At 45.8% G+C, this 106,440-nt stretch overlaps 1 protein-coding gene across 1 annotated transcript; it reads right to left on the bottom strand.

Annotated features, from left to right (window-relative positions):
* Positions 1–34,933: 34,933 nt before the first annotated feature.
* Positions 34,934–97,036, bottom strand: WNT4 (Wnt family member 4). The gene is made up of 5 exons (XM_056795612.1): positions 96,610–97,036; positions 55,106–55,341; positions 39,572–39,703; positions 39,251–39,393; positions 34,934–38,655 (listed from the first exon to the last, which is right to left on the bottom strand). Exons 1-5 carry the CDS (start codon positions 96,684–96,686, stop codon positions 38,188–38,190), a joined length of 1,056 nt encoding a protein of 351 aa, XP_056651590.1. The 5' UTR covers positions 96,687–97,036; the 3' UTR covers positions 34,934–38,187.
* Positions 97,037–106,440: the final 9,404 nt, after the last annotated feature.

Raw genomic sequence — 106,440 nt, 5'->3', positions numbered from 1 at the left:
AGGGAGATGTTTTCCTTATTGTGATTTTTGAGTGTCTTGTTTGACCCACTTCTCAGATTTCCCCGTTTCAGTTGTCAAATCCTATAATGAAGTATAAACTTGGAAAAGTTAAAACTGTTTCAAAGATCCTTTTTAGTTTTCATAGTCTGGTAAGAGTCTTTGTACAAAGTTCACAAGTGTTCTAAGAGTGACTAGTCTTGTACTAGTTGTGGGAATAAAACCTTTTTACTGAGTACTCAGATGATTTAATCCTTTTTATGAAGCAATTAGGAACTATCTCATCACTATTTTCTTATTTCAATAGTCTTGCTAGAGGCAGCTCCCCAAGATATATCTGAAGTGATCTACCAATATGTCTGTAATTACTTTGGTGTGGCCTAAGACCTCACTGAATAACTGAGCTAGCAAATATCTTTTCAATTAAGTAAGATACATTGTTGCCAGAGGTAGAAAAAATATGTATTTTATGGGCCTGGGGATACTTATGTCCCTTTTTAGAGTTCAGCTTTAGTTCTTTTTTGCCCTTCATCTTGAAGCTTTTCTTTTTGACAGTTTCACAAAAATGCTATTTGATCTATTAGAATCAGTTAGGTAACAGTTTCTTCCTGAAGATGGAATATAGACCCCATGGACAATAGGAGTGTAAAGATAGGGGATCTTCTTGTTAAAACAATAAATGGCTCACTGGTTGAGGTGTTATACCAGTGAGGTATTGGGTGGATTATATGAGCAGGAACAGGGATTGAGGTAAAACCCACGAGAGAAGGAATGCTCTCTCCCCCTCTCCCCCTGTCTCCCTCTCTCCCAAGTGATAACAGCCAGTTATCACTTGAATCTCCTTGATGTAATGGCTGGGGAGATAGATGACCCTCTCCCCAGTCAGCACCCTTAGAGGTAGGATGCTATAACTTTTCCCCTGGGGTTTGTAAACCAGCAGGCCTTGTCTAGGTCTTACCATTGTGTGACTGGCCTCAACTTGAGACCTGTCCCCAGTTACTTGAAGCTCTTTTCCTTTAAGGTTTAAAGTCAATACAGAGATCTGACTGCTATTAAGGGATTTATTAACAAGGTTAGGTAAAAGGGTTGAGGGTAGAGAGTGTAGGCAGTCCTGCCCAATTCCTATGCAGTTCTTGATTCAATGGGCCAGCAACTGAGCCCACGAACATCTCTACCCCTTTCCCAGTTAATAGCCCCTTTTATTGACTTAAATACTAATATATCCTAAATAAACAGGTAAGTAACAGTTCTGGGTGACAAGGAGAGTCTGGAGAATTGGGCTCTGATTAGAATCCACTTAGCCTCCCCTTCAGGGATCTGAGATAGTTGCTGCAGGTGGAGGGAATCAGTGGTTGAATATCTGGTGAGAGAACAGATATTAGGTTGAGGAAGAAACAGGGTTTTCTCTTGTGGCTTCAGTAATTCTTCAGCCTTTCAGGAAACCAGGCCTCAAGGCGCAGAAGACCAAGAACCTCTCTAGAATCCTTTCAGCCAACTGTTCTTGTCTCACAAGCCTCTGGTCTTCAAACTGCCACTTCACTCCTGTCAGTCATCCTCAGAATTCCAAACCTCTCTTGTCCTATCCCAACAGACTTGTAGCATATTAAAGTGCCTTAAAGTGTTTCCTGGAATTGTTTGCCAAAGATGTAGTCCTTGCAATTGTAGATCTGTAAATTGCAACATATATGCTTATCTCATGCTGTTTTTAATGGCTTTAAAAGTAAAATTTAGATAAGCATTTACTGTTAATTTCATTTCTAGAAGGATCACATGATTGTTGTCTTTTACTTTTCTTCTATAGCTCTTGGATTCTGTGTTTTAGAATTTTGACTCTTGACTATGAATCCTGGGAAAGAGAACCGTTTCCCCTTTCATGTGCCATCATTTGGGGTAGAATCCATGAGAATCAATAAAACCTGCAACTGGTAATTGGGACCCAATAGTAAGATTGCATTTGTCCATATCCTCTGTGTGTCTAGAGTCATCCAGCACTCTTAATTTGGAGGGCTGAACTGTGCCTTCTTGTACCTCTTGAAATCTTTGACTTTTTTCAGATAGTATGTTTTTCATAAGATTTTTCATAAGAAGTATGTGTTTCATAAGATTTTTCATAAGAACTTAATTAAGATGTGATCGCAAGTATAACAAAGTTAAATTTTTGTCCTCAAACCTATTTTGATCATGTTTCTCAAATGCTGTCTTTCTGTGAAACAGAGAAACACCTATCTATGGAAGGGAGAGTGGGAGAAGATCAAAGTCATCTCCTTTTTAATTCTTTTAAGTCCTGAGAAGGCCAAGGAATGGTCTAGTTGAGAGGGCAGTTTATTTAGTACCAGGAGATGGGAAAGAAGAGTAAAATAAAATCAAATAATGGGAAGAAAATGAGGATTGAAGAATATAGCACTATCCAGTTTGGAAAGAAGTATAATACAAACCAGGGAAGGAAGATATATTGATATTCAAACACTGAAAGTATCATATAGAGCAACTTTGTTGTGAGAAAGCTCACTCCATTTTACCGGAGCCTTGGAATATTGGAAGATAGCTCTCAGTTGTATGTTATGGGTAAACCCATATTGAAGAGACTGAGAGGGGGAAGTTGCCATAGCTGCTTTGGGATAAAGCTTCAAGTTTTACTTGTAGATGGATTCCAGTTTTCGAGATTCACCACTATTGGTATAGAACCAAGGATACTTGATCTTTTCTGTATCATAGTCCTCTTTGGCTATGTGGTGAAACCTGTGGACCCCTTCGAAGAATATTTCAAAATGCATAGGATTACAAAGAAAACCAAGTATTGAAATAAAATTATCAGCACGTGTTTTATCAATTCGTACAGACACATATATTTTAAAGTTTATGGATAGATGGTGCCCACCCTTGATTAAGGTTTGTATGTGTACACAGTGCTCTTATAAAATCTGTAGTTGGGGTGTGTGTTGGGGGGGCACAGTCTTCAGGAACAACTGGGTAAATTTGTAGACAATATTCCAGACATGGTCATACACATTTATCAAAGAACACAGGTGTTAGAATGAATATAACCAGTATGCCTTAGTGGTAACAACTATTCCCCATGGAAATAAGTGGTTATCGCTAGAGGAGGACTTGTATTAAAGTAAAGTGCTGACTAATAAAGGTCCTCATGGACTTCGAAGGTGAACTTAATAGATTGTTATATAAGTTTTGGATATTAATGTAATGCTAAATGTATTCTTAAAATATGTTGCTTATTTATGGATTTGGGGGACTGATACACTATTTGGTAAATTCAATTTGAATAGAAACTTTGCTATGAATACTTATATTGGGCTCGGTCCAACTCTCATATCTTATGCAATTATAACGTGTGAATTTGAGTACATGCATCATCTTCATAGGATTTCTGGTTGGTAATACTGGATGCTACTAATGATGTGTAATTTTATATAACATTTTGGGGTGAGAAATCCTCATCATGAAGCAAAGTTCCTTTTGGGCTGAGTCTCAATATAAGTATTTTATTAGGGAAGCATTGTTTGTCCCTTGTCAAGACTGTATAACTTTTCAAGACCTGAGATCACCCTAATTTAAATGTCAGAGTATATAATTAGGGCTTCTTGAAACCAAGGATAAGGTTTATCTCAGCATATAATATTTTGGATGTGTGTTCTCCCCTTCTGTCTTAGTATCAATTCTAAGACGGGAAAGTGACATGGGCTAGGCAAATGAGTTTAAGTGAATTGTCCAAGGTCACATAGCTAGGAAGTGTTTGAACCCAAGTCCTCCTGTTTCCAGGCCTGGCATTTTATCCACTGATATACCTAGTTGCCCCATAGTATACTTTTTCAAAGCATTTTTGTTTTCTTAGCTTCTCAGATGTCTACTTCACCAATCAATATATTGAGGCAGCTAAGTACTATAGTGGATAGAGGACTGGACTTGAGAGTCAGAAAAACTTGAATTCATATCCAGTCTCAGACATGTAATTAGTTATGTGACTCTGGCAAATCACCTAACCTCTCTCAACCTTAGTTTTCTCATCTGTAGAATGGTAATATTAGCTTATAGGGCTGCTGTGAGGTTCACATGACATAAAGAGCCTTGCAATTTTTTTTGGGGGGGGATCTAAAACCTTTACCTTCCATCTTAGAATCAATACTGTGTATTGGTTCAAGGCAGAAGAGTGGTAAGGGCTAGGCAGTGGGGGGTGAAGTGACTTGCCCAGGGTCACACAGCTAGGAAGTATCTGAGTTCATATTTGAACCTAGGACTTACCATCCCTAGTCCTGGCTCTCTATCTACTGAGCCACTCAGCTGTCCCCAGCCTTGAAAATCTTAAAAGTTCTTTCTATATAAAAGCTACTGCTGTTGTTATTACTATGTGTTATTATTTTATTATAATATTCATTAAAAATCGGGACCAGGAGTTTGAAATTCCAGGATTTTGATTTTTTTTTAAACTTTTGGACCTAGAGGAAAATAATTAACTTTGGGATTAAGTTTGTTGTTCTGCAAAATGAAGGTGCTAGTCTAGTTCAGGGGTTTTTACACCTTTTTGTATCATGGATTTCTTTGGCATTTTGGTGAAATCCATGTACCCCTTCTTGGAATGTTTTTGAAGAATTGAAAGAAAATGAAAATTGAGAAAATTCAAAGCCTCCCCCCCCAATGTAAGTTCACAGTCCATCTGAAATCTGTGGAACTCTCTGGGTTCCATGAATCCCAGTTTGAGAACCTGTGGTCTAGGTGGTTTTCTAGGATGACTGTAGTCCTAAATCTTGTGATCTTATAAAATGAATTGTTAGGGTCATAAGTAAATTTGTGGTGTGGTTGTAATCAGAGCTTCACTCCTTGCAGGGCCAATGGTACATAGTTCTTGAGGGATTCTGGGGAACAAGACCTTTTCACTTATTTCTAGTATTTTTTCCTTTGGAAGAATAATGTGGTACATCCTACACAGTCTAAATATTATCATTTCTCCCATTTCATTACTTTATTCTTTAATCAACATGTTTTTAGTAAGCCCTTCCTTAGGTAGTAACCTATCACACTGGTGAAGCAGTACTTAGATATTTTTAATAGGTCTAATAGTTCTGCTTGAGTTTCTAAGCCAAACTTTTTGTGGAATCCTAGCATTTTGGAATGTAGTTACCCTGTTGCTTTTAAAATGGTGACATTTTGTATCAGAAATAACTTTGGACTGGTCCTTGGTATAGGATGAGGGAAACCAAATCAGTTATCAAGGGGTTCACGGATTTTACTTCTCTCATTAGGTTAGCCCTTTTAATATTGATTAATATTGACCATAATAATATTAAGTTGGCTTTTTAACTGGCAGGAGAGGCAGAACAACACATTTTCTTTTCTCTGTCAGGCTGAGGTCAGACCTGAACTCTACAATTTTTCAGTGCTATTTCCCTAATTTTCTCTATTTGAAAATCCCAAGTAGGCCTGTCTAGCTTAGTCAATGACACTTCTAGAAGGAAAGAACCTCAGATTAACCCCTTGCTATTCTTCAAAATACTTTTCATCTAGCCTCAGCTTTCTGCTCCCTTAGCCATTATTTTGGGTGGTATATGGATTGACATCTGGGGTGAGCTCTTGTTAAAGCTTACAAAATGACTTACTGTGTCTAGTTGGGTTGATCTCAAGTACCTACTTGGTAATAGGCAGAACAAGTATATTTTTTAGCTTATAGGCAATGCAGTGCAGATTCTACTAAACCCACTAGTTGTGTAGTATTGCTGTAATAAACGAACTAAAAGATAAATCTGAATGGAATAGGTAATTGGCTAGTCCAGATTTTGATGGATTCAAGTTGCTAGATTAGACATTTTGGTCATTACTGTAGAAAATTCAGCACTGAAAGTTAAATGAATGATGTGTCTAAATTTACTTAGATGAAGTTGGAATTTGAAGGCTTTGTCTTCTGATTCTAAGACTAATGCTTTTATAGATATCTCAAATTATCCCAAGTGTATCAGTTACTCTCCATTTTGCAGATGAGGAAATTGAGGCTTTCAAAAACCAACTTGTGACACCCCCCCCCCCATTTCTTTTGATTTGCAAGAACTCTTTTCATTATTTTTCACATTGCTTTTGTAGAGTTTAAAGAAGGTAGTGCTGAGAGATGACTCTTGAAGTCTCAGCTATGTGAGATTTATAGTCATTTGTTTTTAACAATAGACAGGTTGATTATATCTCTTGTATTTCAGATAAAATTTAAATGAGATCAAATAAGATCCAATAGGGAGGAATGTTTTGCCTGTTATAGTAAGGGAGATTTAGGTTAGATGTTGGACAATTATTTCCTAGTGATAAAGAGCATTGAGATAGCCTGCTTAGTACCCTGAAGAAGAGGCTCTCTGGAGAATCTCAACTTTATGCTTCATTGTCATATGCTGCTGCTCTGGAGCACTTCTTGAAAATACTAATCTCTTCTCATCTATCTGTATAACAGTTAATAATTTACTAAGTGTTGAAAACGGGCCTATGAAATGTAAGAAGCAGGAATAGGAGACTTTTCATTTTATATATGTGGAGGTGACTCAAGAAATGACTTTACATAAAAAAGCATGTGAATATCAAAGCCAAGTATTCAGATTTTCCAGGTTCACCTTTCTTTCTACTTATATTGATGCTGACCTCATAATAATGATTCAAAATGGGAGATACCATCTAGTCTAACCTCATTTTTCACATAAGGAACTGAGACCACAGGAGATTTAGGGCTTTACTTGTAGAATTATTTGATGTCACATTTTCTCTGAGCATTTCCATGTATCTTAAAAACATTTGCCATGTAAATTTCTTTGCTGCCTGGGAGGTAAGAAAATGCCAGGTCTATATATGTATATTGGTGGTTCTCTTTTGCTGCTGCTAGTTTCAGACCCAGAGCCCCTGGCAAAAGAGAGAGGATTTGACTCAATCTTGAAAGATTTATAGATTTTTCACAGATAAAACTAGTCTTGGGGAAGTCAAGAGACACCCATGGCTCTAATTTAATTTGCATCTGATACCAGTCTCCCTAAGTCCTTGGAAAACTATTTGGATCCTTGTTCTCTTATATTAGCATCCATGGTAAAGGCAGAACCCACAAATAATCTTAATTCTGTATTCTAGTTGCCTTGACTGGGGTATACCTCACTTGATGTGCAGGATACTTGGACCTAATTAAATTCTGGACGTAAAGTCTGGAAATCTTTGTTTTGAATCTTGCCTTAACTCCCTCAGTCTTTTTTCTCCCATCTATAAAATGGAGATAATATGTCAGAGTTGTGAGAATCAAATCTCTTGGAATAGTAGCACTTAGTACCTCAAGAAAGAGCCATCAGAAAGAACTAAGGATACAACTCCCTTAGAAGTGCTTAGAATCCAAAGTCAGTATGTTGGAAAGAGCAAATGAAAACCACCATAAAGAATTCTTACAGATGCAGGAGCTGGACACAAATGCAGATGAAGAGAGTGATTCCAAAACATTTGCAGACAACCTTGAAGAAAAGTTTGGGCACAAGTTCAACCAAAATTCCTGGACAAGTTAAAAATTTAAAAAAGAGCTAAAAATGATTTTTAAAAAAAGTTCTAGTAGAACAAAAAGTAAATGAGTACTATAGAAAAAAGAATTGGAAAGAGAACAGCTTCACGTGAGATATAAAACTTCACAAGAAAAACAAAACATTGAAAACTAGAATTAGTCAAATAAAAATGAGATAAATAAGTGACCTTGAAAATATCATTTAAGGATCATTGAGCTGCCCCAAAGCTAGGACAGAAAAGATAGCCTAGGTCAGTGATGGTGCATCATGTTGTGTAACACCCCCCCCCCCCCCCCCCATTCCCGTCCCCCAGAGAGATGAGTAAAGTGAAAAAATGTCCTCAGTGTTGTGGAGAGAGGGAAGGGAAAAATTTCCCCGAGTTCCTCTGCCTTTCTAGTAATGAATTCTGGTGGGTGAGAGCTCTGTAAACCCCTTTTTTGACATGTATGCCATAGGTTTACTATCATAGTTCTAGATGTCATATTTCCAGAAATATGAAGAAAACTTCTTATCCCTTAAGCCAGGGCAAAGTAGAAAAAGAATCCACCAGTTACCACCTAAATACTGAAAATTCTGAGGAATAGCATAGTCAAAATCTTGAATTTCCAGGTCAAAGAAAAAATGCAAGCAGCCAGAGAAGTAGAATACTGAGGAGCCACAGTTAGGATCACACATTTAGCAGCCATCATTAAGGGAGTGAAGAACTTGGAATATACTACTACAGATGGCAAAAATTCTTGGTCTACAAACAATATTTACCTAGGAAAATTGAATGTAATCTTGTAAGAAAAAATAGGGTTTTAATGAAATAGAGAACTTGTAAGTATAACTGGAAAAAGTTGAGTGGAACCTTTTAAAACGGGATTCAAGAGAAACAAAATTGTAAATTTTTGGAGTGATCATAAGATTTCTTTTTTTTTTTTTATAAAAACCCTTACCTTCCGTCTTGGAGTCAGTACTGTGTATTGGCTCCAAGGCAGAAGAGTGGTAAGGGCTAGGCAATGGGGGTCAAGTGACTTGCCCAGGGTCACACAGCTGGGAAGTGTCTGAGGCTAGATTTGAACCTAGGACCTCCCGTCTCTAGGCCTGGCTCTCAATCCACTGAGCCACCCAGCTGCCCCCCATAAGATTTCTAAAGGACATTTTACATTCTAATATAGAGATGATATCTCAGAACTATGGTTAGGGGAGAGGGCTTAGAAGTGATTCTATTATATTTTTATGTTCTTAGAATAAGGAAATGTAGGGGGGGAAATGATATATGCCTTTGGGAATAGGGGAGAAGGGTGAGGGAGGATGGGGAAAAATTCTCTTGTAATTGGTGTACTCAAGTAGATTATAAAAAAAAGCAGTGACACGAGTCCTACTCTCATCTGAACTATTAAAGGTGGTAAGAATATTAACTGTTGGGGGTGCAGAAATAGATTTCACTCCTCGAAATTGGGAAGCAGAGAAAGGAAAGCGAGAGGACAAATGGATTAGTTTAATGAAAATTAGGAGGTGGAAAATATAGTTAACAGGATGGAAGGAAACAACTGGAGATTCAAAATTAAAAATAGAAAATGCACTTTGAAAGCAGAATCTAGTGTTATTTACAACAGAAATACAGATTTAAAATAAGCAAAATCTTTTATATTTCAGTTGAAATATCAAAGATAGGGAGCAATTATGATGACAAAATAATAGCAAAAAGACAAAAATAATTGGTGAGGTAACGGGGTTTGAGTGTCAGATCTGGAGTGTGAAAGACTCATCTAGAATTCAAATCTGGTCTTGGATGCTACATGCTAATCCCTTAACCCATCTCATCTTTTAGGTAAACTGGAGAAGGAAATGGTAAATCACCCCAGGTTTTTTCCCAAATGAGGTCACAGAGTTGGATATGACAAAATGAACTGAGCCACAGACAATGGAGTATTATGAATACTAAGCGATTGATATAACTAGATTATCAAAGAAAAGGTTAAAATAAGTTATAAGAAAAATTATGTTGGGGATGTGTATTCAAATTTAAAAAGAACTGAGTAGAATTTTAGAAGTCAGATGTGCTAGATCTAGAAATTAATAAAAGGGGTATTCATTCACACATATATACACATACTATATATCCACAAAAATAGATCATTAGGGCATCAAACCGCAAATATAGAAAAACATTAAAGATATCTTAAGATATACATAAGGTTAAAGTGCATTAAATACATCTTTAAAAATTAATGTGTTTTTGAAGCAAAGGTTTAAAAATTAAGACTAATCCTAAAGAATAGGTGGGCCAAAGAACAAATCAGAGTGATTTTATTAGATAATGAAAAAATTGAAAGTATGCCAAGATTTTACGAAATTTCCATTTTATTAGGAAATTTCCCCAATGAAAGCGTACTGTACACCAGCATATTAGGAATGCAACTAGAAAACCAGTAAATTAATAACTACCCTCGCATGATAAAATAGTAACCCAGAAGATCTGAGATGGAATTAACAAAAAATGAATAGAATTAGGAGCCAATTTTCTTTTTTTGGATGAGGTTGGTCGGGGCAGAGAATAACAAAAGTGATAAAGTATTCTCAAATTTGATTTAAAAAAAGCCAAATTAATGGTTTCAAAGTATGACAGTTGAGAGCCAAAAAAAAACAAACCAAAAAAAAACTACATCCTATTACATGCCAATAAAACAAAATCTGAAAGAAATAGCTTAATATTTATAAAAGCACAAAACTGGGGGGCTGAGTGGATTGAGAACCAGACCTAGAGATGGGAGATCCTAGGTTCAACTCTGTCCTCACACACTTCTAGATGGGTGATCCTGGGCAAGTCATTTAACTCCCATTGCCTAGCCCTTACTGCTCTTTTGCCTTAGAACAAGTACACAGTATTGATTCTAACGTGTAAAGGTGAAAATTAATGATTGGATAATCATTTTATGAAATTATGTGGTCACCAATATTTAATATATTTTGGGTCAGAAATTTATTTATGAAATAAGAGAGGAAACAAAGTAGAGAAATGTGAAGGGGATAGAAAAGTCATCTTACACGTGGCCTCTAAGATGGAAGCTAGTCTGTAGAAACTAACTAGGAGTCAGCTTTTCACTCACCCCACAAATCAGTCCAGGAGTCAAGAGTACAAGTTGAAGCAGCAGTCTCCAGCTAAATTCCCTCTCAGGACACATCTCCACAAGACTGACCCAAGCCGCAGGATTCATGGCTTTTTAAGGTGATTTCTTGTGCTTGTTCCTCTTCACAGGGGCCAATCACGATTTCCAAATTGTCTAGCACTGCCCAGGGGACTGTTTGTGGGAACATTTTCACCACCTGGAGAGGTGAATACTCATCAAAAGGGTTCACAGATTCCTGGCTGAGTTTCTGAGGGTGTAAACTGATCATAGCATTCACAAGTTTGGGACTGAGTTAAAAGGGTGGAGCTAAGTGACTTGTGAGTTCTCTAAGTACCTTGCTAGTTTCCCACCTAGTACTAAGTAGGGTGTTCAGTCTTTTGTTGATTTCAGTTCAAAAGTAGGCAGTTAATCTTGCCTTCACAATCCAAGTAGGGGTACTTAAGTTAGTGTTAACTCAAAATAGAAAAAGGGAAGAAAGGATTCCCTTTCACAAGTGTGAACTCAGAACAAAGAATTCCCTTTTACAGATGGACAGTATTGGTTTAAAAAAAATTGCCCAAGTTAATAGAACTGGAAACAGGAGTTAACCCAACCTTAGGAAAAGAATTTGAGTAAGCCATAAATGATTTGGTAAAGAAAAATCCCCAGTATCAGGTGAACTTACATGTGAGTTCACCAAAGACTTAAGGAACAATTAAAATCAAATACTTGAAATGATGGGCACATACAGAGTGAAGAAATTAAATTGGATGAATTTTGGCTTACATTAAATGCAATCTTTGATCATTTAATAATTTCTGCTAAGTTGAATTTCTTATTTAAACACAATTATGAATTATAACCAATGGAAAGGAAATAAAAGCAATTATTAGCTATGTTGCCCAGCTATATGCCAATAAACCTGACATCTAAATTAAATGGATAAATATTTACAAAAATATAAATTGCTAAGGTTAACAATAGGAAATAGAGAAGCCCTGTTTTGGAAAAAAAATTGAACAAGTCATCAGTGACCCCTAAAGAAAACGTTTGGACCAGATGGATTTATGAGAGAATTCTACCAAACCAATAAGGAGTTCCAGTACAAAATAAGTTATCCAGGGGAAAAAAGGAAATAATAGATAATTTCAAGTTCCTTCTATGGCAAATATAGTCTCGATACCCAAGACAATGTAAAAAAAAATTCCCAATACTAATGAATATTGAGCAAATTTTTAAATAGTGATAAGGAGACTAACAACATATTACAAAGATTATACATGAATAGCCTGTATTTATGCTAGGTAGGAATGGTGGACTAGTTTCAGATTAAGAAAAGCCGAAACATAATCGAACATATTAATAACAAAACGTTATCATAAGAGATGTGGAACGTTTTGGAGAAAATTCTAGTATTCCTTTTTTTTTTAAACTCTTACCTTCTGTAATTGATCAATACTCTGTTTTAGTTCCAAGGCAGAAGAGTGGTAAGGGCTAGGCAATGGGGCTAGGCAAGTGACTTGCCCAGGCTCACCCAGCTAGGAAGCATCTGAGGTTAGATTTGAACCCAGGACTCCCATCTCTAGGCCTGGCTCTCAATCCACTGAGCTGCCCCCCAACAACTATTCCTATTAAAGAAACTAGAAGACACAGAATAAACAGGCTTCCTTAAAATAAGTAGCATTCAGCTGAAAGCAAGAACTAACATTATGATTGAAACAAGCTAGAAAAGTTTTGAATAATAAAGGAAGTATATCCATTATCACCATTATGATGCAATATTTTATGAGAAATGTAGTTTCTAGTACAATATATTAAAAATAAAACAAAAAGAAACTAAAAGATTAAGGCATATTTGCCATCTTGGTGGATTCCAGAAGGGTCCAGGCATTCTGGAAAGCTATTTAGAAGTATACTCAACAACTGATTAGACTATACAATACCAAAGAGCAAAGAAAGGAAAAAATGTGCATGAAACTTCATTTTATTTTGTGATAGTGAAGAACTGGAGACTGAGGGGGTGTCCATCAATTGGCATATTGGCATAGTAGCTTAGTGTGATAAATTCAAAGAGCCTAGCTATTGAGGAAAGAATGCTGTACTCAGCAAAAATTGTTGGGAAAATTGGAACCCATTCTGGTAGAAATTAGTTATATGTCAATATTTCACACTATAGAATAAGCTCCAAATGAATATGTGATGTAGACAGTGTGACATTACAAATAAATTACAAGCTCGAGGAAATTCCCTGTCAAGTCTATGGACAGCAAATGATTTCATGACCAAATGAGCTGGTGAGAATTACAGAAGAGAAAATGGACAATTTTTGTTACATAAAATTAAAAAGTATTTGCATAAATCAAACTAATGTAGCTAGATTTTCTAAGAGAAATAGGTAAACGGGGAAATAATCTGCAGCAAATTTCTCTGATGATGATCTCTAGTTATAGAGGAAATTGATTTGAAATTTAAAGGTAGTCATTCCCCAATTGATAAATGGCTAAAGGATATGGATATCTGTTTCTCAGAAAGAAATCTAAACTATTCACCATGTAAAAAATGCTACAGACACTAATAGGGTGATGCATATTAAAACAATTCTTGAATTCTAACTTCTGTCAGATTGGCAAAGTTTTCAAGAGTGGAAAATTACAGATGCTGGAAGAACTGTGGGAAAATTTGCAATATTAAGACAACGTTAGGGACTTTTTGAAATGATCCATCTATTCTGAACAACAATTTGGAACTGTGCTCCCAAAGCTATTAAATGGTGCGTACCCTTTGACTCTGATATGACAGCTAGATTTTTACCCCAGAGATCAGTTATTAAGAAAAATGTCCCCCATGTACAAGAATATATATATATATGAAAAATATATATTTAAACCCTTACCTTCCATCTTAGAATCAATAGTGTGTATAAGTTAAGGTCTAGGCAATGGGGGTTAAGTGACTTGCCCAAGGTCACCTAGCTAGGAAGTGTCTGAGGTCAAATTTGAACCCAGGACCTGCTATCTCTGGGCCTGATTAAATCCACTGAGCCCCCCAGCTGCCCCCACAAGAATATTTATAACAACTATAAATAAAAACTTCAGAAAATGGAAGAGTGCCTATCAATTAGGGAATGGCTGAATAAATTGTAGTATGTGCATGTGATGGAATTCTGTTTTGGGGTAAGAAATGATGAATAGGATAGTTTCAGAGAAACTGGGAAGGCTTCTATAGATTGATACAGAATGATCTGAACTAGTAGAGCAATTTATGCAACAACAATAAGATAAACTCCTTTGAAAGACATAGAAACTGTTCAACACAATCACTGATCCTAATTTGAGAGGACTTAAGTTGAAACATACTACCCACACTTGATAAGGAGAAGCTGAAATCAGACTAGTGTCTGAGGCTGTTTTTTAGATGTCAACAATATGGGAATTTGTTTTGCTTGACTATACATGTTCGTAACAAGCGTTTTGGTTTTTCTTGCTTTTTCAATTGGTCGTGGGTTGTGGTAGGGAAAGAATGTGAATATGAAAGTAAACTAAAATCTCATTTAGAAAGTTAGAGGATGGCCGATTGGAGCCATATAGGGGTATACCAACCTATCCTTTCTGGTAACAGTTTTAGAATTAATTGTGGTTCCAGAACTGTTTTGGGGTGGCATATATGCATTGTGCCAGGGAAGGCAGCCAGATTGTAGGAAACATGGTTAGGAGAGACACTTAGTAGTTAGAAGAGCCCTTGCCAGGCAGATCACAATAGGTATCACATTGGGAGTTTCAGGACTGAAATGATTGAATTCCCCCTGGTGGAGTCTGCCCTGGAAGTCTTGCAGGAGGACCAAAAATAAGTTGGTGGAATGTGAATTTTAAGGAAGCTCGCTCTTCCCTCTCGCACAGTATTGATTCTAAGAAGGTAAGGGTTTAAAGAAAAACAAGTGTGGGTGTCTAGGACTTTCCTCCGGCTGCCTATTGATACTAAACTCTAGACTAGGTTCTCTTCTTTCCTCTGATAGTGTCACAACTCTGGTCACCTCATGCTAGACTATTGGTGAGTCTCCCTGGGTCTTCTCCATTCCAGTCCATCCTCCACTCAGCTTTTCAAAGGGATCTTCCTAAGTTAGGTCTATTCAATAAATTCCAGTGGCTTCCTATCACCTCTAGGTTCAGGTATAACATCCTGTTTGACTTTCAAAACTCCTTATAACCTCTCCCCTTCCACCCCATTTCTAGTCTTTTTGTACTTTTCCCACCCCTACAAAATCTGCAACCCAGTGATGCTAGCCTCCTTGCTGTTCCTCAATTCAAACACTCCATTTTCTACCACCAGGCATTTTCTCTGGCTGATCGTTATACCTGAAATACTCTTCTTCCTCATTTCTGCTTCCTGGCTTTCTTAATGTGCCAGATAAAATCCCCCCTTCTATATGCAGTCTTTTCCAGTCCCCCTTAATTTTAGTGTTTTCCTCTGTTGATCATTTCCAAACTATACTGGCTATAGCTCATTTGTAAATGGTTATTTGTATGTTGCCTCCCTCATTAGATGGAGAGCTTCTCGAGATCAAGGAATGCCTTTTGGCTTTCTTTGTATCCTCAGTGGTTAGCCCAGTGCCTGGCACATAATGGGGTGCTTAAAACTTGACACAGATAAGTGGGGTGTGTGGGGTCAAGATGGCCGCTTAGAAGTAGCAAAAGTCCAGACCTCTGTTTAAACCCTTCCACACCAATCAAAAACAAAGTGCTTTGAGGGGACAGAAAACCAATTCATAACAACAGGACAGAGCTGGGGGAACCTCCTGCTTGATTCAACATAGAGAAGGCTGAATTCTCAGGTATAAGGAAAAGGTAGAAGGAAGGTCCCAGGACTCCTCCTCCACCTATTGTCCTGAGTGTCTGGGATCTCAGAGAGAGGGCTAGAGCCCAGAGGGAGTGCCTTGCTGCCACAGCTGGAACAGGCTTAGGGAGCTAACCACAGCCCACAGGGAGGCAGCTGGAGGAGAGGCTCAGAGGGGAGGGCACTCTCCATCTTGGACCTTTCCCTTTCTTGAGGTTTTGGCTTCAGGGCACATCCAGCTCTGCAGTTCAGCTCAGCCCAGCTTAATCTAGTCTATCAATAGGGTAGAAAAGAAGCTTTCTGAGAGCAGGGAAACTCAATCTCCAACACCCTTCCCCACTGACCGCTCTGAGAGCCACTGAGAATTCAGCTGACTGGGATCCCAGGGCAAAAGACTGCAACCCTGAGAGAATACTTTGATAACAGGGTCGGAAGCCCAGCTCCCTTCAGCCTCCACACCTTCACCTACACCTTCAGCTTCTGCTGCTATCTGGGGAAGATCTCACCTCAGGGCTTATTAATACTCAATCTGCCTAATCTAGGCAGTCATCAGAGCAGAGAAGAAACCCTTTCAGGACAGAATAGCCCAAACCCACAGATCCAGCAAATAATCAGAGGAGCAAGATTACAGCGATGACAGGGGTAAAGAAGAGAAAAATATGAGTAAACAACAGAAAAAGAAAAAAGAAATTACAATCGATAGCTTCTATCCAAGTAATGAACAAAGAGCAAATGGAATAGAAGAGGACCAAGAAACACCAAGCAAAAATACAGAAACTCCAGAGAATTGGACTCAGGCTTTGGAAGAACTCAAAACACAATTAAAAAAATAAGAGAGGCTGAAGACAATTGGGAAAAGAACTTAAAAAAGCAAATCATCTGGAAACGGAGGCACATGATCTAAAACAAGAAAATAGTATCTTGAAAGCCAGACTTGATCAGCTTGAGAACAAGGCAAAGAAAGTGAAATGTCCTACAAAGAAAAACAGACCAGAAGAAGGATGACCAAAAAGCCAGGGATGAAATTCAGTCTTTAAAAATTGGAATCCAAAAAAAACCAACCCTAGAATCCAACAACTAGAAGCAAATGACTTCACAAGGTAGCAAGAGTCTATAAAACAAAATCAAAAGAATGAAAAAAATTGAGGAAAATAAGAAATACCTCATTGCTAAAACTACAGGCCTGGAAAATAGATGCAGAAGAGACAATTTAAGAATTATTGGACTACCTTGACAAAAGAAAAAGCCTGGACATCATTCTATAGTCCAAGAAAACTGCCCTGACTTTCTTGAATAAAAGGGAAAAGTGGAGATTGAAAGAATCCACAGATTGCTTCCTGTATTTAATCCCCAATTGATAATGCCCAGGAATGTTCAAGAATGCCAAATTCAAGTACTACCAGGTCAAGGAAAAGATACTACAAGCTACTAAGAAGAAACCATTCAGATATCATGGAACCACAGTTAGGATAACACAGGGCCTGGCTGTATCCATACTGAAAGACCAGAAGGCATGGAATATGATATTCCGGAAAGCAAGGGAACTGGGTTTACAACTAAGAATCAACTACCCAGCAAAATTGACTATATTCTTTCAGGAGAAAGTATGATCATTTAATAAAATAGAAGACTTCAAGCATTTATGAAGAAAAGATCTGACTTAAACAGAAAATTTGATGCCTAAACACAGAACTCAAGAGAATCACTGAAAGGTAATTAAGAAAGGGAAAAACAAACCAAAAACTTTTTTAAGGGACCCAATAAGTTCAAATGATTTGTATTCCTATAAGAAAATATATTAGTGACTCTTAAAAATTGTTATTATCATCAGGGTAGCTAGGAGAAGTATACTTGGAGGGAACAGTGACAAACTATATAGGATGAAATGTTAAAAAAATGTATATAAGCTAGGGGTAAAAAAGGAGGATAATATTAGGAGAAATGGGAAAAGAAATAAAATGGAGTAATTTTATATTTCATAAAGAAGCTCGTTGGGGGAGAAGGGGAGGTCAAAAAAAATGAAAAGGTGAAAGAGGTTAGAGACAGTTTCCAAGAAAATTTTAATTATTACAGTGGGAAGGGACAGAAAGGTTCAAAGGGAAGGAAAACCTCCAATTCCAAATTCAATCATCATTATCAACATCGTCAACAATATCCAGGTCATCAACATCATCACCAACATCATCAACAACAGCAACATCATCATCAACAACATTATCATCATCAACAACAGCAACATCATCATCATCATCATCATCATCATCATCAACCTCATCTTCAACAACAGCAACAACATCTTCAACAACATCACCAACAACACCCTTAACATCAACATCATCAATGTCAACATCAACATCTAACTATCCATCTTTTTCTGGCCCAGGAAAGATTTTTGCTGGGTGAACTAACCTAATAGCATGCTGTGCTGAGTACTGAATGAGAATCAAAAGACCTAAACTCTAGGCTTGAGTACCACTATATGTCATGGGGTAAAAAGAAAGCCTTCTTTTTCCTAGACTCAGTTTCCTCATTTATGTATGAATGAAACTTACCTGGACTCTGCATTAAGTTAATCAATTAAATCAAAGAATAAACCAGGTATAAACAGGGAAAAAAAACCCCAACTAGACATAGTCCAATTCTTTCTTACTGCATTGTGGTGCCTTCTGGTTTATACCATGATTATTTGCATTTCCTTATACTTGTTTTTCAGATATGTCTCCTGGTAGATAAAAATAACACGCCTGCCCCCAATTATTATTGTCCTATATTTCTTTTTAAAATAATATTTTCCCTCAACTACATGGAAAATCAATTTTTAAAATTCAACTTTTTATAATTTTGTATTCCAAATTCTCTCCCTCCTTCACACTCTTTCTCCCTCCCACCTCTCCCACATCTCTTCTTTCCCCAAGATGGTAGTCAATCTGATCTATATTTATATTTTTTCCAAATTAATCATTTTTGAGGAAAAGATCTAAAACAAAAAAAAAGAAGCAAAATGGGATATATAGTAAGGTTTGGTTAGCATTCAGATGTCATCAGTTTTTTCTCTGGAGGCAGTTGTCCTTTTTCACCATGAGTTTCTGGTATTGTCTTAGAAAATATTGTATTACTGAGAATAACCAGGTCATTTACAGTTGTTCATCAAAAAATATTGGTGTTACTGTGTACCATGTTCTTCTGGTTCTTCTCACTTTACTTTGCATCAGTTCATGTAAGCCTTTCCAGGTTTTTCCAAACCATTCTGTTCATTGTTTCCTTTAGCACAATTTTATTCTATTACCATCATATACCATAATTCAGCCATTTCCTAAGATTGTTCTATGTTTCTGAATAGACTTCTTCAGTCTTCCACCCTATTTGTAGGCTTATTTGGTGTCTACCATGCCCCTTGCTGTTGCACGAGTGCTAATTTTGTTCCTTATGCTTATTGAATCACATAAATATTTTGAGTTTCTCATGTTATATACAAAGGATGATTAATTGCACTTATTTACAGGTTTGTTTAGGAATTAATTATTTCTAGAAATTTGATAGTCTAAGCACTACTGGAAAGGAATAAATAGTCCTTACTATGTTTCACAATTCCTCATTTTACAGAAGAGGAAACTCAAAACTTAAATGACTTACCAGGAGCACACAGTAAATATTTTGATGACAGCAGAGAATTAGCTTTTAAAATTATTCTATGGACTCTGGGATTTTGGGATAAAGGTATAATTTGCATTTGTATAACACTTCTAGAGTTTGGCAGAAAATACTTAAGCTCCTACAAAACAGAACATTGTGCTAGGTGCAGAGGAATATGAAGCTTTAAAATGGTGCATCTCTGGCCCTCCTGGACTTTACCAGGAGGAAAAGAAACCTCTATGTAATGCAACATTGCATTAAGGAATTTAAAAGAAAATGCTATGAAGTTCATAAAGGTAAGGATTAAAAAAAAATCAATCCTGTTGGACCAGGAAAGGCATTCTCAAGGAGGTAGCATTTGAATTGGATTTTCAAAACTGGACCATAAGTTAGGTAGCTCAGGGGATTAAGAGCCAGGCTTGGAGATGGTTCAAATCTGGCCTCAGACACCTCCTAGCTGTGTGACCCTAGGCAAGTCACTTGACCCCCATTGCCTAGCCATGACCGCTCTTCTGCCTTGGAACCAGTACACAGTATTGAATCTAAGACAGAAGGTCAGGGTTGAAAATAAAAAAAAGGATGGGTAGGAAGTCAGCAGGCAAGGAGAGGCAGTTTACCCAGAAGGGCACCCGGTTCTGTGTGGGTCGGTTCTGTTGGTGGTTTTGGGAGATAGAGGGCAACCAGGAGGATTTGGCCAGAAAAGTAGGAACTTTAACACATGTTGATTGATTCCCTGAAATGGACCTTTCCTTGCAGCAGGAAAGAGCCATTCCTGCTCTTAGCAAGTTACTTTCCTTTTCTTGGTTGCAATATTTTTATCTATAAATTGAAGAAACTGCCCTAGGCAACGAATTAACTCAGCAGGCCCTTATCAGAGTTCTTGCTGGGTGGGAAAGAGTCTTCGAGCTGCAAGACTATTGCTGAGATTTCTTCCCAAGACAGCATTTTGCAATTCTTCAAGATTGAGCTTTGGAAAACAGTGCAGAGGACTTGCCATCACTTATTTCCTGCAGTGACTGAACAAAGCCACTAGATGGAGACATAACAGCAAAAAAGACCCCTCGCCTTACCTTTCCTCTGGCCATCTCCTTGCAGGGTTGATTCATCCTTAGATGAGAGGTCAAAGTCTTTCTGCTGTGTTGGGTCACGCTGGGGTTTTCTACCTTTGCGAAGGAGAGACAGTCGCCTTTGATTGTTGTAATGGAAGCAAGCATTAGGGAACTCGCACAAATCAACCAACCTCTTGTTCAGGATCCAGGGAGTCAAGAAGGGAGTCAAAAGACCCGAGTTCAAGTCCTGACTCTCCCATGGATTAGTCTACTATATACCTTTGGATATAATACCCCTGCTCTTTTGAAAGAGGTAGTAGTCTCAGGAATGAAAGGACTCTTCCAGGGTCATATGGCTAGTGTGAAATCCAGATGGCAGCCTGGTAGTGCAATGGATAGAGTATTTTCTCTCTGGACCTTAGTTTCCTTCTCTGATTCTCTTCTTATTTTTTTTAAGTTGGTATTATTTATCAATGATTTATTTGTTTTCTTTTAAAATATTTTTCCATGGTTACATGATTCATTTTCTTTCCTTCCCCCTTCCTGGAGTTATCAAGCAATTCCACTGAGTTATACATGTTTTATCATTTGATGCCCATTTCCATGTTATTCATTTTTGTAATTTGTAAATATTATTTAATTTAATTTATTATATTATCATATATTATTTTATTTATATGATATTATTTATCATTAGGAACGCGTTGGCACTAACATTTCAGGATGAAACAAAGCCCCAGCAAAAGAGATGAATCCTTTCCCTTTTCCTCTTCCGCTGGCTGTTCCACCCTTCTACAACTCCAGATGCTTCCCCAGAGATCATTACTGTGAATAGAATTCACAGTAATCCGCAAGTCCTGATTAATCACCTTTTCAGGTATATTGTTTATATACAGAGAATGATCCAGCTTCTCCCTGAACCCTTGGGTGCTTCGCCTTTACCTTTGGGGCTCCTTACTTTGTCATCACAATCCTGTTCTGTTTTCTTTAAGAAGGATATAATAGCGCTCTCCTGTCCTTTAGGAGATTATTATGAGAAAAACTTTGTAAAACTGTAAATGTAAATTGCTATTATTATTAAGAATGGTAGAGAGATAATACCTCCTTGGAAGCACCTCTAGGGATGCAGAAGTACCTTAGTTGATAATTGCTATTTTCTTTGAAATCATTGTTGGCCTGTGAAAGATGGCCATGGCTGTTCTCACCCCCCCAATGACCCTGAGCCTGTAGTTAACAATTGTAGTTCTTCTGGTAAGACAGAAGTCTGCCTGACTTTGCCATCTGCCCTGCCACCAAGGCCAAAGCACTGTGGAGCCTTCGCTGTGCCCGCCAGACTCTCTTCTATTGACGTACTTAAAGGTACCCTCCGGGCCTTGCCATCCGCCCTGCTGCTGCACCATGAGGACAATTTTCCTTTTTGATGAATCCTACTTATTAGAATGGGAGCTTTTGGAGAGCAGATACTGTTTGAATTTTCTATTTGTATTCTCAGAGCTTAGTACCAGCTTGAGGAGTAATAGCAGACACATAATAAATGCTTTCCCATTCCATTCCATTTTTCTGGTGAAAGGGGAAGTCGTTATCCCCCTCATCCCCAGCTCTTCACCTCCTGTCCCAACAGCCGTAAACTTCTGGGACGAAGGAGAGAGAAGCCCTGGTAATAAGACAGTTGGGCCTTTATTATCTCGGTCTTGGGCCCGTCCCCCTCCTGGAGATATACAGCTGGGAAGGAAGGCCAGCCTCTTGGCCTCGGAGCCATTCCAGTTCCCAAGACCGTCTGGCTGTTTTATAGCAAACAGCATCTCATACTACAGTTCAACATCCAGCAACCCATGCCCTGGTCCTGCTAATTGGCCAAGCTTTGGATCTACAGCAACGTGATACAGACTGCTCGGGTCCCTTAGAGTCTGGCAAGCTTTGAAAGGGCCCCAAGTGAGCAAAGCAGCTCTCTGGAATCTTGGTAAATGATAGTTCTTATTTCTATTTTAAGGCTTAAAAATGGTTTTTCTCCTAATGCCTCTGCTTTTTTGAAAGAGGGAATAATTTCAGAGAAACGATTCTTCCAAGGTCATATGACATATTGAGATCCACGTGTTACGGTGGATAGAGTGCTGGACCTAGAGGCAGGAAGAACTGGGTTCAAATCCAGCTTCATATATTTACTAGCTGTGTGACCCTGGAAACTCACAACCTCTGTTTGCCTCAGTTCTTCTAATAGGGATGATAATACCTCCCTTGCAGAATTGTTATGAGGATCAGATGAAATAATATTTGTAAAACACTTAGCAGAGTGTCTGACAAAATGGGTGCTTAATAAATACTTATTGCCATCTCTATGCTCCCTACCTGTCACTCAGTTCTTTATTTTTCCTTCCCTCCCCTCCCCCCTTCCCTTCCTCTCCTTTCCTCTCCTTTCCTTTCCTCTCCCTCCCTTCCTTCCTTCCTTCCTTCCTTCCTTCCTTCCTTCCTTCCTTCCTTCCTTCCTTCCTTCCTTCCTTCCTTCCTTCCTTCCTTCCTTCCTTCCTTCCTTCCTTCCTTCCTTCCTTCCTTCCTTCCTTCCTTCCTTCCTTCCTTCCTTCCTTCCTTCCTTCCTTCCTTCCTTCCTTCCTTCCTTCCTTCCTTCCTTCCTTCCTTCCTTCCTTCCTTCCTCCCTCCCTCCCTCCCTCCCTCCCTTTCTCCCTCCCTCCCTCCCTCCCTCCCTCCCTCCCTCCCTCCCTTCCTCTCTCCCTCCCTCCCTCCCTTCCTGCCTTCCTGCCTTCCTGCCTTCCTGCCTTCCTGCCTTCCTCTCTCCCTTCCTCTCTCCCTCCCTCCAACAAATAAACCCTTGCCTCCTTCCTATCTTACAATCAATATTGTGTATTGATTCCAAGGCAGAAGAGCAGCAAGGGCTAGGTCATGGTGGTTAAGTGACTTGTCCAGGATCTCAAAGCTAACAAGTGTCTGAGGTCACATTTGACCCAGTCTTTCTTCATTCTGTTACTTTTCCTCAGTTAATGATGGCTTGTTTGTACATATTTGTTTGTTGTCTCTTCTGTTAGATTAGGAGAACCTCAAGGACAGGGACTGTTTTTTGCCTCTTTTTGTATCTCCAGCACTTAGCCGAGTGCCTGACACATAGTAGGCACTTAATAAATATTTGTTGACTGACCAATTTTGAAAAGGAGACCATGAGGCCATCCCAGGGCTACACTGGCACTTTTGAGACAGTAAAAGAATGAGGAGAGCATCTCCACTGGCCCAAGTCATTCCTCTGGAGGATTTGTGGATGGAGATGGGCAACAAATGGTTAGTATGAGATGGTGTGGCAGCCTTTGAGCCTAATGGAGGAAGTAATCAAAGCCATCTGATTACAAGGAGACATCCAAGATGGCTTGTAGGGCCCCCTGGTGGTGAGGTGTGGTGACGGTGACTTCTCTACAGTCTTAGAAAGCTGGAAGCATTGTAGCAGGATTGGGGAGGACCTGGGCTGTGTGTGTGTGTGTGTGTGTGTGTGTGTGTGTGTGTGTGTGTGTGTGGAGAGAGGGAGAGAGAGAGAAGAGAAAGAAGAGAGAGAGAGAGGGAGAGGGAGATGTTTTGTTCTTGATATCCTATTTTAGGACAGATGTCATGAGGAAGATTTTTTTTATAATGTCAAGACAAAATTTGCATCTTTACAATTTCCACCCATTGTTGCTACCCTAGCTTTGCTCACTGGGGCCAAGCAGAGTTAAGTTGAATCCTTTGTACAAACGGCAGCTATTCAAATTATTGAAGACATTATCAAGGTCTTTGGGCAGCTAAGTGGCAGGGTGATCAGGAAGACCTGAATTCAAATCCAGCCTCAGACATTTACTAGCTGTGTGATCCTAGGCAAGTCACTTCACCCTGTTTCCTCATCTGTCAAATGATTTGGAGAAGGAAATGACAAACCAGTCCAATATCTTTGCTAAGAAAACTCCAAATAGGGTCATAAAGAGCCAGATAAGAAAAGACTAAACAGCAACATGAAGTAATTCACCCCATTGCCTCCCCTTTTCCACTTAAATATTTTATAGTCTGCAGCTGCCTCACTATCTTGAAAAAAAAATATATGTGTATATATATATATATATTCGACAGAGAGAGAGACAGAGAGAGAGAGAGTGGGAGAGAGAGAGACAGAGAGAAGGGGGGGAGAGAGAGAGAGAGAGAGAAAGAGACAAAGAAAGAGAGGGAGGGAGGGAGAGAGAGAGAGAAAGAGACAGAGAAAGAGAGGGAGGGAGGGAGAGAGAGAGAGAGGAGAGAGAGAAAGAGACAGAGAAAGAGAGGGAGGGAGAGAGAGAGAGAGGAGAGAGAGAAAGAGAGCCAGAGAGAGAGAGAGAGAGCCAGAGAGAGACTGGGAGAGAGAGAGGGAGAGAGAGACAGAGAGAAGGGGAGAGAGAGAGAGAGGCAGAGATGCCTAGGATTCTAGCTTGTCACTGTCCTCCCTAATAGATTTTTGGCTAGAGTGATGCCTAGATATGGTTGGTATATAGTAAATGCTTATTGAATGAAATAGGGTATCAGTGTTGACGCTGCTTAGCTCTTCTCTCTTCAGGCTCCCTTCCCTCTCTTCTCCCTCTCCAAAAATGTTTCTCTTTGGAATACTGAGAAAGCTAGACCCTTATGCCCTCCTCTGCTGTCTAACATCCAAGGAAAGGCTGCATTTTAAATGGAGAAGAAAGGTTCTATTTGGTAAAGGCCCGGGGATCAAGAAGTGACTTGTTAAAGGATCATCTGCCACTCTTGTAGTCATTCTTGTTTTCCTTCTGGAACAAATGCTCCTTCCCTTAGAGTTCTGGGAGAAAGTTCCTATCCCACAGATTTCTGGCAAAACTGATTTCCTGGCCTGTACATGTAATTATGAGAACAGCTGACATAATTTGTTAAGGGTTACAAAGGCCTCTCCTACATTATCTCATTTGATCCCCACTACAATCCTGGGAGGTAGGTAATAGGGATGTTATTTCCACTTTATAAATGAAGAAACTGAGGCCCATAAAGTTGAGATGACTTGCTCTAGGCCAGAAAGCTGATTCTTGAGTTCAGGTTTCCTCTAACATCAGTTCTGTGCCCCAGTGATTAGAGATAGAACTCCCACTGCCAGCTTCATCATGTACCATGAGAGAACAAGAAATGAAATTGGGCTAAGGGTTTTCTTTTTTTTTTTTTAACTCTGTAACAGGATTATCTGTAATCCATTCATTGATTTACTGATGTTAAAGAATCACAAGGGCAAGTAGGTGGTGCCATAGTGCCCAGGCTAGGAGAAAGGAAGACTCTTCTTCCTGAGTTCAAATCTAGCCTCAGACACTTCCTAGCTGCACGACCCTGGGCGAATCACTTTACCCTGTTGGCCTTAGTTTCCTCATCTATCCAATGAGCTGGAGAAGGAAATGGACAACCACTCTAGCATCTCTGCCAAGAAAACCCCAAATGGGGTCATGAAGAGGCAAGCAGGACTGAAATGACTCAACAATAACAAGGAGAATGATAGTGCCAGAGCTTCGAGGGACTTTAGGACATAGAATGTCAGAAAAGAGATCTAGTCTAGTCCCTTGCTTTACAACTAGAGACTCAAGGAGTTTATGACTTGACCAAGGTCATGCAGTCAGTAGAGGAGCTGAGCCTTGGATATACATTCTTTGGCCCCCTCTTTCCATGATATCATATTGGATTACTGCTAATTTATTCCATGTGGCCATAGTGCCTATAGGATATTGTCGCAGTTATGGGATGTCAGGGCTAGAAGGGATCTAGAGCTCCTCTAGTACAAATCTGTTTTTTACAGCAAGAGGAAATTGAGGCTTAGGGAGGCTAACTTTTCCCCATCTTCTTCTTGGCTATTCAGCAGTGTGGAACAAAGGCTTTTTGGATCTAATTTTGACATTGGATTGGCTCCTGGACACACGATATTCCCAATTGCTCAACAAGATTTTATGTCCCCATCCTAGGATGAGCTCCATGGTATCTTCCCAGATTTATTATCCTCTTCTTCTCTCCAGAAACAGAAAGCAAGAGAACCGCCGAGTGGCTAATGAGCTCCTCTTTCCCACTGACTTGAGCCTGAGGCTGCTGTAGGTAGGGGAATTGACTCACAAATCTTTGACCCTGATCCATAGTTCCCAACCACCAGATTAAAATTATTTCTTTGTGCCCCAATTGGTCTAACACTCACATGTTCTTGTGACAGGATATGGGATGTGTTAGGCCCAGGACATTCCCTTAATGACTCCCCACTCTTACACGATTCGTTCCTTCATTAATTCAATCTGCAAATATTCAGTAACTGCGTAGGGTGTGCATATGGTGGAAGCAGGCATTGGTGGGGCTATAATTTAGATAAGATATTGACCCAGCTCTGGCCCTTCGGTGATCCTAGGACAAGTCATTTCTCCCTTCTGCCTTTAGATTTCTTTGTTTTAATAATTCATTTGTTTGACACTGAAAAGTCAACCACATCCTTTCCATATGTGATCAGATTTGAACCTCAGGACAGCCTTGGGAGGGAGGTACTACCTTTGTCATTATTCCCATTGTACTAAGGAGGGAAATAAGTGATAGAGATTGGGTGACAAGCCCATAGACACACAGCCAGTATCAGAGATCAGCTCTGGACTCAGATCTTCTCTGACTCCAAGTCCAGATCTCTATTTAATCTGTTACACTTTCCCTCTAAAAATGAGGGGCGTGGGGGCAGCCAGGTAGCTCAGGGGATTTGAAAGTCAGGTCCAAAAGACAGGAGATCCTGGGTTCAAATCTTGTCTCAGATACTTCCCACCTGTGTGACCCTGGGCAAGTCACTTCACCCCCATTGTCTAGCCCTTCCCACTCTTCTGCCTTGGAACCAATACACAGTATTGATTCCAAGATGGAATGTAAGAGTTAAAAAAAATAAAATAAAAATGAGAGGTGTGAACCAAATGGTTGCAGCAAGGCCCTTGTTGATGTGCAGTTCTGCCCATTTTGGTGGGGGAGCCATTACCATAGGGCTTGCCATCCAGTATGGTGATAATGTACCAACCCAGAAAATGATGATATACAACATCGCATGATCAGTGCATTAAAAATATAAAAGAATGGGAAAAGAGATGGGGAGGGACTTAAGGAAGGCTTTGTAGAGGAGGTTGGGCTTTAAAGTATGGACAGAAATTCAACAGGTGAAGGGGGAGAGGACATTATAGGTATAGGGAATAGCATGAGCAGGAAGTGCAGTAACACTGGGGATATTCAGGGTACAGAAAATAGATTCCTAAGGTGGAATGTTTAGTAGATGGAAAAGAGAAATTAGATGAGGCTGCAAAGGGAAGGCAGCACCAGCTTGTGGAGGACCTTCAACATCCAACAAAGAAGGCTGAACAAGGGAAGCATCAGCATATCCCAAACTCAATCAACCAGGGAGAAACCACTGCAATATGGGGGATCCTAAGACCCAGGATATGTCTGCATAAGAAGAACCATGGCTTCCATCCACAGCTACAAACAGCTTCCTTCTTAATCAAGCTGTATTATTAGAAGCATCATGTCTACGGCTAGGAAGGTGGGCATTTGATTGTCCTTTGTATTGGTTGGATCCCATTTGAATTTTCGTTTCTAGAGGCCACCTTTTCCTTGGTCAGTTTCTAGGGACCATCTTTTCCTTGGTCAGCTTCTAGGGAGGACCTCTTCCTTGGTCGGTTTCTGGGGGCCACCTTTTCCTTGGTCACTTTCTGGGGGCCACCTTTTCCTTGGTCAGTTTCTGGGGGCCACCTTTTCCTTGGTCAGTTTCTAGGGGCCACCCTTTCCTTGGTCAGTTTCTAGGGCCACCTTTTCCTTGGTCAGTTTCTAGGGGCCACCTTTTCCTTGGTCAGTTTCTAGGGGCCACCTTTTCCTTGGTCAGTTTCTAGGGGCCACCTTTTCTTTGGTCAGTTTCTAGGGGTCATCTATTCCTTGGTCAGTTTCTAGGGGCCACCTTTTCCTTGGTCAGTTTCTAGGGGCCACCTTTTCTTTGGTCAGTTTCTAGGGGTCATCTATTCCTTGGTCAGTTTCTAGGGGCCACCTTTTCCTTGGTCAGTTTCTAGGGGCCACCTTTTCTTTGGTCAGTTTCTAGGGGTCATCTATTCCTTGGTCAGTTTCTAGGGGCCACCTTTTCCTTGGTCAGTTTCTAGGGGCCACCTTTTCCTTGGTCAGTTTCTAGGAGCCACCTTTTCCTTGGTCAGTTTCTAGGAGCCACCTTTTCCTTGGTCAGTTTCTAGGGGCCACCTTTTCTTTGGTCAGTTTCTAGGGGTCATCTATTCCTTGGTCAGTTTCTAGGGGCCACCTTTTCCTTGGTCAGTTTCTAGGGGTCACCTTTTCCTTGGTCAGTTTCTAGGGGCCACCTTTTCCTTGGTCAGTTTCTAGGAGCCACCTTTTCCTTGGTCAGTTTCTAGGGGTCATCTATTCCTTGGTCAGTTTCTAGGGGTCATCTATTCCTTGGTCAGTTTCTAGGGGTCATCTATTCCTTGGTCAGTTTCTAGGGGCCACCTTTTCTTTGGTCAGTTTCTAGGGGCCACCTTTTCCTTGGTCAGTTTCTAGGGGCCACCTTTTCCTTGGTCAGTTTCTAGGAGCCACCTTTTCCTTGGTCAGTTTCTAGGGGTCATCTATTCCTTGGTCAGTTTCTAAGGGCCACCTTTTCCTTGGTCAGTTTCTAGGGGCCACCTTTTCCTTGGTCAGTTTCTAGGGACCACCCTTTCCTTGGTCAGTTTCCAGAGAAGACATCCAGAATGACAGTGGACCTTGAGATGGTGCTGTGCAAGAATCAGGGAATGGGAGATGTTTAGTTTGGAGAAGAGAAATCTCTGGATAGCATGAGAACTGTCTCTATGTATTCAAAGGGCTGCCATAATGAAGAGAGTATTTCACTAATTCTGCTTGACTTCAGGAGGCAAAACTCGAAGTAATGGGTGGAGATGACAAAGAGATATGTCTGGATCAAAAACTCCATAACAGGAAAAATATTCTAAATTAATTAAATAAAAAATTTCAACTAAAAAAACCAAACCAAACAACTCTGTAACAATGAAAGGGATCCAACAGCAAATTGGTCCTCGTAGAGGAGCCCCCTCCCCTCTCCCATGCCCCTACCACACACAGCGTAAAGCCTGGGTATCTCAGGTGTGAGTTGAATCAGATGGTCACTACGTTCTTCCCACCACTCTGGTATTTGCTGATCTCAGTCTGGAGGCTCATACTTTCCATTGATCCATGGCCCTCCCTCCCATTCCTCACTTCTTGTCATCTCCCATCCCTGCCAAAGTGAGGTCTTTTCTGTCTGGGCCCCGAGTTCCACCCTTTGGTTCCACATCAGAGCATCTCAGAGCTGGAAGTCTTGTCAGGCGCCATTTAGGCCAATTCCTACCTGAAAAAGTCCCAACAAGGAGTCACCAGCCTTTCCTTGAAAGATGTGGAACGAGGGCGAATGTTTGGGCTCTGGAGGCTGCCCAGCCCACTCTGGGAGGGCTCTCATTGTTAGGAGGTTTTTCCAGATGTGCCTCTTGGCAGCTCCCTCCGGTGTTCCTGGTTTAGCTTTCTGGGGCCACAGAGAAGCGAGTCAGATCCTTTTCCTCAGGGCAGCCTTTTGAGCTTGCTTTTTGTACAGCCACCCAAACCCTGAAAGGCTGATCTTCTTCTGGCCTTCCCTGAACGTCTAAAAAACCTCTTTCCTCCAGTCTTTCCCCCCATTACTACTAGCAGCTCTTCTGTCTGGCTCTACCACCCTGAACTCACCGCTATGTAGGGGCCTTTCATTTCCAGTTTCCCCAAGCGGCTACCTTCCCTCTGAGATTCCCCTCCATGGATCCTGGGTATGTTTTCCATGACCACAGCCGGTCAACTCTGTGCTAGACATTGGGCTGGAAAGAAGGGCAGGAAGCAACAGGCGCAGCTCTCAAGGAGCTTATGCTAGTGTCACAGAGGAGATAATGTGTACGAGATGATCAATCGAGGAAAGCATTTAAGGGGGAAGCGAGGAGCACTTCTTGCAGAAGATGGGAATGTAGCAGAGACTTGAAAGAAGCCAGGAGGCAGGGATGAGGAGGTAGAGAATTCGAGGCATGGGGCACCGGAATGGAAAACAGCTAGAACTGAGAGATGACAGATCCACCAGGAGACCATTCTCACTCAATCAAGAATAGGGGGGCACTTCCTAGCTGGGTGACCCTGGGCAAGTCACTTAACCCCCATTGCCTAGTCCTTCCTGCTCTTCTGCCTTGGCACCAATATGCAGTATTGATTCTAAGATGGAAGGTAAAGGTTTAAAGAACCTTAAAAAAAAAAAGAGAATATGGAGGAGATGTAAGGTGTAAGAAAATGAAAGGTAGGAAGGGATCAGGGGATGGAATTTGTTAAGTGAGCATTAAATGACTTCTCTGGGCCATACACTGTGCTCCTTGGGGGGAAGTTGTGTTTTGTTTTGTTTTGTTTTGTTTTTAAATTGGACAGTCTGTCAGAGATAGGAGCCACCAGTTATATCAGAGAATCTCAGAAGCCCAGAGCTGGGTTACGGGGAGACCCTCAGCTACCAGCTAGCTCTACCCATTGCTGAATCTTCTCTGCAACATCCTTAACTAGTGACCATTAGGCTGACCCTCGTCCTGGCCATCCCTCAGGATTTACTCAAGTGTCTCCTCGGGGGCCTCTGTTGCCAAGTGTTCTGGGTCCTGCCCAGCAGTTGCCCACAGGATGAGGATTGAAGCAGTGGGTGAGGGACCATCAGTGACACCCAGTTCACTGTAATGTAATGGGTTAGGTTGGTCAGTCCATCGATAAGCTGCTCCAGTCTATTAGCTTGCATTTTCTTTTGTATCTGTTCTTTTGTTCTTTAGGCCTATGTTTATCCCCATGGAGTATACACTCCTCAAGGGTGGGAAAAGTTCTTTTTGACTTCGTATCCTGAGCAAGTAACACAGTGCCTGGCACAGAACAGTCATTTAATACTCTTTCTTTCTTTCTTTCTTTCTTTCTTTCTTTCTTTCTTTCTTTCTTTCTTTCTTTCTTTCTTTCTTTCTTTCTTTCTTTCTTTCTTTCTTTCTTTCTTTCTTTCTTTCTTTCTTTCTTTCTTTCTTTCTTTCTTTCTTCCTCCCTTCCTCCCTTCCTCCCTTCCTCCCTTCCTCCCTTCCTCCCTTCCTCCCTTCCTCCCTTCCTCCCTTCCTCCCTTCCTCCCTTCCTCCCTTCCTCCCTTCCTCCCTTCCTCCCTTCCTCCCTTCCTCCCTTCCTCCCTTCCTCCCTTCCTCCCTTCCTTCCTTTCCTTCCTTTCCTTCTTTCCCTTCCTTCTTTCCTTCTTTCTTTCTTGCCTGCCTGCCCCCCCCTCTCTCTCTCTCTTTCTCTCTCTCTCTCTTTCTCTCTCTCTCTCTTTCTCTCCCTTCCTCCCTTTCTCTCTTCCTCTCTTTCTCTCCTTTCTCTCCCTCCCTCCCTCCCTTCCTTCCTTCCTTCCTTCCTTCCTTCCTTCCTTCCTTCCTTCCTTCCTTCCTTCCTTCCTTCCTTCCTTCCTTCCTTCCTTCCTTCCTTCCTTCCTTCCTTCCTTCCTTCCTTCCTTCCTTCCTTCCTTCCTTCCTTCCTTCCTTCCTTCCTTCCTTCCTTCCTTCCTCCCTCCCTCCCTCCTGCTCTCCTTCCTTCCTTCCTTCCTTCCTTCCTTCCTTCCTTCCTTCCTTCCTTCCTTCCTTCCTTCCTTCCTTCCTTCCTTCCTTCCTTCCTTCCTTCCTTCCTTCCTTCCTTCCTTCCTTCCTTCCTTCCTTCCTTCCTTCCTTCCTTCCTTCCTTCCTTCCTTCCTCCCTCCCTCCCTCCCTCCCTCCCTCCCTCCCTCCCTCCCTCCCTCCCTCTCTCTCTTTCATGAAAAAAGCACCCTCAAAAATAGATTCAAGGACATGAGATAAATGCCCAGAATTCTACAACCTGTGAGCTCCAGACCTAGGGTTTGCCCCTTGGTTTTTTGACGGGGGTGGGGGTGGGGGGCAGCCCTTGGATGGAAATACCAAGCTGTATCGCTGTCTTTCCTGGGATGAGGTGGATGCTGTGGCCAGGTTGGGCAATGGTCAAGGGGAGGAGGAGGTCCTGGGGTGCTGGGGTGGTGGTGGTATTCTGACCCTGCAGGTGCTGTTTAAAATAGGGAGTCCTTCCGCCGGTTGCCCCATGTCTGCCCCCAACTCCCTCCAGCTCCTGAATACTCGGCTCCTTGTGTCCCAGCCTGTCTCTGAGCTCCTGTTGCCCAGCACTCCCCTCCTTCCCCCCCACCAGAGCTGGCCCTGGGCCTAGGAACAGAGGCTGCCTTTCTCCCGGCCTGAGCAGCAAAGCTGAGCCTCAGGGCCGCCTCTTAACCTGAAGAAGGCTCGGGGTTACTGCTGTTGTTCTTGGCTTCGGTACCCTGGCCCCCTCGGCAAACAGGGAGGCGAGTGTGCACCCAGGGGCCGGGCCCAGGCTGTCTGCCCTGTTTATGTTGGAAAGGCTGGCAGGGGGATTAGCTCAGCTGGGCTGCTAATTGCCTCCAAAGTGGGGCCCAACAAGCTGCCGTGGGCCCGGGTTTGGAGTTGAAGGGGGCTTCTCCCTCCTTGTCGCCGGTGGGCACGCTGCCATTTGGACCTTCGGCCCTGGCCCGGGCTGCGAGGAGTTCCATCCTTCTCCCCCACCCCTAGCAGGTTGGGGGCTCGGGGCCTGGCAGGGGGCTCGGGATGGAGGGGAGCAGCTCATGACGTCATCTCCGTTCTCCGGCCTTGCTCCCTCCGCAGACCCTTCCCCCACGACACTCCTCACCTTAATTCTCCCTGGAGCCAAGCATGTTCTACTTTTACTAGGAGCGGCCCCTTCACCTGTGGCGCCCTCCTTCGTGCCTTCCTCCTCCCTGCACTAGAACAGTAGCTGCTCATCTTCAGATGGACTCGGTTTCCTTATCCTGCAGTTCCTCTCCCAACCCCACAGCCCTTTGTCTCTAGGCTTTCTCCTCCTGGATGCTTTGCCTGGTGGGCTCATGTGCCTTTATTCTGTCTCTGGGATCTGCATTCCAGTTTTTTTCCCATCCCTGTTCTTCATATAGGTTCAGTTATTATTATTATTATTATTTTGTAGTTGTGTCCAACTCTTTGTGACTCCATTTGGGGTTTTCTTGGCAAAGATACTGGAGCGGTTTTGCTATTTCTTTCTACAGACCATTTTTCATGGGGGAAACTGAGGCAAAGAGCATTAAGGGACTTGCCCAGGGTCACACAGGTAGTAAATGTCCAAAGCCAGATTTGAACTCAGGAAGATGAATCATCCTGACTTAGGGCCTGGCACTCAAATACCACCCAGCTGCCCTTTCTATGGCCTTCACATGTTCCCTGTAGATGATATAGTTTCTCTCCAGAGGCAGCTTGGAGGGGTAGATAGAGCATCACAAAGGTCTGAGACTTTCTAGTTCTGGGACCATGGGCAGCTTATTTAACCTTTCCCTAGCCTCAGTTTCCTCATCTGTAAAATAGGGGAGGTGAATGGATGGGCTATTCCAGCTCTGAATTTAAGAGAATTTAATATCATTTCCAGGTCTAAATCGATCCATATTCTTCAGTTTCTCCACATTTCCTTAGTCTCCCAGGTAGTTCTCTTTCCCATCTTCTGTCCCCTCTCATTTTCCTTTGCCTTCTCTATCTTGAATCTCTCCCTTGCTTCTCAGGCTCCCCTTCCTCCTCACCCTCTCTTTTCCCCCCCTCCTTGGTTTGCTCTTTAACATCCTCTAGTTTCTCCCTGGGAGCCCATTCTTCATTTCTTGGCTTCTGCAGGAGAGACGGTGTAGAAATGGAAGAGGATGGGATTTTAGTCTTGGCCCTACCGGGGACGGGGCAGCAAGGTGGAGCATTGGGTCTGGGGTCAGGAAGATCGGAGTCAAAATCTGGCCTTGCACGCTTATTAATCATGTGACTCTGGACTTAACCCACATTTGTCTCAGTTCCTCATCTGTAAAATGGGGACCCGCTGAAGAAGGAAATAACAAACCATTCCAATATCTCTGCCAAGAAAGCCCCATGGACATCTTTACAGGGGAGGGGATTCCTGTTATAGAAGGGTCAAATTAGGTGGCTCTGAAGCTCTCCCAGCTCTGAGATGAAAAAAAGAGAGCTGTAAAAGGGGTATAGTAACTCCTGCTCTGCCTCCCTCTCGGGGTGGGGGGGCTCTCTCTGAGGATAGGTGGGTGAAGCTCCCTAGAATGGTAAGACTTCTCTGAATCCAAGGAGGCCCTGGCTCTTGAGGCAGAGCCAGGCAATAGCCAATAAACATATACTAGCCGATACCTGCAACTGCCAGGCATTGGGCTAAGCTTGGGGTTCATAAGACCTGGGTTCAAATCCGCCTCCATTTCTCAGTGCCTGGTTAAGTCGTACTCTTCCAATACGACCATCCCGCTTCCTATGTGTCAGAACTGGGCCTTGAATCCAAGTTTTGTGATTCTAAAGCCAGTGCTTTTTACTCTCCCATGAATCAATCCAAACGACACCGACCTGGGCCAGGTTCCGTCTTCCTGGTGGTTCTGGAGGTGGGGGAGAGAATTCTGTTCTCCAACACAGGAGATTGCAGCATCCCACATGGCCCTTTTCCACTAAGTGGGCATCTCTCTCCTGGCTGGAGACACCCTACCAGGACCGGGTCTCCGAGGAGTCCTTCAGGACGCTGGTTTGGGAGCTTCCAGCCTTTGCTGGTCCAGTCCAGGCCCAGGTTACTGTTCTGCAGGCCCAGGAGGAGACCCGACAGGACTTTTTTTTTCCCATCGTCTAATGCCCGCTCGCTGTCCCGCCACATTCCCAGAACTGGACAGAGTCACAGCCACACAACCTAGTTAAAGAAATAACCATTTTTATAGTGAACGCCACTACAATGTGTCTGGCTGTTTCCCCTGGAACTGTCAGGTCAGCCCGACAGTTTAGTATAAAAACAAGGTTTGGGGTCCTTACAAGGAGGGCACGGCAGGAGGAGAGCAGCAGCATCCAGCGTCGGGTGCCTCTTCCAGGGGATGGAGCATCCTCATCCTCCCTCCCCTCTCCGCAGGGCAGTTGGGGGTCGCAGGTTCTTTGAATGCCACAAGGAGTTGCTGAGACCGACGGAGGCCACAGCATCCGTGTGTTCTTGGCCCCCGGGGTTGGACATTGGTAGGAGAGGCCCCCACGGGGCCCTCAGAAGTCACTGGAAAATCTGACTGTGTCTTGATTGACGAGGACCAGCTTGCAGAAACGGAGCCAGGGAGAGGGTCACGGTCAGCCTGGGACCCCCCCGGGCCAAGGGCTGGCCTGCCCCCCAGCCACACTGGGGGAGGAAGGCGGCCCAGGGTGCCTCGTCTCCAAACTGGCATCGTGGAGGATGGGACGGGGCACAAAGCGGGTCCGTGATGGGTGGGATGGTGCTGGGGGACAGGAGAAGATACTGCCCTAAGTCAAGCCCATCCCGGAGGTCCCCAGGAAACATGGGCAGCCCCCATTCAGGTGCCATTTCTGTCCTTTCTCCAGCTACGCAGACACAGGGTGGCAGAGCTGCCTGGGGGGGGGGGTTGTGGGCTCCTCCAGGCCTACGCTTGAAGTCCGCTGGCAGAAGCAGCGAGGACGGGCCCAGCTCTGAGGGGAGTCCAGGACTCGGGGGCTAGATGGCCACTAGCCTGGGGGGCGTGTCCGGGGTGCGGTGCCCATTGGCGGACCCCTTCGTCTGAGGGAAGAGAGGTCCCAAACATCCTCTCGGGGCCCACCGTGGGCCACATCCGGCTGCTCCATAAATAAGTCACTCCCTGCCTGCCCCCTGCTCCGCTTCGGGCCGAAGGAGACAACTGAGCGGAGCCAGACAGAGCCGAGGGGGCTCACATGTTGTGGCGACATTGACGCAGATCATATTTCATCCGCATCCTGCACCCGGAGCATCCCTCTGCAGCAGCATCTCCTTCAGCCGGGACGATGAGCAGGAAACTTGGCCCAGGGCCCGAGGCTGCCGACCCTCCCGGAGCAAGCTGGGAAACGTGGGGAGGAAAACCCCAGGGCCCTGGGAAGACTTCCCACGCGTAGCCCAAGCCTGGAGCCCCCGCGCCTAGCATTAGAGGAGGCAGGAGAAGGCTGCGAGCGCGAAGGCCAGGTCTAGAGTCTGCCACCTTTGGGTCTCGGTTTAGTCTTCTGTAAAACGCAGGCAGCCCAAGACCTTCCTGCTCAGCCGTTCTATGTTGGGGGGCTCCTCGCTGTGCAGAGATCTGACACCCGAAGGCCGCTGGGGAGCAGAGCGGGGGGCCTCCGTTCTGGAAAAGGAGCCGAGGGGAGGGACCCAGGTTTGGAAAGTGGTTCTGTTTTTCTGTTTGTTCTCTTTGAAGGTCCATTCATGTCAGACACAGGGCCCTGGGCCTATTGGTGGTGTTCCCAATGGAGTGGATTCTTCTGAGTACCCCCTGCTCTTGCCAGGCAGTCGGGGGAACGATAATAGCCAGGCCCTGCTGTTGTGTCTCCAACGTACTCTAATTCTCTGAAAAATGTTCCTCCTTTCGTCCTCCCCTCCCAGCCCCATGTTCCCTCCTCTGCTCGGCCCCAGGGGATTTAGGACCTGTCCCATGGTTTTTTTGCTCTGTGATGAAGGGTCTTTGCTGACTCATTCCTATCTTCTCTCCCCTGCTGGAAAGGGACACGGAGGGGGGAGAAAAGGGGCCAGACTGGAGGACCCTCGGCAGAGAGACAGATGCTAACAGAGGCGAGAGAGCATCCTGGCTAACTAAGCCTTCGTGCAGTCTTCCCCAAGCTCTCTTGAGTGGAGAGTGGGTGGGCTGCACACATAACCCTCAGGATCCATCTTTCATGCAAACCTTTGTCTCCTAGATTAGGGTTCGAGGGAGTAGCTCGGTCTGTTCTTTGGCTCCCTGCTTGGAAGGGAGGGAGAGGTGCCCATCGCCTCCCTGCCCTCCTTTTCCTCTATAATCTCTGCTTTTCTAGAGCTTTGGGCTCTAGTGGAGAGTTTAGGCCAGAACCCGGTTCTTTCCTTGATGCTGACTCCCTGTGTGACTTTTGGCAAGAGGTCCCTTTTGAGTGGCGAGAGTGGTACCCACCGAGGCTTCCCATCTATTAGAAAAGCACCTCGGAGAGGCTCACGTTCTCTAACGTGCAGATCATGATGTCTCCCTGTGTGAACCTAGGAAAGTGGCTTAAACTTTCTAGGCCTCAGTTTACTCATTTTTAAACTGAGGGGGTTGGGCTAGGTTTCTGAGGTCCCTCCGGTGGGAAGGTTCAGATGGAAGAGGGAGGAGGATGGACCAAGGGCTACTACCAGCTCTGCATTCAGGGTTGACACCCCTGATGTGCCCTCTCCATCTATTGGTGGTATTCCCATTGGGGTAGATTCTTCTGAGGACTGCACTGCTCTTGGCTCCCTCCTTATCTGGGTCAGCAGATCCATGGGGGTTGAGAGGCAGTGTGGTCCGGTGGAGAAATCTCTGGACTTTAAACGTGGACACCTGGCTTTGCCACTTGTGGTGAGACTTGGATGAGTCATTTCCTGTGCCTCAGTTTCCTCCTCTGTAAAAGGAGGGCATCAGACGTGTTGATCTCTAAGGTATCTTCCAGCCCTGGAATACTGTCATTTCAGGGTGTTTATCCGTTATTCCACACTCCAACTGCTCAGCCAAGAGGTTCCTAGCTCTCTGGGCCATCTTGACCCAAGGGGGCCCCTCCAGAGGCCTCTGAGCCAGGAGGGAGGGGAGTGAGCACCACTGTTTTCTGAGAGTGGCCTCCTGAGGGGGTCGGGAGCATTCATTCATCCTGCTCCCAAGGAGAGGGTGCGCTTGGCCACCGTGGCTTTTTGATGTTTCTCCCTGAAAGTCTCTACAATAGTCACCAAAAACACTAGCTCAAGGAGGCTTGCTGGGGTGGGTGGGGGGCTAGATGTCCTTTAGATCAGTTGGTGAGAGGCCCTGCGCCTGGGCCTCTGACCTCTGTAATAAATACTATGAAGACATTAACAAAAATACAACCAGCATCTTTTTTGGGGGGGATTTGGGGGAGAAGTTGTGGCTTTTAAATTATTTTTTCTCCCTCTATTTGCCATCTCTCTGTCCCTGGGGGCGGCCTGGAGAGCCCATCACCGGCAAGTGTGTGTCTCCACCAGCCGGTGGCAGTGGCGGCATTTGACGAAACAACACCAGTGGAATTTGCAGCTGCAGCGCTCCACGACCTCCACCTCGGAGGTGTGGAAGCCCCGGCCACAGCACAGCAGTTCACAGCCGTCGATGGCCTTGGATGTCTTGTTGCACTGGCGGCCCCACGTGCCCAGCACGCCGCTGCGGGCGTCGTGCTCGCAGAAATCCGGGCTTGGCTCCAGGTACACCAGGTCCTCGTCCGTGTGGGGCTTGAACTGCGAGTTCCTGGGCACGAGGGCCTTGGAGGATCCCACCCGCCGCTGCTCCACTTCCGTGGCCCCGTCGAACTTCTCCTTGAGGACGTGGCCCACCTTGCGGAAGGGGGGCATGGCCTTCCAGCAGGTCTTCACCTCGCAGGAGCCTGACACCCCGTGGCATTTGCATTCCACCCGCATGTGGTTCAGGATGGCCTAAGGATGGGGAGGGAAGAGCGAGTCATCCTCGTGATCACGGAAGGGAGAAGTCTGAGGGGAAGTGAGGATGAGGACCCGCCTTGATGTGAGGATGTGAATGGAGACGGAGGGTATTTTAGGAATTTGAGTGGGCCCTTTAGTCCAAGACCCTCATTTTTAGAGGGACCCACCTGTCTTATTTTATAGGAACTGAGGCCTTGAGGTATTGGGGAACACTACTGGAGAAATGGGACTGTAGCTTTGGGGGGACGTCTTCTGAATGAGGGCTTTGGGAGTGCCAAGGGTGAAGAGAATTGTAGAGGGGACTATCTGAGGGACCAGGGCACAGGGGAGGAGGGCACCTCTGGGGCCCAGACTGGCATGAATAACTTGGGAAGAGCCAAAAGGAAGTGGTGAAAAAGAAAGATGTGACTAGAAGCCGGGGTGGGGGAGCCAAGGATGAATGTCGGGGTATAGCAGGAGTGTTGTGGACGGCTGGATGTCATGGACCACTCTGGCTCTCCAGCCAAAGTTTCCGTAGGAATAGGAGCATCCTTTCTCGTCCTGGAGCCCCAGAGCCATGGGCAGGGGGCAGGGGTCGGGGAGCAATTACCTTTCTTCCAGCCTCGTTGTTATGTAAGTTCATGAGAGCCCGGCTGGAGGAGGCCCCTTTGCTTCTCTCTCGGACATCCACGAAGGACTGGGAGAAGGCCACACCATAGGCAATATTGTCCGAACAGCCTGACCATTGGAAGCCTGGAGTGGGTGAAGAGGAGCAAGGGTCAGGCTTTGCCTTGGGGGGGGTCCTTTGTGCTCATCTCCCCAAGAAGACCCTTCCAGGAAGGACCCACCTGGCTGTTGGCTGGTCCATAGAAGCCCTCCCTTCCCAGAAAAACAAGAGTTTTTCCCCTCTCCCCTCCCTCGTGGCACTCACCCTCTGGGCTGACCCCGTGCACAGTTCGGTCGCAGCCACACTTGTCCAGCTCTCCGCTGCTGCAGGCCTGAGTGACAGCAAAGGCTACTCCTGCGGAGGAGATGGCGTAGACGAAGGCTGCTTCTCGGGTTCCTGTTGGGGCAGAAAAGGGGAATGTGGGTCCATCCCCTTCTCTCTCTGGCTCCCCCTTTCTTTGTTCAGGGTTTCCTGGGCTGACCCAGTGAAGGAAGAAAGAGCAGAAGAGAAACAGGACTGGACCTATATGTAGGAAGGATGGTTGGTATCCCAAAAGGCACACCTGGAGACCGCTAGGTGGCTCAGGATGAGAACCAGGCCTGGAGAGGAGACATCCTGGTTTCCAATCTAGCCTCAGACACTTCCTGGCTATACCTGGCATAAGTCACTTAAACCCAGTTGCCTAGCCCTTACCAGTCCTCTACCTTTATTGATTCTAACACAGAAGGTAAGGATTAAGAAAGAAAAAAAGTCACACCTGCTTAAAAATATCCCCCGAATCCCAGCCTAATGAAGTACCTAAAAGTTCTAATGTTTCTAAAGATCTTTGGACTAAGGCACGTGCTGTCTCCAGAGTGACCCTTGTTACAAGATGCTCAACTCCCTAAGAGAAGCTTTCAGAGTGATGGTGAATTGATTCCACCATTCTGGAGGGCAATTTGGAACGGTGCCCAAAGGGCTTTAAAACAACGTATTTCCTTCAAATTTCCTCCAAATGATAGTCAAGTGGGCAGCCTCAGGAGATGGAGTCCTCTTGGCCTCTGCCCCAATATCGGTCTTTGAGCAAGGCTGGATGACTCTTCACTGAGAATGGCAGAAGGGGCAGGTTAGGCATGGAGCAGAGGGATTTTCCCCCCTGGTATGAATTGGATTAGACTGTTATTAAGTCCTTTCCCCGTGATTCTATGAATTTCCCCTTCTCTCCCCTTCCAGCTCCTTTCCTGCTCCACTTCAGGAGGCTGCCTCGGGGAGCAGGCACACATTTCCGCATCGGTCCCAGCCTTCCCACCTTCTTGAAACCCGACGGAGCTTCCCTTCTGTTAACACGGGTGCGAGAGCTCGGGGGCATCTCCCTCCCTCAAAAAGGCACGGGAAGATTAAAAAAAATATATTTTACAGGGAGATTATACGCCATGCCCAGATCAGAGAACTTCAGAATTGGAAGGATTTTAGAAACCATTCTATTATAATCCAACCCATAGAGGAGGCCAGGAAACAGGGAAACAGGACACAGTGGCGGGGCTAAGCCGTCCCTCCCAGGCTCCTTACCGCAGGCTGGTTTTATTTCTGTGACCTTATGACTTACGGACCATCTGAGCTGGAGAAGACTCCCCAGACAAGGAATACTGGAGCCAGAAGAACAAGAAACACAAGCTGGGCTCATGGGGCTGTGAACCTCCGTAGTTTCTCTCTGAATGATGAAGGGGGTCATGTTTGGAAGGCTGTGACTTCCCTTAGCTTGGAGCAGACCTGAAGCTGGGGGTGTGTCCCCGAGGGCTCCCTCGCTGTGGCCATGAGGGGCCGGAGGCTTTCTTTCTTCAGTGAATGCAGCTATTATATCTGCACTGAGAAGAGGCCAGGCAGGAGGCGAACTGAATTTTAATCCTGCCACCCCCTAGCCAGGCACGTTTGATGGTGCCTCAGTTTCCTTATCTGTAAAAAGGGGTATCGTACGACTTCTACCACCTACCTCTCAGAGGAAATTTTATTTTGAGGAAAACACATTGTAAGCCTTTTAAAGAGTGACAGAAATGACTTGTTTTATCTTGGGGTGTGTGTGTGAGTGTGTGTGAGTGTGTGTGTGTGTGCGCGCGCACTGGGCGGCTCTGGTGGGGCATGTGTGACCTTATCCGTTTTTCCTGGGCCGTGTGTAGGGCTCTGTGTGGTGGTGACTGTCCTTCTGTCTCTCACTGGGGGTGTCTGTGTGTGTGGGGGCGGCTGGGGGCAGCCCGTTGGCCTGGTGGTTGGCAATTATCTCCCGGGACACCCGGCCCTGCTTTCCCAGCTGTCCCGGAGAGTAGTCGCCGTGGTCAGGAGGGAACAGTAGACTCTTCTATGCCCTCCTTTGTGGACAGGCTAGACTGCTGGCCAGAGGGAGGGAGGGTCAGGGCCCCGGGGGGAGGATGCAGCTTCCACCAGAGCCTGCTTGGAGACACGATGCTCCCCACCTTGAAGCTCAGGCTCCAGGGTCCTTTCCCTGGCCCCAAGGGGACGCCGTCCCTCCCTTCCCCTATCCTGGACGCTGTGGGGGTCAGGGCCGGGGACAGGGTGGGGAACCCTGGCTCTGGGCTGGCAATGGGAGCTGCTTTGGGGGTTGGGAGCCATTGTGGGGACTGAATTCTCTCCAAGTTAATCGAGGCTAATAGCAGGATCGTGTTGGTTGGTTTGTGCTGTGGCGGCCGTAAAAGAGACGACTTCAGTTTCTGGTATTTCTGGCATTTCCAGGCCTGAACCAGCACAAATCCTGTGCCCCGAAGACGGGGAAAGAAAGATGAAGTGGGGAGACAGGGTTGATTCGGAGGCAAAGGGAGGTGCGAGGGGAAGGGCCGGTGGAGGCCCACCTGGCATAGGCTTGGCCCAGCTCGATTCCAGGTCAGAGAGTGGGAGTCAGGGCAAAAGGAGCCTAGAAACCATGGATTCTAGTCATTTTGCTGAGGAGGAAAGGAAGGAGCCCAGCCGGGATGTGAGCCCACATCATCCTGACTCCTGATCCAGTCCTCTTTTCTCCTCAGATCTCTTCTGAGTCCTCATCGCCCACTGTCCATCCGCCCAGCCTTCTCTCTGATTTGATCTTGACTGGCTTCCCTCTTTCTCCCCTTCCCTCATCTTCCGTGCACGCCGGTGAGCTGATGGCAAGGATGCTGATGGGCACTATCAGAGGGGCCCTAGAGAAACTGAGCTGAGCACTGGTGGCAGCTGGTGGAGGGCCAGGAGACAGCGTCTCTGGGGTGGATGGCCCTCTGAGGCCGCTGCCCATTCTATGGGGCAGGGCCTGAGCTGGAGAGGGGAGCGGAGAAATGTTTGCGCTGCCTCTTCTGCTGGCCAGCCCACAGAGGCCCAGCTCTCTGCCCTCCAAGCCATCAGCCACCTCCTTCATGCTCCTGTGCTTACAGGGCCAAGGTTGTCCGCCTATGCCCGCCTGCACACACAAACACGAGCTCGACAACCTCCACGAGCAGTTACTGTGGTCCTAGAACCTCCTTAAGAAGTTAAAGAAGAAATTAAAACGGAGAAGGAAGTCCTGTAGGTAAAGCCTCAGGACTTAGAGCTGTAGCTTCCCCACAGGGACTCGGACCCTGCACTCTGGCTTCCCATGACAAATATCTCCAGGGAAGGACTTTTTGCGACTTCTTAAGCTTGAGGTCAGGAAGTGCTTCCTGGTATCTGTCCTATGTCCCTCACACTCCACTTTAAACCCACTTCCTTTGGCTTTTTGCTTCATGGGAAGGCAGGGAGAAGCAGCACAACAGAGGGGAAGGTGGCTGTGGGATCAGCATCCCAGTCCCGACAGAAGTTCTGCTAGTCATCTAGCCATATGGGTGACCGAGGGCAAATTCCTCTTCCCCTCGGGTTTTAGTTTTCTTGTTAGTAAATTTGAGGGAATTAGATCATCTTTGAGCTCTAGTGCAGCTTGAACATTTTGTGTTGTTTATTTTTTAAACCCTTTCCTTCTGCCTTAGAATCAATACTGTATAGTGGTTCCAGGGCAGAAGAGTGGTAAGGGCTAGGCAATGGGGGTCAAGTGACTTGCCCAGGGTCACCCAGCTGGAAGTGTTTGAGGTCAGAACCTGGGACCTCCTATCTTTAGGTCTGGCTCTCAATCTACTGAGCTACCTAGCTGCTCCCCATCTTCCATTCTAAGCTCCCTCCTAGCTTTGATATTTTGATATTCTGGATTCTAAGGTCCCTCCCAATCCTGAAATTATCTGTTCTAAGATCTCTCCTAGCTCTGACATTGTTCTAAGCTCTCTCCCAGCTTTGACATTCTCTGTTCTAAGGTCTCTCCCAGCCCCGACAGTCTCTATTCTAAGGTCTCTCCCAGCTCTGACATTCTCTGTTCTAAGGTCTCTCCCAGCTCTGACATTCTCTGTTCTAAGGTCTCTCCCAGCTCTGACATTCCCTGTTCTAAGATCTCTCCCAGTTCTGACATTCCCTGTTCTAAGATCTCTCCCAGTTCTGACATTCTCTGTTCTAAGGTCTCTCCTGGCTCTGACATTGTTCTAAGCTCTCTCCCAGCTTTGACATTCTCTGTTCTAAGGTCTCTCCCAGCCCCGACAGTCTCTGTTCTAAGGTCCCTCCCAGCTCTGACATTCTCTGTTCTAAGGTCTCTCCCAGCTCTGACATTCTCTGTTCTAAGGTCTCTCCCAGCTCTGACATTCTCTGTTCTAAGCTCCCTCCCAGCTCTGACATTCTCTATTCTAAGGTCTCTCCCAGCTCTGACATTCTCTGTTCTAAGCTCTCTCCCAGCTCTGACATTCTGTGTTCTAAGGTCTCTCCCAGCTCTGACATTCTCTGTTCTAAGCTCCCTCCCAGCTCTGACATTCTCTGTTCTAAGGTCTCTCCCAGCTCTGACATTCTCTGTTTTAATGTCTCTCCCAGCTCTGACATTCTCTGTTCTAAGCTCCCTCCCAGCTCTGACATTCTCTGTTCTAAGGTCTCTCCCAGCTCTGACATTCTCTGTTCTAAGGTCTCTCCCAGCTCTGACATTCTCTGTTCTAAGCTCCCTCCCAGCTCTGACATTCTCTATTCTAAGCTCCCTCCCAGCTCTGACATTCTCTGTTTTAAGGTCTCTCCCAGCTCTGACAGTCTCTGTTCTAAGGTCTCTCCCAGCTCTGACATTCTCTGTTTTAATGTCTCTCCCAGCCCTGACATTCTCTGTTCTTAGCTTCCCCCTGGCTCTGACATTCTGGGTTCTAAGGTTCCTCCTAGTTCTGACATTTTGGGTTCTCAGGTTCCTCCCATCATTCTATATTATGAATATAATTTAGCCATCTCAGAGGAGATCAGGATGGTCTGATTAATTGTACCTCCATTGGCCTTTTCCCAGCTCATGGATGATTAGAATCTAGTCCAAATGCTTCATTTTATAGAATAGGAAACAGGCTGGGAGAAGGAAAGTCCCTAAGCCAAGGTTTAACAGGCAGTGGTGGTGGGGGACGCATCCTGGGGTTTTCTGGGTGGCACAGATAAGGCATATACCGAGAAGATCTGGGGTCACACTGAGGCTCAGAACCCAGCCTGTGCCTCTTGGTTAAGTCTCTTCCTAATCAAAGCATCAAGTAAAATAGTATTTGTTAAGCACTCGGCAGAGGAAAAGAAGGGGATGGCAGAAGATGAGATGGAGAGACTGTCATGGAAGCAAAGAGCAGGAACTTGGACAGAGTCTGGGAGGCAGAAGGGCCTGGGTGTTATGGTCCACGGGGCCACAAAGACTTGGACGTGACTGAATGACTGAATAACAACCAGCACAGGGCCTGGCACTTAGGAGACACTAAGTGCTGGACTCCTTCCTTTCCTTCCTTCAGGCACTGACCCTCTGTATTCCATGGGCTCTAGCTCCCTTGGAAGGATTTTCAAGCTTTGAAATCTGTCCCAAAGTCCCTTCTTGTTCTAATGTTTCATAGTCTGAAGTTCCTTCTACCTCTCATTTTTGTGTCCTTCAGGCCTTTCCAAGGGCTATCATTATGGGCCTCAGTTTCTTCATCTGTAAAAAGAAAGACTGGACATAGATGACCTCTTAGGTCTCCCTTGCTTCCAGTTCAAATCCATGATCCCAAGGCAGTGATTTACTCCAAATCTGATGCTTTTTGTACTACACAGTATAGGCCCCTTGGTAGTGCAGTAGATAGAATGCTGGGCTTGGAGTCAGGGAGACCTGAGTTCAAATCCAGCATCAGACACTTACTAGCTTTGTTGCTGTGGGCAAGTCATTTAGCTCCTGTTTGCTTCAGTTCCTCCTCTATAAAATGAAGGCACACTGGAGAAGGAAATGGTAAACCACTCCAGTAACTTTGCCAAGAAAATCCCAAGGACAATATCGATGAGGAAGCAGAGGCAGGTGGAGGTTATATGACTTGTCTATGGTCACACAGCTAGGAAGGGCCTGAAGCCAGACAGAATGAGATGTCATTATCCCCATTTTACAGATGAGGAAATTGAGGCTCAGAGAATCGGGAAGATTGTGAGTTTCTTGGGGTCACCAAGAGTTAGACGGGACAGAACAAAAAAAAATTTGTTAGAGAGGAAGGCTCTCACAGCTGCAGGAACTGGGAAAGGTCTTGTGGAGGAGGTGGAGCTTGAGATGAGCCTGGAAGGAGCCCAGAGATTCTTAGAAGTGGAGGTGAGGGGGAAGAACATTCCAGGCGTGGGGGTCAACCCGGCCAAAGTCCTGTGTGAGGAACAGCAAGGAGGCTGGTAGAGCCAGACCTTAGGGTACACCTGATGACCAGATTATGATGGGGAGTTTGGGGGGACAGTCATGGGTGGTAAAATTCTGTCTCCCACAGCCACAGAAGAGATGTAGACCCTGGAAAATAGTGGCAGAAAATGGTACTTAGCATGGGCAGTCACTCTGCTTAAGGTCATAGCATTATGGAGCTACCCCAAGACGGGACCTTGGAGGTCATCCAATTGAGCTCCCCATTTTACAGATGAGGAAACTGAGGCCCATGGACGTTTATCCAGGTAGATGGCACTAAGAGGAAAGAGGATTTGAACCCAAGTCTGCTGACTTCAGAGTCAGTGATGTTTCTAGAAACCACCTGTCTAGTTGCTCCTTGTAGGTTCTGGAAAACTCGATTTTTTTTCTGTCCTGCACTGAAATGACACAAGATGGGATTTGAGAGAGGCCAATGTGATAGACATGGGGGTGGACCTTCCCCATCGGCTGGGCTCGTATTGTCTAAACTGCTTAGCTTGGCATCCAAGACTTTCTCCAATGGAATTCCCACCTGCCTACGCAGGCTCATTTCCTACCTTTCCCCTTGAGAGCCTCTTCTCCAGTCCTAATAGACAGCTCTCTGGTCCCTGGTCACATCATGCCCTTTCTCCTCTTTGCTCATCCTAATTATCCCAATTCTCTTAGGTCATACGCTGACCAGTTAGCTTACAAAACGTTCTCCTCATCAATACCTTATAAAGTTGGTCATTTAAAAATAATGATGATATGATAATAACAACAATAAATGTCATCTATGTAGGACCTACTATGTGTCAGGCATCATGCTAAGCCCTTTACAGATATTTTATTTGATTCTCTCAACAACCCTGGGAGGTAGATACTATTATCATAGCCTTTTTCCAGATGAGGAAACTGAGGCAGGTGATGGTTACATGACTTGCCTATGGTTACACAGCTAGGAAGTGTCTGATGCCAGACAGAATGATCTAAGTATCACTATCCCCATTTTACAGATGAGGGAATTGAGACCCAGAGAATCAGGAAGATGGTGACTTTCTTGAGGGCAGGGACTGTCTTAAACCCTTTGGAGTCTGTGTTCTGAAGTCCCTCCTAGTTCCGATTGTCCGTGTTTCAACATCCCTTTGAGCTCTGACATTCCATGCTGTAAGGTTCCTCCCATTTCTGATGTCTTACAGTCAAAGGTCTTTTTTTAGGACTAGGTTTTAGGGGATTTCCTGGCAAAGATGCTGGGGTTATTTGCCATTTCCTTCCCTTGTTCATTTGACAGATGAGGAAACTGAGGCCAGCAGGGTTCAATGACTTGCCCTAAGGTCCCTTCCACCATTTTTCATTCTCCCTCCCTAAGGTCCCTCTCAACTCTGACATGCTATGTGTTAAAGTCTCCTCTGGCTATCACAATCTGGGTGGGGAAAGAAAGTGGAAGTTAGCCAGTGGAATTCCAGTTGTTCAGGAATTATGCAGGGGGAGAAGGCCTTGATGAGCTGGTGATGGATAATTTCCACCAGAGTCACGGAGAGGACAGAATACCCATCTTCCTCTCCTCCTTCCCACTTCCCCCATGAACCTGAGGACTGGGTAGCTGGTGATACACATTGAACACAGCACCAAAATGGTAGACATAAAGGAAGAGGATTTGGAAGAACTGAGGACGTTATGTGTGTGTTTATGTATACACATATGTGCGTACACACATGTGTTGGGAGGGTGAGATTAGCTTTTAGGGGAGGGAGGAAGGTTGTTTGACTTGGCTAGGAGACAGCTTGGTGTGGGTGTAGGAAGGGTTTGGGGGACCCTATGATAATCTGGAGATATTTGTGGGCTATAAAATCCAAAGAGGAAGAGGGACCATTTAGCCTAGTTGGAGATGCTGGTAGAAGTGATCCAAAGTGGTTTAGAGTTCTGGGGGTGAGTAAGGACTAGGAGGGGAGTCCTCCCCCCACCCCCAGAGTGAATGATGGGACAGATGCTCCAGTGGGAAACTGAGGGAAATCTCATGGCCTAGGATGCTTTTTTTGAGCCAGAATGAGTGGAACCCTAAAGGTCAGGATGGTGTGGAGGTGGGGAGGAGTGGAGGGCTGAAGTTTGGGAACACCAAGCCTCACCTAGAGAAGGGGCTTGGGGTTCCATCTCTGGTGTGTGATCCTTGGGATGGAATTGAAAGAGTCCTGGAACCTGTTTTCAAACCCCAGGAAGCTAGGGAATGCTGTGGACAGAGGCAGCGAGGTGGCACCATAGTGCCCAGAATACCAGGCCTGGCCTCAGGAAGACTCACATTCCTGAGTTAAAATTTGACCCTAGACACTTACTAGCTGTGTGATCCTAGGCAAGTCATTTAACCCTGCTGGATTTACTTTCCTCATCTGTCAAAGGAACAGGAGAAGGAAATGGTCAACCACTCCAGTATCTTTGCCAGGTGATCTTGGGCAAGTGATTTCACTCAGTCTGCCTCAGTTTCCTCATCTGTCAAATGAACAGGAGAAGGAAATGGCCAACCACTCCAGTATCTTTGCCAGGTGATCTTGGGCAAGTGACTTCACCCTGGCTGCCTCAGTTTCCTCATCTGTCAATGAACAGGAGAAGGAAATGACCAACCACTCCAGTATCTTTGCCAGGTGATCTTGGGCAAGTGACTTTACCCTGGCTGCCTCAGTTTCCTCATCTGTCAAATGAATAGGAGAAGGAAATGGTCAACTACTCTAGTATCTTTCTGGGCAAGAAAACCCCATATAGGGTCAGGAAGAGTCAGACACAACTGGAAAATGACTGAACAACAATAACAACGAAATGTATAGTGGAAAGGACACAGGATTTCGTCAGATGAGCTAGTTTTGAGTTTGGGCTCCGCTCTTTACTGGTTGTGTGAACTTGGCAAAGTCATTTAAACTTTGTGCCTCTGAAAAATGGGGAAGCTGCTCTCATTGGTCAGTCAACAATCATTTTTAAGTTCTTACTCTAAGCCAAGTGGGCATAGAGAGGATACCAAAAAAGACACAAGGATAGTCCCTGAAGTCTGGAAATCTGTATAAGATGTCTACGGAGTGGGTGGAAGGTGATCTAAAAGGGGAAGAAGGCAATAGCTGAGGGGACCAGGAAAGGACTCTGACGCAAGGTGGGCTTGATCTGAGGACATGCCGGGCCTGGGAGACAGGCATGGAAATTGCGATGGAGCGCCCTGTTCCAGGATCAGCAATTAGACAGTTAAGTCAGTGTGTGAAGGGGCCGAGCTGTAAGAATGGACAAGCGGGAGGGAAACAGCTTGTAAAGAACTTAATGCTCAACAAATGACTTTATACGTGATCCTGGAAGAAATGATGGGCTCCTGGGCTAATACGGAGGGGCAACATGGTCAGACTTTGAACTCGAGTTGTTCCAGACTGGGGAGACTAGTGAGAAGTGACCGAGGAGTCCAAGGAAGAGGGTTTGAGGGCCTGAATGAGGAGAGTAGTTGCAGGAGTGGAGAGAAGGGGATGCACACTGGAGATGCTTTGAAGGGACAAAGGACAAGACTTAGCAATGGCCTGGACATATGGGGTGAGCGGGAGAGAGGAGTCGATGATGATACCTATGTAATGATGCCTCCCCAGGACTGGGGGATCATCATCATCATCATCATCATCATCATCATCATCATCATCATCATTATCATTATTATTTTTAAACCTTGACCTTTCACCTTAGAATCAATACTGTGTATTGGCTCCAAGGCAGAAGAGTGGTTAGGACTAGGCAATGGGGATTAAGTGATTTGCCCAGGGTCACACAGCTAGGAAGTGTCCGAGGCTAGATTTGAACCCAGGACCTCCTGTCTCTGGGCCTGGCCCTCAATATGTTCTCTTTGACCTGGGATTATAGTTGTTGTGATTATTGTCATCAGAATTATAAGCTTACTGAAGAGAGGAAAACTTGTTTCCTCATTGTTTTCTGTGAACTTCCTCCAGGGCATGGAAAGTTTGCACAGGGAAATGAGCATAAGGAAATTGTCATTATCACAGAGTAAGATTTAGATCTGGGAGGGATCTTGGAACAAAGAATATAAGAACTGAAAAAGATAAAGAACAGAGAATATTAGAGCTTCAAGGAACGAGAGAACTAGAAGGAAGGTCCATGGGGACCAGAAAGCAATTGAAAACAGAATGGCAGAGGCAGAAGGAACCTTAGAATATAGAATGAGCTGGAAGGGACCTTAGAACACAGAACGTCAGATCTGGGAGGGACCTTAAGTTAGGGAATATAAGAGATGGGAGGATTCTTAGAACTTAAAATGTTGGAATGAGAAGGACCCTTAAGAACAGAGACTGTCAGAGCTGGGAGAGACCTTAGAACAGAGAATGTCAGAGCTGGGAGGGACCTTAGAACAGGGAATGTCAGAGCTGGGAGAGACCTTAGAACAGAGAATGTCAGAGCTGGGAGAGACCTTAGAACAGAGAATGTCAGAGCTGGGAGAGACCTTAGAACAGAGAATGTCAGAGCTGGGAGAGACCTTAGAACAGAGAATGTCAGAGCTGGGAGAGACCTTAGAACAGAGAATGTCAGAGCTGGGAGAGACCTTAGAACAGAGGATGTCAGAGTTGGGAGAGAGCTTAGAACAGAGAATGTCAGAGCTGGGAGAGACCTTAGAACGGAGAATGTCAGAGCTGGGGGAGTCCTTAGAACAGAGAATGGCAGAGCTGGGAAAGACCTTAGAACAGAGAATGTCAGAGCTGGGAGAGACCTTAGAACAGAGAATGTCAGAGCTGGGAGAGACCTTAGAACAGAGGATGTCAGAGCTGGGAGAGACCTTAGAACAGAGGATGTCAGAGTTGGGAGGAACCTTAGAACAGAGAATGTCAGAGCTGGGAGGGACCTTAGAACAGAGAATGTCAGAGCTGGGAGGGACCTTAGAACAGGGAATGTCAGAGCTGGGAGAGACCTTAGAACAGAGAATGTCAGAGCTGGGAGAGACCTTAGAACAGAGAATGTCAGAGCTGGGAGAGACCTTAGAACAGAGAATGTCAGAGCTGGGAGGGACCTTAGAACAGGGAATGTCAGAGCTGGGAGGGACCTTAGAACAGAGAATGTCAGAGCTGGGAGAGACCTTAGAACAGAGAATGTCAGAGCTGGGAGAGACCTTAGAACAGAGAATGTCAGAGCTGGGAGAGACCTTAGAACAGAGAATGTCAGAGCTGGGAGAGACCTTAGAACAGAGAATGTCAGAGCTGGGAGAGACCTTAGAACAGAGGATGTCAGAGTTGGGAGAGAGCTTAGAACAGAGAATGTCAGAGCTGGGAGAGATCTTAGAACAGAGAATGTCAGAGCTGGGAGAGACCTTAGAACAGAGGATGTCAGAGTTGGGAGAGAGCTTAGAACAGAGAATGTCAGAGCTGGGAGAGACCTTAGAACGGAGAATGTCAGAGCTGGGGGAGTCCTTAGAACAGAGAATGGCAGAGCTGGGAAAGACCTTAGAACAGAGAATGTCAGAGCTGGGAGAGACCTTAGAACAGAGAATGTCAGAGCTGGGAGAGACCTTAGAACAGAGAATGTCAGAGCTGGGAGAGACCTTAGAACAGAGGATGTCAGAGCTGGGAGAGACCTTAGAACAGAGGATGTCAGAGTTGGGAGGAACCTTAGAACAGAGAATGTCAGAGCTGGGAGGGACCTTAGAACAGAGAATGTCAGAGCTGGGAGAGAGCTTAGAACAGAGAATGTCAGAGCTGGGAGAGACCTTAGAACGGAGAATGTCAGAGCTGGGAGAGAGCTTAGAGCAGAGAATGTCAGACCTGGGAGAGACCTTAGAACAGAGAATGTCAGAGCTGGGAGGGACCTTAGAACAGAGAATGTCAGAGCTGGGAGGGACCTTAGAACAGGGAATGTCAGAGCTGGGAGGGACCTTAGAACAGAGAATGTCAGAGCTGGGAGAGACCTTAGAACAGAGAATGTCAGAGCTGGGAGAGACCTTAGAACAGAGAATGTCAGAGCTGGGAGAGACCTTAGAACAGAGAATGTCAGAGCTGGGAGAGACCTTAGAACAGAGAATGTCAGAGCTGGGAGAGACCTTAGAACAGAGGATGTCAGAGTTGGGAGAGAGCTTAGAACAGAGAATGTCAGAGCTGGGAGAGATCTTAGAACAGAGAATGTCAGAGCTGGGAGAGACCTTAGAACAGAGGATGTCAGAGTTGGGAGAGAGCTTAGAACAGAGAATGTCAGAGCTGGGAGAGACCTTAGAACGGAGAATGTCAGAGCTGGGGGAGTCCTTAGAACAGAGAATGGCAGAGCTGGGAAAGACCTTAGAACAGAGAATGTCAGAGCTGGGAGAGACCTTAGAACAGAGAATGTCAGAGCTGGGAGAGACCTTAGAACAGAGAATGTCAGAGCTGGGAGAGACCTTAGAACAGAGGATGTCAGAGCTGGGAGAGACCTTAGAACAGAGGATGTCAGAGTTGGGAGGAACCTTAGAACAGAGAATGTCAGAGCTGGGAGGGACCTTAGAACAGAGAATGTCAGAGCTGGGAGAGAGCTTAGAACAGAGAATGTCAGAGCTGGGAGAGACCTTAGAACGGAGAATGTCAGAGCTGGGAGAGAGCTTAGAGCAGAGAATGTCAGACCTGGGAGAGACCTTAGAACAGAGAATGTCAGAGCTGGGAGGGACCTTAGAACCCAGAATGTCAGAGCTGGGAGAGACCTTAGAACAGAGAATGTCAGAGCTGGGAGAGACCTTAGAGCAGAGAATGTCAGAGCTGGGAGAGACCTTAGAACAGAGAATGTCAGAGCTGGGAGAGACTTTGGAACAGAGAATGCCAGAACTAGAAGGAGCTGAAAAACCAAGAATGTCAGGACTTGCAAAGGGTTTTAGAGACCATCTTGTCCAACTCCTTCATTTTACAAATTAGGAAACTGAGGCCCCTAAAATAGGGATCTCATGTAATTATATGGCTATCTCCCATCTGTTATTTCATTTGTTATTTTTCTGAAACTTCTGGGCAGTTAGTAATTCTGATATTGCTGTGCCATGATCTGTCCTCTAGGCCTGTCACTTAATTCTATGGATATTTCAGTGATTTTTTCCACTTCTCTTCTCAGTTCCCTCCTTCCGTTGTGAGCCATCCCATTTCCTGCTGAAGTTGCCTCTTGTTTGTTGCTTCTTTGGATTTTTGGAGGTTTTCCATTTTCTGCATATAGACCTTTTTCTTCATGACTTCCTCCTAATCTTTTTCTTTTCTTTTTTAAAGAGCATATTTTAATTCTTTTCAGGTTCCTCCCTTGAATAAAAAAACTTTGTGGGGCTTTTCCTTTATGTGCTCTTGAGAGCTTCTTTCCATTTTTAGTTCTTGCTTCATTTCTTGAAGTGTGTCACCAATCGGTTTAAGGCCGAGGGTGAATAAAAATGTTGGCTGTCAGGACAGGAAGGCCTGAGCTCAAGCTACCACCGACACTGAATAGTTTTGTGATCGTGAGCAAATCACTTACTTCTCTGAACTGGATCCACACAGCCGTCTGAGACTCATTTAGAGACAGGTTGTGGGGCCTGGTACACAGGAGGGGCTTCATCCAGGCACTAAGTCTAAAAGCATTGATTAAACCCCTACTAGGTATTTTATTGCTGGGATATAAAGAAAGCCAAAACAGTGCCTGCTCTTAAGGAGCTCAGAACCTAATTGGAGAGAAATAACAGGCAAACAGTATGCACCTACCTACAAGATCTATAGAGCTGACAGAAGGTACTAGGAGGTGGTACGGTGGAATGGCGGGCTTGGAGTCAGGACAATCTGAGTTCAAATCTAACCTCAGACACTTCCTAACTCGATAACTCTGGGCAAGTCACTTTTCCTTTTTTTGCCTCAGTTTCCTCTTCTGTCAAATGAGGGGATTAGATGGCCGGCCTTGGAGGTCTCTTCCAGATCTAGATCTAGATAGTCTCCATCTAAATAGAATCCACACTGGCCTGCCTGCCACTCTACTCTGAGGTTTCCGCATGTTCCTCCAGTGTTATCTGGGTAGGGCTAGCACACGAGGACCCAGGACAGCCTTAGCAACAAACGATTGGTCCTCTTGGCAGGACACCCACTCCTCCTCGCCAATGGCCATATTCTCCACATCAGACTCTGTGATATTGGCAGAAGGCAGAACTGGGTCCTGAGGTCGAAGGGCGCACCATTTCTGGGTAGAGCGGATAGAATGCGTGGCTTCCAATTAGGAAGGTTTGGCTTCCAGTCCCACCTTGGACACACTGGGGTTGGGGGATGCTCCTCCTCTGTAGAACCAGAGGTTTGTAACTGGATGGCCTCTGAGGTCCCTTCTAACTCTACAGCCAGGATTTCAACTTAGGATCCCTTATGAGGAAGGATGGGGAAATAATCATTACCCCCATTTTACAGATGAAAAAACCTGGTCTCAGAGAATTGAATGTCTAATCCATCCATCCATCCATCCATCCATCCATCCATCCATCCATCCATCTATCCATCTCTCTCTCTCTCTCTATATATATATATATATATTTATCTATCTATTTCTCTCTCTCTCTATCTGTCTATCTATCATATATCTATCAGTCTGTCTATCTGTCTGTCCATGTATCCATGTATCTATCCATCCATCCATCCATCTCTTCATCCATCCATCTATCTATCTATCTATCTATCTATCTATCTATCTATCTATCTACTCATCTATCTATCTATCTACTCATCTATCTATCTATCTATCTATCTATCTATCTATCTATCTATCTATCTATCTATCTATCCATCTATCTATCTATCTATCTATCTATCCATCTATCTATCTATCTATCTATCTATCTATCTATCTATCTATCTATCTATCTATCTACTCATCTATCTATCTATCTACTCATCTATCTATCTATCCATCTATCTATCTATCTATCTATCTATCTATCTATCTATCTATCTATCCATCCATCCATCTATCCATCTATCTATCTATCTATCAATGAAAGATTTATCATGCATCTAATATTACTAGTCACTGGGAACATCCACATAAGGGATGAAACGGTCCCCACTTCCACAGCAGAGAAACGTTGCTATTTTGATGGTGTGATGACCTGAAGGCCCCCAGAGGCCCTGGGGTCCATCCCCTCCCCCCATCCCCCTCACCTTGCGTCACCACCTTGCCAAAGACCGGCAGGCTGTCCAGAGTCGAGCAGTTCCATCGTCGGTTTCGAAACTGGTACTGACACTCCTCAATGGCAAGTTGTGCCCCGCGCCGCACCGAGTCCATCACTTCCAGGTTCCTCTTGCACATTTGGACCTGCCTCTGGATCAGCCCTTTGAGCTTCTCACAGGTCTCCTCATCAGAGATACTGCCCACTGAGGACAGTTTGGCCAGGTACCTGGGGAAGGACAGGAGGGGTCAGTGGCCACCCAGTGGAACTGCCCTCTGCAGAATCCTAGGGCCCCACTTGATCTCTGCGGCCGGCACATCCTTCCCCTCTCTGGACAGGGATCTCCTCTGGGACATCTCAACAGACTCTACTTGAAGATAACTGGTGATGGGTTACTCCCTGCCCATCAATGCCACCCATTTACATTTTTAAATTTAAATAAAAAAAATTTTAAGCCCTTATCTTCTGTCTTAGAATTGATAGTAAGCACATGTAAAACCCAGTGGAATTGTGCGTCGGCTATTGGAAGGGGTTCAGGGGATGGGAGGAAAAGAACATGATTTTTGGTAGCCTGGAAAAATACTCTAAATTAATTCATTAAATAAAATTTAAAAATTAAACAAAATAAAGTTACCTAAGGAAAAAAGCACTTATAGTAAGTATTGATTCTAAGACAGAAGAGCAGTAAGGGCTAGGCAAGGGAGGGTCAATGAACTTGCCCTGGGTCACACAGCTAGGAAGTGTCTGAGGCCACATTCGAACCCAGGACCTCTGAACTCCAAGCCTGGTGCTCTAGCCACCCAGAGGCTATCCATTTTTGATAGTTTAGATGGAAACTTTTCCTTGCTGAATTATGTTATATTAGAATCTTCAAATCTAGTCAATGCCTGATAAGCAATATGGTGAAGCAGATAGACATTGAAGACCAGAGTTCAAATTCTGACCCAGATTCTTGTTAGTTGGCTGTAAGACTCCTTTTTCCTCATCTGGGGCCAGCTAGGTGATATATTAGATAGAGTGCTGGACTAGAATCAGAAAGACCTGAGTTCAAATTCTCCCTTAGCCACCTACTTAACTCTGTGGCCCAGGACAAGTAGCTTAACCTTGGTTTGCCTCAGTTTTCTCATCTAAAATAGCATCTACCTTAAAGGGTTATTGTGAGGATCAAATGAGATAATATGTATAAAGCACTTTTCAAATCTTAAAGGGCTACATGATTGCTATTATTATTAGAAAGAATTTTGTGGTTTACACATGTCTGACTCTTGCTGACCCCATTTGAGGTTTTCTTGGCAAAGATACTGGAGTGGTTGGCCATTGGCCTTTCTCAGCCCTCCCAGCCACTGGTACCTTCTCTAAGGTTACTTCTTTCTACTGTTTGTATCTTGCATCCATCCCGCCCCCCATCCATCCATTGGTCTGTCTATCTGTCTGTCTATTGGTCTGTCTGTCTATCTATCTACACTATGTTGTTGAGTTGTTTTCAGCTAGTGTATGAAGTCAGATTCGAACTTATGAAGATGAGTGTTTCTGATTCCAGCCAGGATACTCTTATCCACTGCACCACCCAGCTGCCCATGAGTGATAATAGCAAACATTTACATAAACTTTACAATTATTATCTCATTTGATCCTTACACCAACCCTGGGAGATAGGTGCTATTTTTGCCTCCATTTTTTACAGATGAGGAAACTAAGGTTGACAGAGGTTAAATGACTTGTCCAGGGTCACACAGTTAGTAAGTATATGAGGCTGAATTTGAACTTGGCTATTACTGACTCCAGGCTTGATGGGTCACTTAACTGTTTATTATTATTAATTTGTGAAGCGAGGAGTTTGGATTTAAGTGATGGTCAAGGTCCTCCAGGCTCTCAATCATGGATCCTCCTAATCCTCTCTAGTAGTGACTTAGTCCTTGCTAGATGATGTCTAATAGTGGGATCCTACCTTCTCTGGAGGCAGCCTATTCCCCTCAGAGAATTTTCATTTAAATGAAGAAGTTATTTATGTCAAGTTGAACTCCATTTTCCTGGCACCTCCACCCCCTCCTCCTTGTTCTGCCTGCTGGGCTTTCCTCCCAGTCCAGAGGATGAGGACCTGGGTGTAAATCCCCGTTCTGCTGTTTATTGCCTTGGTGACCTTGGGCAAACTGATCCCCCTCTTTTGGTCCCCTCTGATCCCATGAGGAACCAAAGCGTCCTTCCTCAGGGATTCTGGACACTGCTGGAAGCTCACAGTTCCCCGCACAGGAGCTGTCCTGCCTTGGGGACCAGGCCTGCATGCCAAGTTCTCTCTTGGCTTGGCAGCTGCTCTTTCCTCCCTTCCCTGCCGGACTCTCAGGGAGCCATGGGGGTGGGGAGGGTGGTGGTGCTCTCTGCCATGTGAATGTGCCCTGTCTCCCTGTCCAGGAAATACCCTGGCCAAGCACCACTAGGAAAAAGCTGAGGTCCCTTGGAGTTAACCAAAGTCAGCAGCAGCATGGGGATTGTGGCAGCAGTCACCCCTTACTGCAGGGCTCCCTTAACACCCAGTCAGCTCCACCCCATGCCACTTCCCTCCCAATGCCATACTTGGCCCACCTCACTGGGCTACCCAAGGCTTCCACCTTCTGAATTCTGTGGTGCCCTGAAGTGTAGAGGCTGGAATTGGGGTCCTGGAATAAAAACAGCTTACATTTCTGTGAGGGTCATTCAGTCCTCCCAACAATTCCATACCAAATATTTATTAAGTGCCTACTATGTGCCAGGCACTGTGCTAAGAGCTGGGTATACAAAAAGAGGCAAAAGGTAGCCCCTGCCCTCAAGGAACTTACAATTTAATGGGAAGACAATATGCAAACCATTGTATACCAAGCAAGCTGTATCCAGGACAAATAGGAAATAATGAACAGAGGGAAGGTTTCCTCTGAAATTAAGTGCTGAATTTATGCCTGTAATAGAGATGAGAAAACTGAGGCTAAGAGATCAAAGGCTTTTTCATCTGGGGTCACAGATAGTAAGCATCTGTGGTAGAATTTGAACCCAGGCTATCCTTTCTTCATAACCACTCAGAGAAGAAGATGAGGGTAGGTTCCAGGTCCTATTTCCATTTTATAGTTGAAAAAACAGAAACCTGGAGAGGGATGTGACTTGCTCATAGTCATACAGGAAGGGTCACAGTTGGGAGTAAAGTCCCGTAATCTGTTGCCTCTGTTAGGTCTATTTCCCTCATCCTCTTCATATTGCCTCCCCTCTGTTGACATCGCTAATTTCTACATAAAAATAACAACAATAATAGCTAAGGTTCGTCTAGTAGTTGCTTGGTGCCAGGCACCGTGGGAGAAAATGTTTTACAATTTTGACCTTGTTGGATTCCACAGTTGCTTGTTTGTTGTCTCTCCAGCTATATTGTGACCTCCTTGAATGCAGGGATTGTCTTTTGTTTTTCTTTGTACCCTCAATGCTTAGTAAAGTGCCCGGCACATAGTAAGTCCTTCATAAATGCTAGTTGCCTGACAAAAAAAGAAGGTTGAGACTAGAACTCAGATCCACGTCTGGCATTTCCCTCATTGTAGTGCTCTATCTTTTAGGGGCTTTGTAGTTTCACAAATCAGGAGATTCTGAGAAAATGAAATCTATCTAGGGTAGCGGGACTGACTGCCTGGGGACCCACACATCTCTTGTCTTGATCAAAGACAGGTACCATCATTGACCCAAATCTCTCTTTGGCCTCAAGAAACTAAGACCAGCTCTTCCTATCTCTTCCTGGGGAATTACTACTTAACTGCTATGGGGGTAGGGTGAAGGTAGAAGTAGGGGCTCCCCAATCCCATGAGAACCCAGTCCTACTGTGCAAGAAGCTTGTTTCTCATGCCCACATTCCCTGCTCGTTGTCTTCCCCTGACAGCCTGACAGAGATGGGGTTCCTGTTTTCATCCTCCTCCCCTTAAAACTTGCTCTCAAGCCCTCCTCTTTGCTGTCCCCCAGCCCAGGGCTAACCACAGAGGAAGGTGATCCCTGTTATTACATATTGGTGAGAGTCGGGACTTCCTCTCTTGTAGCCCTTGGATCCAGGCTGTCTGTCCTCTTGGAAAAGAGAAAAGGAATGGGTGGGTGGACAGGGGAGAAGGAGGTTAAGGATCTTGGAAATAAGGAAAGCTTGCATTTCTCTTCTTACCTCCCTCTCTTGTCTCTCTTTTCCCGTTTTTTTCTTCTCTCTGTTCCTCTATCTTTTTGGTTTATCCAGTCTACCTCTCTCCCTTGCTTTCCTAAGGAGAAATCTAACCTTGGTTAGATTGGCTCCATCCCCAAACTACCAAAATTATTGTAATAATGGCTCTCATCTCTATAGGTCCTTACGATTTACAAAGCACGAAGTGCTAGTAGTTTGTTTGCTTATTTTATAGAGGAAGAATTTGAGGCTCAGAGGAGAGACTTGTCCAAGGTCACGTTGGATGGCAAGTCCTGGGGGTTGGTGAAGGGTTATGAAAGGAAAGGAAGCATGGTTTAGTGGAAAGAGCACTCTACTGGGAAATAAGAAGTCTTGGGTTCAGTTTCTGGTCCCACCACTAACTTCTCGTGTGACCTATGACAAGTCACTCTTTGACTGTTTCCTCCTCTATAAAAATGACAGATTCCCGTTGGATTGGATAAGCTAGAGTCCCTTCTGGCACTGATAGTCTCTGATCCCAAATGCCAGTCAGTCTCGAACCCCCAAACTCGGATTAGTCTTTTCACTCTACCAGCTACCTTCATCTTCAACATTTATCTGGGAACCATCACTTTACTTATCTTAGTTGTCTTTGTCTCCCTGTGATCCTGCTCTCGGGGCCTTCTCCTGTCCCCATTCCCTGAAGGGAAAACCTGGACCACATGGATCTGAGAATCACCATAGGGTCTAAGAATGGGAAGGTTTTGGAATCAGAATGAAACAAACCTTTCTGAGTGTGACTCCTCACATTCCTTCCCATAGGCATCTCTCTCTCTGGATCTACAGAAAGCTCATAGGGCTTGCAATGTTGCTATCTCACTTAGGATGTAGACCACAGAAACCCATTCCCCCAGAAAGGATTCTTTTGGAGAAGCCAGTGCCCTAAAGTCCCTGGAAGTGCAGAATTTCAGAGTTGAAAAGGACCTGGAGACGGAGACAGCTAGTCTACACCATTCCCTGAAAAAAAGAACTCCCTTGTAGAACTTTCTTGGTAAATCATTATCTGGCCCTTGCTTGAAGACCTTTGTGGGAAGTAGGAAACTTACCTACAGAAGGGCTCATTCTGGTTATGGACAGCTCAGAATGTAAGATAGAACAGAATGAATGATTGGGTGGGCTGGAGGTGAGGAGAATATATCACAGAAATAAAGACAGCTTGAGAGAGACGGGGACAGAAGGTGGAAAAGAGATCAGGAGACTTGAAAGAAGAGGTTTATGTTTTTCTGATCACTTCATCCACCCACCCACCCATCCATCCATCTATCCATCCATCCATCCATCCATCTTTTCATCCATTTCTCCATCCATCATCCATCTATCATCCATCCATCTTTTTTTTTTTAAACCCTTACCTTCCATCTTGGAGTCAATACTGTGTATTGGCTCCAAGGCAGAAGAGTGGTAAGGGCTAGGCAATGGGGGTGAAGTGACTTGTCCAGGGTCACCCAGCTAGGAAGTGTCTGAGGCCAGATTTGAACCTAGGACCTCCCATTATCCATCCATCTTTTAATCCATATTTCTATCCATCATCCATCTATCCATCCCTCCATTCACCCACCCAATCATCTGTCTTTTCCCAGGAATGTTTCTTCCTACTCTTTCCTCTCAGCTCAGGACTAATCTTACTTGATGAGAGGATGACTTCCCAGGGGAAATATTCTGGGGAATCTTGTAAGATGAGGGTTAATCTATGTCCTCTTCCCCTTTCCTCCCCTCCCCACCAGCTGCTGACCCTGGCCCCTTTCTGCTGTGCATAGTACCAAAGGCCTGTAGGGGGCACCAACAGCCAAGCTTGGGAATCTGTGGTTTCTCCCAGATCCCCAGGCTGCAGGAGCAGCCCCCCATTGCAGGGTCAGGAGTTTGGTCCTATAGGCAGGTGCCAGGGCCCCAGGCCCATTGCTCTGGGTCTCTTGGACAAAGGCAAGGCTACAATGCTGCTGGCCAGGCCCCAAGGGAGTGGGGAGGAGGCTGCTGTGGTCCCAAGATCCCCTTGGTGTTGGGGGTCATGGTCAGAGACTGTCTCTCCTTCATTTCTGTTTCCCTGCTCACAGCCAGAGGCAACTTTCATCTCTCTGCTGCTGTGTGAGCCTGGGCAAGGTGCTTCTCCTCTCTGGACCTCAGTGTCTTCTTCTGTAAAATGAGGGACTTGGACTAGTTGAGCCCTGAGGTCCCTCCCAGCTCTGAAGTCCCCTAATCCCTCTCCTCTCCAGGACTCTGGCTTCTAGAAGTGGAGTCTGGACCTCTGTCTCTGAGGGTTATGCATCTCACACCCTTAATCAAGCAATGAGTATCAATCAATCAACCAAGTCACTAGATGATCAGTTAATTATGGTCCATGCTAGGTGCTGGGATACAGAGACGAGAATCAAATATCTTCTGCCTTCGAGGAGCTTTTTACTCTTTCAGGGAGGCTATCATAGAAGCAGGTGGAGACAACATGGAATTATAGTTAGAGGATTTGAGTATTGCTCCTGGCTCTTCCACAAACAACCTTTGTGATCTTGGGCAAGTCACTTGATATCTCTAAGCCTCAATTTCCTCATTTGTGAAATGGGGAGGCTGGACCAGATGGAGAGCCTTTGAGGTCCCTGGCAGCTCTAAATTGATGATTCTATACTATGTGCTTAGCACAGGGCCTGATGCATAGTAAGCACTTAAATAAATGCTTGTTCTTCTTCCCCCCTTTTTCCTCAATGCACAGGGCACTTCTTTTATATTAATTATAGCATTTAGCACTGGAAGGGAACTATAATATCATCAGTCTCCTCATTTTACAGTCTGGGAAACTGAGTCCCAAGGAGGAGAAATAAATTGTTGACCAATTGGTGGCTGAGTCAGGCCTTCAACCCAATGCTTGCTCTTTGCTGCCAGAGATGCCCAAGAGCTGATGTATCTGTATAAGGGGTTAGAGCCAGGGCAGTCAGGCTCCATGGTCATATTTTCCAGACTAAATCCTCCTGGGCATGCCTCTCCCCATTCCTGCCCCCTTCCACCCCCATTCCCTAAAGGGTGCCCCAGGAGAATGCTTCCTGGCCTGCTGGGCTGAGGTAGCCCAAGCCTAGAGCCTCCGGCTTGCTGGTCTCCAGTCCCTGGAGGGGTTTAAGGAAGTCCCGGGCTGTGACCGGCATCATGCCCTACCTGGGGAACGTTCCAGGAAATCTCCCCTGGAGGGGGCACCCCCCATCATAACAGCCTCGGCTCATGTTGGGAAACACTTTAAAGCTGACTGATGATCCCACGGGGGGGGGGGGGGGGGGGAAACAGCCAGCCTTCGGGAATGAAGAGACCTAGCGATGGGCCACACGGCTCGCTGACAAATGTCAGGGACACCACTTGGTGGAAAGTCCTCTGATCCCAGGCCAGTGATCTGATGATTACACCAGACCTCCCCATGCAGAATGCTGCTGGCACCCTGCCAACGGCCCACAAGCAGGAGGCCTCCTCCTTCTCCTCCTCCGAGAGTACCAGTTAACAGCAACAATCTGACTTACAGCACTTTGCAGCCCACAAAATCATCTCCTCTCCAAACCCCCTTTGGAGTATCATCTCCATCTTTCAGATGAGAAAACAAGACTCAGAGAGGTTGAATAGATCACTGGATTTAGAGCTGCTAAGAGACCTTAGAACAGAGAATGTCAGAGCTGGGAGAGACCTTAGAACAGAGAATGTCAGAGCTGGGAGAGACCTTAGAACAGACAATGTCAGAGCTGGGAGAGACCTTAGAACAGAGAATGTCAGAGCTGGGAGAGACCTTAGAACAGAGAATATCAGAGCTGGGAGAGACCTTAGAACAGAGACTGTCAGAGCTGGGAGAGACCTTAGAACAGAGAATGTCAGAGCTGGGAGAGACCTTAGAACAGAGAATGTCAGAGCTGGGAGAGACCTTAGAACAGAGAATGTCAGAGCTGGGAGAGAGCTTAGAACAGAGAATGTCAGAGCTGGGAGAGACCTTAGAACAGGGAATGTCAGAGCTGGGAGAGACCTTAGAACAGAGAATGTCAGAGCTGGGAGAGACCTTAGAACAGAGAATGTCAGAGCTGGGAGAGACCTTAGAACAGAGAATGTCAGAGCTGGGAGAGACCTCAGAACAGAGAATGTCAGAGCTGGGAGAGACCTCAGAACAGGGAATGTCAGAGCTGGGACAGACCTTAGAACAGAGAATGTCAGAGCTGGGAGAGACCTTAGAACAGAGAATGTCAGAGCTGGGAGAGACCTTAGAACAGAGAATGTCAGAGCTGGGAGAGAGCTTAGAACAGAGAATGTCAGAGCTGGGAGAGACCTTAGAACAGAGAATGTCAGAGCTGGGAGAGACCTTAGAACAGAGAATGTCAGAGCTGGGAGAGACCTTAGAACAGAGAATGTCAGAGCTGGGAGAGACCTTAGAACAGAGAATGTCAGAGCTGGGAGGGAGCTTAGAACAGAGAGTGTCAGAGCTGGGAGGGAGCTTAGAACAGGGAATGTCAGAGCTGGGAGGGAGCTTAGAACAGAGAGTGTCAGAGCTGGGAGGGAGCTTAGAACACAGAATGTCAGAGCTGGGAGGGAGCTTAGAACAGAGAATGTCAGAGCTGGGAGAGACCTTAGAACAGAGAATGTCAGAGCTGGGAGAGACCTTAGAACAGAGAATGTCAGAGCTGGGAGAGAGCTTAGAACAGAGACTGTCAGAGCTGGGAGAGATCTTAGAACAGAGAATGTCAGGGCTGGGAGAGACCTTAGAACAGAGACTGTCAGAGCTGGGAGAGACCTTAGAACAGAGAATGTCAGGGCTGGGAGAGACCTTAGAACAGAGAATGTCAGGGCTGGGAGAGACCTTAGAACAGAGACTGTCAGAGCTGGGAGAGACCTTAGAACAGAGAATGTCAGAGTTGGGAGAGAGCTTAGAACAGAGAATGTCAGAGCTGGGAGAGACCTTAGAACAGAGAATGTCAGAGCTGGGAGAGACCTTAGAACAGAGAATGTCAGAGCTGGGAGAGAGTTTAGAACAGAGAATGTCAGAGCTGGGAGGGACCTTAGAACAGAGAATGTCAGAGCTGGAAGAGACCTTAGAACAGAGAATGTCAGAGCTGGGAGGGACCTTAGAACAGAGAATGTCAGAGCTGGGAGAGAGCTTAGAACAGAGAATGTCAGAGCTGGGAGAGACCTTAGAACAGAGACTGTCAGAGCTGGGAGGGACCTTAGAACAGAGAATGTCAGAGCTGGGAGAGAGTTTAGAACAGAGAATGTCAGAGCTGGGAGAGAGTTTAGAACAGAGAATGTCAGAGCTGGGAGAGAGCTTAGAACAGAGAATGTCAGAGCTGGGAGAGAGCTTAGAACAGAGAATGTCAGAGCTGGGAGAGACCTTAGAACAGAGAATGTCAGAGCTGGGAGAAACCTTAGAACAGAGAATGTCAGAGCTGGGAGAGAGCTTAGAACAGAGAATTTCAGAGCTGGGAGAGAGCTTAGAACAGAGAATGTCGGAGCTGGGAGAGTCCTTAGAACAGAATATTAGAGCTGAGACAGCCCTTGCGAAGGAACCTAAGACTATATAATGGAGGAATTTTAGAATATATGATGGCTTCGGTAGAAGAAGATTAAAATCCAGAATATCCGATCTGGGAGGAGTTTTAGGACAAGAATCTCAAATCTGGGAGAGGTCTTAGCAGAGATCATGTCAGAGCTGACAGGAACCTTAGAACACAATGTTGGAACACAGGATGTCAGAGCTGGGAGAGTCTTTAGAACAAAGAACATGAAGTGTCAGAGCTGAAAGAAGAGACCTTAGAAATAATCAATTCAATGTTTTCATTTAATAGTCAAGGAAAAGGAGGCAAAGAGAGAAGCGACTTGTGCGAGGTCACCAAGCAAGTGGGATCTAAATACCGGGGACTTCTGCCTCCACAACCAGAGTTCCCGTCCGCTATCCCTCAGGGCTGGGGCTAACCTCAGGGCTGGCAAAGGAAGCTTCCTGAGCTTTGGGGCTTGGCCTTCCCAGTCCTCTCCCTGCAGATGTTCGGCCCCAGTTCAAAAATGATAATTCAGGGCTTACCCTGTGGGGAGGCAGAGCCGGTGCTGGCACAAAGATGAGATCCAATACGATCCCTGCCCTAGGTCTAGGGGTGAGGATGGGGAGGCGCAGAGACATGGGCACAAATCTCTGTTCCAGAAGTTGGGATGTCAGAGGGGCTCATGGAACAGTGGACAGAGGAGTCACAAGGACTTGGGGTCAAGCTTTGCCTCTGCCATATTAGCTGTATGACCCTGGGTTAGTCATTCTAATAATCAGCGTCTCTTAGGCAGCTCTCAGACACTGTAGGCTACAGACAAGTGGCTCATCTGCCTCCATGAAGGGAGACAACTTATCCAAAAGAAAAAAAATCAGAGGTAGCTATAAGGAGCAGCTTGGAATCAGGAAGATCTGAGTTCAAATTTGACCTCAGACACTGACTAGCTGTGTGACCCTGAGATGGGAATCACTGACTCTCTGTTTGCCTCAGTTTTCCTCATCTGTAAAATGGGGACCTGCCTCTTGGGATTGTTGTGAGAATCAAATGAGATAATATTTGTAAAGTACTTAACACCCATTATATACAAATACAAATTTAATGTAGAAAATATTTTATATATATTTAATTTATAGTTTCCAATTATTTGGTTTATCTATAAAATATAGAAAAAATGTTAGTTGTTTTGCTGTTGATTCTAATAAAAGATGATTAGATCGTGTCTCTAGATAAAAAAAAAAAGAAAAAGCCAGAATGTCATTAGCTGCACAGAATGGGCCAAATAGGAAGTCTGAGCCATTCCGCTAGGGAGGGCTCCCTTCTAGCTTGGGGGTGGGGAGGGAAGGCTGCCAGGGAAGGGAGGTGAAGGAAGAGAAGGATTTCTCCAGGATTTCGGGGACTGTCCTGCACTCAAAACTGGACGAGACCTTCCAGATCATTGAGGTCTTCATCGCCCATTCCCTTCTGTTTTACAGTGGAGGAAACCAAAGGCCAGACATGCTGATGGCATGTTGATAGGAAAGAGCAGACCTCAGCGCTACCCACTGCCCCACATGTTCTCTCAGGCACTGGATCCTCTGTGGTCAGCCAGGACATCGTCCCAGCTCCCTCTGGCCTGGCTTGTGTCTTCAATCTAACCCTATCACCTCCTCCAGGCCAGTCTCTCCAGAGCCTGAAGGTCTGTGTGCAGAGTGGAGATGAAGGGAAGGGTCTCCAAAATCACTAGAGGCCTTCCCAGTCTTTGTCCCTTCGTTTCCTGGAGTAATGAATTTGGGGCTCTGCTGGACCCATTCATAGACTTTCAGCTCTCTGCAGTCATCCTCACTCTGGCTACATTGAAAAAATTTTTTTAACCCTCACCTTCCATCTTAGAATCAATAATGTGTATTGGTTCCAAGGTAGATCTGTAAGGGCTAGGCAATGGGGGTCAAGTGACTTGCCCAGGGTCACAGCTGGGAAGTGTCTGAGGTCAGATTTGAATCCAGGACCTTCCATCTCTAGGCCTGGCTCTCAATCCACTGAGCCAACCAGGTGCCCTGTAATCAATATTTACCCTAGATTATTCCTTCCTGAATTAGTTCAGGTCAGACTTTGTCACTGATTCTCTGGAAGACATCCCTTTTCAATTCTAGGTTTTGGCTTTAGAAGATGATCTGGCTTCTCAGCTTTGCTACCCACAACATAGCATTAGTGAGGAAACTGAAGCTCCCCAAGATGGAAATGACTCATTCTGACCGAGATCACACAGTCAGTTTATGGAGCACAGAGTTAGGTCTGGAAGGGACCTCAGAAGTCATCTAGGTCAATCTCATATTTTATAAGAGGAGGAAATGACTTGTCCAAGGTCACACACAATAGGGCCCTTGAGCCCAGACTTAGTATCTTTCTCCGCCTGACATCCTATGTTCTAAGCAATCTTCCTTCCCTAACATTCTGTGTTCTAATAAATCTCCCTGCTCTGACATTCTATGTTCTAAGCATCCTTCTCCTTCTCACACCCTGTGTTCTAAGCAGCCTTCTTTCCCTTACATTCTGTATCCTAATAAATCTCCCTGCTCTGACAGTCTCTGTTCTAGGCAGTCTTCTCCTTCTTACATCCTGTGTTCTAAGTGATTTCCCTTCTCTTACATTCTGTGTTCTAATAAATCTCCCTGCTCTGACATTCTGTGTTCTAAGCAGCACTTCATTCTGTGTTCTAAACAATCTTCCTTCTCTTATATTCTGTGTTCTAATAAATCTCCCTGCTCTGACAGTCTCTGTTCTAGGCAGTCTTCTCCTTCTCACATTCTGTGTTCTAAGCAGCCTTCTTTCCCTTACATTCTGTGTTCTAATAAATCTTCCTGCTCTGACATTCTCTGTTCTAGGCAGTCTTCTCCTTCTCACATCCTGTGTTCTAAGCAGCCTTCTTTCCCTTACATTCTGTGTTCTAATAAATCTCCCTGCTCTGACAGTCTCTGTTCTAGGCAGTCTTCTCCTTCTCACATCCTGTGTTCTAAGCAGCCTTCCCTCTCTTACATTCTGTGTTCTAATATATCTCCCTGTTCTCACATTCTATGTTCTAGGCAGTCTTCTCCTTCTCACATCCTGTGTTCTAAGCAATCTTCCCTCTCTTACATTCTGTGTTCTAATATATCTCCCTGTTCTCACATTCTATGTTCTAGGCAGTCTTCTCCTTCTCACATCCTGTGTTCTAAGCAATCTTCCCTCTCTTACATTCTGTGTTCTAATAAATCTCCCTGCTCTGACAGTCTCTGTTCTAGGCAGTCTTCTCCTTCTCACATCCTGTGTTCTAAGCAATCTTCCCTCTCTTACATTCTGTGTTCTAATAAATCTCCCTGCTCTGACAGTCTCTGTTCTAGGCAGTCTTCTCCTTCTTACATCCTGTGTTCTAAGCAATCTTCCTTCTCTTATATTCTGTGTTCTAATAAATCTCCCTGCTCTGACATTCTATGTTCTAAGCATCCTTCTCCTTCTCACACCCTGTGTTCTAAGCAGCCTTCTTTCCCTTACATTCTGTATCCTAATAAATCTCCCTGCTCTGACAGTCTCTGTTCTAGGCAGTCTTCTCCTTCTTACATCCTGTGTTCTAAGTGATTTCCCTTCTCTTACATTCTGTGTTCTAATAAATCTCCCTGCTCTGACATTCTGTGTTCTAAGCAGCACTTCATTCTGTGTTCTAAACAATCTTCCTTCTCTTATATTCTGTGTTCTAATAAATCTCCCTGCTCTGACAGTCTCTGTTCTAGGCAGTCTTCTCCTTCTCACATTCTGTGTTCTAAGCAGCCTTCTTTCCCTTACATTCTGTGTTCTAATAAATCTTCCTGCTCTGACATTCTCTGTTCTAGGCAGTCTTCTCCTTCTCACATCCTGTGTTCTAAGCAGCCTTCTTTCCCTTACATTCTGTGTTCTAATAAATCTCCCTGCTCTGACAGTCTCTGTTCTAGGCAGTCTTCTCCTTCTCACATCCTGTGTTCTAAGCAGCCTTCCCTCTCTTACATTCTGTGTTCTAATATATCTCCCTGTTCTCACATTCTATGTTCTAGGCAGTCTTCTCCTTCTCACATCCTGTGTTCTAAGCAATCTTCCCTCTCTTACATTCTGTGTTCTAATATATCTCCCTGTTCTCACATTCTATGTTCTAGGCAGTCTTCTCCTTCTCACATCCTGTGTTCTAAGCAATCTTCCCTCTCTTACATTCTGTGTTCTAATAAATCTCCCTGCTCTGACAGTCTCTGTTCTAGGCAGTCTTCTCCTTCTCACATCCTGTGTTCTAAGCAATCTTCCCTCTCTTACATTCTGTGTTCTAATAAATCTCCCTGCTCTGACAGTCTCTGTTCTAGGCAGTCTTCTCCTTCTTACATCCTGTGTTCTAAGCAATCTTCCTTCTCTTATATTCTGTGTTCTAATAAATCTCCCTGCTCTGACATTCTCTGTTCTAGGCAGTCTTCTCCTTCTCACATCCTGTGTTCTAAGCAGCCTTCCCTCTCTTACATTCTGTGTTCTAAGTGATGTCTCTACTCTGACATTCCATGTTCTAACGTTCATCCCATCTCTAACATTTTCTGTTCTGAGTTTCTCGTGGGCGCTGACATTCTGTGTTCTAAGGTCTTTTCAGCCCTAGAACTTCTGCCAGGGGCTGATTGATAGTTAGTGATAGCCACAGGAGCAAATCAAGGCAATAAACATTTTAGAAGTCCTTCCTCGGTGCCCCACGTGCTCGGAGTGACGGGGGAGCCCCTCTGGCTGACAAAATGGCCCAACTTTCCCTACAGAGATGGCAGGGCCTTTTATTCCTTCTGGAGGAGACTGAGCTCCCTAGGAACGGCACGAGCCATGGCTGGAGACCTCCGGAGGAGACGGGCCTGGTGAGTAGGTGGTCCCTGAGCCCCTGGACCCCCCTGTCCATCCCCGGCCCTACAGAGGGATCCGGCTGCCGCCTTTCTTCAAACCGTGTCTCCAGTTCCATCGTTAACACCTACATTTAGGCTTCTTCCTGGCCTAAATACCAGGTTACTGATTTACCACCTGCTCCCAGCAGCCCGAGGACCCGAGCCTTCCTGTTACCTCTGGTCGGGTTACCCTCCCTGGCCCGGGCACCCTGCCTGCCGCTTCCCCGTAGCCTCTGTTTCTAAAAGGGTCTCCTGGAGGCAGGGGCCGGGGCCTTCCAAGAAGCCCCTCCTGCTCGGCTGCCCTGGCCACCCGCCTGGAAGGCTTGAAGGCCTCAGGCCTGCCAGGAAGATCCGATCCCCTTGGCCACCTGCTGTTTTCATTAAAACTAAAATTAGGTGGGCCGGCCCCAAGCTCTTCCAGGTTTCTTTCTTCCTTTTTTTTTTAAATGTACAAATTCCTAGAGTAAAAGTTGGACCTCTCCCCGGCTCCTCCCCGGCGGCCCAGTCTCTGGAGAAAGCCAGGCCAGCCGAAGGGACGAGAAATAGGGCTCAGGAGGCCGAGGCGGGCTGGGTGCCCGGCCAGGCCCCTGGGGCCTGTCTGTCCCCTCCCTCCTCCTCTGGCCTTCCCTGTCACCCCGGGTCACCTAGAGCGTCTTTATGGCCCTCACCATTATCCCCTCCCCTGGGGTGGAGGAGGCCAAGCAAGGGGCCGGAACAAGCGAGGCATGGACTTACTCCCTCGGGGGCCTGCCCGGACCCAGAGCTGGGCCCCATTCCCGTCTGAGCCGACACACAAAAAAATGGCGCTCAGCCTTTGGCCATCCACGTTGGGCTCGCAAAGTGCTTTTTCCCAAGGCACCGCCGAGGGCTACATTTTGAGGATAAGTTGTTTTAGAGGTGAGAACTCGAGGACCAGAGAAGAAACAAGGATGTCCTGGCCCTCTACTTGCTGCTTGTGTAAAACTTCTTTTTTGTCTCTAGGCCTCAGTTTCCCTTTTTTGCAAAATGAGAGGAGGGCGCTACTTGATGCCTAGGGTCCCGTTTAAACTCGTCCTCTGAGGACTTGCCCCAAGTCATTCTGCTAGCCGTCTTCAGGTTTCCTAACTGCAAACCCAGGATATTAAAAAAAAAAAAATTAAGGTTTTTTTTTTCAGTTAATGAACCTTTATTGTCTTTTCCTTCCCATTACTTCTCCTCACCCCCCCTCCCCTTTTTAACCCTGACCTTCTGTCTTAGAATCAGCACTGTATATTGGTTCCAAGGCAGAAGAAAGGGAAGGGCCAGGCCATGGGGGTTAAGTGACTTGCCCAGGGTCACACAGCTGGGAAGTGTCTGAGGCCAGATTTGAACCCTCCAATCCCCAGGACTGGTGCTCTAACCACGGAGGCACCTAATGGCCCTGCAGCTTTAGGTTCTTACTGGCTATGTGACTTTAGACTCTAAGCCTCGGATGTCTCACCTGTAAAATGGGGCCAATAGCAGTGACCCCACTCCATCTACCTTATCATTTGATGAGGATCAAATGAAGAAATTTATATAAAGTCCTTTACTATACAAGTCCCAGCTATGGCACCCTGGGTAGAGTGCTGGGCTTGGAGTCAGGAAGACCAGAGTTCAAATTTGACCATTTGCATTTATTTTTATTATTTATTCAATAATATTAATTATGATTATATTTATTAGCTGTGTGACCCTGGGCAAGCCACCTAGTCAGCTGTTACCGTTCTTCTGCCTTGGAACTAGTATTTAATATCCATTCTGAGACAGAAGGTAAAGGGTCTGAAGAAAAAAAGAACAGAGGAGGCTCCCTTGGGGAATGGTGGGTTTCCCTCCTCAGGGGTCTCCCTGCAAAGGCTGACTTACCGTTTCTCATGTATGTTGTAGAGAATAATTTTTTTCTGAACCCCTAAGTTGGACAGGAAGGTCAGTGACATCTGTTGCAGCTTTGAAATTTTGGGAATCTGGGATAATACTATGAAAGCCATAGTTTATGTCCCTTGTTAGCAATTTATAATGCTTCATTTTTAACAGTTTTAGAGTCAAAAGCCCTGAGTTCAAATCCCTACACAGATCACAACATTCCTCTTTCACTTGTGCCTTTGTAGACTGCAGGGTCATTTTAGGATGGTACAGTGGATAGAGCCCCAGGCCTGGAATTAGGAGGACCTGGGTTCAAATTTGGCCTCAGATACTTCTTAGCTAGATGACCCTGGGCAAGTCATTTTAACTTGGATTGCCCAGTCCTTGTTTTTTCTGTTTTTAGAGTTGTTACCAAGACAAAAAGGGAGGCTTAAAAGAAAAAAAGGCTGCGTGAAATCAGAGACTTGGAGTCCCAAGTTCAAATCTCCATTCTGCCACTTCAATGCTGTGACTCCTCTCCAGGTCTTGGTTTCCTCAGCTGTAAAATGAGAAGTTTGGTCTGGATGATCTTTAAGGGCTTTTCTGCCTTTGACTGGGTACAAATGCTGACAGGTCCAACCACCGGCTGGAAAGTCCTTGATTACTCCTGGTTGGGAAGGACCAGCCAGGCAAGGGTGGAGACGACCAGCCATTGGAGATTGGTTTGTTTGGTTCCAAATGACCCAGACATGAGAATGCTCACAGCTCCCATTTTCATGACCCTTTCAACTTAACAGAGCACTTCCCCCTAGTGACAACCCCAGGAGGTGGACAGTGTGAGTATTGTAATTCCCATTTCACAGAGGGAGAAAGTAAGGCTCAGAGGGAACCTGTGCAAGCTGGTGCAGGGATTTGAACCCAGCTCTTCTGACTCTCCAGTCCCAGAATACCACCTTGCCTTTCAGTCTCCAAAGCCTGGGGGTGGGGGTGGGGAAGGTTGTGATCTGTGACGCGTAGGCATGGTGGGGAGTTGGGATCGGTGACCTATGTTGGGAGAGGGAGCACTGCCAGAACCACAGATTCTTGGGGATGGAATTTCCTCATGACCCCTGTGATATGGGAAGTTCAAGTATTAATAATAGCTAGTGTGTATAGAGCACATTAAGGTTTACAAAGCACTTTATAAATATTATATCATTTGATGCTCACAGCCCTGGGAAATAGGTGCCATGATTATCTCCATTTTCTTCAGTTATTCTCAGTTGTGTCTGACTCTTGGTGACCCCATTTGGGGTTTTCTTGACAAAGATCCTGGAATGGTTTGCCATTTCTTTCTCCAGCTCATTTGACAGATGAGGAAACTGAGGCCAACAGGGTAAAGTGACTTGCCTAGGACCACATAGCAAAGATACTGGAATGGTTTGCCATTTCCTTTTCCAGTTTAATTGACAGATGAGGAAACTGAGGCAACCAGGGGGAAGAGACTTGCCCAGGGTCATCCAGCTAGGAAATATCTGAGACCAGATTTCCTCCCTTTGTTTTTAATGACAAGGCTCTCCCTGTTCTCCCATGCCTTTGATTGTTCCTTTGCAGGATTATCCTCCCTGTCCATATATCGAAGGTTCCCTGTCCTGGGCCCTCTTCTCTTTCTTTGTGATCATATTCTCTCCCATGAGTTCCACTGTCATCTCTATGTCACCATCATGACCTCCAGTCCTTCATCTCAAACTATCTGCTAGCCACCTCCACTTGGATGTTCTGAATGCACCTCAAACTCAATTAAGACAGAACTCATTATCTTTCTTCTCACCCATTTTTTCTCCCAATCCCCCTCCTTCCAGTCCAGTCCAGTCCAGGTTTGTTAACTTGACTCTTCATTCTCCCTCAACCCCCATATCCAATCATTGACGAATATTATTTATTCTACTTCCATAACGCCTCTTAAATCCATTTCCTTCTTGCCATCACCTCTTGCTTAGATTCTGGAAGTAATCTCCTAGTTGGTTTTCACTCTCCTCTGCTCCATCCAATTGTCAAACAGCTGCTAAATGGATATTTCTAAAGCATTGGTATGGTCTTGTCACTCCTCTGTTTGAGAAGTTTCAATGGTTCCAAATTTCCTCTAGAATAAAATAATATCCTTCACAGCCTGGTACCAGCCTATCTTTCCAGATTTCAAACACTGGGTTCTGGTCAAACTATCACACTGTTGTTCCTTGTCTAAGGCATCTCTGGCCTCAGGGCTATTTTCTCTGTCCAGAATGGCCTCTACCACCACTTTCCTCTTAGAATTCCTAGCTTCTTTCAACACTCAATTCAAAGATTAAGAGGGTTTTTCTATTTTTAAATAAACTAGAAGAATTTCCAGGAACAGATGCAGAGTGAAATGAGCAGAACCAAGAGAACACTGTACCCAGAAAGTGAAACATTGTGACAGTACACAGAAAGTGAAACACTGTGACAATACGATGTAATGGACTTTGCTACTACAAGATGATCCAAGGGAAATGTGAGAAAGAACGATATCCACATTGAGAGAAAGAACTGTGGGAGTAGAAACAGAAGAAAAGCAAATCACTTGTTTGTTTATAAGGGTCTTTGATTGGGGGTTTAGGCTTTAAAAGACTGCTCTATTGCAAAAATAAATAATATGGAAATAGGTATAAGTGATAACATTTGTACAACCCAGTGGAAGTGCTTACTGGATCTGGGAGGGGGAATGGAAAAGGGGAGGAAGAGAAAATGAATCATGTAAACATGGAAAAATATTAAAAAAAACTATTTAAAAACATTTTTAAAAAGAAGGATTTTCCTATTCTCTCTTCCCCAGTGGTTAATGCTCTTTCTTTCCCAAAGTTCTTGGTGTGTATTTTATTTTTATTTATCTGAGGACTAGAATATAAACCTCTTGAGGGCAGAGATGATTCCCCCACCCCCCCTTTTTATGTCTAATGTCTAGCACAGTTCCTGGCACACAGACAACAAGGACTTACTACATGCTTATTTAATTGAATTTAATTACTGTCCTTCCCTGATGAACCGATCCTGTCTCACTTCTGTGCTTGTGGGTCCTGGAGGAACCAGGTCTTGCCTCTTACACCTTCCTGCAGAAGAGGCCATCTTTTTGTGGAGGAGGGACCTTCCCATTTCATTGTGAACTGAGAGTCCAGGCCTCAGGGCTGAGGAACTGTCTAGACATTAAAAGTTCTCTCCCCATTCCCTCCCCAGGTGAAAACAAAGGAGTTGGTAGGAGAGCTTGGACACAGAGGCCATTCCTAGAGTCTGGAATTTGGGGGGAGGGCCAGGGCCTTGTAGGAGGGTTGACAGTGCTGGACACTGGGTTTGGGCCAAGAGAAATATGGAGGGGTTTGGCACTATGTGTGTAGGGATTGCTTCTATCTCATCCTTTTTTTTTTCCTTGGGACTTCCTTGCTGATTTCCAGCCCTACAAATGGGGTGGAGGGGAAAGGGATGGAATGCCTAGTTGGGTTAGTTTGGCCGGGTTGAGCCAAGTGCTGACCTAGCTGTGGCCACCTTAGTCACCATGAGGGCATTCGTGTCCCCAGAGCCTGATTCAGTGGGAAAACTGAGTGGTTGTTGGGGTAACATACCATCCCCATCCCTGGGAAACCCACTTCCCTCCACATCCTGGCTCGGAAAGCTCTGCCTCTACCCCACTTCCTATTGGAGAGTCAAGCCTCATACTTTTCATCCCAAGGTGCCAGCTTCCTTCCACTGAGTGTCCCATCAGGCAGTTGCCATTCTGAAGGCTTAGAACCCCATCTCCTCCCATTTCTTATGTGACCAGGCCCAATTCTCCTGAGGCTCAGAGATTTAGGGATAAAGGGGGCCTTCCAGGTTGTCTGGTCCAACCTCCTCATCTTGAAGATGAGGGAAACAGATGCAGAAAAGTTACAAAATTGTTCAGGGGTGTCTGAGGCAGGGTGTGAGGTTTTTTACTGACCCCGAATCTAGTGCCCCTATCTCTGGCGGCCTTATTTTCCTCTTCTTATCAACAGTGTCCAGCCCCCCTTCCTCCTCGCTTCCTATCTCTGAGGGCCTAGTTCTAGAGGTCTTCCTATAGCCCAGTACTTTCTCCTCTAACACCTCTGGACTTGAGGGGGTGTAGGCTATAATTCCCATTTCACAGAAGGAGAAAATGAGGCTCAGGACTCATCCAACGTCCCAGTCCCACCACTGGTAAGAGTCAGACTATGTCTCTGAACACCGAATTGCCCTTTAATCTACAATGGCCCCTTTCTGGCCAGAAGGCCCAGCTCCCTCACATCTTCCTTTTTTCTTTTTAAGTTTTCTTTTTATTGTCATGCAAAACACACTTCCATACTCCCTCACATCTTATCTCTCAGAGTCCATCCACCCTTTTTTGCCTAATGGCCCAGGCCTCCAACTTCCTGTCCAGAGAGCCCAGCCCCCCCATCTTATTTCTGAGAGTCCACCCCCCCCACTTTCTGTCTTGATGGCCCAACCCCTCACAACTTCCTGCCCTCAGGCCCCAGCCCCTCTCCCTTATCTTTGGCGGGGGGTCTAGTCCCCCCACTTCCCATCCTGATGGCCCTGCCCTCCAGCCTCTGTCGCTGATGGTCTCAGCTTTCCCAGGCTCTGTTTCTAGGTAGATGGCTGGTACAGCAGATCCAGTCCAGCCTCCGAACCTTAGAAACTGTGTGAGCCTGGGTAACTCACTAACCCTTTGTTAGCCTTAGTTTTCTCATCTGTGGATAGAGAGAGCACCTACCTCTCGGGTAAGGGAGTCAAGGTCTGGGATGCCCCGCAGAGATAGGAAGTGGGGTACGGCTAAGCAATCAGTGTGAGGAAGGGTCTGGGAGTGGGTTTCCCGGGATGTCGAGGGCATGTTGGCCCAACAACGACTGGACTTTCCCATTGATCAAACAAGATAGCATATGAAGGTGTTTTGCAAATCTTAAAACATATAAATGCTAGCTATTTCCTGTGGGCCTGCGCTCCCTAAGTTCCAGGGGCTGTTTTCTGCCCCTCCCCTGCCTCGGAATCCTGGTGAAAGGGCATTTCTCTGGATTCTTGCTCCCAGGGGAACTGGCAAGGCCCTGGGTGGGGCTGGCAGCAGCGGTAGCCAAGGCTGTTGGGGAATCCCCAGCACTGGCAGTTATGCTTTTCTTGGGTGCAGAGCCTGCTGGGTGCTGCTTAGGCCCATGCAATTAGGGTTGCCTGCACCACTGGAGCCCACGCCTGGAGGGAAGGAGTGGGGACCAGGTGTTTCTGCAATGGTTATCTCAGGATCAGGGTACCGGGTGCATAGTTTACCCAACAACAAACCCCACTTGAGGGGAGATTCCTATCTAGTCCAGGCTGGGTTTCTCCCTCAGTTTCCTCCCCCTCCCCACCAAATTCCTAAGGAGGGGACCAAGGACACAATCTTAGTTCAGCTGTAAGAAAAGTGAACAATCCGATTGGTGCTCCACAGAACTTGATTTGAAAGGTTGGGCTGTTTCCACTTGGCCACAAGGAAGTCTCTCCAGTCCAGCTTTCCAAAGGCCCCCACTCTGCTCCATCTTGGTTCCTTTCCTCCAAGATATCTACTCTGGCCATTGATTGAATGGGCCATAAGGAAGTCTCTCCAGTCCAGCTTTCCAAAGGCCCCCACTCTGCTCCATCTTGGTTCCTTTCCTCCAAGATATCTACTCTGGCCATTGATTGAATGGACCATAAGGAAGTCTCTCCAGTACAGCTTTCCAAAGGCCCCCACTCTGCTCCATCTTGGTTCCTTTCCTCCAAGATATCTACTCTGGCCATTGATTGAATGGGCCATAAGGAAGTCTCTCCAGTACAGCTTCCCAAAGGCCCCCACTCTGCTCCATCTTGGTTCCTTTCCTCCAAGATATCTACTCTGGCCATTGATTGAATGGGCCATAAGGAAGTCTCTCCAGTACAGCTTCCCAAAGGCCCCCACTCTGCTCCATCTTGGTTCCTTTCCTCCAAGATATCTACTCTGGTCATTGATTGAATGGGCCACAAGGAAGTCTGTCCAGTACAGCTTTCCAAAGGCCCCCACTCTGCTCCATCTTGGTTCCTTTCCTCCAAGATATCTACTCTGGCCATTGATTGAATGGGCCATAAGGAAGTCTCTCCAGTACAGCTTTTCCAAAGGCCCCCACTCTGCTCCATCTTGGTTCCTTTCCTCCAAGATATCTACTCTGGTCATTGAATGAATGGACCATAAGGAAGTCTCTCCAGTACAGCTTTTCCAAAGGCCCCCACTCTGCTCCATCTTGGTTCCTTTCCTCCAAGATATCTACTCTGGCCATTGATTGAATGGGCCATAAGGAAGTCTCTCCAGTACAGCTTTCCAAAGGCCCCCACTCTGCTCCATCTTGGTTCCTTTCCTCCAAGATATCTACTCTGGCCATTGATTGAATGGGCCATAAGGAAGTCTCTCCAGTACAGCTTTCCAAAGGCCCCCACTCTGCTCCATCTTGGTTCCTTTCCTCCAAGATATCTACTCTGGCCATTGAATGAATGGACCACAAGGAAGTCTGTCCAGTACAACTTTCCAAAAGCCCCCACTCTGCTCCATCTTGGTTCCTTTCCTCCAAGATATCTACTCTGGTCATTGAATGAATGGACCACAAGGAAGTCTGTCCAGTACAGCTTTCCAAAGGCCCCCACTCTGCTCCATCTTGGTTCCTTTCCTCCAAGATATCTACTGTGGTCATTGAATGAATGGATGCATCCCAGAACCCTAGTTCCTGAGTTTTCAATCCCAACCCCATCATGTCCCAAATCAAGGAAAGGCAGAAATCTAGTGTAAAGAAAAATAGATATAGAGTTGGACATCTTGAGGCTGAGTCCTGACTCAGATACAGTACTTCTTGACTACCCAACTATAGGCAAGCCATTTTATTTTATTTTATATATATTTTTTACCAAATCTCAGTTTCCTTCTTGGTAAATTTGGAGTAATGATAATTGTCCATAATGATTGACCTCTCTGCAGTATATGTGCAGGAGAGGGAACACTAAGGCAAAGGGTATGAGCAATTTAGTGACCTCCATCCTCATCCCCATAATTCCAAAATGTTTAACACAATGGTTGGAACAATTCAGAACTTAATCAAGAATTTATTAGGGCTCTCATCAGCCCCTCCAACATTGATTGTTTCAGTCTTTCTTTTTCCACCCATGCCAACCTGATGGGAATAAGGTGAAACTTTGGAGTATTTATCTTCTTAGTCGTGAGTTGGAGAATTTTTCTCCAAGATTGTTGATCTTTGATACTTCCTTGTTTATGTCTTATGATATATCCATGGGGGATAGCTTTAGATTTCATGGACACATATTTATGCCAACTCTCTCTCTTTATTGGGTATTTGACTTAGTTGAGCTACGATATAATGATTTTTTCCTACTTGATAATTTTTCTTATTTTAGCAAAACCATTTTACATTTTATGTAATTGAACTGTTTTATTTTGAATGCTTACTTCTGTCCCTTGGTTGGTTTAGAATTTCCTCCTAAACTGTGGATCTGAAAGATATCTTCTTTTTGTTCTTGTCTATTTTAAAAAAATTAGGCTTTCTTACATTTAGGTCATATGATATGACAACAGTTACACTATGTGCAGTGTAGGGCTGTCATGAGCACAAATGATTCCTAAATCTTCAAGTGCTATAGAAATGGGAATGAAAGGATGCTTGAAGAAGAAATATGGGGAAATGGAAAGGGGACAAGCATTATTAAGAGTCTACTATGTGCCAGGCACTGTGCTAAGTGACTTAAAAATATATTTGCATCTTATTTGAGATCAAGGTCTATGCTAGAATGAAATGTTTCTGCTGCTCCAGGTAAGGAGATGCAAAAAGGACAGGGATTCAAACTGATAAGCAGGCAAATGGCGTTTTGGTAAAACAAGTCAAGATGATTCTTTCCCTTTCCCCTCTTCCCCCATAACATTTTTGTTGTTCAGCGATTTTGTTCAGTCGTGTCTGACTCTTCGTGATCTCATTTAGGATTTTCTTGGCAAAGATGCTGGAATGGTTTGCCATGTACTTCTCCTAGCTGTGTGACCCTGGGCAAGTCATTTCACCCCTTTTGCCTAGCCTGACTGCTTTTATACCTTGGAACCAATAGACAGTATCGATGCTAAGACAGAGGGTAAGGGTTTTAAGAAATGCTATACAGACTTTAAAACTCTGTAGAAATCTGAGGTCTATTATTTAAGCTCAAATTCTCCCTTTATCCCTTCCACATATTACATAAATGAGCAATTTATGGAATTGCACAACCCCCTGAGGGGGACTTGGATAAGATTAAGGCTGGATTTGAATTCAGGTCTGCCTGACTCCAGGCTGGGCACTCTTTCCACTGAACCACTGAATTACTAAATTGAAACTCTTCTTGCCCTGATGGCTGAAGGATGCTTAAGGGTTATGACAGTTGGGTTCTGTGAGAGATCCTGGAGTGGCTGGGATCATCCTGAAGTTGCCTCCCAAAATCCTTAGTGGAAAGATGCTTCCTTGGTCACTGGACATCTGAAGAGCATCACTTCTCATTCTCAGGTCTTATTCTCTGACTCTGGTTTTTCACTATACCTAGAAGTCCCTGACTTGCCTAAGGCGATAAATGTAAAGTTCTGCCCTTAGGTTCAAAAAATCAATGGAACATGTACACAAAGAGGAAGATAAAGGTTGGAACTAAACAGAACTTCAAGGTTTTAGCATATCAACTCAATATCAGTCAAGAACATGCCACCCACGGCAGCTAAAAACCCAAACAAGATCAACTGTATTAGAAGAGGCATCCTGACCAATTTGTATGAACTCTGTTATGGTTGCATCACACTTGGTGTGCTCATATTCAGGGGGTGCCAAAGAAGGGAGGGCATTTCTAAGAAGCGTTCTGGAGGGTCTAAATCTTGTTTTCCCCTAAAATTTTCTAGGGGGGATTTAGGGTTTCTTAAAATTGTTCCAGGGGGCAACTGGGGGACTCAGTGGATTGAGCCAGGCCTAGAGACAGGAGGTCCTGGGTTCAAATTTGACCTCAGTCACTTCCTAGCTGAATGACCCTGGGCAAGTCACCGAAGCCCTATTGCCTAGCCCTTACTACTCTTCTGCATTGGAACCAATAGTTAGTATTGATTCTTTTTTAAAAAAAAAAAAGCTCTTCCAGTGTTTGGGGATCTGGCAGCCTCATTTTGGAACCAGGGTTGCTACCATGGGCACCGATGTCGAGGATCAATATCAGTCTTGAGAATTAGTGGAATACAAGTGGCTACCAGGGAATTGTACAGTCATTCATTTCTGTAATGTGAAGGGATCAAGGGAGAATTTTGCTTAAATAATAGCATGGAAGGGATAAGGGAAGAGTTTGACCCTAAGTATAAGGACCTCAGATTTCTACAGCACTTTAAAGTTTGCAGAGCATCTTTTTTCAATACTGTGGGACCCTGGGCAAGTCACTGAACCCCCATTGCCCAGCCCTGACCACACTTCTGCCTTAGAACCAACCCATAGTGTTGATTCTAAGGCAGAAGGTAAGGGTTTAAAACAAACAAATAAAAATAATCATGACTATGTATTAGTCCCATGGCAGAAGGGTGGTTAGGGGCTAGGCAATGGGGGTTCAGTGACTTGTCCAGGATCACATAGTTAGGAAGTGTCTGAGGCCACATTTGAATCCAAGACCTCCCATTGCTAGGCCAGGCTCTCAAATTCACTGAGTCAATTTGCTGCCGCTGGTAGCATTTTTTTTAAACCCTTACCTTCCGACTTGGAGTCAATATGGAGGTTAAGTGACTTGCCCAGGGTCACACAGCTAGGAAGTGTCTGAGGCTTGATTTGAACTCAGGACTTCCTATCTTTGGGCCTGGCTCTTAATTCACTGAGCCACCTAGCTGCCCCCACCTGGTAGCATTTTTAAAAAACATAACAATGCTTTAGGGTAGGGGGTGCAAATAGAATTATCCCCACTTTACAGAAGGGTAAACTGAAGCCCCTAAAGGTCATGTGATTGATTTAAGGTTATATGTCTTTCATAGTATTATATTATAATTATAAACTGTTTGAGCCAGAATTCATACCCATCTCTTTTCTGACCCCAAGTCTAGTGTTTAAAAAAAAAATACTATTTTTGAAAATATTATATAGAAATTATATATTATATATACTATTTATATTTATGAACAAATAAAATGATTTTAGATTATTGTATCTAATTAATAAATCATTATAAATATAAAATATTGTTTGTAATTTGTGAATAAATAAAATTATATATAATTTATAATGTATAAACTATAAAATAGTATTTATAATTTATAAAGGAATAAATTATTAAAATTTTATAGATAATTTATAAATTATTATAAAATATAAAATATCATTTATGATTTAGAAAAACCATTTAAAACTATTGTATAAATTATTGTAAATATGAAGTATTATTTATAATTTATGAACAAAACTATTGAAATGGTTATATATAATTTATAAACACAAAATATTAGTTATAGTTTATGAATAAATAAAATAATTAAAATTACATATTATTATAGAATAGAAAATATTGTTTATAATTTAGTAATAAGTAAAAAATTTAAAAATATTGCATAGAATTTATAAATTATTATAATACAAAACATTGTTTATAATTTATGAAGAAATAAATTTTATTAAAATTATATGGAAAATATCCTAAAATAAAACTGGTATTATAAATTATATATAATCTATAAATTATTATAAAATAAAATATTTATAATTTATAAATTTGTTTTAAAATTATATATACTTTCAAAATCATATAATATACTAATATTATTTATAGTTTATAAATAAAATTATTGTTCCCCATTTCATTTATTTATTTGTCAATATTTTCAGTTGTCCTGCAAAACCCACTTCCATATCGGTTCCTATTGGAAGAGCAGAGCCCCAATCCAACCCCAGATGAGTGTTTTTTCTCCTAATAATGAACTGCCTAAGGGAGTCCTGTCAGAGCAGCAGGGGACCACCAGGAATCAGCTGTGCCCTTTTCCCCAGCAGCAGTGGGCTCTTGAACCCTCTGCAGCTAGCATGTTTTTCTCAGAAGGGCTCTTTCCCTTCTGCGCCCAGGCAGGCCCCGGGCCTTCTCCCCGCCTCCTCTCCTCCCTCTCTTGGCCTCCGCTCAGTCACTGGGTTCCCTCAGTCCCAGAGTTCTACACTGGCTTGGAATTTTGGGAAGTCGTTTGGTGTCAAGTGTGCCTGGAAGGAAGGTGGGGGGTCAGGGCGGGAGGTTTGGGAATGCTGCCACGGAGGGGGGGCACCGCAGGGAGCGGGCCTTCTCCTGCCTTTGGCTAAGTCTCAGAGGATGAGATTTGGGCCGCAGAGATAAAACCTGGCCGTGGGTCCCGATGGGGAAATCTGGAGCGGACCCAGCGGGGTCGCAGGGTCACTTTCCAGCTGGGTCCAAAGCTCGGGGCTTTATGGAGGGAATGGATTTCACAAACAGGCTCTGGGTTTCCGCCTCTGAAATGGAGGGTCAGGAGGCGCAGACAGGGAAAGGCCTTAGAGGACAGGCCGCAGGCCTAGAGGCGGCCTCATTCCATGGCCTTTTGGGACAAAGGTGGGCCCAAGTAGGCCTGAAAAGTGGCGGCGACTGGAGCAAGGCCACGCAGGCAACGAATAACTGGGCCGGGCCTCGATTTCCCGGTGAATACTCAGACAGACATGGGGCTGCCTCTGAAAGTGAGGCCCAGGGAGGGCTGGTGGGCGCCGGCCCCCTTTTCCCACTCCCCACACTCTCCCCAGGCTCTGCCGGCTCTGGAGGTGGCTTCAGGCCTTGTCTGTGAGGCACGAGGAGTCTGGGAGGAGGGTTGGGTGCGAGCCTGACGCTTTCCAAACAGAGCCAGAGGGCCGGGAGTTGGGCGAGTTTTGACAGGTTTGGGGAGCCCCTTCTTGTCAGACGCTGGCTGAGCCGCTCAGCTGCTAATCCAGGAGCCCCAGAGAAAAATCAAAGCGGAGCAGCAGACGGCAGCTGGGTCACGGGGGTGCCCCAGCAAACCCTTCTGGAATGCCCTGATCTTTGGGCCTTTGAGAGGCCGTGGAGCTGGCTCGGAGGGCAACAGCCGGGTGTGAGGGCCGCCGGCACCTCTAGACACAGCCCCACTGCATGTGATGGCGCCGCACAGACCCTGGAGCAGAGTCTATCAGAAAGGAACAGAAGGGGGAAGCGGGGTGGCTTTGTGGATGGAGAGCCAGGCCTAGAGACGGGAGGTCCTGGGTTCAAATGTGGCCTCAGACACTTCCTAGCTAAGGAGGAGCTACAAGAGGTGTATTTTAGGCAAAGAAAGACAGCCAAGGCAAAATTTCAGAGATGGTAGATGGCACTGGACAACGGCAGGGAGGAAGGCAAACCAATAAGATGTGAAAAGTGGGCTGGAGCCAGGCTGCAAATCTGGCTTTAGGTATGAAGCTGAGGTGTTGGTTAGTCATCTTAGAGGTGATCGGGAACGGCTGAAGATTCTACCCCTCCGGCTTTGATTTTCTCTATCTGGAGAGCCAAGGCTTTGGGGATGACCCCCAATGTCCTTCTGGTTCTAAATCTTAGGAGATGCGGCAGCATAGAGGGTAGCTCCCAAATTTAACTTGAAACCCCCATTCCTAGAATCCATCATCATTTATTTAATCCTTTGGTTTTTCATTCATTGAAAAACACATTAAAACCCCCACAAAAACAAATCCTCACCTTCCATCTTAGAATCAATACTATGTATAGGCTCTAAGGCTCTAAGAGCAGTAAGGGCTAGGCAATGGCAGTCAAGTGACTTGCCCAGGGTCACACAGCTGGGAAGTCTCTGAGGCCACATTTGAACCCAGGACTTCCCATCTCCAGGCCTGGCTCTAATATCCATTGAGCTACCTTCTTGACTCAAGATATATGGTATTATGTTGAACCCAGGACCTCGTGTTTCTAAACCTGGCTCTTTTAAATTTTGATTTTAGAATCCAATGTCATTTATTTAATCCTTTGGTTTTTCATTCAGTTAAAAAAATAATTAAAATCCCCACAAAAATAAATCCTTATGTCCCATCTTGGAATCAGCACTGGGTATTGGTTCCATGGCAGAAGAGCAGTAAAGGCTAAGTGATTTACCCAGGGCCTCACAGCTAGGAAGTATCTGAGGTCAGATTTGAACCTAGGTCCTCCTTTTTCTAGGCCTGGCTCTCAATCCACCAAGCCACCCAGCGATATAGAATTTATAAATTATCTATAAAAGAATATATTTATGCACAAATATATATTTGTAATTAAAATATGATATAATTTATATAGAATATTTATAATTTATATGCAATATATTTTAATTTGTATATATTTATAATTTATATATAATATATTCTTATAATTTATGTATAATAGATATAATTTAGATATAATATATACTTATAATTTAGATATAATAAATATAATTTATATATAATATATACTTATAATTTAGATATAATAAATATAATTTATATATAATATATACTTATAATTTATATATAATATATAATTTATATATAACATATACTTATAACTTAGATATGATATATATAATTTATATATAACATGCATTTATAATTTATATGTAATCTATTTATAATTTATGTATAATATATTCATACTTTATATGTAATATATTTATAGTTTTGATATAATATATTTATAATTTATATGTAATATATATTTATAATTTATATGTAATATATTTTAATTTAGATTTGATGTATTTATAATTGATATATATACTTATAATTTATATATAATATATGCTTATAAATTAGATATGATAGATATAATTTATATATAACATACATTTATAATTTATATGTAATCTATTTATAATTTATGTATAATATATTCTTTATATGTAATATATTTATAGTTTAGATATAATATATTTATAATTTATATGTAATATATTTTAATTTAGATTTAATGTATTTGTAATTGATATAATATATACTTATAATCTAGATATAATGTATTTATAATTTATCTATAATATATTTATAATTTATATTTATATAATTATAAAAATTGTATGCCCCCTGCTTCCTCTTTCATCCAGTGTTCATTGCTCAAGGACCTTCAGGTTAAATAAAATATACATAATTCAAGACTTTCTATTAGGATGGAAAGGATGCTAGATCTGAAGTCAGAGAATCTGGGTTCAAATCCTGGCCTCAGCTTCCGCGCCTATAAAACGAGGAGCCAAGGTGGCTTCTCAGGTTCCTTCCAACCTGGAATCTGATTCTCCGAGAGGATGCTTTAGTCCCTGGTTGGGACTCTGAAGGGGGGGGGGGTCCTTTGCAGGGGTGGCAGTGTTCAGGAAGTGCTTCCCAAAGGAGGTGGGGCAGCGCCTCACCTGGGAGTGAGCAAGCTCAGCGGCACACACCTGGACTCGGGCTGATCCGCCCTGCACACGGAATAGAGAGGCAAGCTTGGCTCATCAGGGCCCACAGTGGCACACCACACCACACCCATGTTTGGGGAATTACAGCCAGCTGGGCCCTGGGCCCTTCTGACATGCCCCAGGGAGCAGCCAGACTTGACTCGGTCCTGAGAGACGCACACCTGGGAATCAGGCAGAGAGGGGGTAACCACCCCCTTCCCAGAGGGCTGGGCATCGAACACCGTGTGCCCTGAGACAGGCCTGGGCACACCTGTCAAGGCACAGGCAGCACTCCTGGCGGTGCCAAGCCATCGCCGCCCTGGGGCATCTTCTGGAGGCCAGGTGGGGTCTCCTGCTCTCTGCAGCCTCCAGGAAGGTGACGTGTCTGACTTTGAACCTCCGCTCTGCTGTCTGCTCTCATCTGCATGACCTTATCCCGAAGTCACAGGAATGAAGGGGATGGACCAGAGTATTCCTAAGCTCTCTCCCATCTCTCTCTTTAGACCAGAGGCCGTGTGTCATAGAGTATGCACTGCTGGATCTGGAAGATTTGGGTTCAAATCTTGCTTAGCGCTGTGACCTTGGGCAATTCATGTAGCCTTATTCTTGTTTGCCTCAGTTTCCTGAGTTGTTTTTCTTCCTTTTTTTTTGTTCAGTCATTTTCTGTAGCAAGGCTTAAAAAAATAAACCAATGGTTTTAACTTTTGACCTAAAAGGATGCTATTTGCACTTCATCTAAATTGCCACATACTCTTATTATCAACTTTAGGAAATATGTGGTTAAGTAAAGTGAAATTCTAGAGCTGGATTTTTGGCTTGTTTATTTTATGGTCATTGAGGACTAGTTGTTCATTCTGTTTGCCTCAGTTTCCTCATTTGTAAAATGAGCTGGAGAGGGAAATGGCAAACCCTTATGGTATCTCTGCCAAGAAAACCCCAAATGGGGTCACACAGAATCAGACAGGACTGAAATGCCTGAACAACAATATGGTCCCTTCCAGTCCTAACATTGGTACAGCTAGAGAGTAGCTGGAGTTGGAAGATCTGAATTAAAATCTAGCCTTAGATACTTAGCTGTGTCACGCTGGGTGATTCCTTTTGCCTCAGTTTCCTCATCTAGAAAATGAGCCCAAGAAGGAAATGACAAATCATGTCAGTATCTTTGCCAAGAAAACCCCAGATGGGGTCACGAAGAACCAGAGTGAAATGATTGAACAAGAAAAAATAAGGATAAGGCACCAATCACAGAAAGTCAACTTCAGACTTAAAGGAGAAAAACAGTGCTACGTAGATGTCAGTTATGGTTACCAATGTGATAGAATGGTCATAATAATATAGAATGTAGGGAAATGGGCAAAAGGGACACTCCAGTGAGTCTGCTCCATCCCCAACCCTTGGTGCCTACCTCATGATCCTGACTAGACAGCAGGTGCTTACAGAGCTGGGCCAGGGAAGAAGGTGGCTCTCCCTTCCCCATCCCTTTCCCCACCTTCCTCCCTTCGGACTGTCTCTTACCGGCCTGATTCGAGGATCATAAGACTGTGCAGGGAAAAGTGCTTGTCTGGTCTAATCTTCTCTACACCTCAGTACTTCAGAATTAGAACCTTAGCAACCTATAGGCCAACCCAGACCTGAATCTCTTATACAAAACCCCAACAAATGAGCCTTCATCCTCCACCTGAATATCTCCAGAGTGTGTGTGTGTGGGGGTCCTAAGGTGGAGGAGGAATTCGGCTTCTAGTAAGCCTTTCCTAACATCAAGCCTAAATCTGCCTCCTTGTCATTTTTAAATAGGAGGAAGAAACTAGATTTGCCCAGAGGCAATGACTTGTCCAGGGTTATTCAGATGGCAAGTAGCAGATGCAGTACATGAACCCAGGACGTTGGACTCCCATGATAGAGCAGGTCTATTTCACCATGAGCACAGTTTCTCCATTCATTCATTGATTCATTCATTCTTCCATCCATCCATCCATCCATCCATCCATCCATCCATCCATCCATCCACCCATCCATTAAATCATTAACTCAACAGGTATATTTAAGCTTATTTAAATTCATGCTCACTGTGTGGCACAAATTGGTCTTGCAAAGACGAACAAGAAACGATCTCAAGGCAATCATTGCCAAGTACTGCTGCTCCCCCGGAGCCGGCACTACCGTCCACATTTATACTTTGATACCCCAGTGCCTTAGGGTCAATGATCACCATGGCTTCCACAACGGGAGGTTGCTATCATTGTCTCTCTCTGCTCCCCCAACTCCTACAGACAATTATAAATGAAGTTCAGAGAAGTGAGTTCATTCGTCCAAGGTCACACAGCTAAGAAGTTGGGGCTCAAGGCAACAGCAGAAAGAAAACTGGATCGAGTAGTCAAGGGATCTGATTTCAACTCTATTTTTCTACCTGCGTGACTTTGGACAGGTCACCTCTATAAAACTGCGTTTCCTCAGCTTTAAAATAAGGGAACTGGATGAGTTTACTTTTAAGCTCTTGTCTAGTCCTAAATCAACAATCAGATAAACTTGGGGGTTCTGGAATCCAATTCTAAGGAGCTTCTGCTGCTCTTTTAGAAAGGATGAAGCCTCCATTTGAAAAAAGCCTTTAGTACTTTGAGTAGGTGGCCTTCAAGGCTAGGAGTGGAATCTTTCCTGGTCCATCCTGAGCATTCATCAGGGGGAAGGGAAGGGAAGGGAAGGGAAGGGAAGGGAAGGGAAGGGAAGGGAAGGGAAGGGAAGGGAAGGGAAGGGAAGGGAAGGGAAGGGAAGGGAATGAACCTCTGTAAAAGGCCAACGATGTCCCAGACACTGTCCTTTATGTGTTACAAATATCCCATTTGATTCTCACAACAACTCTTGAAGGTAGCTAAGTATGTGATTATTATCCCCATTTTACAGTTAAGGAAACAGAGGCAGACAAAGGTTAAGTGACTTGCCCCAGGTAACGTGACTAGATTTGACTGCAGATCTTTCTGACTCCACTGTACCTTCTTTCTTTCTCCTCAGCTATTCTTTCCTTCCTTCTCAGGAATACAACATTTCCTATCCTCCTCACTCCCCCCTACCTATTTCTTGTCCAATCATTTTAGTATTGTCCTACTTTAGTGACCCCATTTGGGGTTTTCTTAGCAAATATCCTAGAGTGGTCTGCCATTTCCTTCTTCAACTCATTTTACAGGTGAGGAAACTGAGGCACATAAAGTTAAGTGATTTGCCCAGGGTCACACAGCTGGTAAATATCTGAGGACAGATTTGAATTTGGGTCTTCCTGACTCCAAACCTGGCATTCTATCCACTGTGCTACCTAGCTGGCACCCCTCAGTTACTGGTCTCAGTTTTTCAAAGTACTTCACAATCACTGGTTTATTTGATCCTTGGAACCACCCCAGTGCACGGTCATAGCTTTAGCAAGCTATTTGTCCGAGGTCCAACATCTAGAGAGTGGTCAAGTTAGGAGAAGAACCTCATTCCCTCAGCAGTTCTCTCACCAATGACTCGCCTTCAGAAGGGCGAGAGAACCTATGTCTGTGGCTAGACCAAAGCAGGTCACCATGCCAAGAAGGTGTAGCCTCATCCTCTCTGTGCATCATTAGCTTGCACCCATCATGGCGAGCCCTGCTCTCTCAAGGGGATTTTCACTGGTGGTCCCTCCTGCCTGGAATTGTCTCCTCCCTCAACTCTGCCTCCTAGCTTCCTTCCACTCTCAACTAAAGTCCCACCCTCTGTAAGAGGTCTTCTCGGGGGCAGCTAGGGAACACGATGGATAGAGTGCCAGGCCTGGAGTTAGAAGGTCCTGGGTTCAAATCTAACCTCAGATACTTCCTAGCTGTGTGACCCTGGGCAAGTCCCTTGACCCCCATCACCCAGCCCTTACTATTCTTCTATCTTAGAACTGATATTAAGATAGAAGCTAAGGGTAAAAAAAAAGTCCTGGGGGCAGCTGGGTGGCTCAGTGGATTGAGAGCCAGGCCTAGAGACGGGAGGTTCAAATCTGGCCTCAGACACTTCCAGCTGTGTGACCCTGGGCAAGTCACTTGACCGCCATTGCCTAGCCCTTACCACTCTTCTGCCTTGGAGCCAATACACAGTATTGACTCCAACACAGAAGGTGAGGGTTTTATATATTAAAAAAAAAAGTCCTCCTCAATTCCCCTTAATCCCTTAATGCTAGTGCCTCCCTTCTGAAGTTATATCCAATTTATCCTGTTTGTACACAGTTTGCCTGTTGTCTCTCCCAACATTCTGTGAGCTCCTTGAGAGAAGGAACTATCTTTTGCTTTTCTTTTTAACCCTGCAACTTAGCACAATGTGTGGTATAGATGATAAATAAATGTTTAGCAACTGACTGACATAGACTTTAATGAGAGAACTTGAATTTGAACCCAGGTGCCCTGATGACAAATCCAGTATTCCAATGCATGACATTGCCTCATTATTCTCTAATCATCTTCCTTCCCTTCTCTTTCCTTGCCTTCCCTTCTCTTTCCTTGCCTTCCCTTCTCTTTCCTTGCCTTCCCTTCTCTTCCCTTGCCTTTCCTTCTCTTCCCTTGCCTTTCCTTCTCTTCCCTTGCCTTTCCTTCTCCTCCCTTGCCTTCCCTTCTCTTCCCTTGCCTTTCCTTCTCTTCCCTTGCCTTTCCTTCTCTTCCCTTGCCTTTCCTTCTCTTCCCTTGCCTTCCCTTCTCTTCCCTTGCCTTCCCTTCCCTTCTCTTCTCTTCCCTTGCCTTCCCTTCCCTTGCCTTCCCTTCTCTTCCCTTGCCTTCCCTTCTCTTCCCTTGCCTTTCCTTCTCTTCCCTTGCCTTTTCTTCTCTTCCCTTGCCTTCCCTTCTCTTCCCTTGCCTTCCCTTCTCTTCCCTTGCCTTCCCTTCTCTTCTCTTCTCTTCCCTTGCCTTCCCTTCCCTTGCCTTCCCTTCTCTTCCCTTGCCTTCCCTTCTCTTCCCTTGCCTTTCCTTCTCTTCCCTTGCCTTTCCTTCTCTTCCCTTGCCTTTCCTTCTCTTCCCTTGCCTTTCCTTCTCTTCCCTTGCCTTCCCTTCTCTTCCCTTGCCTTCCCTTCTCTTCCCTTGCCTTCCCTTCCCTTCTCTTCTCTTCCCTTGCCTTCCCTTCCCTTGCCTTCCCTTCTCTTCCCTTGCCTTCCCTTCTCTTCCCTTGCCTTTCCTTCTCTTCCCTTGCCTTTCCTTCTCTTCCCTTGCCTTCCCTTCTCTTCCCTTGCCTTCCCTTCTCTTCCCTTGCCTTCCCTTCTCTTCTCTTCTCTTCCCTTGCCTTCCCTTCCCTTGCCTTCCCTTCTCTTCCCTTGCCTTCCCTTCCCTTGCCTTGCCTTCCCTTCTCTTCCCTTGCCTTCCCTTCTCTTCCCTTGCCTTTCCTTCTCTTCCCTTGCCTTTCCTTCTCTTCCCTTGCCTTTCCTTCTCCTCCCTTGCCTTCCCTTCTCTTCCCTTGCCTTTCCTTCTCTTCCCTTGCTTTTCCTTCTCTTCCCTTGCCTTTCCTTCTCTTCCCTTGCCTTCCCTTCTCTTCCCTTGCCTTCCCTTCTCTTCCCTTGCCTTCCCTTCTCTTCTCTTCTCTTCCCTTGCCTTCCCTTCCCTTGCCTTCCCTTTTCTTCCCTTGCCTTCCCTTCTCTTCCCTTGCCTTTCCTTCTCTTCCCTTGCCTTCCCTTCCCTTGCCTTCCCTTCTCTTCCCTTGCCTTTCCTTCTCTTCCCTTGCTTTTCCTTCTCTTCCCTTGCCTTCCCTTCCCTTGCCTTCCCTTCTCTTCCCTTGCCTTCCCTTCTCTTCCCTTGCCTTTCCTTCTCTTCCCTTGCTTTTCCTTCTCTTCCCTTGCCTTCCCTTCTCTTCCCTTGCCTTTCCTTCTCTTCCCTTGCTTTTCCTTCTCTTCCCTTGCTTTCCCTTCTCTTCCCTTGCTTTTCCTTCTCTTCCCTTGCCTTCCCTTCTCTTCCCTTGCCTTTTCTTCTCTTCCCTTGCCTTCCATTCCCTTTCCGTCCCTTCCTTTTTTTCCCCTTCCCTTCCTTTCTATTGTTTCCAAGGCTGAAAAGTGGTATGGACTAGGCAATGGGAGTTAAGTGACTTGCCAGGGTCACACAGCTGGGAAGTGTCTGAGGCCAGATTTGAACCCAGGACCTCCCGTCTCCAGGCCTGGCTCTCCATCCACTGAGCCACCCAGCTGTTCCTCTCTAGGCATTTCTTGGGTGAACCCTGCCTTCCAGCTAGGTGCCAGGCTTCTTGAGATGTCAGACCTCTCAAGCAGAGAGGCTGCCCGATGATGCACGAGACAAGGGACAGCATGCCGACGTGGAGAGATGATGGAGGAGGGGGAGGCCTGGCACCTGGCTTCAGCGCTTACTCTCCCTGTGATCATGGATCCTAGGATTCCACCGGAAGATCAGAGCCCCTCAGAGCCCAGCTAGTACTAGGTACAGCTCCTGGAGAGCAGGGGCTGTTTTATTTCTGTAGCCCCAGTATCTGGTTCAGAGCAGGTTCTTAAATAAATAAGGCCAAGGGAGGCTTGACTTGTCTGAAGTCATGCAGATAGTATTTAGAGGTGGGATTTGAACCCAGGTTCTCTGCCATGTGCTTTTCCAATGGCTGGGCAAATTGCTTAACTGCCACTGTAAAAGAGGGACTAACAAAACCCCTAATACTGATCTCAATGATTTTTTGGAAGTTGAAAAGGGATAAAATACGGGGGGGGGGAGCAGTTTGATGGCTCAGTAGATAGAGCTTTGGGCCTGGAGTCAGGAAGACCCAAGTTCAAATGTGGCCTCAGATACTTGCTAGCTGTGTGGCCCTGGGGAAGTCACTGAACCCTATTTGCCTAGCCCTTAGCATTCTTCTATCTTGAAATTGATATTAAGACAGAGAATAAAGTTTATTTTTAATCCTTATCTTCTCTCATAGAATTAATACTAAGCAATGGGGGTCCAGTGACTTGCCCAGGGTCACACAGTGAGAAAGGGTCTGAGGTTAGATTTGAACCCAGAACCTCCCATCTCTAGGCCTGGCTCTCCATCCACTGAGCCCCCCAGCTGCCCGCCTGGCTCCGAGCCTTCCGAGCCACCTGGTTAATAACCTCATGGACAGTATTGGCATGCTGCTGCACACAGGGACACAAAGAGTTGGACACGATTGAACGACAATACTGGGTGTCCCAAAAGTTTTAGTGCGGCGTTAAGCTCGAATGCCTTACAATTACTGTAAGACTTTTGGCATAGCCTCTTTATAAAAGTGCTCCATAAACTCCAGTGTTATAGACATGCAAACTATGATCGTGGTTTCTTTTCTTTTTCTTTCCTGCTTGGGGTGGGGGAGCTGTCCTGTCTCCTTAGCCTTGCTCTGTACACATCGGAGCAGATCGTGATTCAGGTTCATCACCGTTTATCTGGCGAGGGCTGGACTGGAGGCCCTCGAGGTCCTTCCCAGCTCGGAGAGTCTAGTCCCCCTGGAGTCTTTGAAACATGTGGAATGCCTGTTGATTGACCTCATCCTGGAACCTGGCCAGGAACCGAGATGCCAATGTTCAGGGCAGTGTAGCCTCAGAAACCTTCCTGTGGCCCTGGCTAGTGGAAGAAGGATCGCCGGCTAGGCATCTGCTGCTCCACAACCTGACCCACCTGCTGGCCCCAGAGAACAGGTTTGCCAGCCTCTGCCTCAAGGGCTGCTCCCTGCTCCCATAAACTTATGGAGATTGGACTGCTGAAGTTCCCCAGGACCCACTGAGCGGCTGTGACATGGCTGGGAAGTGGGAAGGGACTTCTGCTTTAGAGGATGGTCCTGGGGTGTGTGTGTGTGTGTGTGTGTGTGTGTGTGTGTGTGTGTGTGTGTGTGTTAGAGAGAGGAAGAGAAAGGCAGACAGACAGCAGACAGGAGAGAGAGAGAGACAGAGAAAGGGAGGGAGGGGGAGAGAGAGAGAGACAGACATACAAAGAAAGGGAGGGAGAGAGGGAGGAGAAAGACAGACAGGAGAGACAGAGAAAGGGGGGAAGAGACAAAGGGAAGGAGGGGAAGAGAGATAGAGAGACAGACAGAGAAAGGGAGGGAGAGAGAGGGAAGAGAAATACAGACAGACAGACAGGAGAGAGACAGAGAAAGGGGGAAAGAGACAAAGGGAAGGAGGGGGAGAGAGATAGAGAGACAGACAGACAGAGAAAGGGAGGAAGAGAGAGGAGGAAGATAGATAAAGAGGGAGAGAGAAATAGAGAGGAGAGAGACAGACAAAGGGAGGGGGGAGAGAGAGACAGACAGACATACAAAGAAAGGGAGGGAGAGAGGGAGGAGAAAGAAGACAGGAGAGACAGAGAAAGGGGGGAGAGAGAGAGACAGACAGAGAAAGGGAGGGAGAGAGAGGAGAAAGATAGATAAAGAGGGAGAGAGAAATAGAGAGGAGAGAGACAGACAAAGGGAGGGAGGGGGAGAGAGAGACAGACAGACAAAGAAAGGGAGGGAGAGAGAGGAGAAAGATAAAGGGGGGAGAGAGAGAAATGGAGAGGGGAAAGGGGGAAAGAGAAATAGAGAGGAGACAGACAAAGGGAAGGAGGGGGAGAGAGATAGAGAGACAGACAGAGAAAGGGAGGGAGGGGAAGAGAGAGACACACAGAGAAAGGGAGGGAGGGGGAGAGGGAGAGAATGTGGGGTGTTGTAGTGCCCTTAGTATCCCCACAGGTTCATGATTCCCAGATAGAACAGAAATTGACATTCAGTGGCAGTGGGAAGAACTCTGACTTGGCCACAGAAAAACTAGAGGTTGGTTCCTGAATTGCTCACTTTTCTATGTCACTTGGGACAAATCACTTTCCTTCCTCTAAGCCTCAGTTTCCTCGTCTGTAAAGTAGGCAGATAAGGATTTATACTACTTAGCCACTCTGGTCAGAGGGATCATGGGACTGAGAAGTGGAAAGGACTTCGGAGATCATTTCATCTGGCTGTAGGAAAAGTGCCTCCTGAGTTAAAAAGCCTTGCAGAAACGCCAGTTAATATTGCTTCCATGTTCTTAGGAGAGCCCCCACTCCAGCTGGCCAGGCTGCAGGCGGCCCTTGACTCCTTGATGAGACGCCCCAAACAAACAAACAAGCCCTGAGAACACTGACCCGGGAACCCCCACTCTACTGTGGAGGCCGGAACTTTGCCTACAATGGTGACAGACCTAGGGCTCTTGAGGCACTGTCCCTGGAAGCCCCCACCCAGCGCTCAGTCGTGGGGGTGTCCTCTTCTGGCTTCAGAGCTTTGCTATCCAGTTCCCACCCAGCTGGGGGTGGGGTGAGGGGATGTATGGCGCTGCCCTGGGTTTGTGTAAGCACCACAGGGCAGCTCCCGAAGTGTTAATCAAATTAGGAATCCAAGAAAAACAAAACTGTCTACCAGCCACTTGCAGCCTCCCCCAGGCTCTGCCCCAAGTGGGTCTCCGGAGCAGCTGGGAAAGTTCCACATCACCTCAGTCCCCAAACTCCCCGGTGGCTCTGACCCCAACTGAACACAACTCCTTCCCAGCAGGCCCGGCAGGCCACAATGACCTCATAGCAACAGCCAGTGGACACTTAAGGCAAACTCATGGGAGACGTTTGTTCTCCAGTCTTCATGCAGAGAGAAAATTTTTTTCCTCTCTCCGCGGTCTCCATGGAAACCCCAGGCTACACTGTTGGCTATATCCCCCCTTTAGTCCTCGGATCAATATTGGGGTCTAGGCTCCCTGGGCAGCGAAATAAAACAGGACTGGATTAATGCTCGCAGGTGCTGCTGCATCTGGGGGAAATGGGAAGGGGGGGGCAGATGCCAGGGTGGAGGGAGAAGAGGAAGGACGCCCCCCTCCTCTCCTTGCATTGGCCTCTTTCCCCAGACAAGCTCCAACGCTCCCTCCCACCCCGAGCGCGGTGACCCTCCAGGGATCTCTGCACCCCCCCCACCCCCGGGCAGGGATATGGAGAGCTACGTTCCTCCAGGGGCCCAGCTACAAGCTTGGGGGCTGGTGCTGGTATTGGGTGTGGAGGTCCTTCTCCCATTCCGGCCAGGCCGTGCACTCCTTGGGGACAGGGATTCAGGACCAAACCTAGGTCAGCAACATCTCCCCCGCCTTTAGGAAATTGTGCTGGCCCCAGCCCGGCCCCCTCCCCCCCTCTCCGCCGGCCCCTCCGGGCACAAACACGTCCCTACACGCCAGCTCTCTCTCTCGCGGGCTGCCGGCGGCTGCACCTCATCCCGAGCACAGGCAGCTCCTGGGGACTCTTCTCGGGATTAACCTGCTCTTAAGTCCCGGAGCCTTTCAGTAATTGACTTTCCCAACCGACCTGTCAGAGCCCAGCCAGCCGAGCCCCAGCCGGAGAGGGGAAGGGCAGGGGACCCGCAAGGAGGAGGCGGGGGCAGTCGGGAGAGCCGAGCCCCAACTGCCTGGGACGGGAACCCCGTCTCCCAGCCCCAGCTGCCATCTCCCACTCCCACTCTCCGCGCTCCCCCGGCTCCAGCTCCGGCTCCTCTCCGGCTCGGGGCTGCTCAGGCCGACAGCGGCCCCGAAGGGCCGGGGTGCCCGCTGGTGGGGGGCAGGCGGGAGAGAGTCTGGAGAACACCTGCTCAGAGCAGTGCCGGCGGCCTAGGTCCCCAGCCCCGGTGCCGGGTGCCCCTCACCGCCTGGCACCACCCCGCGCCCGCCGGCTCCTGCTCTGCCGTGCCCTGCCGTGCCCTCCGAAGCCCTGCTCAGAGACTTTCCTCACCCCCAGCCCCACTTACAGCCAGTTGCTGGCGGCGGCCGAGAAGACAGCGAAGACCAGGAGGCGCAGGGAGCGCAGGCAGGAGCGCGGACTCATCGTGCAGCCGGCCCCCGGCCCGGGCAGCGGCCGTGCTGGGACCCTCCCGTCGGGGCTGCAGGTGGGCAGCCCGCGGGCTCCAAGTCGGAGTCCGGGAGCCAGAGCCGGGGCCGGGCCGGGGCCGGGGCCGGGGCCGGGCAGGGAGGCAGAGGAGGGCAGGGCAGGGCAGGGCAGGGCAGGGCAGGGCAAGGGGCGGCGCGGCGGGCGGGGCGGAGCCGGCCGGGCCGGGCCGGGGCCGGCTAGCAGGCGGGCGGCGGGGCAAGGGCTGGCGGGGCGCTCCGGAGTCTCTGCACTGCTGCGCTGATCTGCGCTGCGGGCTGCCCGGCGGCTGCTGCGCCCGCTGCCCGGCTCCGCGCCGAGCCGACTGTCAGCGCAGCCCCAGAGTCCTGAGATGCGGCGCAGGAGGGAGCCGGGAGGCGGGCGGGGGGGCGGGCCGGGGGCGGGCCAAGGATGGGGTTACCTGGGCGGGCCCAGCGGCCCGGGACACCCCCCCCGGGGGGCGGGCCGGCCCGGCCCGGGGTTGGGCACGCTCCCTGCTCCCTCCGTACCCGGCCTCCCTCTGGGCCCGGGGGTCAGCGCGGCCCGGGCCTCGGAGCCAGACCCGGACGGTCCGCGGCGCCCTTAGCTGCTGCTTCCCCTTCCTGCTCCCCGGGCCAACCCGAGGCCCCAGGGGGCTGCGACACAGCTTCTCCAGCTCCAGCCAGGGGGAGCAAGGGCTGGCTGGCTGCGCTTTTTTCTGGGTGCTCTGGGTACCCGGGACTCGCAGCCAACCGGGCACGGCGGCGTCCCAGCCCTGAGCCCTTCTCTAGGTTCGCAGCCCTCCGCTGCCCGTTTTCTCACGCTGGAATGGAAGGGGACACTCGCTTTCAATTCAGAGGGCCTCGGTTCAGATCCCAGCTTTGTCGCTTATTCCCTGTGGGACCCCCAGGCAAGTCATTTCCCTTCCCAGGGCTTCATCTTCCTTATTTGTAAAAGGAGGGATTTGGCCTAGATCTGCGATTCTAAGCCTTGTTTGTGCCGCGGACCCCTCCGGCAGGCTGGGGAAGCCTCTGCAGCCCTTCTCGCAATAAGCTCTTTCCATACATCCGAGAAAAAGCAGAGATTCCAAAGGAGAGCGGTAATATGGAAAACAATGATCAAAGGAGTTTTTAAAAACCACATTCACGCGAGCGCCGCGGATTTATTCCCCAAGAAGCGGATCCTTCTCCCGAGCAGTTTCTCAGCCCCCTCACTTGCTTCCAGCTTTTCCTTCTACGATCCCATATACTTGGACTTTCCAAAGCTCTTGGGACCGGGACCCCTAGGCTCAAAGGGCCCGGATGGGACAGTCAGAAAGAAGGTGAAGGTTGTTCAGGACTTGGTTCCCTCCTCTGTAAATTGGGGGCGAGGGGGCGGGGCGGGGCTAGGGCTTAATAAATGCTTATCGATCAGCAATTGATAAGCCCTAAAATTTCCAAGAGGCCCTTTTCGGGTCTGATATTCTGTATCCTAAGGACTAAGATGATCTCTTTCCTAAGGACCGTTTGGACCTTTTGGGTTCTAAGAAGCCTTCTCTGCTGTGGGAAAGGCCTTTGCAGAGCCCAGAGTTGCCTACTTAGTACAGGGGGGAAAAAGACCCAGAAGGTCTGGGTGATGGGAGAAGAGGGAGCCGAAGGGTCCCAGCCTCTGCCTCCCTGGGTGACCTTGGCTCCCCATCTCGGAGCTTCCCATTTATCCATCTGTCAAATGGAAATCACAACACTTTCTAAGGCAGTGAGGTCATAGAGGAGCGGGAGAGAAGCTTCTGGAGAAGGACAGCCCGAAGTGCTGGGGACAGTGTTCTGTTTGGTCTGAGAAGTTAATAAATACCATAATGGGATGATAATTATTCTTTGGGCCTCCCATGACACCTTCCCGGATTATTCTCCCCCACATCGATCTCTCCCCTCTCTGAATCATTCGACTGGTGACATAATCACATACTTCCTGCACTTTCAATATAGTGGGGGAAAAGCATCGGTCTCTAGAATACTCTAATATTTCTACAAAGTTTTCTAGGTCCTGTTGTGCCTTGTGATGTTAGGCACAATACTGGGGAGGTCTCTGGCCCTCAATTGTAAAATAAAAGGGTGGGATGTGTGCTTCCCAACTGGTCTTTTCCCCTCAAATTCTTTTCAACAACAACTACAACAAATGTATTGGGATCTCCAGGGTAATTTAATATACTTAATTTTCTGCAATTATTTGCAATGTAAGATACCATTAAAGAGTTTTTAGTGGGATCATCCGGGTGGTTCAGTGGGTGGAGAGCCAGGCCTAGAGAGGGGAGGTCCTGGATTCAAATCTGGCCTCAGACACTTCCCAGCTGTGTGACCCTGGACAAGTCACTTGACCCTCATTGCCTAGCCCTTACCACTCTTCTGCCTTGGAACCAATACACAGTATTGATTCTTAGAGGGAAGGGTTTAAAAAAAAAGAATTTTTAGTGCTACCCCTGAGAACCTTTGAATTTTCATAGAATTTCAGAACCACTCAATGGGAACTACTAAACTGGATGATCTTGCAGGTCCCTTCCAGGACTAAGAGTTGGGGGTATCAAGCAATCTGGGATAGTGTAGTGTTGAGTAAAAGGAATGGGCAGCATCTTTTTAGTTGAGACCCTAGGTGGCACAACGGAATCAAAAGTCAGGAAGAACTGAGTTCAAATGTGACCCGAGTCACTCACTAGCTGTATGACCCTGGGCAAGTCACTTAACTTCTCTCCCTCAGTTTCTCAATTGTTAAAAAAAAACCCAGAGAGAGGGCAGCTGGGTAGCTCAGTGGATTGAGAGCCAGGCCTAGAGATGGGAGGTCCTAGGTTCAAATCTGGCCTCAGACATTTCCCAGCCACGTGACCCTGGGCAAGTCACTTAACCCCCATTGCCTAGCCCTTACCACTCTTCTGCCTTGGAGCCAATACACAGTATTGACTCCAAGACAGAAGGTGAGGGTTTAAAAAAAACTTAAAAACCCAGAGAATAATAAGTTAATAAAATAAAATAATGAAAGCACAAGCCTCACAGGATTGTTATGAGATACTATTTCTAAAGTGCTTGGTACATAGTAGGTTCTTAATAAATGCTTATTCCTTTCCAGTTTGAGTTACCTTCATAAACCTCATTTTCCTTATAAGCAAAGAAGGGACAATCATCATTGCCTCAGTCAAGGGGGTGTTGAGTGGTAGTATGGTGGACGGAGCTGAAAGGGAGTCAGGAAGACTTGAATTCAAAACCTCCTAGTTATTAGCGGGGTGTGGACTTGGGTAAATCACATCAATTCTCTCAGTCTCAGTTTATTTGTCTCTGAAATGAGTGAATTGAACAGGATGGCTTTCAAGGCTCCTTCCAACTTTAGCTGAAGAAGTCTACACATTCCAGTGGATTGGTTGAACCTTGTGTTTACTTTGGAGAAATAAGGTGGTGTAGTGGTTAGAGCACTCAACGTAGAATCAAGAAGATTTAGATTCAATCTAGGCTTCGAGACACAGATAAATAACCTCGTTGTTGTTGTTTCTAACATTTATTTTTTATTCACCTCTTCTTTCACCTTCCCACACCATAGAAAGCATCATCTGCCAAAATATATAGATTAGATCTTTCACGTTTCCACTTCTCAGTTCTTTCTCTGGAGGTGTACATTCACAAGTTATTTTTCAAATATTAAATCTGTAGATATGAATATATATATATATATATGTAACGATCTCTTGGTGCGACTCATTTCACTCTTCATTATCTTGTTTTTTTAATTAATCTGATCATCATTTCATTAGGCACAGTAGTATTTCATCACAACCATATACCCCCATTTATTTAGCCATTCCCCAGTTGAAGGATGCCCCCTTGGTTTCCAGGTCTTTGCCTTTACAAAGAGAGCTGCCAAAAATATTTTGGAACCTATAAATTCTTTTTCTTTTTTTTAAATTTAATTAATTAATTAGAATATTTTCCCATGGTTACAAGATTCTTGTTCTTTCCTACCCTCCCCCAACTTCCTTCTGGTAGCTGACGCACAATTCCTCTGGGTTTTACATGTGTCATTGATCAAGACCCATTTCATGCCATTGATATTTGCACCAGGGTAGTCATTTAGAGTATCCCGATAGATTCTTTTTCTTTTCCCTGATCTCCTTGGGAACTAGACCCGGCAAATGACTATTTAATGTCTAACTTTTTGTGGCCTCATTTGGGGTTTTCTTGGCAAAGATATTGGAGTGGTTTCCCATTTCCTTCTCCAGCTTATTTTACAGATGAGGCAATAGAGGCATATAGGATGAAGTGACTTGCTCAGGGACATACCCCTAGGAAGTATATGAGTTCAGATTTGAACTCAGAACCTTCAGGCTCAGTGCTCTATCCATAGATGGATCATTTATCTGCCCTCAACTTGTTTCCCCCTCATAAAGGTAATAAAGAGGGTTGAATAGTAATGATATTTATAGCACTTTAAAGGTTTTTTTAACCCTAATTTTTATCTTAGTGATAATTCTAAGTCAGAGATCAAGGGCTGGCCAATGGGGGTTAAGTGACTTGCCCAGGGTCACACAGCTAAGAAGTATCTGAGGCTAGATTTGAACCCAGGACCTTCTGACTTCAGGTCTGGCACTCTAGCCACTGAGCCATCTAGCTGCCCCCCCTTTAATGTTTTGAAGCCTTTTACATATTATCTCACTTGATCCTCCACTAGACAATGTATCAAAAGCACTTTACAAAGCGTAGAGCTCCATATAAGTAAATCCAAGCCATTAATACTTTTACTTGAGTCCCTCCCAGCCCCCAACTAGAGTGTATGTGCCTAGAAGGCAGGGAGCATGTTTAGGATTCATTTCCCCCCTCAGCGAGCCCTGAGCTAACACTCAAAGGAGACAGGTTGAATTTCCCCAAGCTTACCCAAGAGGCCCGGTGGCAAGGCCAAGCAAAAGGCAATTAGGGTGGCATTTCCCAGCAACATATGCACTTGTCCCATGTTATCCCTGGATTTGTCCTTTGGCTCCTCCAGCCAGTCTCTGGTATGACTGATTAGCACCCAGGCTGGTAGGCCCCTTCCTGCCGCCAGAGCAGAAATGAGCTCAGAGGGTGTGGAAGAGGGGCAGGACGATGATGGCACGTCACTGTTGGCCTTCCCCAAAGAGGGGCTGCTCTGGGCGAGTTTCCACAGCAGCCAGCAACCTACAATAATAAAGCCTTCCTCATCACTTTTGAAAAATAACCCCCCGGAAGCTGAGAACCAGGGGGGGAAGTCATTGGTAATCAGCCCTGATGGGGAAGAAGAGCCATTCAGGCTAATTCAGTAAACTATAGGAATTAGAAAGTGGTTTTATGGGTATCACAAGATCATAGGATGTGAAATCCGGAAAGCACTTTAGAACAGAGAATGTTGGTCTAGAAGAGTCCTTAGACCAGAGAATATTAGAATGAAGAATGCCAGAAATGAGAGGGATTGTAGAACCCAGGATGATCAGGAAGGAACTCTGGAACCCAGAATGTCAGAGCTGGGAGGGAGCTTAGAACAGGGAATGTCAGAGCTGGGAGGGAGCTTAGAACCCAGAATGTCAGAGCTGGGAGGGAGCTTAGAACCCAGAATGTCAGAGCTGGGAGAGCTTAGAACAGAGAATGTCAGAGCTGGGAGAGACCTTAGAACCCAGAATGTCACAGCTGGGAGAGACCTTAGAACAGAGGATGTCAGAGCTGGGAGAGACCTTAGAACAGAGAATGTCAGAGCTGGGAGAGACCTTAGAACAGAGAATGTCAGAGCTGGGAGAGATCTTAGAACAGAGAATGTCAGAGCTGGGAGAGACCTTAGAACAGAGAATGTCAGAGCTGGGAGAGAGCTTAGAACAGGGAATGTCAGAGCTGGGAGAGACCTTAGAACAGAGGATGTCAGAGCTGGGAGAGACCTTAGAACAGGGAATGTCAGAGCTGGGAGAGACCTTAGAACAGAGAATGTCAGAGCTGGGAGAGACCTTAGAACAGAGAATGTCAGAGCTGGGAGAGACCTTAGAACAGAGAATGTCAGAGCTGGGAGAGAGCTTAGAGCAGAGAATGTCAGAGCTGGGAGAGACCTTAGAACAGAGAATGCCAGAGCTGGGAGAGACCTTAGAACAGAGAATGTCAGAGCTGGGAGAGACCTTAGAACAGAAAATGTCAGAGCTGAGAGAGAGCTTAGAACAGAGAATGTCAGAGCTGGGAGAGACCTTAGAACAGAGAATGTCAGAGCTGGGAGAGACCTTAGAACAGAGAATGTCAGAGCTGGGAACAACCTTAGAATGGTGAATGCTAGAATTGGGAGGGATCTTAGAACCCAATGTCAGATGTAGAAGGAACCTTAAAATGTAGAACTTCACAGTTGGATTTGGAGCTAGAAAGAAACTTGAGAGATAATTTAGTCCAATTCCCTCATTTTATATAGGAGAAAACTGAAGCCAAGCAGGTTAAGTGACGTGCCAACACAAGCCACACAGGTAGTAAATATCAGAACCTAGACTAAGCTGAATGGCTCCTGGATGGGAACAGTGAATAGACCAATTTGGTTGGGATACATGCATGCTGGGCAGCAATGGGAGATAAGTTTGGAAAGTGAGATTAGGGCCAGACAGTGGAAGCCTTGAATGACCTTCTGAGTCATTATCTTTTAGGACTTATTAGGGAGCCAGTGGAGGTTGCAGAACAGGGAGCTGGCCTGGCCCAATCTGTATTTTGGGAAGATCATGTGTATAGGTGGTATGTAGGATGGACCAGAGGAGGGAGGGATTGGGCAGCAGGGAGACCATCAGATCATAGAATTGGGTGGGAAGAGCCATTAGTTCAACCTTCCTCCTCCTCTGAGAAAAACAATTTAAGTGACTTACCCCAGGGTCACATGGCTAGGAGGTGGCTGCCATCATCCTGTTAAAGCTGATGGGATCCAAACTAGAGATGACAACCAAGGGAATGGAAAGGAGTAGGATGATAATTTTTCATCTCTGGAATCCTAGCTCTCAGAATGAAGCCTCTACTGTTGTTGGTGTTCCATGTTGTTCAATCATTTTTCAGTCATGTCCAACTCTTTATGACCCCATTTTGGGTTTTTTTGGTCAAGATACAAGAGTGTTTGCCCATTTCCTTCAGCTCATTTTACAGATGAGGAAACTGAGGCCAACAAGGTTAAGTGACTCGTCCAGGGCAGCACAGCTAATAAGTGTCTGAGGCCAGATCTGAACCCACTAAAGATGAGTCTTCTAATTCCAAGCCTATCCGTTGTGCCAAGTACTTGTCCCAGTTGCACAACTAGGTACTTAATAGATGTTTGTTGAATTGTTGATTTGAGAAATATTTAGAGAAAGAATCAACCAGATCTGGCAACGTGACTTGGTTATAGCGAATAGAGTTTGAGGCGTGAAGAACTCGGAGCCTTCATTTCCTCCCTTGAATAACGATGGGGTTGAACAAGCCGGTGTGTTGGTGTTGGGACGCAGCAATGAGGAGCTCAGGGTCCCACTGTCCGTTTGGACCTCGCGGGGCACATCTAGAATATCGTGTTCTGTTCTGGGTGCCCGGGACATGAACGAGCCTGGGGACACAGAGAGGAGGAGCAGCCAGGAGGATGAAGAGCCCCGAGATCAGGAGTGAATGAACCGAGAAGCTTGGCTTGGATTGGAGGAGGAAAGACTCCGGGAGAGCCATGCGTGTTTGAAGGGCTGCCATAGAAAGATGGCACAGCCTTATTCTGCTTGGCCTCAAAGGGCAGACCTGGGAGCAGTGCCCTGTGGTGGCCAAAAGTGGAATGAAAAGCTTAAGGAGGTGGTGGAGGCCACTCTTTGGAGTCTCCAAGCAAAGGTGGAATGATTCCATGTGGGTCAATTGCAGAGATTTTCTTCAGGTACGAACTAGATAACCATTGACTTCTCTTGCACAGCTCTGCGATTCTGTACTAGGGAAGGTTCCTTCTAAATCTAAATCCTAAAGTCCTGTAGCGTCCCAGGGCAGTAAACACATCATGAATTGGCATCATGTCATTCTTTGCACTCTTCTCCCCAGTGCCAACCCCTGTGCCTGGCATATAATGGCCACATAGGAAATGTGTGTTAATTGATCAGTTGATTTCATTAATATAATTTAACTAAATGGGGCTGTGCCTGGTGAGGTTCAAGGGTTTGGGTCAGAAGAGTACAACGTCAGAGGGCCGCTGGGTGGCTCAGTGGATGGAGAGTCAGGCCTAGAGATGGGAGGTCCTAGGTTCAAATCTGACCTCAGACACTTCCTGGCTGGGTGACCCTGGGCAAGTCACTTGACCCCCATTGCCTAGCCCTTACCACTCTTCTGCCTTGGAAACAATACCCAGTATTGATTCTAAGGCAGAAGGTAAATAGTTTTTTTTTTTTAAAGAGGAGTAGTTGGACTTGATTCAGAGAACCAAGCCTGTGGGTGACATCTACTGAGAAGGAAGATCAAGACAATTTTGGAGAACATGAGAAATGTGGAAATGGCTGCTTTTTAATCAAGAGAAAATGTGCCAAACTGTGGGTTTTGGTACCCCAGAGAGAGAGGGTGATTGGGGGGAAGGGAGTGTAGAAGAGATGACCTCGGAAGTGATTCTGGTTAAACATGAGGCCGTTCAGTTAGGGGAGGAGGTTTATTTTGGAAGTCAAGATGATGCAAAACTAAACTGGGAGGAAAAAATAGAAGAGGCGGAAGAGAGGGTCTGTCTGTGGCGGCTCTGGGAGTGCTCCCGCTGTAATAGCGCTGCTAAGCAAACAGATTGGGATTTCAGGTTCTCTTTATGTTAGCTATAAATACCCGGCCCGGCAGGCTGGGAATGGGGGCGTCCTGTGTTTCTGGGATTGTGGGTGTAGAAAACATCTTACAGAAAGGGCTAACGGCTGTGGAAGGAAGGGTGGCCTCTCCTTCACTCCTTTTGGCCTACCTGAATCTTATTCATTCTTTAGAAAGGAAGTTCCACCTTCTCCACAAAGTCTTCTCTGGCTCTGAAAGCTCTTGGGCCTTCCTGTTTCTGAGACCCTGCAGCACTTAGAACAACCAACCCAAGATTATCAGAGCTGGGAGGGACCTTAGAACCGGGAATGTCAGAGCTGGGAGGGAACTTAGAACACAGAATGTCAGAACTAGAAGAGACCTTAGAACTGAGAATGTCAGAGCTGTGAGGGAGCTTAGAACAGAGAATGTCAGAGCTGGGAGAGATCTTAGAACAGAGAATGTCAGAGCTGGGGAGACCTTAGAACAGAGAATGTCAGAGCTGTGAGGGAGCTTAGAATAGGGAATGTCAGAGCTGGGGGAGACCTTAGAACTGAGAATGTCAGAGCTGGGAGGGAGCTTAGAACTGAGAATGTCAGAGCTGGGGGAGACCTTAGAACAGAGAATGTCAGAGCTGGGAGGGAGCTTAGAACTGAGAATGTCAGAGCTGTGAGGGAGCTTAGAACTGGGAATGTCAGAGCTGTGAGGGAGCTTAGAACAGAGAATGTCAGAGCTGGGAGGGAGCTTAGAACAGAGAATGTCAGAGCTGGGAGGGAGCTTAGAACAGAGAATGTCAGAGCTGGGGGAGACCTTAGAACAGAGAATGTCAGAGCTGGGAGGGACCTTAGAACTGGGAATGTCAGAGCTGGGAGAGAGCTTAGAACAGGGAATGTCAGAGCTGGGAGGGAGCTTAGAACCCAGAATGTCAGAGCTGGGAGAGACCTTAGAACAGAGAATGTCAGAGCTGGGAGAGACCTTAGAACAGAGAATGTCAGAGCTGGGAGGGA

The sequence above is a fragment of the Monodelphis domestica genome, chromosome 4 (genome assembly GCF_027887165.1).
Source record: "Monodelphis domestica isolate mMonDom1 chromosome 4, mMonDom1.pri, whole genome shotgun sequence".
NCBI classification, from domain to species: Eukaryota; Metazoa; Chordata; class Mammalia; order Didelphimorphia; family Didelphidae; genus Monodelphis; species Monodelphis domestica.
The sequence above is the reverse complement of the archived record's forward strand: the minus strand, read 5'-3'. Positions and strand labels throughout refer to the sequence as shown.

Excerpts from the sequence above, each read along its gene's own strand:
- WNT4 (XM_056795612.1), bottom strand. The coding sequence starts at position 96,686 with ATGAGTCCGCGCTCCTGCCTGCGCTCCCTGCGCCTCCTGGTCTTCGCT. Across the intron at positions 55,342-96,609 it reads GCCGCCGCCAGCAACTGGCT|GTACCTGGCCAAACTGTCCT; the intron begins GTAAGTGGGGCT and ends GTCCTTCCCCAG. Across the intron at positions 39,394-39,571 it reads GCACGGGGTCAGCCCAGAGG|GCTTCCAATGGTCAGGCTGT; the intron begins GTGAGTGCCACG and ends CACCCACTCCAG.